Raw genomic sequence first — 130,362 nt, forward strand, 5'->3', positions numbered from 1 at the left:
ACGATATTGTGCGACATCAGAATGTAAATATCGTTTTGATAGTGATTTACAAGTGGAAACGATATTAACAAAGCGGTGGACACAACTTCGGAATGTAGAAAAAAACTTGTGTATTATGTGCTGCATACCCGAGCTATCACAGCTCCTGTTAGTGATCTAACAATTATTCTTTCAAGAACGTTGCTGACATTCAGGAGAAAAAGACCAGCCCAGCATCATCTTGTGTTTTGTTAAGAACAGCTTATCGATTTCTAGCAAGTTTGTTTTATGCTACAAGCCAAATCGGGGCTTGACTGAACAATTTCAGTCTAACATCAATGTTTTTTTGCATCCATTACTGCATTTGAACTAAATTTTCATCGGAGAAAAATTATAATTTATGATAATGAAAAATGTTGACATGCTTTACATTTAGTTTAAAGTAACTTTGACTTTTTGTGGTGCGATACGTTTCGATGTGAGAAACGATGCATTTCGATAGCGAATGCATCTTTTAAATACAAATGCTGTGAACCAACTTTTGAAATACCGAAGTTTTTGAGTCCCAGAAGCAAATGAAATCATTATTATAGTCATTAATGCATCAATATTTTTAAAATTTTAATTAAGTTAACTTTATCATGTTGAGTTTCCTTTCGGAACTATATCTATATTAAGAAAGATTTTATGAAAATTTCAAAGATATCTAATTTTGCTAATCTGTACAACGCTGTTATTCCTCTGAGTAAACTAACCCACATTTTAGCAAAGCTGGCAGTGAAATTTTATGTCGAGGAGGTATAAAGTTGAAAGCAGTTTCTTTAAAATAACTTTTATTGATTATAAAGTCAATGTGCTCATTACTGGAGCAATCAAAATAATACGATAAATGTTAAAATCAAAGTTCAAATTAACATTACCAGACCTTGGTCAACAGATTCGAATCATTCATCCTTTCTGTCTACCACTTAAACGAACTGAAAGAAACTATCTTAAAATGGGGAAGTAACAAACCAGTTGCATACAGCTAACTTCTCTTCCACCTCGAACAAAAAGCTTAAAACACTTCTCGTATTCCGTCTTGAAAAATACTTACTCGAAGCGATTTATATAGTAGTCAAATTTGCATTGCAGTTGCTGCCAACCACAAATCACGAAACTTGTAAAAAAAAGGTCGGATTCGAATTGGTTGTTTACTTGAGATCATGGCTCGGAATTGGAAAAACACAAGGACACTATAAAAATTCGGATTCGAAATAAATTTCTGTATGGATCTTTTCCAAATGTCCAACAATAAAGTAAATTAAGATATTTATGTAATTGTAATAATGTAAATAAAGATATTTCCCCAAAAGTATAAAAAAAGTTTTTCTACTATTAAAAGTGTAATTAATCAAAGAGTCGCATTTAATTCGCAAGAAAACGTCAAAAAAAAAAAAGCCATCTTTCCTTAAATTTATAAAGGGAACGTGACAATTGAGATGATTTTTCTTGTAAATGTTTTAATACGTGGAGGAAACTAATGTCCGTGAAGAGCGTGGCAGCACGAGCATTACAGCCGGTAGATGGAGGGGGGAGGGGTTGCAGTCACTCATCCCATATTGCGCAGTAATGTCTTTCGGTGCTAATTAAATTTACTTTTTGTAAGTTTAAATAACTTAATTATTAGTCAATAAATAATAACAATAATTTTCAATTTATTAAAGAATGTTTAATAAAGAATAAATAAATTAATTTCAATTAAAATATTTATTAATTAAATTTGTTCGATTATTTTTCTTGAATTCTTTATTCTGGTTCATATAAATTTATTCAATTGCGATAGAACAATTAAAAAAATCATTAAACTGCTCGGTTAAAATAAGTACAAATGCAAGGTGTGTTACTTCCGTATTCAATTGTGACAAGATTTAATACAGCAACGCATCCTAATTAACTTTAATTTATATATAATTATTCTAAATTCTTTATTTATATTCAAATTCGGATTAGCAAAAGAATTTTCTGAAATCGAATATTTTATTTTTAATATCAACTTCTATTTTTACTGTAAACTAAGAAGGTACTGTATTTGGGATAGTACCCCTTATCCTTTAAAATGATGAGGCAGAAAGAATATGCTTCGTTACATCTCAAGCGTAAAGCTGGGATTAAATTTCCAATTCATAAAGGCCTTTTCTAAATATAGTTGCATCGTATAAAATGATTTACATTTGCTTATGATGTTTTTGATATTGTTTTGTTTTGAGTATCAGATGTGTAATTAATAGCTTTACAAAATTATGATATATAAATTCTAAATAAATCTGACGTGTCTAAATTCCGCAATGTAATTTTCAAAAAATTGCAAACAATTTACACCAAATTTATATTTGATATACTGAGCAATTTTGGAATTTCCTGCTGATCACTATTTGGATTCAATTATGGAAAATGTTTGAGATTTTTATTTATTCATATTTAAAAACACTTGAATCATAGTGTAATCGACAAATTTATAAACTATATTCTGTTAAAAAGATTTTTTTAAAAAAATTTTCGAGATAATAAATTATACATTATTATCGTTTTGAATCATGATCAGAATCTTTTTTTTTCCGCTCTCACACATTGTTCGCTTTCCCGTGTATATTTAGAACTGGAAACATTTTATTTTTCATTTTATGATAATTTAGCTTTTTTTAAACTACAAGAATTCGAAGAATGAGTTAGCAGCAATAGCAAATGGGCACGATAAATAGTTATCTAAGATTATAAATCCATGTTTCGCAATCATTACCAAATATAGGATATTTGTTTACGATTCTTGCTATTTTGAAAGTTGTAAAATTAAGAAAAAAAAATAGATAGTAAATAACAAAAAGCAGAAGAAAAGTTTAATCATAAAATTTTTTATTGGGAAAACTTGCTCTTTGAAGGCCGATTCTTTTATTCGTAACACAGTCATCATTTTTTAAACATCATTCATAAAATAACAACTCAAGTCACCAATGACTAAAAGCAAAACTATAATATAAGTCGTTGACAATTCAACGTCAATTAAGCGAAATTAAAAGCAGCAAGATGCAAATTTTTAATCTTTTTTATAACATAATATTCATAATAGGAAATGCAACAAATGTACACGCTATGTTAACTCCTAGATGGAAGGAATAATAGCCAAATATTTTCCGAATCATATCAATTCATGTTCAGAGTCGTTTTGAGATATACTAAAGTTGAGGAAGAAGATTTAATTTATTTTTTCTTTACAGCACGATGAATGATTAAGAAAAATTTTCCAATTATAAATAGTCCAAAATATATTTATAATGAAATATGCAACTTGCATAGTTCTTTTTAAATTTAAATATTATTGTTATTTATTTAATTATGATGATATCATTCTATTAATTTGTTTTATGTCAGTTCACTCACTTACTTATCAATAGCTTCCTCATCATCTTAGATTTTGATATTGCCTGGAATCATTCGTTACTTTCTTTTTTTAAGAATTACTGAAAACAAATTGTTCTAATATTTTTCTCATAAAGAAAAAAAAATAATTATACCATATTTTAAATAATAATGCACATACTTTATTTTTCCTGTTTAATGACTACTATTTTCCTAATTATGTCTCAGATTACTTATGTCTCAGACATTACTTTCGTGTTTGAAGCATTTAATAAACAAATTATTTCGAAAAATAATATTATGACCGTAATAATGAGTTAATTGTAAAATAAATAGAAGTTTGAAGAAAAATGAGTTCATTAAACTACGCTTACTGCTTAAAAGTCAGAATTACGAAATGTTTCATGTAACGATTAAAATAGTGGAAAATTATTTTCTGATACAAATTAGTTATTCAATAGCAAATAAAAATACTGGAGAAACATTCATAATTAATATAGAGTAAATTATAAATAATTATTTTTTAACCAATAACATTAGAATATGCATCATTTGTAATTTATCATCTGTTTTAAATAATTTGACAAGTGTGACACGAAAAAAACCCCACCATCATAGAATTAATTTTTTTCCTCCGATTTATTAACAAAAATTCAAATAATTAAAATTTGTAAAATGAATAATCTTTTTTCAAAAATACAACCCAGGTTTTCCAATATTTCCATGTGAAAGACAGAAAAATTAAAACAAGTCATTGGGTTAATTTTTAATTTTATTGCAAAATATTTTTTTTCATCGTACAAATAAATAAAACATTTACAAATCCAATTATTATAACAAAATACATTACCATAATATGAAAATAAATGATGTCATGATAAATTCGAAAAAACCTAATATTTACATGAATTTTTTTCATTATTAAAAAAATAAGATATATAGTGTGAAATCGTGAAGGATAGAAAGAAAATATGTACATAACAAAATATGTACAAAATGACAAAATAACTACACATGTACAAATTCTTTATAAAAAATAGAAAACGTTTATCACTTGTGTAAGTAGATAATTGAAAAAAAAAATGAAATTGAAAAAGTTCTACCCTAATTAATTGAACTACGCTTGTTAGCATTTCACTATATCATTTAAAAACAATGATTCACAAACATTTCAATTCAACATATTTGATTCCGAGAAGATTTTTCATGTCAGTTACTTTCTTTCATCTTCTTTATCATTCAACTTGATCTTCATTTTACATCTCTTCCTTCTAAATTTCCGTTATTCTTAACGCTTTCAAAAAATCTTTTTTTTTTTTTTTTTTCACATCCTTCTCTCGATCTGTTGAAGAAAATACAATGGCCTTGGAGAAATGTTGGAAATTCTCAGATTTAAATGCGGATTTATTTGTGATCTTCAAAACTGTCTACCACTCTATTCTGTCTGATTGACAATAGTTGACCTCGCTTGACCTTGCCTATTTGACAACATTTAACCTCACATATATTGGTTGATAAGAAAATCAAGCATCATTTATTTCTAAACTCATCATTTCCAGTTCGTGAAACTGGATTTCATCCAGTTATTTCTTTAAAATCACTTTGATTTTATTTAACTGACTTTACTTGGTCTTAAAAATGATTTACCAGTTCATGGTAATTCAAGGGTCTTTTGAATATGCATATAAGTTCCAATGTGATGTTGAAATGGAACTGCAACATTTATATCTCATCTTATTAGGACAATTGATAATAAATGTTCTTCAAAATAGCTTTTCATTTATTTTTCTTCTTGTTGAAGAATTTCACATTGACGTCACTCTGATGTAAGCAGAAAAGTTCCTATTCGATGTTAAAATGGAACTATAGCATTTGTATTCCACGGTCATCAGAACAGTTCGTTGAAAAATTCTTTTTCAAAGTCGCCTTTGATTAAAAATTTCTTCTTTTTGAAGAATCAGAAAGTTGAAATAATTCTGAAGACCGAGGAGTTAACGATTTTAACGATTAGAGATGAGTTGAATTTTTTCTTGGACGACTTTAGAATTACACTTTGATTTCGTTTTCTCTTCTGGCCTCAATGCGTTGGTTCAGTCTGGCCAAGAGTGGCTCAAATAACCAGAAAACTCCAGAAACTATAGAAAGACTTCCCAGTAGATAATACATGCCATCATAGGAACCGAAATTGTCTCTAAAGTGACCTGTAAATAAAAATTAAAGAGAAAATTAATTTTAATACATGTAAATAATTGCGGCTTATATAGAATTTTTTTTTATATTCAAGGTACTAACAATCATTACAATCTGTAAACAAATTATTTGTTATTATTTGCTTATTTACAAATTATTTGTAGAAAAAGAATTTCCGTACATTTCATTTATTAAGTTTAAAGATGTTTTAACAAATGATTATAAGCGTTTTTATATTGTTTCTTGATATCAATTCTTTTAATGAATGTATATGATGATTTAGTGGGAAACTGTCGTTAATGGCACTCTTTCCTCTCTTTCATCCACATATCTTTAATTCTCACGAGATCAGAAGATATGAGAGATGGAATTCGACGTTTTTATCTTTATGTAGCAAGAGAAAAAAAATCTACCAATACTTCTTGGTGTGCAGATGAAAATTCTTTTAAAACAACAAAAATATTTTTTAAGATTATAACAATAATTGCAATATTTTAAAGCTAAACACTATTGTATTTCACCTCAACATCTCTTCTAAGGTCAATAAAAGCACCATTATTAATTCCCTTTTTATCATATACTTTCCATTACAAAAAAGACAAAAACAACATTTGTAACCATTAACATGAACTTACCAATAAGCGATGGTACTCCCAGAGGAACCAGCCCTGAGGCAAAACCGTAACATCCCATTGCCACCGAATGTTCTTCTTTTTTGACGTGTTTCAGAACGATTACGGGCATTCGGACCAGCATACTTCCAGCAGTCATGGAGTAGAAGGCCAGCAGAGCTAAGAAAGAGGCCAAGTTGAAGGCGAAGGGTAACAATATGATGAAAATTCCTTGAAGCAACAGAGTCAGAGTCATGTAACGGGGGATTGAAATGTATTCCTTGTCAGTCACCCATCCGAAGCAGAGACGGCCTATTAATTGAACAAAAATATACTGTTTTATATTTTCTCTAAACTTTTAAAAAATATTACAATAATTAGAAAATACTGTAAAGAAATTCTATGAAAGATTAATTAAAATTGCCTTCTAGATAATGTTTAATTTGATATTCTATTAACATTCACTCATATGTTTAATATAAATTGCACAAATATCATTTTCATGCATATTCAATTAAATTAAAATTTAACTTTGGTATCCTCCAGAGATAAAAGAACTATTTTATTGAAATAACAATAATTTTTTTTTTAAATTCTTGTTAAAAAGTATAGTAAATTAATATACCAATAATGTCTCCAACAGCCATGGCGTGGATCAAGTATTTTCCAACAGTTTCTGGGAGACCTTTGTCCTTGCTGTAATCTACCATGCTGGTCATGATTGGAATGAAAGTGAAGACATAGGTTGCCATGCACACGCAGACCAACAGAAAGATTGGGTTGGTGTAGAGCCGCAGCATAGTTTTGATACTTGTGGAGAAACTCTTCTCGTCCTTGGCATCAGAAGACTGCTCTACAGATGTAGATATAAGGGCAGGTTTCTTCAAGGACTCTTCATTGTTGTTGGGCATTTTTTCATACAGACTTTCTTTAGAAGTAGCAAAGATGTTCTGGAAGAAAAATTCATCAAAATGAATTAAAAGTCCAAAATTTCTGTCATTTAAATATTGCATTAAAGTTAATAATATTAATAAAATATTATTAGTTAATTAAGTTTGTAAAACATGTATAAAACATGGGTGTTAAAACCTGAAAAAAACTCTGTAATAGATAGGGTTAAGAAAACGCATTATGTATATATTTGAATATCTCACCTGAATGCTCAGTCTTTTTTCCAAAGGAGGTTTATCGGTATTGTTTTGTTTCTCATTGGCGAAAGCAAGGTTATCGTATCCACGCTCTCCTTCCAACTTCTTTTCCAAGGATTCTACCAGATTAGTGGTGGAATGGGCTTTCGTGGGAATGGCATTCATAATTTCGTTCTTTTCCAGTAATCGGGGATTGAGGGAGACAACACTCTTTCTCTTTTCGGCATTCGATTTCACATAATCATTCGTGATGACATACATAGGAGGCTGTTTCTTGAAGCTTCTGTTGAGTTCTGTCACTATATGAAGAAAGGAAGAGAAGTTTTAGAATGTTGGGGGAAAATAAAACGAGTTTGCGTAGAGTGAATTCGTCTTTTTGAAATTATTTCACAAAATAATAATAATAATAATCAGTAAACGTTATTTTACATAAAATAATATTTCAAGTGATTATCATTAAAAAATGTACAAAACGATTAAATACATATTATACGAATAGGAATGAAAAATTCTTGAGTAAATTATAGAAGCTTGAAACTACAATACGTAAAAGTTAAAGAAGGAACTCATTAACCAACAAAAAAATTTCATGTTCAAAAAATTCAAACAATCGTTGTATAAATATTTGGAAATGATTTTCATTAAATGTTTTGTTTTATTTTAGGGACTATTTTAAGGTATGTAGACATAGATATCCAATTTTGACTTTAAAACCAGCATTTGGAAATACAGAAACGTAGGTCAGTTAATGAGTTTCTGCTTTATGTTGCAAAATATCATTGAAAACGGACCTAATAAATTTCGACAGATTTAGCATGATGAAGGCACGCCAGATGGCACCCATTTCTCGATTCACATGAATCTGAAGATTTTCAACGCACATCAGCCCCATTTGCCGGACGGTCCTTGGTGGAACCAAAGTCTCGAAATCTGGGCTCTGAAGCAGGCATTCTGCCAATCACATTTCACCAACCAACAAAAGTACGCTGTGTAACAAAATATAGGATTTTGTTCATGTACTCATTTGAACAGAAAAATAACATAAGAAAATAACACTTAAGTTTACAGTTTTATAGTTTTTAATATCGTAGCCAAAGTTAATTTAATGTTTACAGGCATTTTAGAATAAATAGGACATTTTATTTTGAAAATTGAGCATTTTTCAAATAGTTATTGTTTCGAGACGTTTATTAATCTAATAGGGTTAATAAAGTCTGCATTTCAGCAAAATTAATTTTGAAAGTAAGCATATTGATGGTTTGAAATTTAAGTTTTAAATGTTATGCATTATATTACAAAAGGTAAAATTTAAGTTCATTAAAATGCAAATATTTTTGCACAAAAAATTAAAGAAAAGAAATAGAATTTTCAAAATAATTTGTCCAGTTTTAAAAGTTATAACAAAAATAGATGGCAGCATTTAAGAAATTTTTTTTGAAAACTTTATTAAGAAAACTTAATTTATTTTATTAAAATGAAAAAAAAAATCCTTACGTTCTGTTGTAGGCTTAGGAGTGCCATTTCTGACCCAGCTGGGAGACCTCAGCAAAATGGCTGCTGGTAGAACATGTAGGATGACTGCAGAAAGAACGAGGAATGTTCCCTGAAGTCCATAAGCTTCTCTCAAAGCTTCAATTAAGAAAGAAAAGATCACAGAACCCATGCATGCTCCGGATAGTGCAATACCAGATGCTGTGGAGCGATATTTCTCGAAATATTGATTGACAACAACTTGGAAGAGCGTGTTAGCAAATGCTTCACCCAGACCTGTGAAAAAAAGAAAAAAAAAAAAAAAAGAAAAGAGTTATTTGAATGCCAATAAATATGAAGATACGTAAGAGATAATTTAACAAAATATCCAAAGATCCTATATCTTGTGTAAAATAATATTAGTTTTCATTTGTTTAAATTACTTTTACATCATTTCATTCCTAGATAGAATCATTTTATTCCAATTTAGAATTATCTTAATTGGCTTGTATCATTCCCCAACTTTTTGTAATAGGGCTAATGCTACTATTGAATAAGATCTGAAGAACTGTATTAGATAAATAAATTGGATCCATATCAATAATAATGTTGGACACATTTTCATGAAAATGATTCCCTCAGAAGGGGCACCTGAAGCATGAGAATTAGAAATGCATGGATAAGTAATCAGATTCTCACTTCCTTGAAGAATACAATAATAGTACAACATCCAATGATGAGTTTTATCTCCTTCCGGAGGGACTGATGCATAGCCAGTAATGGTCATTTTGTTAGTGACCATAGTATCCGTGTTGTTACCCCACATCATTCCTTCAGTAACCCTGTAAATCTAGTCTTTTCGGAGGCTTCTATTTAAAAGTTTTTGAAATAATGCATATTCAAATTACGCTGACATTGTTAAAATCCATATTGCTTATTTACTTTACAGAATTTACACACTGATTTCATAAATGCAAATTCTGTCTTCTGTAACAGTATATTTTTATAATACTATTAGACTTTATTTTTATTTTTATAACTGTATATTTTTTAAATATGAGGTAAAGGATACTCACCGTGAATTCCACCCCAACAGACAGCCAGCCACGTAACATTGGGGGCAAAGAAAGCCAGGAATGCACCCAGGGAAGCTCCGAATGCTCCCCCCAGTGTGACAGCTCGAATGCCATATCTCTGGCCGACTATCCCAACTATCGGTCCTGAAACAGCAAAAAAACAATAATTTAAAAATCTGTGATAATAGACTTGAATGTAAAATATCATTTCTCAAATTTTTAATTTTTCAGTTAATTTTATCCTCACTATATGAATAAATATTATGAATATTATTTAAAGTTATTGAGAAAGAATATCAATGGTAAGAATATTAATTAAATGCAATAGCAATTATAAGAAAAACAGAAAAATTAATATATTATCTGCGAAAAATACATACATAAATAAAAAAGCAAACACGAATAAGCAAGATTTTGATATTCGTTTCTACAATTCTTATGTTGGAAATTTGTATTGAAAATGAATTATTTCAGATTTCATAAATATTTTTTTATTAAATGTTGTATGTAGAATTGGTAAAGCAACTTTTTAAAATAAACTGAATTAAGACTTTTCATTTAATTAAATCTTAAAATAACGAAGCAGTTTCACTGAATTTACTTCAAATTATAATAAATTCAATAATCATTTATATTTACCAAATGAAAGACTGAAGTTCTGATAGTAACTAATATGAAAGAAAATTTTTAATTGAATAAAACATTACATCATTTTCAATCCAAAACAATTAAAGCTTATTTAATTATCTAATGTAGATTACCATTCAATTATGAATGGAAATGAATAAGATAGCCACTCACATTTAAATTAATAAAATTCAGATAATAACGAATATTTTAAATTCGTAATTTTGGTTATTCCAAAAAGTACAAAACAACTTTCATTTTTCTGAAATGAGCAGAACATACAATAGATGCTTAAAATGCTTTGCTGTTATTTTAAAATCCATCATTTTTTAAAAATCTGTCAAAATATTTGTCCTCTAGATTTTATATTTATTATACATAATCTATCATTCTTAATATTCCTCAAAATAAATAATTATCTTCGAAAATGCTTGAATCCTTTACTTGTATTTGTATTTTCATGAGATACAATGACAATATAATATAATAATAAGTCAATAAAGAATAATAAAATTGTCATAGTTAGCACCTTCATTACCAGATGCAGTGAGCGATGTGGATGAACACCGGTGATGAAATGTAACAATAACTTACCGGCTAAGCATCGCAATGATTTCCTGAAGGTGAAAGGTAATGTAGCTTCTCTTCTAGTTACTCCATACGTTTCAATGACAGCAACATACAGTATTCCAACCATTTTTGAAATTCCAGAAAGTATCATAGTAATGACACAGGCTGCGCATGCAATAACCCAAGCATGACCACGATCGGGACCTTCGCTGTAAACCATGCTTCTAGATCTTCAAATACTTCAATACAATTCCAGAAAATCAATCACAAGTAACTCTAATCCTTCGGTACTTGATTGCCGGTTCAGAATAATTTCAGAAACCAACGAGATGGATACTTTTGATTTTCAACTTCCTGCACAATCCAGAACCAGAAATCACAACAGCAGTTTTCTTAGATGATGGAATCTTCTTAAAAAATCGTGCAAGGATACTTTTTAATCAGGAGACAGCTTTACTTGATAAGTTCTTTTTTCTTCGAAATTGCTTCAAATCTTAAACGACCTTAAAAATAAAAGATTATGATTCAACCTTTTGCTTAGAATCGAAGAGATTTGAATTGAAATCAAAATCCACCACCGTTTCCGTATATATAGCCAACAGGACATTAGTTTTTTACGATTTAATTGCTTCATTCTAGACGTCATTGAATGCAATAGTTTCTAAAAGCGGAGGAGTCATTTTGCGTAAAAACTAAGAAACAGAAGTAAGCAAGGGTGCCATAAATTTCCCCAAGATCCCAAAAGTTCGTGGTGACGTACTGTAGCAAGTTGATAAAGTAAGACGAAATCATGTGCAATCAATGATAACGCCGGAATCGTTCGAAGAAATTCTAGAAACTATTCTAATTGTTCGCATCCGAAAAATTTTAGGACATAGCTATTGTCCGTGATTTATGACTGTATAATACATTTATCAAACAAAGGTAATATTATCACGTGCTGTTCTCAATTGCAGAACGAAAACACCAAAGGAATGGGATTTCAGTTGTAGTTTTGGCGTTATCAATTATCATGGTCAGTTAAAGGCTTCATATTTTTTACATATATTTTTTATGAAAATAATTTGGTGAGAAGTATGTTAAATTTTTAATTTTATGTATAATTAATATCATAAGTTAAACAGTTATAATAGTTAATTGTCAGCTGTAATAAAAAAAGAAATGGTAGCGAAGTAATCAAAAAAATATAATTAGTAAAAAAATGCATATGAATTAAAAATTTAATGCTTTTGAAATCAAAGATTTGAAAACTGTTGTTAATTAAATTTTATGCCTCATATTTATAAATTAGGACGAATTTAAATGAAAGCACGATCTTAATATTACTTTAAACGATGGAGTTTTAAAATATATAACGAATTAATAATATTATTCTAATTTTAAATTATTCTTTTTAGTTCTATGAGTTCTTAATATAAATAATTGAGCTGCAAGAACGTAAAGTTCAAATAGTAACACGAATTAGATGTAAAATTAAACTGCAAGTTTTTATATGAAAAATTAAGTTATTTTGTATAATTTGCTGAATCAAGTCATTATTAAATCCAGCAATTATATTAAAGCACATTTATATGTAAATAAATAAAATGATAATAATATATTTATTTTCATAAATATATTTATATGTAATTAATATCTGTAATTTTTGACGATTTTCTCAATTTGATATTAACATTTTATAGACATAATTAGTTAAAACTAAAAAAGAGCAGAAGTGTTTTATTAAAATTATAAAGGAACATTTTGAAAACGCAAAATCATTAGATTATTTAGCAAATTAACACTTCTTTGAAAATGTGAAAATAATAGCTTTCTTTTTATAATTTGTTATAACACAGTCGAGTTTTATGACCAGAATAAAATAGTAATTTTGGCTTTAAAATCATACGTGTTGACTAATATTTCAACAATGCAATAAAAGCTTAAAAATTTAGTTAATTTATTTGCAAGTTCTAAATATATTGTTTATCTATACAGCTATGTAGATTCTTTAAAATTACGATTAAATTTTTCATAACTCAAATTTCCGATGAAAAAGCTTTTACAAAGAACTTTAAATTTCTCTATATAAAAAAGCTCGATCAAATAATAATCGACTTCAGCAAAATTTATTAAAAAAAATCATTCATTAAAATTTTATTGGAATTTTAATTTCCTTATAGCTAGTCGCTTTATTTAATCATCAAAAGTTAAATGTATTCTCCAGTTTTTTACTCTTATTTAAGTAATTGAAATAGCATTATCTATTTTCAAATGAGATTGATATTTCAGATGATATATTTTGCAGTTAAGTTTGGAACATTTTTTGATGTGTAAAGAATTTGGATAATAACAAATGATTTTTCAATCTTATCTTTCAAAATAAATATTGTTTTTAGCAATAATAATATTTATTTTACAACAGGTATTTACAAATCAGTCCTGGCCTAGATAGATAATTTTGAAACTAAAATAAATATTGCATTGCAACATTTGTTTTGTTTAATAAACTCTAATCTTACAAAAATAAATAGCTAACCTTAGCAAAGCAACTTATTTATATAAAACTGCAAAATAAAATATAAAAAATATATATAATGTATGAATATTTAAGAATTAAAAAGCTTTCTGTAACGCAATGATTTTAAAATATAATAAAATTACATATGCATAAAAAATTACATAATACATAATTATTTACTGAATGCAAAACTTTTTATTACTTCAGAAATAAAAATTATCGTTGTTCAGTTTAAAGTTTCTAAGACAGACGACTTTTTTTTCTATGGCCAATCTCTTAAGAGCCATAATAGTTTTAATTATATTTAACACAAGTAGCATTAAGTACCTTTAAATAAAATGTTATCACACGTAATTTATTTTTAATTGTTTTTGATCATTTCCTTTCCTTTTAAATGATTACACTTAGGTTCTTTAAGTATATGGCTTCATAACTTTTACTGAAAAGGAAAATCACATAAGAACGAAGTGTTAGATTTTAAACAGTCAGGAGTATAAAATTAAAAACTCAGACATATTGAGAAGTGCTAAAGAGTGTGAGAATTCTAAAAGAACAATTTTAATAAAAATCATAACGAAATATATATTTTAGTCAGCCATAATAAGCACATGACAAAGCGCTAATTTCATTTGTCATTCATCTGTTACAAAAAAAAAAAAATGATAAGCGAAGATTTGTTCGAAACTCGATATTCTTTTTCGTTGCTGTATTATCGTATTCATTTCAAATAAGTAAACACATTAAGAATCTTTAAACACCCTTAATTTTTTTGAATTATTATTCTTTGTAAATAAAAAAATACACATTTTATAGAAGTAAACAATATACTTTAGAATAAAATTAAAAAAAAAAAACGTCAGATGGAATGATTTGGTGACAAAAGATTTAATAAGTATTTGTTTAGATTACCACAAATTAATATTACGGTTATGAGCGATGGCTTTGAATGTTGGTTATCAGAGTGTACATATAAGAAGGAAATCGAATTTGTCAATTCTCAATCCATCTGGCACAACATCATTTTAAAATATTTGGGCTGAATAGGCTAGAAGATGAGTAAGTTTTAAAACTTCAATTATAAGATGCAATGCACAAACTTCTTGAATTTATTATAATCGCTATATTAATGTCTAATAACTAATATCAATTATCACTATATATTTTTTTATTAATAATAAAAGCAGATGTGTGTGCGTTAGTGTCCGTGTCTGTTGCTGCTGTATAGTAAAAACATTTGGACCTAGAGGTACTAATTTGGTACAAAAATATTTTGGAGGATGGAATTTTTAAAGAATTTTAATTAATATAAAATTAGAAAGATTTTTATAATTTTTCGGCACCAAGTTCCGGAAATATTTTCATACAAAAACGATTTTCGTTCCATCTTAAAATTAAAATATATATATATATATATATATATATATATATATATATATATATATATATCTTTTTAATAATACCAATTTTATTGTCATATAATTTTTCGAAATTTGGATAATTTCTCAAAAATTATTTTAAGTATAATTTACAACAATATTTTTCATTGTTGCAAAGAAATTTGAACAGTTCTCATTGTTTCATCCTAATATTTAATTGCGAATTTTTTTCTTCCTTAATTAAAAGCCAAGGAATAAAATTCTGCTTGTATTTTCATGTTATATAATTAGATATTTACTTTCTTATCTTATTTTTTTTATGAAGTTTAGAAAGAAAGTCCAATAAGCTTAAATATACAGGAAAGAATATACGAATCCACTATTATAATAGCTGTACTTTAATTTTTTATTAGCATGTTTCAATCCAGATAATATATTGTTGGTCATGTTCATAGATTGTATACCCCTAATTTAATATTGGAATCAAAAGCTTATTTTTCATCAGGAATAAGAAAGTATAGATACAACACAGGGTTCGATAATATGCAATTAGATAGTGGCTAATGCAGATAATTACTTATTCTATGTGATTATTTCTCGTGATTTGATTCCATTGAAATGGTTCATGTTCACAAAGGACAGAACAAATATAAGGAAATTAAAATGACTTTCTTTGGAATTTAAAAATATTTTGCAGATGCAACCAAAGATATTAAGCGTAACTTGAATTAATTGGAATCAATTTTCTCGACGAATAAGCTGACCACCAGGGTCATTAGTCACGCAAATAAATAAATAAAATAAAACCAATAATACAAGGTAAATTAAAATAAAATGTATTTAAATAACTTTGAATGCTTGTCCAAAATTAAATCTACATTGCACAATGATGCACATTCAAGCTATTTACCTTTTCCACTTTTAAAAACTAATTTTAAATAATTTAACAATTAATTAATAATATAACAGTGAAATAATACTCTTATTTTATTATTTAATTAAAAACTACACATTTTTTAAAATAATCATTCTTATCGTTAATTTAAGCTTAAACGTGATTAAAAAACTTTTTTCTTTCATTTGTTTCATTTATAGAGATTTACATAGCTGAAAATAAAAAACAAAAATTAATATATTGAATTATGAACACTTAATAATATATTGAGATAAATTAAAATCTTATTTCTCATATCAAGCATACCTTGATTTTTCCATATTAAAATGTTGAACCGGCAACGAAAAGATAAACTGTGTTATCGACTGGACTGTTAGCAATCGAACTGACTCCTTTCAAGATTGGATTGACCGTGAAATATCAGTATCGAATTTTTATCTCCGGCTGGACATTGAAAGATAAATGATCTACTAACGAATTACAGAATTATCGCTTTCCGTTTTGAGATTTATATTTCACTCTAAATGGAAATGCTAAAATGCAGGCTGTTACGTTATCTTTGTTTACATTTGCTTAATCCTATGCAACTGTCATTACGACAAGACTTTTTTCGTTATGTTTTGGGAAAATTTACTTTAAATGTATCTTTTAAAAGAGTTTTAATGTAAATTAATGACATTTTTCATTGTTCTTTTATGTACACATGCCAAACGATTTAATTTTTTGACAGCAGGTTATATTCGTTATCATTTATTATGAAATTGTTTGAAAGTAATCTGAACGTTAAATAAATATATACAAATAACATTACAAAATACAATAAAATCTACTATTAAACCGCTTTATGAAATCCTGAAACATGCCCGTCAGCTATATATTTCCTACTTTAGCTTTATGTGCTGATTGTTTGGATAAGCACAAAACAAAATGTAATTGGCATGTTATTTGATAACAATAATATTAAAAATCTTTTAAAAAGTGATGAGATTACTGAATTTCATTACTGGATACTTTTGACGGAAAAGAGAAGATGAGAGGGAAATGAGGGGGGGGGGGGAGAAAACAAGAGAAACAAAGATTCAAAAAGCCGATTTTTCTATCCATTTTGGGTCATCTTATCATTTTTTTTTATTGATATAACTGATATCATGAGGTTATATATCCAGTTTTACATCGGGAAGAAAAGGTGATAATTGTGATTCTTTATTAAAATATAAAGAGTTCATTTAATTATTCCTCAAAGATTAATTAATTCTGAAAAATTTGGCGTATTTTATGCTACAGAAAGCAATTAAGAAAACTTTTTATAAACAGTAAATTTCAGATTATAAACAGAATTGGATGGTAGGGCAGCAGTGGATAATCGCAAAATGGTCGAAGAACGTCAGAAACGAACACAAAAGAACAATTTTTATTTACAGTAGGATCTTAATTAATAATTAATAAAAAGTTTGTTTACTTATTTATTGTTAAATAATTTATTGTAAATAGTGTTAAATAAGTTATTACCTATTTACACATTGTTTACTTATTTATATAAAAAAATCGCCAAATTCGAGTTAAATCGTCTTTTTTTTTTATCTGTGTGATTGAAGGTGCTTTTTTTAAAATTTTGGTATTGGCAACCGCAAGAAATCAAAAGTTTACTGAATTAAAAAACGAATAAACGTTTTTATATATCCTAATTTCACAAACAATGCGAGTTATAGCAACAGCTAGTTTATAATTTGCAAAGTGCAAAATAAAGGGAGCATTCATAAATCGGTTCTTAAATGTAACATTCCCAAATGATTTATTTCTTATTGCAACCATAAGTTAACCACATGTTTATTTATATTAATATTTAATTATAAGCAGTATTTAAAACGCTTTTGCATGAATAATAGAAGATTCTTACCATTTTAATTATTTGCTATATTTAATTCTACGAACAAATTTTTTTCACTTTATCTCTACTAGATGGCATTAATGTTTTGAAATCAAAATTTAATTTAATTAATGTTTAATTGATCCTTCAGTTTTGAAAGTAGCAAAATAATGTCTATATGTTCTTTCTATAAACCGGCGTTTCTACGATCTGGTTCTTCAGCCGTCTAGTGTTTTCGGAAGGGGAAATGTTGAACGAGATAGAGAAACAGATCCCGACATGGTGGATAACAGTGACATTAGCACTACGTAAATCCTATACACAAGATACTTCGGTTTAGATTTTGTGTAGTAAACAAAAGATTTTGGTATTAAAAGGTTCTTTTTAAACGAAACTCCTTTAATCCGGCATTTCACTGATCTGATATCGGTCTGCTTAATGAGACCTTAACGTATTATATTTAGACATCAGGAAAGAACCATTCGACTTACAATCCATGAAAATTCAACAAAAAGAGGCGGGAAGGAGCGAAAGAAGATAATTTTATTCATATTAAGGACTTGGAAGATCATTGATGGAAAACAATTAGCAGATATGCTACAGATTATCAATATTCCTTAACCCAAATGCATTTAAGACATTGCTTGGTGAAAAATGATGTTGCATAAACCGTTATTTAATATGACTGGAAGTACTATATTAAGGAACATGCAGCTTGTCAGCCGAATGATACGCGAACTGTTCGCGAGATGTTCCAGAAAATCATTTTCATGCTGAATCAGACTAAGGGGATGGAGCAAACATAAAGCAACATTATCTGTTATCAGTAGCCAATAAGAAAGAGCAAAGCTGTAATTTTCGGAAGTTTGAAGGTTTTTCTTTGCAAATTCGTTGGAGGTTCATGTATAATTAGTTGGAGATTCACAAATGTTGCACGAGTCTTTAATTTTAAAGAAAACAAAAATAGATGAATCAGTAAATTTTGTTTCAGAATTTTGAACCATTTGGTTAGTCTTAATTACGATGTCTAAAAAGAGAACATGATTTCAATATCAAACAGCTGCATTAGCTAAAAGAGTTTATATAGTTATTAAAATGACGCAAAAAACATGTCGATAATAATTATGAATTTAATTATGATTCTTCGGATGGAATGCTAACTTAAGAGCTATATGGATGCTCAAAGACTGAGAATCACTGGCTGAGTTAGATACATTTTTCGGGAAGAAACATCCAAGTGAAACATTTTGACAATAAATAGATATCTTACAATATTAATTGCAAGATAAAATTGAAAGAATTTTTGAATTTATATACTAAAATTTCGTTTGGAAGCACTAAAGTATAGAGATTATAAAACTACTAATTTTGAGCAACTGCCACATAACGAATCAACAAATAAGTTATATATGTATTCTATATGCATATTACAAGCATTTATGTATATATACAATACATATAAGCTATTTTTGTATTGTATATTAATTGTACATGTTACATTACAAGCATAATAAAAACTTTGTTTATGCCCATGGATTATTTGATTTCATATTTCTTTAAAGTTAATAGTCACATTTATAAACACACAAATTATTCTCAGTTAAAGCAACATTGTTATATTTTTTCAGTCAAAAGTTTTCATTTTTTAACTCCTAGATATATACATAAAACCGAAATGAAGAAACATTTTATATATATACTAAATTAGACATGATACCATGCTTCTAAAGTCCATATATCATTGTCTTTTAAGTTCTGCAAGCAAATATTTTGAGATATACATGCCAAAAATTTAATATCACATCTGCAGTTTGAATCACTGCGCTAGTTACAAGTTTATTCCTACCAACAACCTTGGCACAAAAATTAGGCTTAGTGAGCCCGTCTCAACCTTCTTTATTTAAACAAAAAAAAAAAAAGTGTCAACCATTAAAGGAATGTTATGACAAACAAACAGATCTTAATCTGTTGGCCTAGAAAAGGTCATAACATATCCAAATATCTCAGTATAAACAGACGGCTCACGTTTATGGTGTGTTCCTCAGGTGTATGCGGGTCGGTGTATACCCGCACAAAAAAGCGATCAATATCCCAGAATATCCACTCAAGGACTTGTGACATTGGGGTATAAATTAGGGAATACGCTCGGGATGATAGAGATAATTCAACGACCTGGATATTTGCCTAAGTCACGTTGCTGTTTTTTACTATGCTAGGCTTGCTATTCTTCTGCCTATATGCGGCGTGGGCAAATGGAGATGGGCTGGATTTAGAGCATGGATCGAATCCTGCGAGAGTTTGGGCATTTTATGTCGAAGATGAGAGTGGAAGGATGGTGTCAGTGCTGACCAACCCTTTGAAAAATACCTTAATAGATTGCTATGTCTCGGGAGACAGGTAAAAATGTTTTTGATTTCAATGTATGATGTTAAAATCTCTTTTATTTTCCATTCAAAGCAAGAAATAAATAAAAATACAATTTTAAAAGTAATGACTTTTTAATTAATTTTTTTTTCTAAAATGTTTCTACATACCCTAAAAGGAGTGAATTGAAGGCGATATAATGGCTTAATTGTTTTATGACAAATTAATTTATAAACAAACATTTACAAGCGTTTAGAATTTATAATTGTAGGCGATATAATAGCTTTATTATTTTATGAAAGATTAATTTATAAGACATTTATAAGCATTTATTATTTATAAAAATTTATTATTTTAAACATTTATTATTTATAAACATTTATAAGATATTAGTTTCTGATTTTGTCTTTGTTATATATTTTTTTTAGTGATGAAATTTTTCAATTTTAAATGCTTTCAGTCAATAATAAATAGATTTATAAAGCATTTAATTTATTTAATAAATAACAAAAGTATATATATACACTTCACTGTTAAAATTTTAAATAATTCTGCTGGAAATCTTTTTCTAAAATTCAAAGTTTCTGTTATAATATTCCTTAAAATTTTAAAAATTTAAACGAAAATATATTCAAAGTCATTTATTTGAGTAAGCCCATCGATTTTTATGCGCATTTTTATTCTTTTCTTTATTACGATTTCATAATAAAAGTAATTTTTTTAAGTAATTGGGATTTTGATTTTTGCATAAAGAAAAAAAAATGCACTACTTTGACTAAAAACATTATATTAAATTTCGTATTTAGTACAAAAACATCACACAAATATAAAAATAACATTCGCATAATATTTATAAGAAACATAATATTTATAAGAAAGAGTATATTGCATAAATAAATATTTCATGTATTGAAAGAATATCTTTTCAATACATGAATTTAATACAAGAATGAATTTTAACTTCTCAAATTCTCAAAGAAATAAAATTTATATTGTAAGCATAATCTATTTTAAGCCATTTGTTAAAATTACGAAAATCGGTAAAAAATATTCGGCAACTAAAGCATTGAGAATTTTGAAATGTGCTAATCATATAAATTTGACGATTCTTGATATAAAAAATTTATTCTAGAAGAAAATGTTTATCTTTTATGCCAATGACATTGACATTGATATTTGTTCATAAGTATTCTAAAATATAAATTTTTTTTCTTTAATAATTCATTTAAAGATTTTTCCGAAGTAAATATTTTTATATTTGAGTTTGTCATCTGAACAAAACTTCTTAAAGTTGTTGGTGGCATTTAAAGACGCAACGGAATATACTGCATAAACATCGGTGTATGAAAGCTGTAAATCTTCTAAGTAGTAAAAAGCTGTCTTGGAATAATCAAGCATTTTTAACTTTTAGTCTAGAGGACAATTTTAACTTTGAATTTGTTACATAATACTCTTTGTTTAACATTTTTCAGCACAACAACATCCTGTTCAAGTCAGTTTTTCTCTATTTTGTTTTTGATTTCTGCAGATCCTTGATCACCGCTGTCATGCAGACCGTTCCGAAACCCAATGTGACACTTGTGGATAAGAAAACAATGGACCAGCTGGTGGGGATTTGCAGCTACGCCAAAAAGAACGGCCACCTTTACGAAGAGGATGGGGAAGATGTGTGGCAAAAATTCGGAATTTTCAGTGGTTTCTTCATTTACCCAGGTTTGACTGAACAATTTGCTCGAAGTTATGTATTCCTGTAGTTAAAACGGGCGCGTGAAAATTACTAAATCCATTAATCATAATTATATACCCAGTGCTTTCTTTTTAACTGTTTTCATAGGAGTAGAATATTTGGAGTTGAATTTTAAATGTGACCATTATTCTTTTGCATTTATTTATAGAACTATTTTACAATAACTAATAATTTTTAAAGGAAAATACATAATAAATGTTTCACCTACAAAAGTATTTATTAAAAGCCTTTTTACTCTTTTTTTATTTTTTACTTTCTCGTATGAAAATTTTTCGAATTTCAACAAATTCGAACTCGAGATTTTGACTAATCTCCATATCTCAAACTTTTTTGAGTTCGGAAAACACATTTTTACCATTATATCTGCCTGTGATTAAAAAAAATACTTTGAGTTGGTCGGATGAAATTTGGTATATGGACTTACGACCGAATTTGTAGATTTGTATAATTTTTTGAGCGATCTTCATTCTTAGGAAGTCTGTCTTCCTATCCGTTAGATCATAAGTGAATTCAATGACTTGTTGAGAAGTAAAGGTCAAAGAGATAAGCATATAAAATTTGGTACACAGGTTTAGCTTCTAAAATATGGATTCTTATAAAATTTTGAACCAAATAGTTCAAAACACTGACCGTCTGTCAATCTGGGGTACGGCATTCACGTAAACACAATAACTCATAAACACAACGACTTAAATCACTAAATTAGGTACGTTATCACAATAGATATGTGACAAATTTTGGTTTCATCAGTCAAAAGAGAAAGCGCTCAAATTATATATATATGTGTGTGTGAGTGTGTCTGAGTATATGTATTTTCAGCATAATTGCATTTAGTCATATCAGCCCATTGATAGCCATACATATTTGCATAGATTTTTATTGATGAATGAAAACTGCTGCATTCTTTTCGCTAATTTTACAAAAATTCTGCAGAATTTTACAAATACTAAAAAGTATAAAACCGTATGAAAAAAAAAGATTTATTTACTTTATACTAACAACAGATAGTTATTAAATGGAGCTAATTTTGTAAACAAGAATAAAAAAAATATTTAAAGAATTAAAAAAAAAAGTGTGCGGAAATTTTTTGCATTTGGATGAATGAAACAAGACAGTAAAAAAGCAACGACCGGAAAACTTCGTTATCTCCCTTTTTCTTATCATTTTGTTTGATTCCAAATTCCTCTTAAGAATTTCTAGAATCAAAAAATAAAATCCCTGACACTATAATTACATATGTATAATCCTTTTAAATAAACCTTTCACTACTTGATCGATTTTATGTCAAGAAACAGACGCTCTGCGTTGAGTGACCGGAAAAGTTAGATAAAGAAATTGAGGCTTCAAGAAATTTCTACTTATAAGATTAAAAAAAAAAAAAAAAAAAAACTAAGTAAACTATCCAGAGATATGACATTCAAGTTCAAGGAAAAGGTTTCTGAATTATTAAAAAAAAGCATTAAAAAGGGCTATATAATCAGCGCTTTAATCTTCCAGAACTCATAATTGGTATTTATGATATTAATTTGATTTTTTAAAATAATTCAATTGATTAAGTTAACGTTAGACATCCACATAATACAGATATAGAAAACTTGGAAAAACATTTATGTTATCTGTTAATCGTCAAGAAAATTTTAATCTTGTCGATTAGATAGAGTACAACCTAAAAGCACTAAATATCACATGACTAATATTATTTTCATTTACTTCACACACATCATTACAAAATCCTTCTACTCGATTCTTTTTTTCTAACCGTTTTCCAGGTATTTCTTGAGCCTTTTAAAATTATTATTTTATAAAATGAAGTAATACCGATCACATTAGTTATTAAATTATTGTTTTTCTAAAGCAAATACTTTTGAAAAATATTTTGTTTGATTCTATTGGAGTAACAAAAAAGATTCTTATTCTAGTAAATTTTCCTTTTTTTTTTTTTTTTTTTTTGCCCATTGATTCTATTGGAGTAACAAAAAAGATTCTTATTCTAGTAAATTTTCTTTTTTTTTGCCCATTGATTCTACTGGAGTAATAAAAAAATTCTTATTCTAGTAAATTTTCTTTTTTTTTTGTCCATTGATTCTATTGGAGTAACAAAAAAGATTCTTATTCTAGTAAATTTTCCTTTTTTTCCCCTCATAATTCGAAAAATCAGAATTAATTCGTTAGGGATAAATACTTTCAAAAAAGTATTAATCTATTTTAAATTTCATTTTTGTAATTAAGTTAATTTTGTCTCTAAAGCCGATAAATTTGGAAAATATTCTGTTTAATTCTGATGTAGTAATCCAAAACTTTCGTATTCCAGTAAATTTTATATTTTTTCCCATAATTCTTAAAATTCCAGAATTAGTTCGTTAAAGATAAATTCTTTTAAAAAATATTATTCTATTTTAAATTTCCCAATTACCGAAAGAATCATTGCACTAAAGATAACCATTTTTAAACTGGTTCTATAAAAATTTTGTTGCTGAAATAAGATATTGCGAATGTTAGAGATTTGTTAACGGTTGGTAAGAGTTCGTTAATAATAAGAAGGAAAGATATTTCTAAATCTCAATTTTCAAATTTTTTTTCTCAGGATAAAACGTTTTTATTTAATGTTGTAAATAAACCATATAGAAAAAAAAAATAAAGTTTAAGTATAGTTACATATTTTTTTTCTCCTGAAGCCCATTTATCAGGTAATATCAGGTAATTTATCAGGATTTAATAAATAGCAATATTAAAAAAAAAAAAAAGGTTTGAAAGTTTAGAAATTGATATTGAATAGTGTTATTGGTACTGTGTAATTGGTATAAACGAGGATTTATTGCTACTACATTGGTCGTTTCAAAAGAAATACAAATTTCAACGATCCAATTAATTTTAATTAGTTGAGCAATCACACATTATTGGAGAATTTACATCATAGAGATTTTTTTTTAAATTATCAGATTCATGTTCAGAATAGTTCCCATCTATAGTTATTAATTGCATAATTCCAGTAGGTATAAATAAATTTCCCTTATACCAGATAGTTTCAATTGCTTCTAATCTCTTTGCCTCTCAAATTTTTTTCTTTCACCTGTTATGTCCGGAGATTAAAAACCTTGAGTTCAAGCACTCTTGACTCTCTCTTCAAATCGACACTATTTTTCTTTTTCTGCAGGAACAAAATGGTGCGGTGCGGGCAACATCTCAGAAGGTTACGACGATTTAGGTGAGGAGGTCGAGGCGGACAAATGTTGCAGAGATCACGACTACTGTGATGATAACATTCCAGGGTATGAAAGTAAACACGGATTGGATAATAACTCCCCATTCACCAAGTGAGTAATCATTTCTACATTCTTTTTTATCTTTAACATAGTGAATTATAAATATATCAGTAAATTATCAAAGATTATTGACTGAAAATTGAAGATAGATTTTTAGAATGAATAATAAACCTCTATTCTGTTTGAAGCTTGACGAAAGGTATTTTGGAACGGAAAGGGGAAGGTATTTTCTTGAGTTTGAACAGTGGTCAGATGAAAAGGGCGATAGATGATTACTGACTTAAAGGACAGTGATCAAAATGGAAATACTTCTGTTTAAAACATAAATGATGCAGTTGAATAATATTTTTGATTTCAGGTCACACTGCGATTGTGATGACAAGTTTTACAACTGCCTGATGGAGGCTGATACGAAGACATCGCATCGTGTAGGAAAAATTTTCTTCAATTACATTCAGATGGAGTGCTTTAGACAAGATAATCCAGTCACTGGGTGCAAGAGATACAAAGGGTAACAGCATATTGTTTTATTGTTAAACGATTTTAACTAAGAATTTAAGTCCATCACAAATTGAAATAATTTTTCTCATATTTTGCATTTGTACCAATTTATATTATTATGACTGAAACAACAATAGTAAGAAAGCTACGTATTATACAATTAAACTAAAGAGTGTAAAAGAAATGATAAATGAACATAAAAACTAAAGAAGTAAAAGCATTCGGTACATTAGAAACGAATAAAACTATGCTAACATTCTTAGAATTCATACCTTTCAGATCAATAAATTTAGAACTCTACTGGATGGTTATAAATTTCTAGCAAGTTATTTTACTCCAAGTTTCAGTTATAACTTTAAACAAAACTTACACAATTAAAAAATAATCACGGATACCACAGACACAAAATTGCCAAAACAATAGGTATTACTTTATATTGATCTTCTTTGTCAGACTTTAAATAGAAAAATGGAAACAAATATTGGCAGATGAAAACTTAATTTTATTCTAGATTATTTCTCAAGATATTTCTATGATTTTTTGAATAAAATTTAGAAAAACGTTATAGAGAGAATAGAACTTGCCAACAATATTACATCAATTTTTGTGATTTATAATAGAAAAAGCAATATATAAAAACATATTAATAAATGTATACTATGTTTTAAATATATAGAAACGGAATTTTTTATGATTATACAAACTTTATATCTCATCAAAGAGGTTTATTAAATATTTTATTTATTTAGCAAAGAAACAATAACTTTATAAAATAAGAAAGACATAAAAAATGTTTTCTGTATGAAAATTTCATAACGTTAAGTTCTGAAAACATGTTTTTAATCCAAATAAAACAAATAACAGTTGTTATTCATTATTTCTTTTGAAAATGAAAAAGTTTTTCAATAATATAATAAAATTAAAAGAATAATGAAATTATTTTCTATAAAATAAACAAATTCTTCGAGAATGTATTTCCTTTTCATTCATGTGTAAGCACTATTTTAGAAAGAATAAGATTGAGATAAATTCCGTGATAAAAAAACGTGATATGATAATCTGTAATAAACTAGTCAAAATTATTATAATTTAAAGGTTAAACGTGAAAACTCAGTAGTCTGTAAGACTAACTTACCTCAAAATTCACTTTCACGCGCAAAGCTTATGAAAATTACAAGCACGATTCTTAGTTAACTAGCAGCATCCGAAAATAGAAGTGCTTCAAGTTATTCTGGTAATTTAAATATATTTCAAGGTTGGAAATATCATTATGTGTTCTGAAATTGAATGCTAACGAACGAAATAAACCAAAGTGACAGCAGACAAGATTAGAATCTTAAAAGTGTTTGTTATTTTGATTGATTATAAAAGAATTAATACTCTTCATTCTAGAAAAATCTAAACACCTGCAAAAGCAGAATTTGAAAAATTATCCATGGGAAATGTGACTTTCTTTTGTTTTTTTAAATGTTTTATGTTTTTGCTTTGTGTTTTAATTTATATTTACTTGCTAAACTCAGAATTGTTCCCGATTTTATAAAAAAATAATTAATGGTTTAATTAATAATTCATTTGTACTTGAAATCAGATTGAACAACTTCAGTTTGTTGCGAAAGAACAGTATCGTGAAAGAATATTAATGTCAAATAGTGCTGATTTTTTTTAGAACCTTACTCAAGGTCGAGGTTTTAAAATTGATATTTAATCCTTGCATTACATTTTTTGCCGATTATTTCCCATTTAACAATTAAATTTTCTAAAAATAGATCTTCCAGTTTCAAATGAGTTGCTTTTATAAAGTGGCACATATATTAAATAATTTTGATTACCACTGTACATTGCTAAAAGTCACTGTGCATTCTTAAAAGAATGTCAAATCATCTTTTAGGTAGAATTAAATAGGATGATTAAAAATAAATATTTAAATATTTTTTTTATATTAAGGCATCAAAAGTTATGAATTGCAATTCATTATTATTATTTCTTCATAATGTAAAAAAAGTTTAGAAATTTTTCAATGGTTATTTCTACTAATAATAAAGAACGTGCCTGTGTGTTTAAACTCTACAGTACTTGTACGTACAAAAATGTCACATCTCATGCAGGCTGTTTTACACTGCGATGGCTCGCCTTTTTTTTTCTCTTGAGAGATGTAAATCTTGTAGATGATCCTAAATCTATTTCAGAATTAAATCGGTTGATATATGTACTTTAGCTTGTAACTTTCAGATATTGCCTCCATTATGGTTTTCATTGATACTGCCATTTTTATTTTCCTAAAGTTGTAACCAAATCTCTCGAATGGAATGAAACATTTTATTTACGGAAATAAACAAAATAAAAAAATTAGAATTTAGCTTTGGAAAGAAGTTGCCATTTATTTGCTAAAAGATGATGCTGTTATCTTAACAATAACAGAATATATTCCATTTTTTCATTCGGTGAAATTCTTTTATGACTTTTTCACAGAAATTCTTATCTTTTTCGATGGTCTCTAGTGTTTTCTTTAAAGAAACAACCAGGCATATCACCTCATAATAAATGAGAACCTTTAAAATTATAAAAGGGATCATCTGAAGTGGAAAGACTAAAAGAAAGGAATATAATTTATTTAGAATAGTTCGGAGAATACAAAATATCAAATAATTGAGAATACTTAATTTTGTTTCAATTAAAGCAAACGCACGTGCTAAATAGCCTGGATAGTCCATTTTATTCAAATCTTTTTGAAAAATTGAGAGAAAAAAAAATGTGAACTAGAAACCGTGCAAAGGATCGAATATAAAAAAAATAGTTTTAGTTGAAATTCGTTACTTCTTCACTTAATGTTGACAACATATGTCAAGTCAACCTTCTAACTCTCCGACCCGCCCTAAGGCACACGGATTTAAACCAAAGAACTGAATGACCGGACCGCCGCAACAGCAATTGGCGGGAACTGTGGTTGAGTCCTAAGGGCCGTCACCGGCCACGGTACAACCCTCCCCGAAGGAAGTACGTCCCGTCATCGGTGGGGGGAGTCAGATCCCCCACCTATTTGTGTACCCTCCAGGATGGCGAGATCCAACCACCATGCCGGAAGCATCTCATCCTCATTTCGAGGTGCCCCCCCCCGAGGGTCAAATCAACGAAGTTAAAAGAATAATGACTGCAAAGTAGACAGTATCATTGAGTCGTGTTAATCAAAGATTAGCCCCTTAAAGTTTATACAAATTTTCATTTTTCAGCTTAGCAGCCATCTTGAATTTTGGCATTGGCTATTAGGCATATGTTGGTGATATAAAGAGCACTAACTAATGAATTTCCATCAAATAAATGTCAATATAAGAGTTTTTTTCTCTGAGAATTGCCATATGAGATAGCCACTCTATTGTAGTATTTATTGTCAGTTCAATATTATTATCTTTCTGAATAATGTCCTTTTACATATATTGCCACAATATTACTGGTATTGGCATTTTTAGATAGGCATTTTAACGTTAAAACAGCAACGCTGTATTTAATTATTATATTATCCGCAATCTATCGTGCAACGGATCGCTTTTACATTTCAAACTGCACACTTTGAGATATAATAACAGTATAAGCTCGAAATTCAAGCGATGATAATTTTTGGTTGCAAAATTGCCTTCATTTATATGGAATGATGTTTTGCTGTTCTTTATATTGGTTATTAAAATTAAAACATTATAGCTATTTTTCTTCCTCTATGTTTAAAAGTTTTCTGATAGTAGTATCTATTTTATTGTTGAAGTAAAACTAGAGAAGAAAAATCAACTGTTTTTAATTCAGTGAAAACTATATTTTCACAATTTACAATGCTATTTTATTGCAGGTGGATCCGACGCAGGTGCCAGGAATATGAATATGACAGATCCAGCGAACCTATCTGGCAGTTTTTCGATGCGAAACATTACAGTGTGGAAGATTCAGACGAAGACAATGAAATCGAAGACGACTATAAGGGCGATGTTTTCGAATACATGTTGCAAATGGTCCTCAAGGATGAAAAATCTACATCTTTCAGAAACAAAATGTCATAATAAAAATGTATTTTCCTCTATAGATTGTTGTAGTTATATTTTTTTAGACGGCCATTGAATATGCATTATTCTAATTAAAAACTACATCTCAAATGAAAATAAATAATAATTATAAAGTAGAATTATTTATTTTTATATTTATGAATAGGATATTATATCATAAAAACAGCGGGAGGGGTCTTCCCAAAACTTTCTCGTATACTCTCTAATAAACGTGTCACGCTAGAGAACGCCTTGGCATTGACGTACAATAGTTACGAAATATTAACTTGTGGCGTGAATTTAGCATTTTGACTGAATCAATCATGTCATCCTTGGCGAGTTATTTGGCGATCAATCCCTGGCATGCGTTAATAATATTTAAAAATCGAATTTGTGCTTTAGACACGCTTTTCTCAACAGATTGAAACAATGATTTGATTACAAAATTGCACTTGTAAGTCCAAATTTAATATATTTAATTCATTGATTTTTGAATTAACGCGTTTACTTATTTTTTAAAGTACAGACTGACAGACGGTCATTCCATTGTTGGATTTGGCTCAAAATTTGACAGGTGTCTGCACTATAAATGTTAAATTTCTATACTGAATGTAATCTATCTAGTTCTTTTGGTTCTGTAATAATCATATTAATTTATATTCAGACACCCGGATAGATGGACTTCTTCTGAACAGATTTTATTCAAAATTTGATAGAAATCTGCAAATTTGGTGTTAAAAATCGTATACCAAATTTTAGTCGTCTAACTCAAATTGTTTTTGAGTTGTCTTTGTCACACCCAAACAAACAGACGGATATTTTCCAAAAATGTGTGGTTTGAACTAAGTGGTCTTCTGAAATGTGGAAATTCGTAAAAATCTAGCTTTTGAATTCTTTGACGATTGATACATCTTCTCTATACTACGTATACAATATACGTTTTATCTGTGATAAAACTGATTCGAAGACTAATGAATATATCCACTCGCATACACATAAAAATGACCAATCTTTAATAATTTATTTTTAAAAAGTGATAAAGTCTGTTATAGCAAAGAATTCAGAGGAAGGGATAATTGTGAGGAGATAAGCATCTGCTATATTTCATTCATGTTTTTCTTCCGAATGAATTGAAAACTTTCTTTGAGAATTAACTTTCACATAGTATGAACTAATGCAAAAAATGGGAATTTTTTTGAGCCAAACTTGCTTTAGAGGATTATTTAACAAAGGATAGAATACAGCCTTACGTTTATCAGTAAGATACAAATTTTCCATTCTTCTAAACCATCACTGAATATAAAAATCCAAAATTTAGTTTAAAAATAGTTTAATAAAAATTGAAGGACACTTTAAGGCAACTTTTCTTATTTTGTTCTTGCTTAAAGTTCTTTTACTTTTAAGCAACATTTTCAGGATTATTTACTGGAATGGTAGAGGTACAAAGTTTTATTTATTATTATTATTTTATTACTATTAGCTGTTACCATTTTTCTATCATCTTCAAATTTAGAAAACATTTCATCTCCATTGACTTTTATTTTAACTTTGCAACATGTAAGAAGATGTTGAATCTTTTCAAAATATCGGGACTGTTATTTTTTCACTTTTTTGCGTAATTTCATATGAGATTAACGCAATGAAGGGTCGAAAATATTTTATCTACGGCAAAAAAAAGAAGAAAAGCAGCTTAATGCGGAAGAAATGTAGAGAAAGAGAAAATAAAATTGAGAATTACATATTTTTTTTCTCAAATAATTTACGATTTTTCCTTATTGGTCAGGTGAAAAAAATTTACGAGGTGACTAGAGAAAGTTACATACCATTTTTTCCCATACCATAAACAAATCAACTTTACATGTGTTCTTAACGAATTAGTTCAGTATTCGAATTTAAAAAAGACTTGAGCTGGAAACACGTTTTGTTTTGATTTTAATCCAGAACAACAAGAGTTTTTATATTCAAATTGTAGTTAAAGTATATTATGAAAATCTGATTAGATCTATATAAAAACATGAGTATGTTTATAGGCTGACATACTGCCTGGAAAATATATAATGCTTTATACATTATTAAAAATAGTGCAAAACATTCATCAAGCCATCGATTATATAGCTACCAAAATAACAATTAAATTATTTCTTCAATAGTAAACATTCACAAAAAAAAAATACATTTTCAAAATTTTAATTAGGCTTTTAATACAAAATTTTAACATTTTTTCTTAATAAAATTAAAATAAGCAAATTCATCAAAGCCGTTTTTTTTTGCTACTTTAAAGAATTCATCTTATTGTGTTAACATTTTATTTACATTTTTCCATCTAAATTTAATAAATTTTTAAGGATATTTCTAAGTTTCATTTAATACTTTTTATTGTTTTAAGAACAGCTCTTGTATTCATGCAATGGCATTAAATTATATTTTGTATGTCCCTTTTTCACAAGTATAATTAAGAGTAAATTTAAAAAAAAAAATAATGTGAAGACAAACTAAAAGCGTAAGAAATAGTCGTGCTATGATTATTTAGACTTAGAGGTGAAAATCTCTTTTGATTTTTTTTCATAGAGCATCGATATATCTAAATGACAAAGTGGGAAATTGGTAAAGAAAGATTTGAAATAACTGACTGGTTATGGCGTGAAAAATTTAAGAAAAGATTGCATGTAATAAAAATAATTCTTAAAAATGTTTATAAAATTTGATTAATTCAATTTCTTTTTACATTTGCTCGGTTTAAGGAGAAAGTAAAGTTATATAAAAAAATTCCCCCTCGATATTTTGATGAATTTCCTCATTTCAAATTTCCCTACGTAAGGGGGGGGGAAATTCGAGAATTACGTTTATGTACAGGCATGCCCTTGTATATGTGAACACTATCTCTCTATAAAGGAGAAAAATAATTTTGAAAATTTGATATGTAGCCATTCATTCAAGTTTTGGGACAAATCTGAAAAATTGAATGTCTGCCTGTATAAACAAATTCCGCCCCGTCCAATTAAAGACATTCGGATTCGACATGACTGACTGGAACGCCACGACTGCATTGGCGGGAACTAAGGTTGAGTCCTAAGAACAATCACTTACCACGGTACAATTTTTCTCGTGGGAAGCACATCCCGTCATCGGTAGTAGGTAGCCGACCCTCATGATTACTGAACCCACCAGGGTGACGAAAACCAACCACTATGCCGAAAGCTTCTCTTTCTTATTTCTGAGGTACCCCTTGGGGTGGGTGGGTGAAAACATGATAGTATAAAACTGCACCTCATAAAAAATAAGGAAACTTTACAGGGGGTCTTTATATTAAAATTATATATCTATATTAAATTTTTAGTTCAAATAGGTCAACAAGAAAAAAATTTAGCTTTCAAAGGTTCATTCCATTTTCATCATTACAAGACGCCACTAAATAAAAAACGTATCACACTGTTAAAGCATACGAGGAAATCAAGGGATAACTTGCTTTTATTTAATCCACATTTCGATTGTCTTTCATTAGATTTCTTTTTGTTTTAAAAATACGATTCAAAAATTGATTATTTTTTAAATCTGACAGCACGAGAAAAGAAAGCAAATTGTGTTCTTTAAGCTGTTGATGACAATTATTTCTCTGCTATCGAAAGAATTAATTACAAAGCAAAAGCACTACAGATGAATTTCATATCCAAGTGGATGAAAAAGCTCTGAGAAGGTAGCCAAAAATCCAACTTTCCTTTAATTTTTTACAAAAATTGTGATTCGCAACCAATTTTTCAATTAAATATCTAATAATAAAATTTCTGAGGTAAAAATATATATATAGTTTTTAGTTTTATTAATTTTAAATTAAAAATATTATAATAAATATATGTTTTATCAAGGGCTTGGGAACGTATGTGAAATAGGCGTTAAATCTAAGGTTTCTGTTTATATTTGATTTTTAACGTAAATAATATGAGATATATAACAATAAAGGCTGTTATCTCCATCTGATTGCATTTTCATTATTTTAATCGATTTATTTTTAAAAACTTCTACTCTCACTGCTATGATCGAACATTTTTATGTGATCTAATTTGACTAGATTAACTCTTTATGTGATTAATTTGAATCAATGAGCCTGGTACGATTAAACAATATAAACTGAACTAGAAACAGCGGACCTCCTGCAGTGCATAGCAGTCCATAGGTTCAAGGCCTCCTTCTTAGCAGAGCGAAGAAGAAAGATATTCTTTTTTTTTCTTGTAAAGGGATCTTAGATAGAATGTAAAAGAGAAGTCATTGTGAATTCACGTTTTTATTCCTATTTTGAAAATTCATGAAACTAAAATTAGAACATAATTCTATTTAAGGATCTGATTGATAGTGGGGACAATTAAAAAATGGTACATAGAAAATCTTTTACTATGCAATTTAACTGAGATAGCTTTAAAAGATAAAATTAAAAAATACATATGCGTATATTATCATTAGTAGTTAAAAAAGTTTTGTTAATAAAACTTGAGAAAAATTTTTAATGCTAAAAAAATTAACTTAAATAAAAAATGGAATATTTAAATTTTCTTTTCACATATTTATTTCTAAAATTATCCAATATGTAATAGACGTCAAAACAAAAATTACTTTATTAAGCAATATTATAAAGTCCTGTTAATAATTTTTTTTCTCCAAATTTCGCCATGCTTTGAATTGAAAGTGATATTAAAACATGATTTAATGAAGGCATTTTGAAATTTGCGATCTTTAACGTCCTTAAAAGGTTTGATACATGCATATTAAATTTCATAAAAATTTATTCAACTGTGTTTGAAATATAACATTTTTCATGAACAAAACCATTGTGAAATATTTATTCTTCAGAAAATGCGCTTAAAACATGATTCCATATTAATTCATCTAAATATATACTAGAAACAAATGTTGTTTCTAAAAAAGAATTGGTTGAATTTAGAGAACTGACCGAGACACGCAAACTTTGACTGTTGAAGTATTAATATAAACAATTTAAATATTATATTCAGAGAATTATATGGCAAAAATAAATTGTTCTCTTCGAGTTTAAAATATTATTATTTCATGTTTCACATTTATTTGTTTTGTATTATTAAAACTGCTGTATTTATTATTGTATAGTACAAAGATTTAAAAATATGTGTTTTGGAATTGAAAAAAAATTGAACTTTATTATTAGATCATAAAATAAAATTCGAATTTCCACTGGAAAAACATTTTTAAGCCTAGTCGGATATCTTAAACGAACAGATTTTCTTTGAAATAAAATTAGCTTTTTCTTTTGAAAATAAAATTGGAGAATGTCTTAAGCAAACAGCATAATTCAAAACGTTCAAACACATGCTCAGCAACATTATTCAGAATTTTAAAGCGTATACAGCGGTTTATAAATTTTTCACACATAGTTCTTTTTTTGTTGAAATATTACGTTCTTATTAAAAAGAGAATAGTGTAATAATACATATGTCAGTTTAAATTATATATTTTGAACAATCCATTCAACTGGCCTTCAGCTGTAAATTCAAGTTTATGGGGATGAATTACTTCCAGAAAAACATGTTTTCACTTTAAAGCGATGAATGAATGGAGTTTCGCTTTCACACACGTGTAACGGGTTAATTTACAATGGAGAATAATGGAAAGAATTCGCTCGTGTTGAAAAAAAATCTGTTCCGAATTCTTCCCAAAAGTTCTACGTTTTTCAAAACAACTGATAACAGAAACGAGAAGAAAAAGTTTTACCTTCTTTCTTAAATTGAAAGATGAACTGTTAGATAAGGTATTAAAAGATATCTTAAACCTTAAAAAAAGAACATTTGTTTAGATCTCGTTTCTTACGTCGTATGACGTAATTAACAAATAGCTTTATCTCTCGAGTCGTTACGTCATAACGACGACATTACATCATTTTGTAACTGATTCCAATTTTGGATGTTTCATGACCTTGAACAGGAGGGATGAATGTACCTTTGATGATATTCATCGATGATTTATTTTAAATAATTGATTCGATAATTAATAGTGTACTTGTAAATTTATTTAAAATCTTTGGAATAAACAGCAAAATAGTTAACACTTTTGTTTGAACGTATTCGAATAAATCATAAAATGATAGAGTTAGTATGTACATTTTTTCACATTTTTTAAATTCTAAATTTTTTGACGATCACTTTTGATCAGTAGTTCTTAAATTATGGACTGTGGACTGTGTGTCTTTCATATTAATTTCAGTTGCTATATTCTGAAAAATGAAGACAAGAACCGGATGATCAGAAATCTTTTTGAAGAAGACTGCATAAAAAAGCGAGAAATTGTGAAGACGTGCTTCCTTTTTAGCTTGTCAATGGAGCAAAAAAATTATTTCATAAATTTTGATTAAGATAAGTTAGTCTATTTCAAAAAAAAAATGTTTTTGCTTATTTACTTTGTCTACGTATTAAGTTTTAAAAAGTTGCTTAAAATTTTTTACTAATTGCTATACATTTTTATATATCAACAAAAATACTCAAAACTGCAACGGAGCAAGCTGTAACTCATTTTAACTTAAGAAATTTGTTTAGATTTATGTTTCATTCATGTAGTTAGACTTTCATCTTTAAATATTAACATGCTTTAAAAATCAGTTTTCTCACCGAGAATTCACTTCAGAAAGAGCCTACTGGAGACTTATTTTTTAAGAAAATTCCACCCTTACAGAATTACTTGAAAAAGAATAGGAACGACTCAAATAACAGGAAATGAAAACGAGAAGAGAAAAGGGATGACAGGAAAAGAAAGGTTTTTTGAAAAAAAAATTTTTTAAAGGAAATAAAAGAATATTTTGAACTTTATTTTTTGAATTTTTTTGCAACAGACAGATTCTAAAAAAGAAGAATGATTTTGCTAAATTGTGGAAATGCGAACAGCAACTCTAACGATTTATTTACTTTATTGTAAACTAGCCGCCTTTAGCGACCAGCCGGTTCGCCAATCTTAATGTTCGTTAAAATTTTAATAATTAAATATTTTATGCAATTCCTACTTTAATAACTCCTTCATCAAAATATTATAAAACTTCAAATTTTTATAGTCATATAATTCACTCGTAATATTATAAACGCCTTCAGTCAACAATAACTCTCTAATTTTCTGTTAGCTCCCATAGAATTTACACTTTAAATTAAAGTGGAAAGGATTAATCTGTAATTAATATAACAATATTTTTTACTGAGACAAAGTATTTTTTTTTGTTATATGATTATTATAAACAGTCACTGAGCGTTTAAACTTTATGTTTAACTTTAAACTTATGTTTAACGTTTAAACTTTAAACTTTTTAAATATCTTTCTTAATTTATGTAATATTTCAAGAATTTGTCAACAAAATTTTCTCAGATTCATCATGATCAGATCGATTCATTAACAATGTTTAATTTTAAATGCATCAAACACTAAGAAAATAAAACGAATCGTTTAAAATAATTGGTTGAAAACAGATTAAAAAAACTACTTAAAAAACGATGGACTTAAAACTATAAGCATATACAAAAAATATATAACTAACATAAATACACTTTAATTACAAAAGCATGTAACTAATCTAAAAATTATTTAAATCATCCGTTGATAATGGTTGTCATGTCAACAGTCAGAACACAATGCGCATGCGTGAATTTTCAACGCCAATTACGGTAACGCAAATGCGTGAGTTTTTCTACGCCATTTAGGGTAACGCTATGCAAATTAGACATTTTTAATTTCCTTTATTCTGTTTTATTTTAATTCAAAAGTACTTTAGAATGAATCTGAAAGATCGATTCATTAACAATGTTTAATTTTAAATGCCTCAAACATTAAGAAAATAAACAGAATCGTTTGAAATAATTAGCCGAAAAATCTTAAGCCTAGCCTCATTACTGTTGGGGAAAAAACTGAACCCTTACTCATTTGGCGGTGGGGAAAATGAAGTTTTTTTGGCGGGAAAGTTAGTTTTTAATTAATAATTAAAATTCAAAAAAGGGAGCCCATGTGCACATTCCCGACCTCCAAGGTATACATGTACCAAATTTGGTAGCTGTAGGTCAAATGGTCTTTTCGGTAGAGCGCCAACACACACACACACACACACACACACACACACATTGAGCTTTATATATAAGTATAGATATAGATTAGATAAACGCTCCACTTTGAAGCAACGTTAGGATTATTTTGGAATAGACCACGTGATTCTGAGCGGCGATTAAATGACGAGTGCAGCGTCTGAGCTGGCAAACTCTTTACAGGTCTCCGCCGCAACACACAGGCGCGAAGGCGTTTGGCACCGATGAATTTAACGTACACCAGATTAGCTTATACAACGCTTTTTCTGTGTAATCATATTTCAAAATAAGAACTGCCCGCTTTGGAAGTTCCTGGAGTTTTACCTGGAGAATGGTTTAAGGATTTACAAAATGTTGGTACCAAACATGTAGGATATAAAACAGTCTATTATTTGTTTTCGATAAGGGAAATTCTGATGCAGAGTAACTATTATGTTTGATTAAATAATTTTATCATCACTGTATTATTTGATGTCATTTATTATCACTATTCCAAGTAATAATAATTACCGAATAAACGAACTGATGTACTTTAATTAATAAAAAAATTGATAAAAAAGAAAATTTTAAATACTTTTTTTTGTTGTTTCAATTTGCTCCAGGTCTGTTGCAAATTATTCCTTAACTGGGGAAAATTGTAACACTCGATAAGTTGTGAAAAATATTTCTGGTACTAAAATCCAACAAAAGTGTTGTTCATATTTCGGTTGAAATTATACAAAAATTGTCTTGTATGCTTTATAATGGCTCAGTTGTAGAAAGCATCCATAATCAAGAAATCGCAATTGCATTTAAAGATATAACAGAATTTTTTCCAAAAATTATGACAACTAACCCGAGATACTCAAAGTAAGGAATCCAGCTGTACAAAGTTTATGCGTCGATTCGAACATTTGGCATAAGATAATTGCACATTTTTTAATAAACTAACAAATAATGCTCTTAAAAATTAATTTATATAATTTTAACAATTAATTAAAAAGTTTAGCTGGTTTTATGAGCGATGAATAAATGAATATACAAAACAGTTTCGAATAAATTTAATAAAAAAATTAAAATCATATTTTTATTAGGGCAATAAAAATTAATTCTTCATTTTTTAAAATTCTAGTCTTTATATAAATTTATTATTATCGAATTCATTTATAATTCATAATAAATTATGGAAACATAAAATGCATTTTCCTTTCAAATTCGATACTAGATTATGTCACTCTTAAGGAAATAAAATAAAAGTTATCGATTAACTGATATTTATATATTAAAATTATTAAAATATTTTATTTTAATCTGCAATGCACAAATATATAAATCTGAATACTTATTTCATGAACTAAATAATCAATTAATTAAAATTTGACAATTTACTAAACATTTTAAAAAACTGATGGCAAAAAAACTTGAAATCTTCCACTTAAAGCAATGAATAAAAAATCAAACTTAGAACAAAATCTTCATAAATATGAAACAAGTCAAGTTTAACAAAAATATATAAAAAACAATATGCCGACAGTTTTCACTTAAGTTCGAATGAATTACAACAATCCAAATAATTTTTTAAAAGTTATATAACAGTCTTCCCTTTATCTTCTAAACAGAGTTTTATTTCTATGGGAAAATTCAGCTTTATCTTGATAAAGCAGAATTGAGTGACATTCTTGGATTGATGCACGTAAAAATTATATAACAGTTCAAACCTTTGGCGACGAATTAAACTGCTTCTATACAAAGGAACTGATAACTTTATATTCCAGTTTTAAAAAAAAGCAAGTTGAATATTTTGTAATTACACCTGCATTTTAATAGTTTATCTGACAACCTGTATTTAAATACTTTATTGGCCTTGAACATGAGACCTTGGTCAAAGTCCTATTTATAAATGAAACTAAAAAACGTTTTAATTCGTGCTTCTTATATCTTAAAGGGTCAAAAATTGATTCATGTTACATGCCATTTATCATCAAAAATCGTCAAGAATTATGATTTTTTTTAAGAATGTGCTATTATATAATTAAAACAATGAAATATCTTTTATATATTTTTATACTTATTTTTTTGCATAAGTAGAGTATAGATGTCCCTGAATTACAAAAATATTTTAGTAATTATGCCTGCATGGACGAAAAATGCTTTCAGAAAGATGAAATTGAGTGAGCGGTCTTATATCTTATTTATAGAAAGCTATCAACTTTTGAAAGAAATACAAGAACTGTCTTATGCATATCAACAAGGTAATTCAAAGTTTCAACAAGCTAAATATATAAAATTTGGAATATATTTTAATAATTAAAATAGCAGCTATACATCAATTTTTTGAATTAATGACTTGTACGTAATTACAATAAATTGACGAATTGGATAGACGAATTTCAGTATGAGATTTTTAAATTAAAATTGCACACCAGCATAAAATTTTGGGCCCAAATGGACAGAAGAAATAGATACGAAACGCACCCTTAATTTTGTTCATCATACTAGGAAATTAAACAAAAAATAAATCTTAATGGAGTTTATGGGTAAAACCAAGAAAAAAAGAGTATTTCTGTTATTATTTTATTGATAAATTGTAAATTAGGAAAAATATTCAGATTTGTAACTCGAGATGTTTAAGTCGTTATAAACTCATTCTTCAAGTTAAGTAGGGTTTTTTTTATTTGCAATAGCGAACAGAATTTGTGAAAATATTAATAAATAAAATTTCAAATTCAATACATGCCAATTTTTGTAAAGTAAAGATCGGGATATATTTACAAAAGCTCAGGAAGGAAAACTTTGGCAGACAACACAAATTTATATTGCAATGGATATTTTATTTGGAACCTATATTCCTAAATAAAATACGTCTCAAACGCAATTATATATTTAAATAATGACATCTATTACTTAATACATCCATTAAATTGTATGTAGAATTTGAAACAATCCACTATTACCATTGCATTCCTATTCTTATTATTTGTGAAATAGAGCTATTAAAATGCATTGTTACTTATACAACAATTCGTGATTATTTGGCAAAATGTTACTTCATAAAGAGCAAATCCATCATTATTAGGATTACGATATTACACTTTAGAGAACAGCATTCACTTTGAGCTATTGCATTTCAGCATTGAGAATAGACGCTACAGATTCAGCAGTTTTACTCAGTTTGACAAAAAAATTTGATTTCCAATTGAATAATATTATTAATCTATCCGAGTTTTAGCGTTTAATCAATTGTTTCACAATTTATATTTGAATCAATTTTTTAAAAAAAGCCAAGGTTATTTAGGTAAGTTGTTATTTTTTTAACTTCTACGTTCTTTCATGCATATATCAAAATACAAGCCTATTATTATCAAAAACTTGAAATCTCTAGATTTTGATGAATGTTTAAGACATTCTAGGTTTGGTAAAAGTAAAATTAGAATCGTATTCGTCTATTTATAAAACACCTTCATGTGAATAGGTAAAGCAACATGCAATGATCCAAATAGTTGAAACTCCTTTACATCAAAATGGAGAATTTTGGTCAAGTTTGGGACAATTTTTTATAAAAAATGCATCAACGGAAAAATGTACTTTTCAAAAATATACTTAGGAAAGAGAAGAAAACCCAGAAGAAAGTGTTTTGTCCGCAACTTTCATAATTCATACTGAATGAAAGTGAAAGGTTTTTATATTTTCGTGTACGACTTATACAAAGAAAAAGTATTATAATCGCTGAAAAATTGAACTGTGATATTATTATGATAAATCTACACGTTAGAGATCTCCTTGCGACAGATTTTTTTAAATTTTGCCTATGTGAAAAGAGGACTTAAGAAATGCAGTGAGCTACAGCATGACATTTGTTATCTTCAATATTATTGGAGATATTACACATCTTTATCAAATTTTGGACTCAAGAAGTACGCGGAAGAGAAGACAACTTAAATCCATTTTCAGTTTTCTTCATTGTACTATGGAGTACAAAACGGGTATTTACTGTACTTATATATCTTTGCGTTCACTTCAAAAGAAAATATTATATATAAAATTTTAATTATTGTGGGAAAAGGCAACGACCAGCATTAATATTTGAAATATATTTATTAAGATTAAAGTACAAAGGACAAAACATTACTACATAGAACATAAAAGATACATGAGCGTGAGCTGCACGTCTTGCAGTCTCACTGCCTAACTCTCGTCTGCCAATAATGGTGGGAAAGCATCACGTGATTAATGACGTGACGCAACATGGCCAGCATGGCGCCATACAGGATACGGGATCTGTCAGCGCTTCCCACATTATTATGTTTATTTAGAGGTCTGCTCCTACTCCATCCATTGGAAAAGGTCAAATTAAGTAGATCATAAATCGAATTTTTCTCGGGAATTTTGGATTTTAGATAGAAAAACGGCTTCTGTATATCGTATGAAATTTCTGTATATCGAGCAAAAGTTGTAGCAGAAAAAAATTATACCCAAGTACTTCTATCAAAAAGCGATCATTGATTTTGATCATCAAAGGAAATTAATTAACAATTTTAAAAAAGATCGCTTCACCTATTCTTACTGCAATAAAAATTCTTGGAAGATCGGAAGTCGTTTACAGTAAAAACTATAAGCGTTTGTCATCTGTTATTCCTAGCTTCGGTTATACGAAACTTAAAGAAATATTCTTACTTTGGATTCAGTTCAACTCTTGATTTGTTACACGAGCTTGGGTTCTAAGTGGAACTCTTTAAGAATGAATAAAAGAAGAAGATAGCAGTCACAGAGACGTGTCAAAGAGCTTGAAATTTCAACATGAATAGAAAAACAAAAACAAAAACAATACTTGTTATTTTTCGTACAGTTTTTAAAAATCATTGTCTTTAGTATTTTATTTCTTTTAACCATTAACATTTAGTGTTATGATGGAAGGATAGAAAATTATAAAATACAAAATGGCAATGGAATAAAAAGAAGAGTCAATTAAGGAATAATGATTTTGATTTTTGATGCTAATGGTTTTTATATGGATCATTAATATAAAAAATATCAATAATTTTTCAACGAAAAAATTTAAATGTATTGATATTATTGTCTTTTAGTAAAAGAAATGGATTTTTTAAACGAGTGACGAATGCGTTTCTTTTTTTGACTAATCGATTTCTAAATTTCTGAATCAGAAAAAATTGAAGTTCAATGATCATTATTTTTGCTAAATATCTGAAATTAATGCAAAATATTCTTGGTATTTTAAATTAAATATGTATTAATAATATTGGTAATTATCATTATAGATTTTTTTCCATTTATTAATAGTAATCTTAATGTTATTCGAAAGTTAAGAGCGGATATTTATAATAAATTATATTAAATATCTCATTTTTTTAAAAAAATTATTCACTGCAGAACGTAGTTAATGAGTATTAAATCCTCTCTATTCATGTAATGAAATTTAATTCCGATAATAAAGAATTTTGAAGTTGATTGTGATCTTGTTAAAATTGTAATAAAAGAGCAAGTTTAATTTGTGCCAGCAGTTTTTTACAAAAATTAGAGCATTAAAACTTGAATGTAAAGTGAATGAATAGGAAGTGGAATGAATACTTGAATGCAATGAATCTAGGGTGGGATATATAATGAAAAAAAACTGTTATTCGGCAATTAAAGCATGTATACGAATAAAAAAATATCATACATTGTAATACGCAAAAAATTATTTCTAGAAAAAAAATTGGAGATATTTCACAGGCGCCATCTACATCTGAATTTCTAAAACAATGAATTCGTGTCATATTTATGATAGATGAATTCAAGCTTTTATTGTAAGTTTCGAAGTTCTGAACATGAATAAGTTTTTCAATTAATTGACTGCAATTTTTTTCAAAGATTCTCTACGAATATATAAATGAAATAAAGAAAACATCGTGGATACATGCTTTCCTCAGGAAAAAAAAATGTAATAGATTTTCTGATTTTCAAACTAATTCAAATAAACAAATAAAAGTTTAAGATAACAACAACAAAAAAGATAATTAATATATTAACTATTAGAAAATTAATATATCTTTAACCATAGCGTGTTGATATATCTTGTAGAATATTTTGACGATATTCCCCAATGTGGTATACTCTCTAACAATATCTTTAAATAGTGTTTAAGTTTTTTCCTCTGCTTTTGGTTTATTATTATTTTGGGATTTCAATTCGCTCTTATTTTAAAAAAACTTTTGTGGACAAAAAACCTATTGAAGTTTATATCACACCAATTTATGTATACGAAATAACTAGTTTGCAGCGTAGAGTTAATTTAGGAATTTAAGATTGTTTATAGTTAAGTGACATTAAAGTTTTATCGATTGTTTGTCGACATAGGGAAGTGACATTTCTACACATCAATAACACTCTTTTTAGAAATAGAAACCATCGAAAAGAATTGAATTTTTTTTTCTCATACATTTTATTTCTACTTTTGACAGAAAATTGATTATTAGCAGTTTCTCCATAGAGCATTTACTTTCAATAATAATTGATTCTTCTACATTATATTTCTGATCACTTGATACGATTACCTACAATTCAGTTATTTCCAGTCGTCTTTTTTTCATACAGATATATGCGATAATACATATGCAATAAAATTGGTGACATTTCACTGGCGTCATCTATAGCTGAATTTCTAAAACAATGTATTTTTCATACAGATATATGCGCTTCAGAAATTGCCCATTTTTTCGTATATGTTCCCGTGGTGAAATACATAGATAGATTAAGCCTCTTTATGTTTTATCTGTAATGCACCTAAAATTAGTTGAAATTTTCTCCTTACATAGCTTTTTTTCTTATACATTTTTGAAAGAGATGCTAATAAAGGTATAATTGTATATATATCTTCAAAGAGAGAGAGAGAGACAGAGAGAGATAGCTGGTGCTACAGCAACTTAGTTTTTATTTTTTGAAAAATATGAAAATTAAAAATTTGTTTTTTATAGGTCTTTATAATCAAAATCTTCATAGTTAACATTACCTTCTTTCTTTTCGCCTTGTAAACTATGTAAACTAGTATTTAATCCATTGATTAAAGTTACAAATGGAAATGATTTAATTGGGAGGCATAAAAAGTCAAAGAGCAATTATTTTATGGTTATAAAAAACACATAAACTCAAAATTTTGATGAAACTCCACATTTTATTCTGCATGTGTTCGAGAAATACATTTTTATATAATATTTGTCACTTTCTGAACATGATAACTCAAAAACGAATTGAGCAAGTTGGAGGAGGTTTGATACATAGTCTTCATAGCAAATTTGCAGACTTCTATGAAATTTTAAATGAAATCCGTCTATCTGGTTGTCTAAATATAAATTAATATGATAACTACAAAACGAAAAGAGCCAGATAGATAACATTTTGAACATAAACTTTAAAGCATAAATACCTATTAAATTTAGAACCAAATTTGTCAGGTGGTTGATTATCTGTTAATCTGTGCTTTCACAAACATGTAACCATAACAACTCAAAAAGGCAATGATTTAAATATATGAAATTCGGTACATAATTTTGTGATTACAGATATAATTCTATATGAAATTTAGATTTCAATTAGTTGGGAAAAATATATCTTAATCACAAATTCGATTCTAGGATACTAATAAATGCATGCCATAGATTAATCGCTAAAAATTCTTGCCAGGGATAACGATAGATTCAGTAAAAATGTCATTCAAGATAAATAACAATATTTTCTAATTATTGTTTGCCGGTGCCGTGAAAGGCACCCGTGGCCTAAGTCGAAGTTCACAGTTTTATTCGTGGGGATGAACCTTTATTAAAGAGAAGGCGAGAAAGTTCTATGGAAACCCACCCCCTGTTTTTATTTAATCTTCAAAAAATTCTCTCAACATTATCGCAAGAAATGATTTATCTTTCAATATAGAACATTTTTACTGATATCAGGATTTAGGAATGGGATGTTATGGTTGTGTGCTTCTGTTCTGCAGGGCACACTGCTAGATATCGAGTTACAAAATTTGGTGCAAAAACAAACTAAAAGATGGAAATGTTCTCCTCGAAATTATTTCTTAAAATTTAAATTAACTAAAAATTAATATAAACTTTAGCATCTTTCCTTGATAAATTCGGAAATTATAACAGTACAAAAATTCAATAAATTTAAAAAATTATCTTTACTATATTGCAACTTTAATTACCCTACATTCTTTTTCTAATTTTAATAAATTTTTAGATATAGCACAACAATACTTTTTTTTAAATGAAATTTGAATTGCTGTCATTGCTGATTTCAATATTTTATCCAAAGCTTTTATCCAATATTGACAAACAAAGCCTTAAGATTTAGCCTTATTTTTTGGGTAATAAGTAAGTTTCTTCTTAAAGTCTGGTTTTCAAAATTTTTTTTAAATTTAGCAGGATAGCATTTATAAAATAACATATTAACTATAAATTGCACCAGGTGAAATACATGATTCAAAAATAGTATGAAACTTTCTACAGAGGAGATTATTGGAATAGAGTTACCAAATTACCATTATTTTACCATTACCATTTATTTCTTGAGTAGTAGGTTTCATTAAGAAAAGGATTTTCAAAATTTCAATTAGGTCGTTATTTAAAATTAACCAAAATTTGAATCTTTCTTGTTCAATAACTAATTCAATTTTTTATTTCACAAAGATATTTTTATATCATTTAAAATTTTTAAAAAAAATTAGATTTTAAGTGTTACTGGTTTTTATTTCTGTACAAGCTCTTTCTAATTGTAATAAAATATTTTTACGTGCAGTTTACATTGTTACTTTTCATTGTCTTAATGATGGTTCATTCGCACGCGCATTGCGATGATATTAAATATTTTTTGTGTTCACTTAATCAATGCTATCTAACGTATAATAAAATATAAAAAAAACATAACTTTAAACTTTAATTAAACATAATTAACTTTAATTAAAAATGTAAAAAATACTCCCAAAACATTATTTTACTATATTACATCTATTATAAACTAATTTCGAATCCTCTTTAAATTTTTAACTATTATTAGCATGTTATTCAAGAGGAACAAATGTTGCCACAGAAACCTTAAGCAATCTTTTATAACTTGGAATTTTCTTGTCATAGTTTAAAATTAATTGCAATTAAAAAAAATTGAAAACTGAAAGCTGACCTTTAATATATGAAACAGACAGAAAAGAGGATGACAAAAAATTAAAAATACATGGTGAATATCGATTAGGTAAAGTAATTAACCACATGTAAAATAATCGAAAGGCAACTGACCTGCAGTGTATCCAAAACAAAGCTGAATCTATAAATTGGTTCTGAAGGCAGTCATTTAACGAAAAAATAAAATTGTACCGCATAACTCCTTGCACGAATGAATCAGTAATAAAATGAGCAGAAAGAACTTCAAGTAATAAATCAATGTCGATGCCATTTTGCGTAATAATTTCTCATCAGTTAATTTTTAGAAATTTAATGCTAGCGAAAGAGAGAAAAAAAAAAGTCGTCTGAAAAATGACATTTCAATAAATGATGCGGATTTATAAATTCATTTCAAAACTTTTTATGTTTATAAATAATTTTTGAAGGATAAATTTCCAGGAAAAAGAGAATGAAGTATCGTTTATATGTTTTAAAATTATATTTTTTAGTCTGTTTTACATCATGTTGCAATGTTCCTTTTAAACTGGATTTTTTTGAAAGCGAAAATTGTAGAAGAATAGTTTTGAGAATATTACAAAAACAGACGATCAGAAAAACCAAACGACTTTATTCTCTTTTAAAGGAGATAAATTTGTATTTTATTGAATTTATTCTTTAAATAAAACTTAACATCGCAGATTTTTTTTAAAAAAATTCTATTATGAATTCTTGATTTTTTAAAATTTTTCATGAATTATTGAAAAGTTTTGTTGAAGCTAAAATTATTGGCCTTTGAAATACATTTGTTGCGCGCATTTTTGTATTTAATTTTGTCGTAGAATGATGAGAATCGATTGTAATAGACTGGACTCAAAATTTGATGTAAAATACGATTTTTGTGACAAAATAGCTTCACAAATTTTATTTAGCCATTTCTTTGTTGCTTTGCTTTATCAAGTTCATATAAAAATTAAGATGATGGTTAGCACATACAGTGGCTCAAAAAATTGAGAGCACACATTATTTTTGCTTGATAAATCCGACTTTCAATATAAATAACACATTACCGGGAAGTGCAAACTTGTTTTTACTTTTACACATAACAAATGATTTATTTTAGAGTAAAAATAAAGAAAAAACAACGAAATTCTTCTAAATTGAAAAGTTTCTGAAGCATTTTAAATAAACATACGCAGAATTTTGCCTAAAAAAATTAAGAATACACCAATGAAATTTTTGCAACATCTCGATTAGAAAGAACGTCTCACTAATAAGTTGCATGTCTTTTAGCTCTTATAATTGCCTTTTAACGTCATGGTACCGATTCGACCAATTTTTGGTGGTATCTGAAGATATTTTACCCCATTCTTCTGGCAACACTTGTTTTAATTGGGTTTTGTTTCTAATTGTGTGTTTTTGAACCACTTTTTCGAGTATTTCCCACTAATATTCAATGGCATTGATGTCGGGGTACTGTGGCGGTGTGTGTAACTGCTGTTTGCAATGAAAAAGACACCATATTTTGATGTTACGTGCATTCTGTTTGGGGCCGTTGTCCTGCTGGAAAATGGAATTTCCATCTAAACCCAAATTTTTAGCACTTTCCTTTAGATTGTTGCGACCATATGGTTAATCCAACTTGTTTCAGAAACTTTTCAAATCATAGGCAGAAGTGTAAGTGCTGAAACTGTGCGAAATGCCATTAGACAAGCTGGATATAAAATTCGCATTTTTAGAGAGAAACCGTTCATCAGCTTGCAAATTCAGAAAAAGCACTTGAAGTTTGCAAAAACTCATCAATTGAAGACCAATAACCCTTGGAAGAAAGCTATATTTAGTAATGAAAGAAAACTCAACATTTTTGGCAGTGACAGACATCGTTCTGTATGGAGAAAGCCTAATACTGCTTTGGACCCAAAAATTTTTACATACTACAGTTAAACATGATGGTGACTCACTCATGATTTGAGATTGCATGGCTTCATCCGGGGTAGGAAATTTAATTTTTATAGATGGCATTATAAACGATAGGGTTTACTTGGATATACTTCGAAGCAATCTAAAGGAAAGTGCTAAACATTTGGGTTTCGATGGGAATTTCATTGTCCAGTAGGACAACGACCCGCACGTAACGTCAAAATATGGTGTCTTTTTCATTCAAAACAGCAGTTACACACACCACCACAGTACCCCGACATCAATGCCTTTGAATATCTGTGGTCCACATTCGAAGCAGTGGTCCAAAAACGCAAAATTAGAAACAAATGCCATTAAAAACAAGTAGTGCAAGAAGAATCGGGTAAAATATCTTCAGATACCACCCAAAATTGGTCTATTACAATTGGTCGAATCGAGGCCATTATAAAAGCCAAAAGACATGCAACTAAATACTGACACGTTCTTTTTTGCAAGATATTACAAGAATTTCATTGGTGTATTCTTAATTTTTTGAGGCAAAATTCTGCGTATGTTTATTTAAAATGCTTCTGAAATTTTTCAGTTTAGAAGTTTTTCGTCGATTTTTCTTTATTTTTACTCTAAATTAAACCCTTTATTAAGTGTAACAATAAAAACATGTTTGCACTTCCCCTTAATGTGTTATTTATATTGAAAGTCGGATTTATCAAGTAAAAATAAGGTGTACTCTCAATTTTTTGAGCCAGTGTATCTATAATATGATTTAAAAATTGTATACTAAATCATACACTAAAATCTATCTGTTTAAATTTCTGTTGGGTTTTTTTTTTTTTTTTTGAAATTTTGTGTATATATACACGGGGATAGACAAATTGACATACAGTCGACCATTTGACAGATTTGACACAAGATTTGGTGTGAATTTATAATTCTTACTATAAAACGATATATCACATTCAACCTATTACGTCTGCTATATTTCTGAGTCAACGTCTTTATATGCACACAAAAAGATGGAGAATGAGTCTTCTCTTTGATGAATTTCGCTTAAAATTTTATACAGATTCAAATTTGAATATAAAGACCGTATATCAAATGTTATTTGTCTAGCTTGTTTGGTTGAAGCGTTACCATGTTCTCAAGCAGAGAGATATTAAACTAAAATTGGTTTTCATAGAGTCAGGGAGGTTAAAAAGTTGAGAGTCATCGAAATATCGAGAATGACTTTTTTTTGTCAATTACAATGCTTTATTTTTGTGTCAATTGCAATGCCTTTTTTCTTTTATATATCTTTTATTTTCTTTTGTAAGCGATTTCCTTTACGAAGCGAAAGAAAAGAAAATAATTATATAAATCATATTTACTGAGAAAATTCTGAGATCGTTTGTTTATTCTTCTAACTGATTGCTATCTTAAAAAAATATAGCTGGCAGCTGTTTTTTTTTTTAATTTATGAGAAAAATAAAAATATGAATAATGAGTTTAAATAAATCATTATGCAATTCTAGTTGATTCTTCAAAATGTGATTTCTTTAAATTCAAGTAATTGTTTGTTTATTCAAATGATTGAAATGCTATCTGCCAAAAGATAACTTATCTCTTTGTATATTTATCTTATATAAATTAAATTGATATCTGCCGCGTATCTGTTCCTTTAGGAATGAAAGACTTATATGCAAAGCCTGATATTTTAAATTGTTGTAAGTGATGCCAGTAAGAAAAGAAATAAGTTAAGAAAAAAAAAGATTTCATATGATTACAGTTATCACGAATAACCTCTTCATTAATATATTTAAAATACATATTTCAATTGCACTGATCAAAAGTAGGGCAGATTTCCCACTGAACATAAATATCAGTGTAGAACTTTGAATAACAAATTTCTAAGAATTTTGCTTAACCAGTTAATTATTTTTGACGAGTATACTCGTCATGGAAAAAGTGAAACATTTTGCCTTTTGACGAGGTTTTTCGATGAAAATTATTATATTTATATAATAATTGTTTCATTATTATATTTATAATAATTATTTATTATATTTATGCAATATATATATATATTTATGACAATTTAGATACGCATTTTCCAAAGAAGTCGAAACATTTAACTGGTTGATTTATAATTAGTATAAAAATTTAATACAAATTATAAATATTTACATATCTTTGCTGATTATTAAACTGCTTTTTAATAATAAAAACAGGAGCTTTTATACCAGATTTTTTTTGTAAATGTCCGATAAAAATTTTTATTCAAGATTTTAAAGATTTTAATAATTCAAGCAATTTCAAATCTGTTTTACTAGATACTACTCTTCTACTCTTTTTTTTAAAACTTCCATAGCTTTTTATGAGTCTTTTTATTCTTTTATTTTTATATTTCAAGAATTTTGCTGAAGCGATTTTATAAAACTTTAATACAAATCTATACTTATAATAAAGCTCAATGTGTGTGTGTGTGTGTTGGCGCTCTACAGGCCAGGTCATTTGACATACAGCTATCAAATTTGGTACATGTATACCTTAGAGGTCGGGAATGTGCACCTGGGGTCCCTTTTTTTTGAAATTTTAATCAGAATTTTAATTATTAGTTAAAAACTAACTTTCCCGCCAAAAAAATTTTCCATTTTCCCCACCGCCAAATGAGTAAGGCTTCAGTTATTTTTTTCTCCCAACAGAATTGAGGCTAGGGTTAACATTTTTCGGCGGATTATTTCAAACGATTCTGTTTATTTTCTTAATGTTTTATGCATTTAAAATTAAACATTGTTAATGAATCGATCTTTCAGATTCATTCTAAAGTACTTTTGAATTAAAATAAAACAGAATAAAGGAAATTAAAAATGTCTAATTTGCATAGCGTTACCCCAAATGGCGTAGAAAAACTCACGCATTTGCGTTACCGCAATTGGCGTTGAAAATTCACGCATACGCATTGTGTTCTGATTGTTGCCATGTCAACCATTATCAACGGATGATTTAAATTATTTTTAGGTTAGTTGCATGCTTTTGTAAGTAAATTGTATTTATGTTAGTTATATATTTTTTTGTATATGCTTATAGTTTTAAGTACATCGTTTTTTAAGTAGTTTTTTTTAAACCTATTTTCAATGATTTAAATTATTTTTAGGTTAATTGCATGCTTTTGTAATTAAATTGTATTTATGTTAGTTATATACTTTTTTGTATATGCTTATAGTTTTAAGTACATCGTTTTTTAAGTAGTTTTTTTAAACCTGTTTTCGACCGATTATTTTAAACGATTCATTTTATTTTCTTAGTGTTTGATGCATTTAAAATTAAACATTGTTAATGAATCGATCTGTTCATGATGAATCTGAGAAATTTTTGTTGACAAATTCTTGAGATATTACATAAATTAAGAAAGATATTCTTTAGTGCCCATAAAGTTTAAACGCTCAGTGACTCTATTATCAGTAATCATAGTATTAAAAAAATGCTTTGTTTCAGTAAAAAATATTATTATATTAATTGCAGATTAATCATTTACACTTTAATTTAAAGCATAATTTCTACGAAGGGTAACAGAAAATTAGAGAGATACATATCACGCTATGACTGAAGGCCTTTGTAATATTATGAGTGAATTATATGACTATCAAAATTTGAAGTTTTAAAATATTTTGCTGAAGAATCTATTAAAGTTGGAATTGCGTAAAATATTTAATGGTACGACCGGAGTTTAACCCCCTGCTTGGAGCAATTTTTAAAAATCGCCAACAACGGCATTGCGAAATGTTCAAAAGCAAAGGAGCAGATGTTCAATTATAGTGCATAATAAAGATTGCCAACTTTGGCGCGTTATCGCAACTTGGCGAAGAAGTGGGTTAAACTCCGGTTCAACCTATTTAATTATTAAAATTTAACCGCACATTAAGATTGGCGAACCGGCTGGTCGCCAAAGGCGGCTAGTATTAAATATTTGTATATCCTATAGTCTGTGCATTTTCTGTAGGTGGTTCAAGGTCACATTTTCTAACTCATTATTGGTTGTCTGGTATAGTAATGAGGTAGAAAATGTGACCTTGAACCGCCTACAGAAAATACACAGACTATAAAATAGATAAATTGATTTTTAATAATAAAAACCAGAACCATTATACCAAATTATATTTTGTAAATGTCCGAGAAAAATGATTTCAGTAATTGAAACAATTTTCAATTTTTTTTACTAGATAATCGCCTCTACTCTTTTTTTTTAAACTTCCATATCTTTTGATGAATTATTATTATTTTTTTATTATTACATTCCAGATGAAAAGTTTTTTTTCCATACCATTCAGGACTTAGTATAAAAGTCAAACGTTTCAAAAGAATTAGACAATACTTTTTGGATTTATTTTATTTTATTATTCAATTTTGTTAACAGAATGCTCAAAACAAATGAAAGCATTATAAATAATTTCACATTATTGTATTATGGATGGCAACAATTACTCATCGTAATAATCAACTCTTCATGCCTGTTTTTAAATAAAGTTGAAACATAAATATCGAAACAAAAGACTTAGAAAGGATTCTGGTATTTTTATAACACCTTAAACGAAAAATTCAAAAGAAAATGGCATAAAGAACAATGACATCTAAGAGAAGCTTCCGCGAAGGTGTGAATGACTCATACATAGCCGTGCCACATGATTGATGAGGTCGCAGCTAGTGGTAACCAATCACCAATTATCAACTCGAATAATAGTTTGTATCGGTTTATTTATCTTACTGGTGGCACTTTCGTTGTTCCTTGTTTGCTTATTCTTCATGCAACAGATGGTTTCTCTTATATCTATGACTTTGAATGCTCTTTTTTTAGATTTCTGTATCGGATTATATATTGCAGTGGCAGATTTAGATATTTTGTGACCTTAGGAGGGCATAATATTTGACCCCGCTTTTAATAAGAAATAATCATATTAATAAGATAGTTAATTTCACAGTTCAGAAGATTTTTATATGTTAATGATTTTTTTAACATGTTAATATTTCTCAGTTCATTAATTTTGCAAATTTATATTTGTTTTTATTTAACCATTATGACTTCAGATTGTTCGGCAAATGTTTGTATAAAATTTTATTGCAGCAGATGTTCGATTATTTAAATATTCTAAAAACTAAAAGAGCGCAATGAAAAATATAGGAGCCTGACCAATTGATAACACGTTAATATTACGCTAATACTTTATCATTCGTAGAAATCGTATTTTTTACAAAGTTATTTGGCAACTAGGAAAATAAATTTTTTTAATTGATCTGCTTGCGTCCTTCTCTTAGCCTAATGGCTCTAGGCAGCTGAAAATCTAATTTATTGGAAATCTACTGATTATTTCTACATAAAAGTTTTATGTATTAATTTTTTAATTAATTTAACTGTACTTAGTACTCTCTTAAAATCTGGATAAGAAGATGCTCAACTACTACGTTCCCTAAGGCTGTGGGGAACCACGTGGGTTATGTACTGCGCTGTTACATATTTGTAATCAGCATCTTGATTTTATTAATACCAAACTTGGATGGCTTACTGGAATATTGCTAGTTTAAAACAAGAAACTATTTATTTCTTTTAGAATTTCTAAAGTCATATGTAATTCAAATAATCCTCTGTTCATTCGCTCACAATATTGTATTCGGAAATCGCACATATACTTTTTTGCGTTGTTTAAAAAGTAGTTTTGTTTTTGCCTATGTACTCCCCCCCCCCGAAAAGATAAAAAAGTGCTTTTACATTCGAAATGTTAGCACTGGCCTCAAACAAGCATACTTTCACCAAGGCTTATGGTGAATAGACACAAATATTGGTGAAAGCCCTCCCCCTCCGTTTCAGGAAATTTTCATCTTCAAAAGTTGGTAACTACTGCTGCTGTCCCTATAGAGACCAACGCAGCTATAGGAAAAAAGGCGGAAATTTTCCATAAAATCTTTTCGGAATTTTGAATGAATTTATCTTTAATATGAAGGACTTGTAGCGTGATTGGTATGAGTGAGGATAGAACCTGGGACTTTGTGGTTAGCAGCCCAGTAACATGACCACAATACAAAAGCAATTGCTCTGGTAGAGTAGCTGTTAACTGGCTTATAAGCTTTCACCACAGACTAATATCACTCAATATGAATGGATCAGAAACATAGAATGAATTATTGCGTTACATACATTTCATGCATTCTTCTAGGCAAACAGACAGACATCTTGCAAACGGATTGCGTACAATATTTCATAAATATTTGTAAATTTGGCGGAAGAGAAAGAGAATAAGAAATATCATGCTTTTAGCTTTTTACAATTTTTTCGAGTTACTGGGCGCCCAGAAATAAGCACCCAATAATGAATTGGGTACTTACGTATTAACGCCACCGCAGCTACAGATTTGGCGGTTTTTAAGTGCCGCCAATCACTTTCAAAATTCAACGCCACTGCAGCTACAGATTAAGCTTTTTATTGGTGCATTAGCGCAAAAAACTCTAAATCTGTAGCTACGGTGGCGTTAATACGTAAGTGCCAAGAATTGCAATATTTCAAAAACCACTGTACATAAATCATTCAAACTTTGAGAATAAACAATATTAACAACCAAATTTAGAATATCTTTTTTTTCTGTAATTGAAATAAAGCATATTTATTCATCTGTTTCTTTTTCTTTTTTTCGTTTCATTTTACATAAGAGGAGGGGGCGGGGGGCTTTTTTCTGATTACTCTCTGAATCATATTCCACGACAGAATGAATCCAGTAGCAAAAATGTGTTTTTGGATCGCAAAAATGCATTTTTTTTTTTATCTCAGAGGGGTCTCTGAAACGGAGAGAGTTAAACCCTCGAAGTCGATAAAAAAAATACTTTGTGTACTTCTTGCACAAGAAATAATAAAAATAAGTAATAATGCGATAAATATCATACTTGTCGCATTATTATGTTATTTCCTTCTCATATCCTTCCTTTAAGACCTTCCAAATTTGTTATATATTAAAAATTGGTCTTTCTAATATTTTTTGCTGACTGGCAAAAATTCTCGCAGTTAAATAAAGAGATCACACAAAATAAACACATAATAAGCCTCGTGGAAATACGACATTGTAAAAAAAGTTAAGTGACATCTATTCAAAATTTAACTGTTGTAGTCTTTCGGCGTAATATCTTTGTTTACGTTATTTAGTTAAAACTGTCACGCAAGGGTCAAAGACCATAAAGCATTGATTGATCGGAAAAAGCAACATCTCTCGGTTGTTTTCTAAGCTTGAAAGAAGATTTGGGATTATATGGTATGTACTATCATTTTTTTTTTTGTTCCTCTTTTCAAATCTGAAATGGATATGCGTGTAGAAAAATATTTTCATTGTTATGAATTTTGCCTTTCTATTATTAAACAAAACCATATATAGAATTTAAATGTTTAAACATTGTATTTAATTTAGAACAGATTTTGTTTTTGGAATTATTTCCCACAGATTGCTTCGCACTTTTCCCTATCTAAGCACTGCACAGTTGAATAACTGTTTTAAATGGAAATAAAATATCTATCGATTAGAATGAATTTTCAAATTTTCGATTAAAAATTAGCAAATAAGAAACGAAAATATTTTGAATAAAAATCTTTGGGAAATACTTCACGGTGTCCACTGCATTTTAAATAGAAGTAGGCAACATATTTTTATGAAATCTGGTTTAATGTTTTTGAAAGTATAGTTTGAATCTTAAATTTGAACAGTTAAAATATTTTCCCAAGATTATTTTGTAATATAATACTAGAATTCATAATCATGAATAGATGTTTGCATAATAAATTAAAAAAATACTTCAGCTAAATTTAAAAATATTTGCAACCTTTAGATATTTCGTATTCTAATTTTTTTACTTAATATATGATCTAAGAACGGAAATTATCGCTTTTATATATCTGCTAATGTTAAAATTTGTTATTAAAGGTTTGAGTCAAAATATTTTTAAAATAGAAATTTTGCTTTAATTTCTCAAAATTTTACAATTTTACATTGCATTTTTTTATAGTACTGTAAACTAGCCGCCTTTGTCGAGCAGCTGGTTCGAAGAAATTAATGCTCTCTAAAATTTTCTATTAAATATTTTATGTAACGTACTCTCTTAACAATTTCTACAACAAAATATTTTTGGGCTTCAAATTTTGATATTCATAACTAATATCAATAACCAACGAACTCACTAATATTATTAAGGAGGACTTATGCCATTGTACTATATACTTCTCTCTCTTATTCTCTCAGCTCACATAAAATTTCAACTTTAAATTAAAATGGAAACGATTAAACTTCAATTAATACAAAAATAATTTATTCTGCTGAAACTAAGTATATTTTTTCAAAAATATGAGTAAAGAAAACATAATCTTTCGGTATTGGAGTCTTATGGGCATTACAGAATGATTTCATGATTTATGCAATATTTCAAAGAATTATTCAATAAAAAATTCCCTGCTTCATCATAAAATTCAGTTTTCAGTTTAGCTTTCAAAAAGATTTAAATGACATAAATAATAATATTTTATTTTGTTTCAATCAATAAATATACCTTCAGAAACCTCTAATTTATACAATACTTTGGCCTTAATGAATTTTATAGACATTTCAGCTTTTAAATAATAATAATAAAAATAAAAAAAATAAAAAAAATGTTTCAATGTTCTAGGATTCTTTCAATCTGATCGAATTATAAAGTTTTGAAAATTGCAATTTCAGAACTATCTACAATTTTATAATTATTGAATAATCATTCTTGGGAAAATTCCGCGCACGTATTTTCTTAAGTCGATGGTCGATGGAGTGATTTAAAATTGCGCATTTTTGTAAGATAGTAAAATTCAAATTTTCATAGCTCTATCAATTTTAGTCGAAATAGAGTAGACCTTTTTTTTAATATCAAACTATACGTCCTTGACGATTGGCTAGTTCGCTGGAAATATTGGAAATATCATTTCATTATGTCATTTCATTTTCTTTAAATTGTTTTTTTTATTACAGATTTAAAACTTATCTTTTTATTTCACGCAATTGAATTCAGTTGCTATTATGTTTATATTTTTCACTTTGATATAGAATTTCTTACACCCTCAACTTCGAATCTAATCAAAACATTATATCAAAAAGTTAAATACAAATAAAAATTCACTCAAAAAGGTTTATTAAAATTAAATTTTAACCGACTGAGCTCTAATGATATCTTTAAGGTCACCTAAAGATATAAAGTTTGATTAAGAAAATTGTATAGTTTCTCATCAGAATTAAGTGAAATTTAAATAGAATTATTGAAAGTTACATGAATAAAAGTGGAACAAAAATTTATTTAATTACTGCTAAAATGAAAAAAGAAGAGAACAGTTTTTCGCATTATGAGCTTATATCACAATTTTAAAAAGATTAAAAAAATACAGAGAATTATAACAATAAAAAAAACTGAAAATATTTGAATGGGTGTAACAAAAATGGAAAACGCCGAGATACGAAATGAGAGGTAGATTAGGTTTTGGGTTCAAATAAAGCGGTATTTATGATGATAATTTATTAATAATGAGATTTCGAAACAGATAAAGTCACTTCTAACATTACACTTTCCTAATGTTTTTATTAATTTTTCAAGGAAAAATTAAAAATAATTGGAACAAGCATGGCAATTTAAATTTGTAACACATGTTGAAAATCATACGCTTTCTTTTAAATGCGGGTAATTTTCGAATATCTATTACATGATGGCTCTTGATCTTTTTGACTGTAACTGTAAACTGGTGGAGTGGTACATATTTTCTCTTGAAAAGATCTATTTTCTATTTTTATTCAGAATTTAGATTTAACACCTATATTTGTCAGAGCTTTTTCGTTGAAAATAGGTTTATATTCCCAGAATAACAGTTTTCAAACTCAGTCATTTTGTTTTTCAAATGATGTATTTTCAAAAGACTTTCCTTTTTAATTTCATAAAACAAAAACGATTTATTTGCAAAATAATTTTTTAGAAGAATTTTAAATAGTTTAAGCGGAATAATATTACATTTCAGCTATATTGAGAAAGAGAGAGTGAGAGAGATTACTTAATTCATCTGTAATATATGAAGTATGAATGATTCTAGTGAGAATTTTCAAATAATTTCATTTTGTAAGACTATAAGGTAATAAAGAGTTTTTACGAGACAATGAGGTAAGTAAGTTGTTACTAGTCATTTTATTTTAGTTATATTAAATATTTTAAGCAAAACTTTAGAATAATATAAAATGTTTGTATTTTTCGCTTCGGTAAAAATATTACAGTTTAATCAATATGGCTAATTTAAAAGAATTTTCTACATAATTTTGAATTTTGATATTTTATGCTTTATGCCTTTTGGTCTATTAAATTGAGAAAAAAATAAAAATGTAAAAATTTTAATAACTTTCTAGAATTTTAACAAATAGAACTCCTCAAAGGTCTCTTTTTATCTAGGTCATATTAACTTATAATGAGAAATGATATAATTTTTACAAAAATTACAAAATGACTAGCCTTTTCCTATTCATCTTTTTGAAGTCCCATGCAATGGATATTTGAATCCTTCAAAGCAGTTTTCTGGATTTTCTTTTTCCAATATAAAAATGTCATAGGCTCTATACTAACTGCAAATTGAATCACAGAAATCTCTCAAAACGTTTTATAGGGCAGATGGTATACATATTCTAACAATAGTTTGTATATTTCAGCAATCATTTAGAATTTTTAAGTGAAAATCTTTTCTGGTGTCGAAAATAATTTGTTCACCTGTGCCTTTATGTTTTAATATTTGTAGCAGTTAATATTCTTTCTTCTTTTTATTTTGCTATTTCTATATTTAGCGTACATTTACTCTGATGACGCTTGCAGGGACGAATCAAAATGAGATTAGGTGGTCACATCTCTTAAAAATGGTGACATACAATAGACTCTGATCGAATTGTTAGCTATTTCATATACATTGCGAGTACGATAGAAGGGTGTTCAGCAAAGTTAATTTTCTTTGGAAAACTACTCTGGAATAGTTCAAAGTAAGAACATATATATTATTTAAACAATTCTCTGAATAAAAGGGAAAAAAATAACACAAAAGTGTATTATAAGGATTTTTAATGCTATTATATAAATTGGTACATGATTTTTTTTGGAACAGTTGGAGGTGTTTTTTCGAACAAAGACAGACGCATAAGTTTTGGAGTGAGAAGTGTAGAGCTTTGCGATGCATCTCATGATTTCTTTTCTTTATTCGCCTCAATATCTCTTTAAAAAATCAGACGTATTTTGATTTTTAACTCATTGAACTTATAAAATAAAGACGCTTTTTCTTTTTCATTACTGGTTGGTGTTAGAAGATCATCAGATTCTACTTTCGTCGTTTTCTGATCCTCATTGTCAATTAATTCTTTAATTTTTCTGTCTTCCATATCCGAAATTTCTTTGCTGGTCAATCGATATTTCCCTTCTTTTTATTTTTTCGTACACGAAGTATAGAGGAAGTGTAGTGATCATGAGACAAATTTGAAATCGACATTTTAACAAATCTCTATGTTTCATACCTTTTAGAGTTAAAAACACATTTTTGGCATTATGTTTGTCTGTCTGTGAAGACGATGACTCAAACCTGTTTGAGCTAGATTGATATGTATATGGATTTACGACCGAATTTGTAGAATTTTATCATTTTTTTGAGCGAAATTCATTGTAAGTCTCTCTGTCTGGCTGTTTGATTAAAGTGAACTCAATAACTCTAAAACGCAAGAAGCTAGGTCTAAATTTTGTACACCCTTTTATTATTTAAAATATAAATTCTTTTCAAAAATCTATCAAAGGGCTGACGGTCTGTCGATATGTACTTTCACATTCATGGAAATGCAATAATTCATAAACGTGATGATTTAAATCAATGAAGGTGTGTTTTCTTTGATTACAATTGTAATTTAGTGTCAAATTTTGGTTTCAATCGGATTATTGTACGTATTACTAAGGGTCTTATAACTATGGAAAGAGTTTAGTGAAATAAAATGTTTTTATTGTCTGCGGAGTCTAATTAAACGGAATATTGATTATTGGAACTTAAAAATAACTGGAACCCCCCGAAAAAATAAAGCGAGATTCTTTGATTATGTGATTTGTAAGAGAGCCCTTTAGTAATAAATGACATTGATATTCTAAAATTCGCCATCGCTAGAAAGTGTCCCTCACATTCTATATTTCGCACTGTCTGTTAAAATCAAAGTAAACATCCACATAGGTGGCATTAATGAAGAGTTCCCATAGTTCCCATAGAATAAGTTCCATTTAGAAATAAAATTAATTTACCATTGCAATTTTAAATAAGACGATGGCAAAAACTCAATTAAAATCATTAGAACCGCGCGCCCATTAAAATCCTTAAGGGAATTTGGGATATAATTGATGAAAAGAAATTAAGAATTAATAATTTAAATTTTTTGTTATATATTTTTAAATAAATTTTATTTATTACGGGTAACAACAAGCATGGGATTAAAAATTTTCCCGACCATTTTTATCACAAATATTTTTCAAAGAGCAATTCAAATATTTTTCAAAGCAATGTGAAAAAAAACATATTGCATCACATTTTTGGGGGGGTTTTGAAAAATTTTCCACATTTGCTTGATGTACATTTTAATTCATGTTTCAACACAGACTGAAGTTCTATTATATATTTAAGTTCCTTCCCGCATGGTCTGAGGCTAGGAAGGGGTATCGCACAGTGTAAGTTAAAGTTACAGGTGTTCTTTACCTCACTCGTATTCCTCGCAATGATTCGAGCATTCGAAATAATCTTTTGATCCTGAAAAATGCTTGCGAGTGATCATAATTTTTACCATATCATTTATTTAACTTCTAAGCACCGCAATTCGGCTAAATTAGAGGTCATTAATTTACGTTGTGCTCGCACGTGCAAACGAGAAAAATGAAAAATGTCAAAAAAAAAAAGTACCCCACCTCCTGCACTCCAGTTATTGAAAATTGATCCTTGGCCTGAAGGCATTGCAGCCATTTTTCTATTTTTCTCTCTAAATCCATGTTTAATGAGTTTTACTTCAATTGAAGGGGAAAGAAAGAAATTCAAAATAAATTTAAAAAATAAAAATTTAAATCTGCTATAGCAAATTTCAAATTATCATGTTGAGAATATTATTTTTTTAAAGTCACTTGGCATTAATCATACAGAAAAACATCATCATGTTCTCACATCTCATATTTCGCATTCATCAACATTTAGAAAAGCGATGGTTTTTGACCTCCCTATTTCGCTTTCATTCCCATTTTCTTCTCTGTGCTTCTTCGGGCGAAAACTTCTTATGACCCTTCCCTTTATTGGCCAGACAGAGGAATCGGGTATATGGTGGACATTCGCGCCATGTTGTAACTTTTTGTTGGCCATAAATCGCCAAATGTGACAACCTCCTTTATCATTTTCTAATAATCCTAAAAGCGAAAAACTGATGTCTCAAAATCGATAAATCCACCAATTTTATGCTCGTGCAATTTAATTAAAACCCTCAAACTAAAACAACATCATATTCTCACAAGATAAAAAACAATACAATTTTATTATTTTTATGAAGATAATTTATTTATTTTTATTTGAAATTGTTCGAATATGGAAAAACAAGAATTACAAAAATGAAATATTTCTCTAATTTCGTACTAGAAATGTTTGAAATTAACGCCAAAAACAAACCGAGAGAAGACAATACTAGGATTTAAACAAAACAAAAAACATTGATTTTTTACGGATTAACGAGGTGCAAACTCTATAGCCACTAATGGCATTATTTACATAAAACTAGGCTTATGATTCTCTTTTTGAATCATGCAAGAACCAAAAATATTTTTGATAAATATTATCATTTATTATTGAAGAGCAATAAATATCTTATCAAATCCAATAATAGTACTACATTTCTTTAATTCAATAACCACATTAAAGAAGAAGTGCTACGAGATCAAAATAAGAATGATAGTTATGGAATGCACATAAAAGCAGATTTCTTCATCTCTAGGAAAGGTTATTGGACAATTTACCTTGGCGAGTTCCTGTAGCTATCTTTTCTCTCTAGAAAGAATTTTTTTTCTATAAGTTTAATATTGAAGCTATCAAGTGTCCATGTTTGCAACCCTGGCCGTATTACCTTCAGATACCTTGTAAAACTTTTCTCGAATAACATTTCACGGCCAACAACTTAATTTAGCACTGCTTGTTTTGATTTTTCGCGAGTGGAGTTAGGGATTTCATCTGGAGTAAAACAATTTGGAATTCAAAAGAATTTTTGGTTCCATTGTCGATTTCGTTGGAGAAAAAATTACTTTAATTAAAATTTTTTCTTCCAAATTAAGATACGGACCAGTTGCTAAAAATGATAGGCTTAACAAATCGCATGGATGAAATTTAGTATCAAATCGAAGATCTCAATTAAAATCTCAAACAAAATCGCTTAGGCCAATATTTATTTATACTTGATATTCTTTTTTATATTAATGAAATTAAACACAGAATAAATCATATTAGCAAAAACGTTTTAATTGCGCTTTGGTATTCACTTTAATGAATATATCACACACATTTTTCATTACTTTATATGTTCAACTGTGTATTGCGTCTTCATAACAATCAAAATGAAAAAAAAAACATTTATTCAATTTCATTTATAAGAATAAATTGTTTTTTTATTTGCGATCAATAAAGTTACAATAAAATTAATTAAGAATTAAATAAATATTAATATGAATTTAAAAATAATTAATACTAATGAAACAAATATTATGAAAATGAAAAGTAAGAAAATCTGCTTGACAATCATTATATATATTTTCATCTGACTTTTAATCTATGATACAAAACCAATTAGTTAGTTAGTTAGTTAATTTGGGATTTTTTGGCGTAAGGGCCAGATTTGGCCATGCTGCGCCAATAGTATGCTAGAAGTTACTGATCAAATGGTACGGTGAATTATATCAGTAAAAATCAAATGCAAATTTTAAAATACGAAGTGTTTACAATAGTAAACAAGGTTAAAAGTGTAAAAAGATTTGCTATTTAAATATGATGATAAAATCCAATTGTTTTCAGAAATGTAAAAATGTTACAATGGGGATTTTCTCCCACTAAATCACTGATACTCGGACATGATGCATTAAAATAGCGTATTCGTTGATGATTGAAAACAGGGCATTCTACCAATTAATTAGAGATAAACCGGCTGAAAAAAGTATAAAGTTGGATAGTTTTAGAGGATTTTTATAGAAGTTAGTCAACAACCTTTGACTACATAAAACTCAAAAAATTAGTTAAATTAAATTTATTAAATTAGTTTAATGACATACTAGCGCGAAAAAGACGAATAGTTCATTTTTTTCTCTTATTATTTGCACTATGTAATGATATTAATATCAACATTACATCAACTGTTACCTTTCAGTTATAGATTTTACAAATATGCTTTTATAACCTCGAAATACATATCTAGATCATCAAAAATCAGGAGTTCTACTGTTTAAGCATTAAATATTTCCCTTGAGTTGAACCCGATCGGCAGGTTGGTACTGGCCTTGAGAACCACTTAACGAGCTATCTGTTTTGGAAACAACGTTTTCGAGCGAAAAAAACCCAGCCCTTACTGGAGTCAATGCGGTCAACAAAGAGCGAAAATGTTCGCTGGTCAGTTTCCTGCGTACGCTTTTTGGAGAGATATTTAGTTATCTTGAATGCACAGAAGACAAAAGGTAATGAAAAGCTCCTTTGTTTATTTATATTGAATTGCACAGCGGCATCCGTTGCTGCGCGATTTGTAACGAGTTGTTAAACAATGTTTGAGTTAAAACGATGCAGGAAATCTAGAGGGCAACACCAGAAATTAGATAATCCTCAATTTGTTGATAGTTTTGGTTATTTTCAGTTGAGCGAATTTTTAAAATCTTCATTTTGGAAAGTGTAATTTTGACTATCAGCAAAAGAAACAAAGTAAGTCTGAAAAGTATTTTTTTTGTTTCATAATGTTTTTAAATTTTAAGACATAGTGAATTGTTATGTATTTCAATATAATATATGCAATAAGCAAAAAATAAGAATTTTATCAAATAATATTATAAATATACGTATATTATCTGAAATTATATAAAGGAAATAAAAATAAAATAAAATCATGAGATTCAAATAAAATACTCTAAATAAATTCGAAGTTTAATCACATTTATAATATATTTTGACTTCTATTGTTCTTTAACAGTTTTTTGTATGATATTTATTACATCCTCATTTCTTTATAAATTTGTTCAAAAAAGTTTTACAATTTTCATAACATAACTGCTTTTTATAATGCTTTTTTTTCATAAACTGCTTTTTATAACGCAGATAAAAAGATGCTAATTTTTTATATTTTTTAAATTATTTTTTCATTTTTTAAAAGTTTAAAATATTTTATAATTCATGATTGCAAACATTGTGGAAGTTGAAAATTAATAATTTCGAAATTAATTTTTATATGGTACTATTTTCTCTGCGAAACCAATTTTTAGTTCATTAATATATTAATTAACGATTAAAAGCTGTGAAATTATTGAAATACTGTCATCAGAAACTAATAACTACAAAAATTTTTAGAGCGACAATATGTGAAAAAGGGAGTGAAAAATCTATTACAATATTTCAGTCCTATGAATATGAAATTTTATAATCTATGTAAAAATAATTAAAAATAATTTTAATTTGGAATTTTTGTCAAAATAATCAATTAAAACTATAATTACACACCAAACACTGCTTTATTGAAAATCTTTCTGACTTCAAGTAAAAGAATCAATAATTAATATATTAAATTTCAGTTGCTGATTAAATTATTCAAAATTAATCGATGAAAAGGAAAAATCAAAAAAATGTAAATAAACATCTCTGCATTGCCAAGAATAAAAATTCATTAAAAAATGTAACGCATTTTTGTAATCGTTAAAGTGCAATAAAATGAATAAAATGCAAAACAATTACAAAATCTAAAATCTTATATACCATAGAGTTGTGAAGTTTTAAATGCTACTAGTTTAGATGATTTTTGATCACTTCAACAGATATTTCGAAGACGCTCCACCTATCAGCTCTCGGCAGTTCCTTGAAAATGTTAGGGGTCATCATACTACGCGAACAGCCGGTCGCCAAAAGCGGCTAGTTAACAAAGAAAAGATTAAATTAGGTTTTTATCAAAGAGGTAAAGGTGACGTTGCAGGTTGGATAATATAGTGCATAAAATATTAGGATAATATTAATATTTTGGTCAGAATAATTAGTTAAATTTCTATCCATTTCAGTACATTCATTTTATTATCACAATACTTATACTGTACTTAATTTTATTACCACAATACTTATGCTGTACTTAATTTTATTATCACAATACTTAGCGTATGCTTAAGTTATGGTGTATACAAATGGGAATGACGCGCTTTCATTAATCATAATTAATCAATGAAAAAATTTAAAAAAAATCATAATTGATATTAATACCATAATTAATAATCATAATTAATAAGTCGAATTAAATAATAAAATCGTAAATAATAAATATAAATTTTCACAAAATTACAAAAATAAAAAAATAGCCGAAAATAAATCATTACCTTGACTTTAATTTAAAGATATATTGAAATATTAAAAGAGGAGGGTCTTATATTCTGCACTACATGCCTTGTGCTACAAGATGTCGCCTGAGTAGTGGGGTAATTTAAAATTTTATTTTTTTACTTTAAATGTGGATTATTATTAAATGTGGTGTTAAATATTAAAATAATTAATTAAGGCATAAGTATTTACAATTTTATAATATAACAGAATATTAATTATTTATTAACTGGTTATGTAACATTCCACTCGGCAGGTATTGTAAAATAAATTATATTTTTATATTTGTTTGAAATTTATTATTTCTTTATAATTATACTTTATTTTATAATTTCTTTACTTTACATTTATAAGTAAGAAAATCATTAAATAATAATCAGCATTAATATTTCAAGATTTTTATCAAATTAATCACTTTTTCCATGATATATATATATAAAATTAACAAAAATATATATATTTTTACAAAGTAATTAAAATAAAATTAATATATAACTGTAACTTAAAAATATGGAACTAAATTGACCTAGTAATTAAAAAAGGGGGCTTATGATGCGCTCTGTCTATGGCCGCAAAAATACCCAAATTCATCAGTCTCGTTAAAATGTGAATCCTTAAAACGTTCTTCTTTCTATTCAGTTTTTTTTATTTTCCTGCCCAAATCTGGCTTTTATTGGAGAAAATGTGAATTTTTTAAAAAATTTATATATTTAAAAATGGCATTAATATATTCAAATAAAGCATATAAATGGCATTAACATATTCAAATAAATATTTAAGAACAAGTCAAATGCGAGAGAAATTATGTAAATATTAAAACATCTCATTAAAAAATGATGAAAGAATGAACAAGTTAACAAAACAGAGTAATTAATATAAAAAAAATATATATATAAAAAATAAAAGGCGACTGAGATGTAATTTACTTGTTCAAATATAAAATACAAGATTAAAATTTTTTCTGCGCATTTTAATTTTATTTAGTTTTAAAATAATATAATGCTTTTATCTCTCTTTTTGATTTGGAACTTAGATTTGTATTCAATTCTAACTAGCAAAGAGTTAAAGAAAAAATAAGAAACTTGCAAACTTAAATTCATTTAAAGTCAAATCAAGTTTTTTTAATTGTGGTTTGCCATTTTCTAAATCTATTTAGCTGTTCTGTATAATCATAAAATATATTCTAATTTTTTAGAGAAATTATTTATTAGATAAATATTTCATATATATATATTACACAATAAAATTTATTTAATTAAAATTGTAGCTCAAGTTTAATTTTTTAAAAATAAGGGGTCTTTCTAAGTGAACATGTTAAAATTCATGTTAATTGTGTGTACATTAAATAGAACTAAATAAGCCGATATTCCATTTAAAATATTTTTCATTGATGTTTTAAAATTTTATTAATTACAAACAGTACCTTCATTCCAAAAGGTAACGGTATTGACTTTTCTGAATATTTAACAAATCTAAACTTTAAACAGAAAATTTATAAACTGTTTAATACCTCAGAAAATCATTAATTATTATCAAGATAAACGAAATCAAAGAAAATCTTTTTATAGAGTGATATTTATTTTATAACAAACATTTTAATACTACTATGTAACTTACATTTTATTTATCTTCCCATTTGTTTTTGTAATTACTTTGAATTAAATGTTCAGATTTTAAGCATGAACATGTTAAATGTCAGCAAAATAAATTTAGGCATGCTTTAACATTAAAGATAAATTACGAAAAAATATATTAAATGCTGAAGGAATATATACCTTAATTTTAAAGTTAATATAAAGGTTTGATGTCGGATTCTTATTTCCGAATACTGAGGAATAAATAATTATTATATTACACTTGGAAAGAGAATACAATGTATCTAATAAAAAACTGTAACAAAAGCAAGCATTTTCAAAATAAATTAAGAAATAATTTTTAAATCATTCCTAAATTTCAATTGGAATGAATTATTTAGGAAAAATTGTTGTTATTAACAAAATTTAATTACAATGTATGATGAATTTTAAATTTTAATATATAATATTTTGGTATCATGCTCTTGAAGCATTTCAAATTTAGTAGTGTTTAATAACATTTATTTATTATTTTTAAGTGAAAATTTGAAATTCAGTTTAAATTTTTTGTTTGGAAAGCATTGATATTAAAGTCGTATTAATTATTCATTCGTAAAAGTATGCCATTAAGTCAATAGGGATAAAAACTGTTTTATCAGTGCAAGATTTTTTTAAAGGGAAAATTCATTTTAGAAAAGCTTTCCATAATGGAATAAACTTGGGTTTTAGCTAATAACTATGTACTACAATTAAAAATATCTGTTTCCGTCAATTACTAAAAGCAACGTTCTCATGTAACAATTTTCCAAAACCAATTATTGCATTATAAATAATCAATTATACGTTGGAGCTAAATGCAATATATATATAATAGTTTGATGCAAAAAAAAAAAAGCAATCAACTTCATTACATAATTCATTATTTAAACGCAACAACTGATTTTGGGAAAATGCTACATGAGAATGTTACTTTTAAAAATGGTGCAAAATAGTTATTTCTAATTTATAGTACATAGTTGTAATTAAAGCTATAAACAAAGTTTATTCCATAATGGAATGCTTTTCTTCAGTGAATATTCCTTATTTTATCTTAAACTGAATATTTTAGATATCGTTTTTATAGTAGAAATGCGTAAAATTTTTCTATTAAAATTAATCATTATTTTTTTATTTATATTTCGCTATGAATACTCTATAAATATTTTACTATAAATTTTATTATTTTTTGCATTAAAAATTTTGTTTTAATTGTTTTTTATCTCATTCTATGGTACGAAACTAACTTGTCATCTAGGTTATGCAAAGACTTTCTTGAACTAACTTTGTTTCGAAAAGAATATTTCAAGTAGAGTTTAACGGCATAAGCATGTCAGATTTAAAAAAAAAATATATATATCATCTAGCATTAAATTTTTATGTTTGAAAAAAACAACATATCAGAATGATAATAATTTTTTTGATATTGGTATTGTGGGAGGAGAAATTAAAGATCATTCAGAACAAAATGTAGTTTGATGTAAATGGTTTTCTTATATCGTTTCTTCCCAAATATTTATTATTCGTATAAAAATAAATATCTGGAAGGAAAATTTATATTTATTATTCGTAAAAAATAAATATTTTTAACGAATAATAAATATACGAATATATATTTATTGTTCGTATTCCTCTAAAAATTAATTTAAAATATCTTACCTCAAGAACACACATAAAGTATATAAGAATACAACGGACTTCTACAATTACACAACATCAACACACACACACGAGCGCAAAGTAATCAAAATGGAGGTCTGATAAAGTCTAAATTTCAGGGCGGCTATGTTTCATAACAACTCATGAAGGTGGTTTCAAATCACTTTCACGAGAGTTTTTTTTTTTCTGTACCACTCGGTATGTTTCTTGAACATTCGACAAGAGATTTACCCATATGAATAGAAGAGCTGGCTCATTTCAGTCGTTTTAGGCCCCAAGGCATAAACCTGTTTCCGTGATTGCAAGTAGAAGCACGTTTAGAACCCTTCTTTATATGGACGAAATGATGAACTGTTGCGGCCTTCGACCATTTCATTTCTTTTTTTAAGACTAAAATAACTTATGAAGGATAAAAATAACGTCTACTCCGTTATATAATGATTTTTTTACATTGTCTGTTAGTTGCTAGGCTTCTTCTTGAATGTGCCGCAAAATATTCATAAATGTTGTAAGAGCAAAATTGATTATATAAAGGCTTACATTTATTAGATAAATTAAAGAGTATGCCGGCATTCGTCAGGATTAAAGCAGTTTTATAATATTCATAATGTAAACACTTTTTTGTATAAATTATAATACAAATCATTTTATCGTTTGAAACATTTTAAAAAAAAAATTAGAATGAGAATATCTATTTAACTAACCGATTTTTAAAACCTATCGTTGCTAATTTTCCCCATATCAATTTACCAAGTCAATGTTTGTTTCTGATATAAATTGTTAATTATCTATTTGTAAACTTTCTTTTTTGTTTCTTTCAGAATTCTGTTAATAGGCTCAAATATCAGTTCTTCGTTCATATTTATGTGCTTCAACAACAATAACAACAAAAAACTGTTACAGATTCTGTAAAAAAAAAAAAAAAAAAAAAAAAAAAAAGAATACTTTGCTAAAATAATTTTTTTTTCTAGATAGAGTAACTGAACGAAATATTTAAAATTATTTTTTCAAAAAAATCAACTGCATTTATTTTATGTTTAATACATTTTGAAAAATTAATAAAAAATGAAGAAAGAATTGCTTGAAAATGAAAGTGTCATTATTCAAAAGATAAAATTTCGAATATTAAAATGTTACATGAATATTTCCTGTAAAATAACTTCTTCCGAAGTTTCTGTGGAAAAAAATGGAAAAAATTCGGTCAATTTCTATTTAATTGCATATTTAGTTAACTTTCAGCCTTTGAAAAAATTATAATATTCTTTCTCTTATCTTAAATAATGTGTACAAAGTTTCGTTATATTTGGTCAAATTATTTAAAAGGCTATGGGGAACATATATGCATAGGTAATATGATTTTTATAAATATTATAAGATTCTTGGTTTGAAAGATATTATCAGTGCAGAGTTTTACAGAAATTTGAAATATAAATTTACTTCCTATGCATATATATAATTATGTAACACAACACTATTGTAGTAACTGAGTCAATTAAGTTTATATTTTCAGTGGTATCAAATATCAAGAGGAATTAATAATAATATATTCAATATAATCGTTTAACAAGATAAAATCCAATAATCTAACGAATAAGCTGGTCGCCAAAGGGGTCTAATTTTGACAATATTAACACTTTATCAACTATAATTTGTCTGCTTATTCGCTATATTTAATTTAATTAATAATTATTGTGTATATAGCATTAAGAATCTGTTGAAGCAATATTCTGACAGAAGTATATCAGTCTTGAGCTATAATCAATAAGGAAATGACGTTACTGAAATAAAGAGAAATCAACACAACATTAATCATAATTATGGTGATAAAGTTAAAGATGAATTGAAATGGGGAACTAAATTGATCAGTTTTTTTAAAAAGTGGGACGTTATAGTGTGCATTTCCTACAGCTAATTGTCTAATTGCGTTATTGGTGTAATCGAGGATACTTGAAGCATTACCATTTTTGTTGATAATTCAGATGGGGTGGTTTGTTATTTTTAAACATTAACCATGTCAGAAATGCTTCAAGTATTCTGCGATTTCACGCTTCGCTAGAGACCAGTTGTTTACTGCTCTGATGATTACAACGAAAGTCTATAAATGTTCCAAGTTTCATCAGCTGTAATTATATGGACGCTACTGAGATTTTTCCAAACCTCATAAAATGTAAATACAGTTAAGTTTACAGAATTATCCATTGTTCTTTACAAAAATTATTGTCTTTGGACGATTTTACTTCTTAGAGGATTGATCCGCATTAATCTTAGACCTATTAGAATGCATTTTCTAACATTTATTCATTTTAATCCACTTGTCATTTTGAAACGTACTATTCATAATTAGTGAATAGTATGGTTTCAACCATTTTTCATATGGTTGGTTCCATTTTGCTGATTATCTCCGATTCCTTTAATTCCACAGAATTTACCATATTACTAAACATAGTGTAAGCACCTTCTCTGCCATCTTTTAAACATCTTTCCTAGAGGCATTGATTTCATATTTTCATGAAATCGATGCCTACTGGCGCATGTGTAAAAGCAAAGAGGGTTTCCTAATCTCAGAACAATCAGTATGCGTTGTTTGAAAACTAACGGGAGGGTTCTCTCCTAATATATTAATACAATATGGAATATGTTGTTCTTTACTTCTTACAAAAATATGCACTTCTATAACGTATCAAAGGAAGGAAATCGCAAATAAATCACGTGCTTGGATGTCGCAATGAGAAGTAGTAATCCATATCAACAATGGGGGAGTTTTTTTTCCTTAACTTTTGCGAATATTTATGTAATTTCGCGACTTTCGTGCTTCATTATATAAAAAAGGATTCCGAAAATGCATTTTGGAATTTTTCTTGTCCCCTGATTAAATTTTCAGTGCTGATGACAAGAATAAATTTCGTTTGTCTAAATCGTTTGCGCATTCACACATACGCAAATAAATAGACTGACAGACAGTTAATCGGCTCTCTTATTTTGTCCGCATCTACATTTCTGCGCATAAAGTCATATACTTAATTCAGTCCATCATGTTCTCAGCGTTTTTTCAATTATAGGGTTCACACGCAATCGAAAAGTCAGGTAGATAAACTGATTATCCTTATATAGATTCTATTAAAATTAATAATATTTGTTTTAAGACCACATACCAAAATTCATCTGTCTTTGCATTTATGGATTATCGCATTCAGAGTCTAGTCCTAGACAGATATATGATAGACAATTTTTTTTAGATATAAAGAGATTTGAAACTTGTAAAACATCTAAATCGAATAATTTAATTAATTTTGTGACTTCCTTTTTGTAAACTTCGCATATGAGAAAGGAAAAACAGGATTTAATTACTTGATTTCATAGACGGTGATACCATGCAGTACGATTTGTTGTTATGTCTTTACTTTTCAAGTTCTGATTTATGATTAGAACTTTGGCTTATCCTTACCACTCTTAACACTGCTATAGAAAATCACTAATATTTGTGGGACGGGATAGTCTGGTTGGTAGAGCAATGGATTCGCTTCCCTTAGGTTGCGAGTTCGAACCCCGCCGGCCGAAGATTCCCCGCTTTGCTTGGTGGCATACGCGCGTATAAATCTCTCGTGGTCACAAAATCCTCCATGTAGAGAGTAATACCACTGGGGGTACTGGATCAAGGGTTAACGTTCTCTGATTCAGGTCTAAATTACGATCTGTGGATGAGTGAATGAAGTCCGCCCCGTAAAAAGGGCTGTGACTTGTGTGCAGCTAAAGTCGTTCTCTTGGCCCTAGCTGGCACTACTATAGAAACAAGAGGCGCTCCCCCTCAGGCTTAAATCGGCTGTTTTCGATCAGCGGGGTTATCCATGGCAAGTACCATAAGATTCAACAACAACAACTAACATATGTAGTTTTATTGATTGGTGCAATTTCAGCAATCTTCGGACATGTTCGCTTCATGGAAGAATATTGGTGATGCAGATGTGGGACAGAGTATTCAGACCTGATTCAAAGAGGAAAAAACCCTGTGCAAACGGGATTGACTGATCTCCTTTATTTAGACGGTTAGTCAAATGTTTTCTAGAAATAAGTTATGGAAAAGGGAACACCAATTCAAGAATGTCTTCCTCATTAGCAAAATTATTTAAAAATGCGAAAACCGTCTAGAAATCATCAGGGTATATATGTGTGGAACGTGAAATTTATTTAAAACTAAACTGTAGTACTCTTAGAATACAAATAGGTTCTGAATTCATTTGAAGAAAAAAAGTTAATAAAACTCATTTAGGCAAAATTCAATATTTTTTATTGTTATATACACTATATTTAACAAATAAACAATAAAAATATTAAATGTGTACATACTGACTTTCATATTACAAAATTAATTTTGCGTTGATTTAAAAGTGTCAAAAAAGTGCTGACGCATCCATTTTAATAAGGAAACGTATGTATTTTACACGAACGAAAAAATTGTTAAATGCTGTCAATATTATTTGAAGGCTATTTACCAAAGATCTTTATCGTTAAAATGTTTTAACGATATACACAAACATATCGAATTTTATGAAATTTTGACATCTGAATGACATATATGATATACAACCATAAAATATCATTTATCTTTAAAGATGTTTTTAAACAAAAGTTTTGTTTGCCTTATCATTTTTTACAATCACTTTAATCACATGATGCATCAATAAAAATGTTTTATGGTATTTATGCTTTTAAATGAATATCTACTTTCTAGCGTGTAACGTTATACGAACTAAAAATTATAATTATTAAAGCATTTGATTAGAAATTTCAAGGCTATTGATATTACGACTATTTCAAATTATAATAATTAAAATGAAAGGGAGTTATATTTATATGCTTGCGTGCGCTAATATGATAACTGAAAATAGAATTGAACATAACAGAAATTCCCTTACCAAAATTATAGACTCATCAATTGAAACTGGCACTTTAACTTAAAAAATATTTTATTTAATTTACATAAATTATAATTTTGAAAAGAAAGCCCAATCTTTAATTTTGATAATTTAGTTGCCAAACATAAATAAATGACTTAAAATGATATGAACTTTATTCATTAAAATAAAAACAATAATAAATATCAACAATATAATAATAATTAATAAAAGATCATAATATCAGAACATAACTCCCACAAGCAGAAAATGAAATAGTGCGCAAGTGTGCGTGTGCGTGTTTAAATGAGACCAGAGAAAAAGTAGCATGAAAATCAACTCAATATTCAAAAGATAATTTATTTTTCTTGAAGAAATGGTGTGAATTTTCCGAATTACTGGAAGCACGAGAATAATAAAAGTTTAACAAAAATCTACAATCTGGCAATATCATTCATTTGGAATTTCACTCTGTGGATACTATTTTTGAGCAAACATTATAATGATTCTTCTTTTGTGAAATGCAAGAAAGTATGAGATATGAAATAAATCGAGAGAAAGAAAGCTTTAAATTTTTAAAAACCAATTTTAAGATTCCTTTATTTATCTTTTATCTTAAAATATATATATCAACCGTCAGTTAGTGACAACGGCGAGAAGTAAGCGATAAAATTATTTAAGAGATAAAGAAAATTCAGAAAAAAAAATTGAGTGTAAGCTTGCTGAGGTTTATTCAACTTTTTGGGCGATAGAATTTTAAAAATATCTGTTATAAAGTTCAATGAAATAGGGATTTTAATATACGTTACTCTGATGAATCACTTTCAATTTTTAATTTAAGCCTTTTTATGAATCGGTTTAAATCTATACTTTTAATGAAGCTCAATGTGTGTGTGTTGGTGCTCTACAGGCCAGACTGTTTGACCTACAGCTACTAAATTTGGTACATGTATACCTTGAAGGTCGGGAATGTGCACCTGGAGTCCCTTTTTTTGAATTATTAAATATAATTTTAATTATTAATTAAAAACTAACTTTCCCGCAAAAAAAAATCTTCATTTCCCCACCGCCAAATGAGTAAGGCTTCAGTTTTTTTTCTTCGTTAATGAGGCTAGGCTTAACATTTTTCGACTGATTATTTCAAACAATTCTGTTTATTTTCTTAATGTTTGATGCATTTAAAACTAAACATTGTTAATTAATCGATTTTTCAGATTCCTTCTGAAGTACTTTTGAATTAAAATGAAACGGAATAAAGGAAATAAAAAAAATTCTAATCTGCATAGCGTTACCCTAACTAGCGTAGAAAAATTCACGCATTTGTGTTACCATAACTGTTGTTGAAAATTCACGCATGCGCATTGTGTTCTGATTGTTAACAACTATTTTCAACGGATGCGGGCTTGATTTAAATTATTTTTAGGTTAGTTGTATGTTTTTGTAATTAAATTGTATTTATATTAGTTATACATTTTTGTGTATATGCTTATTGTTTAAAGTACATCGTTTTTAAGTAATTTTATATAACCTGTTTTCACCCGATTATTTTAAACGATTCTGTTTATTTTCTTAGTGTTTGATGCATTTAAAATTAAACATCGTTAATTAATCGATCTGCTCATGATGAATATGAGAAAAAATTTTGACAAATTCTTGAGATATTACATAAATTAAAAATGATATTCTTTTGTACCCTTAAGGTTTAAATGTTCAGGACTCTGTTGTAATTGCATTATAAAAAAATGCTTTGCTTCAGTAAAAAATATTATTATATTAATTGCAGATTAATCATTTCCACTTTAATTTAAAGCATAAATTCTACGGGAGCTAACAGAAAATTAGAGATACATATTACATTATGACTGAGGGCCTTTATAATATTATGAGTGAATTATATGCCTATCAAAATTTGAAGTTTTAAAATATTTTGATAAAGAAGATATTAAAGTAGGAGTTACATAAAATGTTTAACTATTAAAATTTTTACGAGCATTAAGAATGGCGAACCGGCTAGTCGCCAAAGGCGGCTAGTCTTTTAATAAATCAGTTCGAGCATTTCGACTCATATGCTAATAAAACATTTAAAGCCATTTGATGGACTATTTATCGCTTAAAACCTTTGATGGATTTGCTATCCTTTAAGTATTTTGTTGAATTTGTTATTCTTTAAAACTTTTTATGGGATGTAGTTTCTAATCTTATTCCAGTCTAAATTATGATACTTAATAGCATTAATGTGAAAGTTGAAACTTATGATCTAAGTTCAATCGCAGATTTAAAGTTTATATGAGGCTCTTTGGGGTTCAATATCACAGCATCAGGCACACATATAACACGTTTTATAGAAATAGAAGTCACAATATCTTTGTTTTATTAAATCATTTTCTATTGAAATTGTTTTATGGGTTGTCAAAATCTTTCTTCTTCGCACGATGTGTAAAAAAAGCAACTTAAGTAGTGAGAAATACAAGAATACATTTTCAATTAATGAAAAGGGAAGTTTCATGCTAACATTTATAAATTGTACAATTACTGCGATGATAATAATAAAGTGTAGGTATAGTAGGTATCTTTGATACAGACAGAACTTTTTTAAAACTAATATTTACAATGATCTATGATTAAAATATGGAATACAAAATAAAGAGGCATTCTTCTAAAATTCCTCAAAATAATTTTTTTTTCATTCCCCATAATATATGTACCCATAATCCTGTTTACTTCAACCTTTTATGTTTTTAATTTGCACAATTCCTTTTGATTAATTTGTATTACAATTAAATATTACATTATTCATAGCTGATTCTCAATTTGGACAACTAAGTTCTGGAACCGTTAAAGCAAGCAAAGCAGATGGAAAAAATTCATTTAGAAAAATCAAATATTTAAATAAAAATAAGAAATGCTTTATTCTGTTTATACAAAACAATACATTTAAAAGCAGTGTGATACAAAATTAAAGCCAAAGGTACTTTCAAATTATTACTTAGAAATTTGGTCTTCATTAATAAGAATAAAGTTACGAGAATAAAATGAATGCATATATTAAGAATCTCAGTATAACATTTTTTTTTTTTGTATATCTATATTAATTCTCATGGAATGTCAAGCCTCATTAACTGTTAAATGATCGCACTATTACAAGTTGACAATAATCCAGAAAACCCATTCAATTCATTCTTTTTTTGTTACGGTTACAAAACAAAACAAAACAAAAAAAACCTTGTTTTCAATTGACTTCACTTTACGGAATGCCGACATTTCAATGAAAACAACTGGCGGTCGATTATCTGTCGTTAACTGCGATCAACACGTTCAAGGCAAACCGAACAATACGAAAAGTTACAAGAGTTCACATCAACATTATGAAAAACACACAAACATATCCCTTTTTTTTTCCTCTCTATTGTTTTTGATCTTTGTGTTGTGGGAGTGAACTCGTAATATACTGTTCTCGATCAGATGTGTTGAATAATTTTTTTGCCGAAAAATGAAAAAGTTTTGACAGATAGCATGGGTGAGAACAGATGTTCGAGGGAAGGGTACAGCGCGCGATTTGGTGCAAAATAAGTTTTGATAGGAGATTTAACACCTGCCGGAAATTAAAAATCTTCCATAAATATGATTAGTGTTTGTGTCTTACTCGTTCAGTTTCTCTATTGATTTGTGTAACGAAAGAATTAGCTCGTTCTTTTTTTTTGAGCCTGGACAAAATTGGTAAGTGCTTTCAAAACTTTTGATGAATATTTCAACTGTTTTTCTTGATACAAAAATTAATTTAATTTTCAATTATTTGGAAGATTTATAAATTATCGATGCATTAATATATTATATATTTTTCAACATCCTTAGTTTCAATATAATAGTCTTGAATGCTTTTACTCTAGTAAAACCATGAATAATGCATGAAAACGTAGTTTAGATAAGGAAAGGAAATTGTAAATGTTTAAATAATTCTCAATCTAAAACGAAATTGATAAGCAGTTCTAAAATTATGTTTTGATTTGATATATTCTTTACATTTCTCCAGTTGCGTCAGTTTTCAGCATAATTTTCTATAACTTCCATATTTTTTTTCAAAGACAAAGAGAGAAATATTTAAGGGAAAAATTTACAAATAAATTTATATGACTTAATTAAACTTATTGTATGCTTGAATGAAATTAGAATGTTTGAATTAATTAAAAATAAAATAACGCAGACGATTAAATAAATAATAGCTTTTACTAATGATTCATTGCATTATATAATAATTAAATTATCCTATTAATCTTTATCTTTCAACATAATCTTTCTATTTCTATTTTTTCCTCAATTCTAATGAAATATCAAAAAGGGTGTTTAAAAAGCAATCTAGATCATCACATAAATTGGCAGCATTTCCAAGTAAAATTTAGCTGCAAAATTTGATATGATTTCCAAAGTGATGTGTCTTTTATAATACCATACAGAAAGCTTCACTTTGTGAGATAATTAATTTAAAAGTATGAAAAAATATTGTCATTATGTTCCATAAATTTTTCCATAACCAATTTTCCCCAATAAAAATATGTTTAACAAATATAATTTTTGCAAACATTGTATAAAATTTCATACAGTTGTAATGAATATAATGCGTTCTATGCGTACCGAAATTTGGAGAAAAAGACGAACAACTCTACCTTTCTATTTCTATCATAGGAGCTTTTGTTAGATTAATTTTTAAAGAATAATTTATAAATTTTTACATTTTAAAAATCTATAAAAATTATGCATTTCTGTAATCAGTAAAATTCCCCTATTTTAGAATTGACTAGAATTGAAAAATCAGTTTTTTGATAGCATAAATATTCCTAATTCCCTTAAGTTAGTATTTTTTTTCATTTTATTAACCACATATATACATCATATTATTGAAGCATATTTTGCTCTTTATAAACATTATAACAACAAAGTGAACGTAATGGAACCTGACTAATTTATACTTGATAGAGTGTTAATTTAAGCTAATGCTCTATGGTTCACAGAATTTGCATTTGTTACTAACTTATTTATTTGGCAACTATTAAAATAAAATTTTTCAATCGATCTGTTTGCGACCCTCTTTCAGCCTAGCAGAATTAGACAGCAGCTTAGTCTGCCTATTTGGAAATCCACCATTGACCGGAAAGTAAGCAGAATTTAAATTCTTGAATGAAATGCTGTTAAGTATTCATAAAAGATCATATTGAAATATGTTTAAAAAGAAAATATTGGGCCAAACTCAAAACTATTTCGCATGCAGCTATTTAAACTGGAGATGGGGACCCTTCGCTTTTGCAACCATTGGCGAAAATGGCGCGAAAATAGGCATAAAAACTAGATAAATTGGCGAAAATATAAATTGGCATAAAAACTAAATAAATTAACATATTCTTTAACGAAATAAAGTTTAAAAGGCATTTTAACTTAAAAATAAATTTTGATACATCTTATTTTATTTTTGATAATTTTTGTAATTCAGTTGTTTATTTTACAATTCAAATATGATTTTTTACAGATTTCTTTTAATTTAGTTTTCAACTAAATTTAAAGATATTTTCTGAATTACTTTTAATATAATTTTCAACATATGTTAAATATGTTTCTTTTGAATTATTTGCACCATGTTTATTTTGATAACTATAATATCGAGGGTAAAATGCGTCATGTATCTGTCGATTTTTCTGATGCACAATGGCATATGATCCTTGGAATCAATTAAATAATATACAATTCCAGAATACATAAGTTATTTTAAATGATCCCTATAACAACGGTAAAAACAAACAAAAAATCATATACATTATGATAAAAATTTTTAATAATTTTCATTTACATTACTTTTGCTGCAGAAAACAAACTGAACATGTCTATCTAAAAAATAAACATAACTGCTAAAAATGATTTTTTTGTTGAAATGTCCATTAATTACTAAACAAGTTAATTAATGTCTATTAATTCACATAATTCATTCCTTTTTCTAATTTTTAAGATTTATTTTATTTTCGAACGCATTTCGGGACGCAAATGTGGATTAATATCTCCTTTATAAATCAATTTCTTCCGCCAATCAATGTGAAATGGCGTTGTATTTGTCCTACTATTTTATGTGTAAAAAATTTTAAAATTTAAACTTTTTATTTTATTATTTCCTTATATAACCCATATAATAAGGAGATATCAATATTTACATAAAATGCCATCTTCAAATAAATCTTGATAGATATAAGACAATCCGTCAAAATTTAATTTTATGAATATTTATTTAATAATTAATTTATTATTTTATTAACATGCATTAATTTTTTATCTTGCCATTTATTATGTTTAAGAGAATTTTTCTTACTATTTTTGTTATGATAAGATGGAGTTTAACTTCACAAATTAAGAGACATAAATAAAAAAATGGTTTTATATAAATTACTATCAAATATTTTAATTACTTTTATTTTTAAATAATTCTCTGTTCTTCGAACACTATTTTTATGGTACAAGTTAAAAACGCATACATGCAACGTTACTAACCAAAGAAAAATATTCATATTACTTCTATGTCATTGCAAATTTTTGAAATTACTTTGTAAACAAATGTCGGGTTTTAAACCTAAAACAATTTCAATTTAATAACCGAGAATAGATAAATAATACTAATCTTCATTCCATTTAAATTTACACAATGTCATTGTTTGTTAATTCTTTCTTTGAATACTCAAAACTTAATTAAACTACGTTAAGACGAATTTGTGTGTTAAGACGAATTCATTATAAGCCAAAGAATATGGAACTACAAAATGTGATTAATTTTAAAATGTAATTTTATTGAATGATATGATATAATTAATTTATAAAATATAGTTTCATCCTTAAAAAGAATTTGATTTAATAGTTGCCACAGTTTATGTACTAAAATAATATGTTTAAAAATATTCAAAAATTAAATTCAGCATTAAATTCATTTATAAAGATTAATAAAAAAATAAAATAAAGATTATAATTTTATAAAAAAAATACCTGCCATCAATCAGCAACGTATTATTTTCAACAATCTATTTATAATAATTAAATTTGATAAAACAAACCATTTTCAAGAATGCTTCAGACTTTCAACAAAATGCAATGAAATATTAACGTATAATTTTCAACAATCTATTTATAAGAATTAACTTTTATAAAACATACCATTTTCAAGAATACTTCAGACTTCCAACAAAGCGAATGAAATATTTTTGAAAGGGCTTTCTTGAAATAAAATGAATGAATGAAAATCATGTTCTTCTATTTTGACGTAATTTTAAATAAGTCATTTATGAATCGTAAATTCGTCTGTCAAAAACAAGTGCGCGAGCTCGATAATGAAGCGATTCTTTATCATTAAATCTGAGATCTGAAATACAAGAAATTTTCTATCAATGCCAAAAACAAAAATATAAAAACTGAGAAATGAACGACAAAGAACGTAAATATCGTTTGCAACTCTTTGATGACGCAGAAAATTTTCATTCATTGTCTTCAAATGCATAATTACGAATATAAAAATTTTATTGCTTCATGATTTAAACATATTTTTTGGTTAAATAAATCTTTACTTCAGCACAAGCCACTTTGAAGTTTATGAGTTTTGTTAGAGTCTATTCCAAGAAATACAAACTATCAACGTTTTATTCATGCAATTCTTCTTAATTCAACAATGGCAAATTAAGAAATTTTATTGTAGAGCTAATAAATCTCATTTGTATTTGATGTTTATATATTGCTGTTGCATTTGTTTCTTTGAGATAGGATTATCACGTGACTAAATGTGACATTCTTAATGATTTCTTTTCATGATATTTTTACTTTCTTAAAAAAAATGCTTATAGAAAAAGAATTGTAATTCTCAAAGAATTCGATTTTCAAAATTTGATGAATTTCTGTGCTTTAGAGTGTTTTTGAGTCCGAAAAAAATATTTCTGAATTATGTCCATTTATGAATACGCTAGACTTGATACAAACGCTAGACTTGATAACAATGAAACCTGTTACATAATTTTTCATCCAAATTTTGAATCTATATCAAATTTTAGACGAAATCTATTTTTAGAAAGTCCGTTTGTCTGTCTTGTCTGTGTAAGTAAAGAATACAATGAACGGATGAATAAAATTTAGCATTATTTTATTCTAAGAATTATAAATCTATATAGAAGTTTGATATAAGCTTACTATCGTATTGACTCTGTTCGTTAATATACTATTGAAATATCGCTAGCCAGTTGTACGAATTTTAGTATTTTCTATCAAAATTGTCTTTTTATTACAAATTTTGGACCAAATCTATAAATGGGAATTGATACTGTCACAAATGGCTTACTTTATGCTATTCATCATACGATAAAGCTAAATAATAATAATAATAATAATAAACGCTATATTATTGGTGGCATAACGAAAGAAGAGCAGGGTTGCGGTGTAGTTATATATGCTTTTGGTGCAAGTCTTGGGGAGCGGGATCAGTCAAGATCAAATAATAATGTTCATTCGTCATATTTTTAAATGAAATTTGATGAGAGAGAAAAAAAATACAATACTACTAGCCGCCTTTGGCGACCAGTTCGTTGGCCCAATTTATCGACTCTTTAGGTTGTTAAATGATTAATTTGTTACTTGATATGACTAAAAACTTGAGTTCAATCAGTGTACTGCAAATTAAAAATCATATACGAAATAATAATGGAAGTGGAAATCTTACTATTGATTTAATGACTGCTAAAAACACGCGACTAGATGTTTTGAATTCCTTCATAGCATTTAAAAACATTTTTTCAGATAATGTATCAAATTGAATTAAAAATATTATTTCTTTTAGAGGGGATATTGCGCTGATATGAAACTGATATCATTAAATAGATAATTTTTTGAGACTTAAGATAGTACAAAGATCATTTTTTATAAGGCAATGGTTTTAGAAAATATGAATATCAATTTCTATTAGGAAGTCATAACGATAGGGCTAGACTTAAAATTAATGTATGGTCGCCAAAATTGAAATATTTTAAAACGATTTGTCGCCGCTTTTTTTTCAATCTTTAAAAACCATTTGTTGCCATTTCCGATATCCATCAAAAATAGCAGTTTTTAGGCAAATTTTTGCACGCTTGGCATGATTTTGGTATGTTTTTTGAGAAAACGTTAATTAATCTGACACCTTACCATGATTACTAATCTCGAAATGGGTAGGCTATTTTTGCCCTCGATTAAACTTTTTGTTTTAAGTCTATTTCTTTATTTCATTTATATTTTCTTTCCTCTGACTGAATACTCTTTTTGGTGAGATAGCGAAATATCGCTAGAATATTTCTAATAATATTTTGCAACTACAGTAGACTCCCGATTATCCGCGAGCGGGTTATCCGCGCCTGCCACACAAAGTTTTTTTTTTTTTTTGCTTCCAATCAAAGAGAAAATGTTTCCAAAGCAAGAAGCAAACACAAATGACTGATTTCTTCAAAAAGGTGAAGTTTTACAGTTATGCTTTTGTAATTACATAATACATTATAGTATTAAAACAGTACATATGTATTCATTTTTCTATATATCCTTGACGCCTCTCGTAAGTACAAAGCACTTTTCTGTTTTCATTAACAAAATGCATTTTAGGTTAGTTTTGAGTGATATATTAAAACATTAAGCGTTAGTTAAACATTTCCTGCTGTTTATTTACGTTTTATTGTACATAAAACGATTTTTCAAACTAGGAATGGCTCTTTTCTCCTTTGCTATACCCGTTTTTAGCTTTTTTTCGGATTATCCGCGATTTTTGTTATCCGCAGCGGCCGTGCCACCCAATTCCGCGGATAATCGGGAGTGTACTGTACATTAATTAGCTTAGCGAAGCGTTGGATTTAATGTACCTGTAAATATATTCAATGAATGAAGCACTATGAAATTCGTATGTTGGTTTGTTGATATTTTAATGTTGCCATTCTACGGTAAGTAATAAAAACGATTACTGAGCCACGGGCGTTAGCGTGTTTTATACATATTAAGAGCACCTATTATATTGAAAATGACTGTGAGAGAAAAAAATTATATCATGGCCCGGATACCACCGCATATTCTGGAATTCTGTGCGGAAATGAAATCGATTGAAAAACACTTCCGCTGGTTATTTTCTTATTATGCATAATTTACCTTTGGCTTGTTGTGACCTCTATTTTGCATTAACTTTATTATTCCTTATACTTTACTTCTTTTATTTTTATCATATTTTGGATTTCAATTTATGCTTATAAATCTCATCATATGTGTAGCATATTTAAGAAATTAATGCTTTCATTTTTAGTAATTGATGAAAAATTAATGTTAGCAGTTCTTAGAATTTGAAATAATTAAGATTTATTTTTAGTAATGAATTAATAATTTAGTAATGTATATATAATTTATTGTAATTAGTAAAAACATATATTCTTAAAGAAGACATGCTTCATTCTCAAACAAACAAACAAATAAATAAATAAAAATAAAAAAAGAATTTGGATCAAAAATGCGCTTAAAACATTTCCAAAAGCCAATTTTATTTTTAAAAAGTACATTAGGAAAACAAAGCCAGCACAAAAGTATTAGTCATTTAAAAAAGAAAACCAAATTCAAAAACTACAGGAAAAACTAACTATAAAAAGAATGGCAATGACCTATGAGAAAGATGAAGTTTTAAATAAAGAAACAAAAAAATAAATGAACTTCATTATTCGGGAAGAATAATCAACGACGTGAACTGCCGAGGTTCAGATTTTAAAGAGATTAAATATTAACGAGGAACTTATGAGGAGAGAGCTAATAAAACAATCTATGAAAGACGACGGTTCGATACATAAGAGGAAGAAAGTAGACAATTTGTGAGGTGTGAAGTTTCGTGGTTAGTCATGCTACAGAAACTTTAATTACGCTTGAAAGCACAATGAGTTAGCGGAACGCTTTCTTTTGAATGCAAGAACAGCAAAATTCATTTGTTCTCTTAGGAAGATGAAATTCTCAAGTTTTTTTCAAAGAAATAGATGAAAACGCTTTGTTTAAAAACAAAGTAAGTGCTTTATTTAAATTTATACTAAAAAAATTGTTAGTCTTTTTTTTAATTGTTGTTTTTGCAATATTCCTTTTTTATAATGTACAAAAATCGAATTTGATTTTCAAGAAATATGTAAGAGACATTTAAATATTTTAAGCTAGGAACTTCGACTAAATGAAACTAACAAAAATTATAATATAATAAAATGTCATTCAAATCTTAAAATATTTGTGATATATATTATGATATGTTTCTATATTATAATGAAATATATCTAAAATATTATATATTATTATAAAAATTGGCAATTTTTCTTAACGAATGCATGGTTAAGAATGGAAAAGGGGGAAAAATGCTCTGTAAACAGAAATGGAAATGAAAGTAGGATATGTTGCAAAATGCTGTTCTTCTTGGTATTGGAACTTTTTTAATCATTTCTTTCTTTTGACAAGTTTATGGTACTGCATATGTAATTATTTCAAAAAATATATAATTAAAGATTTGGAAATCTTGCTAAAAACTTTTCATCCGTAAATTAAAGAAAAACAACCTCTTTCTTTAATGGTCTGAATTTAGAAATATTCTTCAACAATGTTATATTGAATACTAAAATCTAATTTGTCTCCGCATTTATTAAAATGATTTAATATTTATAGTGTAAAGTCATAATTTTTTTTTTGTGGAAACAAGACTGCATTTTAAAAAAATGCTATAAAAATAAACAAATCAAGTCTAAAATATTATCGTACTACGATGCTTCTCTCTAAAGTTTAAGCCTCTTTTGAATATTTTAGTTTTTTTTTCTGCTATGAAATAAGCATTTATTTAGAAAAAAAATTCTAAATATCACGTGAAAATAAGACATACTTGATAATTAGAAAAAAGATCTTAAAATTTTAAAACCGCTTTCGAAAAAAATAAATTAGAACTCATAATGTTTTATGTTTTACATAACTTTAATCAGAAACTTGAAAGTGAGGTAATTTTTTAGCCTTGTATGATCTAAAATATTGCTACCTTTTTTTCAATTGATCCGATCTCAAAGAATATTTTAAATTTTAGGCTGAACAAAATGTCAAACAAAATAAAGTTGATCGTAGCCGTCTTATCTTATTTTCTATACTAATTAATTTAAGAAAGTTGAAAAAAAATATTGAAAAATGAAATAAAATATGAAATAAATGATAAAAGAAAACATTTGAAAAATTGTACTTTTCTTGTAACTTTTCTGTAATAACTGTAATTTTAATATTCTATACTTATTGAAACAATATCCAATTAAATTTGTAGTTCAATTCTTGCTATATTATTTGGTATAGAAATACTGAGCTTATCATAATCCTCATAAATCTTAAATAAACTCGAACTTGCATCGCAAGTTTTGAAAAAGACCAGACGATAAAATAAAATTTGAATTTTGATTGAACCGAATTTTGATTTCAATTGAATGAATGTCTTTGATGATAAAAGGAAAATTATTCGAAGTTTCATCCTAGGAAAGGATATATATAATCCACATACTGCTAAAAGTGACCAAGTCAAAATCAAATTAAAAACGAGTTAATGTATTTTTGTTTTTTTATTATTTTTTATTTCTTGTAACAAAAAAATTATTATTGTGCATATCAAGATATGTGCAGTATACTGGAGATACATTGACACACAGGATTTTTTTTCCTGTCGCAGAAATACATAAGAATATAATAAGTAACAAGAATTCAATAATTTGCTTTCTTTTTTTTTTCTGACCCTGTTACTTTTAACTGTACATTACCCAAACTTTTAGTAAAAAATTATTATCATTTGGCATATGGCAGTATCGATAGAGACAGGACATTTCTAAATTTCTTAAAATATCATACATCACGTCTGCCGAAATATTTTATTCATTAAAAGCAATTGTAATATATACATGTTCTCTAATTATTGTTTATGATTGACGATAACTGCATCTTGTCTCAAAATGCAGTATATCGTGAATGTTCCAACTATTACATCAAAATTTAGCAGATTTTACTGTATGAGGAATTTGATATGCAACATTATGATAAACAATATTTTAAATTAATGGATCTTGATCTGGAGTAATTCTGTGACATGGCCCATTCCGAAAAGGCAACAGTTTTCCTTCTATTTCTTTCTCATATATAAATAATATATCATTCCATTACAAATGCATAAAATATTTTTAAAAAAAGAATTATTTGGACTTTTCAAAAAATGACAGCAAATTTCACTGGAAACTTACCTGAAATATAAGTTTTGCTTCCTTAGACCACCAGTAACCATGCGATAATCCCAAGAATGAAATTTTGTTCCGAACACCTTTTGGTTGCAAGTGGCAGGTGAATATGCTTACGTTTCCCAAAGTGTCATGCGACTTTAATTGGAAGGTTACGGTGCAACCTTATCAAATAAGAACTCCAGATAAGGGCCTTCGGGACTTTTGAAGTCCCCAATGTTCAACAACGAAATCAATTTGAGTCAATATTGAAATAATCTCAATGGTACACGCGTCATTATTGTAACACGAGACTTGGATGCTTCGGAAATTTTCTACAGGCTACGCAATTAAGATTTCTCACAGCAGCCACTCTTCCGATGATTCAACGTCATATTCTTCGTTTGTTTAAAAAATGATAAGGGAAGTTCGGTGAAATTTTACTTAATCTTTCACCTACGAAATGAATCCTATTGTACCTTGGATACGATGTTCCATTTATTTTTAGTCCAACCGTAAATGGAAGATCTTAAGAGGAAAATAGTGCTTGAGAAGATTCTGCATTTTCTGGAAGGTTTTTCATTCATGTGACCTTGTATTTTTTTCAGCTTTTGCTTTTTTAAGGTGTATACTTATTACTGATGTAAGTAGGTTAAATTCATCATGTTTCTCTATCACGAAATTTCATTATGTGGAACTAGAATGATCTATTTTACTGCGTTGGAAGAGGATATTTGAGAATAAGTACTTAACAAGGCAGTTTCAGTTCAGTAAAATGTATTTTTGTTCATCTTTATTCCCAAATTTCGAAAATATCAATATGTACGAAATATGAAAGTGAAATCATTTTCACCATTGTGTGTATTTCAAGGGGAGGAAAAAAAGATGTCATAAAAATACGAAAAAAGTGTAGTTCGTAAACTGTATAATTGGACGCTAATAATACAGTTTATTTACTTCATGTAAAAAATGTGTTTCACGGCAGTACCTAGTTTTAAAATCTCGTCAAAATTTCTTATTGTTTCAGTTTTCAAATGGCCATTCATATCATATTAAAAACATCATATGACATAATAAAATTTTAAGATTGATTCATCTATCTCTGTATCACTTAAGATTTAGCTACGATAATGATAATGTGCGCAGAGAAATGTATTTAATATCGTTCTAACGGGGTTTGTATAAACACATTTTCTAAAACAATGGAAAATATTATTGCAAAATATATTTGAAATATTTATCTAAAAATGTAATGAAATGAGAGAGAAAACATTGTATGAAAATAAAATTAGTACTATTGAAAAAGTATTTTTTTATTTTAAAAAGGCGTAAAAATTGTTTGTGTGTATTAAGGTGCTATGAAGTTATTAAAGGAAAAAATGTTTACACTTCGATTAATTCTTTTAATCAAAAGTCTAATTAAATTTTGGAAATGTTTTTTTAGTTAGCACCTTTTACTCAAACAAGCTACCTTTTAAATTTAGTAGTTCTAGGTTTACTCATCGACCTTTTTGACTATTTTTCACTATTTTTAATCAATTATGCAATTTTTGAATATTGGGTCAGCATATTAACGTTATCACGTTAAAAAAAATTGAAAATTCATAACTTATTTAAAAGCAACGTCAGTTGAATGCTATAACATAGAAAACACTATTGTCTTTTCTTTAAAAAATACTGATTTGAATTATTTCTATAAGTAATATCCACTGCAGGTTTAATTTTCATGCACTTACTTATATTATTTTATGAACTTTTAATTCAAAATATGTTAGCAATATGGAGATTGATTTATTCGTTTATAAATTTGAATGCTAAGAAAGTCTACGATCTTCTTTATAACTTTGTTTGACATATATGTGTTCACTATTTGATGTACATTTATAAAACATAACAGTTTTTTTTTACATTGATAATTCGAAGCACATATTGATAATTCGAAGCATTTCCAAATTTCATTGTGTAAATCTATTTTAATGTGTTCCTTCACATCGCCAATGATGCCAACAATGCCAACTTTCCAAAGTAAAAAATGGTAAAAATACGAGTACTATATGCGGTTACTTGAAAAATTACTGCTCATGCTTGTTCAGGGTTAAGTATATTGAATAGAAACTCAAAAGGTAAATAAAATCAGATTTTAACCAATTTCATAAACAATTATTTTCTGTTAGGCTTAGAAACATGATACTATCATCATGTTTGAATTTGTACAATTCGATTTTAATGGCGACAAAAAAGCATCAAGAAAAAAATTTCTCCAAAATTTATAAAAAAATACTCATTTATATTTAATAAAATATACTATCATTCATTATGAAAAATTTTGATCGTACGAATCCCATGCTATATAATTTGATGATTGAAATGGCCAAATTGGCGAAATTGTTTCTTGGCTCTTTTTGGTCGCTGTTATAACCGATAAGTACCTTGAATTTTTTCAAGCTGTAATTTAATATTCTCCTTGAGCTTGTCGTCAAAATTCTAAACTAAAATGGTTAGCGGAGTAGCTCGTCTAGAAAAAAACATTTTTGATTTGTTTATTAATGTTTTGCTTAGTTGAATTTTACATGTACTACTTTGGCGATATGGCATTGTTGGCATCTTTGGCAATATGAAGGGGCACGTTAAAATAGATGTTAATAAATTTCACTTGTAGATGAAATGTTTTTAATACTTTTCGTGTTAGTGAAATGGTTGGGAAATTACAATCATAATGTAAGTCAGGAAAATTTCATGTTTTGTAATTTATCAAATATTTATGACTATGATATCCAAATAATTATTCATTTTTTTCAGTAAAAGTAGCGCAGATTACACCTTGTTGGGTGAACAACGATATTTATTTTATTACTAACACTTGCTTATCTACGTTCTACTTACTTAATCACCGCCTGCTTTTAATATTTTAACTTCTAGTAAACAGTTTATTCGGAAATTTTTTAACACTTTGTCACTATGTAAATCTCTATATCATAATTCATGATCATTTCTTGCCGTCGATTTGTGTTCCACTGAAATAATCTGTGTTTGTTTTATTAATGCAAATAATACAATTTGTATTATTTGCTATTGTAAATAATATATTATTGTAAATAATTATTGTAAATAATTGTAAATAATACAAAAATAAAAATTATTTGAACATTTTGTTACTATACTAATCTCTAACCCTAAATCCTGAACCATTTCTTTAATTTCTTTTTGTTGCTTTATGACCTATTCATGTAATCTGCACTTGTCCTGAATATTTCACATTTTATAAGCAATAATAATACTTTGAAGATTCTGTCACTATGCAAACTTACAACACTATAACTTATGGCCACCTCCTTCATTTCCAGCGATTACAGCGAAGCTAAATCCTGAAGCATGGGATTTCTAGTCATTCTTCTGGTCACCGCCGTGTTCTGCTGCGTTCCTACTTGGTGTCATGAGCATAGGGAGAAGATATTCGTCCTGCAGGACCCCAATTACGAAGACAACAGGACCATTGTAGTAGTCACATGGACGGATGAAGATGGCTCCAACTGTGAAATATTTTCTGATGAGTGAGTGTTGTCTTTTTTGATTCAGTGTACAAGCATGGGTGCATTGTAGTGAATAAAATACTTTTGAATTAAAATGAAAGAGGCAATTCTCAATATAAATAGTGTAACTATACAGTACACCACTTTTACATATTTAGAGTGGTTCCATTATAAAATTAAACCCATCACTAGTTTTAAAAGTATTTTATTTTCCAAATGCTCAATAATTCTATAACACCTTTAGTTGATTTTAATTTACTTATAATGGAAAAGAGTTGAGTTTAGTTATATTAACGTCCCGTTTGAAGCAACACTAGGTCTATTTTGGGATGGACCTCGTAATTTTGAATCGAGTCAGATGACGACGACGACACCTGAGCTGGCACCCCCTCTCCACAACACACCACACCAGTATAATGGAGAAGTGACCCTATTAGCACAAGATTCTGTACGATATTTAAACAAAGTTGTCCAATATTTTGAATGTTGGCTGATATCGTAAAGATATCGTAACAATGTTGTTGGGCATTTTATGCTAATAAGTGAGATAATAATATAATATTTATTCACTTTTATTTTTCAATCATAACGTTTAAGGAAGCAAATTATTTGAGAATGTGTTTCCCAAATTCAGTTATTACGAATTTATATAAATTATTAGAAATTTTATGAAATCTTTAATTAGTTTCTTAGCAAGTTTAATGTCTTATTTTGGAACTCCCTTTAGCTAGATATTTTAGTATTTTTTAAGATTATGTGTTTACAATTTTTAAATTCCTAATATGTTTTTTTATGTTTCTAAGATAGAATTTACACACATTTTAATTTCTTATTACGTTTTTTTCATGTTAATGAATTTCAGACTACGACATGGTTAATTTTACATAAGATGCCAAGATGATTGTATTATGATTTCATTTGTCGGAGATTTAATGCGAGGCTGTAAATATCAATAAGTACCTAATTCAGTCTTTTATTCTGATTATGCATGTACGGCATTTTGAGTACTCTTTACTCTTAAATAGATTCCCAGAGTAAATTGAAATATATTTATTTTCCTATGAAACACAAAATCGGGTACCTGTGTATTAATCGTATGCCATTAGTGGACATAATTAATTGACTAACATAACAGCTTTGATAGTTATTTTGGCAATTAATCGCTATCAAGAAGTTCATACACAAGTGTCCGATTAAATTTATAATGATAGTTGGTCTGAGATCCACTACTTCATTTCAATTTACGAATTTCCTTTTGAGCTCATGAATTAATTTATGTATGTAAACATTATTTGTCATTTATTGATAAATAATTCATTCCTATATATATAAGATTTTGAACATTTTTCACGTAAAAAAAATCCATTTACTTTTTTATGAATCATTTCTTTATGGATGACAGTAGTAAATTGTTTATTGGGTTTGACCTCATGTGCATAATATAACTCAAAATATTTATTAAGGAGATGGTTAGGACTTAGTGTAAACTAATATGACTTCATCAAATGTGAAATGCTAGTTTTATTACATATGAAGATAAAAAAGATCAAATCGTAGGCGGATATAAAAGGATAATATATCTTTTCTTTCAATGACTTAAAATCCATAACCATAACCTGATACTCCGACCTTCCAATAAGGCACGCGGAATTATATTGATTGGCCGGACCACCGAGATAGCAACACTGGCGGGAACTTTGTTTGAGTCATAAGGGCTATCACCAGTCACGGTGCCCATTATCCAGTCATCGGTAGAAGGTAGCCGATCCCCACCATTTTCCCATTTCAGGGCGAAAACCAACTACCATACCGAAATCGTCACAAACTCATCTCTGAAGTGCCCCTCCCCCAGTGGTAGCCAACGATTTAAAAAAAAATGGAGAAGGAAATATACTGCTTCTTTGAATATTCTCTGATTAAAAAAATGCTTTATAAGGGTTAAATGAGTGTTCATTTTTCAGAAAACTGACCGAAGCTATCCGAAGAATCTCCAAAGACAAGCTCCTTCGCCGTCCCACGCGGGCACAGATGCAAGAATTGGTGGAAGAATGCACTACATTCTCTCGTCGGAGGCGATCTGTGGAAAATAATGACGTCACTCCCTCTGAAGATATCGACAAAATGACCACTCCACTCCCTTCTCCTCTGAGTGGGCCTGCCGATGGATGGGTCATTTTTCCAGGTGAGTTTTGAAACGAGTGAAAAAAAACCCCGTTATATTTGGAACTATTTCTACTAAAAACATACATGCACGCTATTAGTGTTTTCGCTAGTGCAACAATCATGGAAAAATGATTTCAGTCCTAATAATTAGTAAGATAAAATTATAGCTTCAAATTTAATCTTGCCTTTTTTGAAAATTTTCTATTATGATATCACCTGAAGGCATATATAGAAAAGTACTTATATGGGCAGTTTTCGGCATTAATGTTGTTTAGACAAATTCGAATTATTCAAAAACAATTCAGATATCGGGCTTGAATTTTTAAAAGTTTTATTCTGTTCCATAAAACATATAATTAAACGGTGTTACAAAATTTTGCCTCAAATTAAAAAAAAAGGGAAAAATACTTTAAAAACTTGCTCTTTATCCAATCAAACAATTATAAAATTCTACTGCTTATATTATACTTAAAACATTTCAATTTAATTTTCCTCTTCCGGATCAATAGCTTTTTATTTAATCCCGAAAAACTAGTGTTTTATTTTACGTTTATCCGGGAACAGAAACGGATGCAAACGTTAGATGACAGTTTCGGATAACCAACTCAATGTCTTAAAGTAAACAGAATTGATTTATGAATTTCTACCATGTCAAAGTACAATTTGACTGGACTATATTTTTAAAATATACATATACTATTTGGAACACTTTGGAATATGTCTGTTGTCACTGCTTGGATTTATATAAGAATCCTTTCAGGCACGAAATGGTGTGGCGCGGGAGACAAAGCCAAGAACGACGATGATTTGGGATTCCACCAGGACACCGACAGATGCTGTCGGGCCCACGACAAGTGCGACGACCTCATCGAAGGCGGGGGAACAAAATACAACCTCACCAACAACTCGCCTTTCACAAAGTATTGCCGCATTTCTTCCATCTGCAATTTTTTCCTGTTTTCTTAAACCAAAAAGCCTATTGGTGTACCGAGACAAACACTTATTGCTTTGAGAATCAATAGAAAATACTTATTTATTTTCACGCGGACAAACTTTTTGCAACTCTTAGTACTTTAAACTAATGTTCTCTACACAATAGCTTTCGAATGTTAAAGCAAGTTATTCAAAGAAGAGGAAAGCATTTAAAATATTTATTTCCAATGAAAGAAAAAAGATACGAATACGATACATCGTTAGAAAAGAAAAGGTTCAAAATTTTATTTTGCGCTTTCAATACGAATTTTGTTCGTTTTGCGATTAACAACGAATCTTAAGTCTGTTTCTTGTCACACATGACATAACTGCTCTCCGATTATTGAATTAACTGCTATTACAATTTGTTTTTACAAATCTTGAGAAATAGCAGGCATAGGTTATAGTACTGTTGAGTGCAAAATTCCATATTCTCTGCTTCCCTACTTGTGGAATTTTTATAGTTACACTTTGAAACAGTTTATCTTACATGCGAGGACTGACAATGCCTTTTTCCCCTTTACATATGAATCTATGAATTTCTTATACCAAACTGTAAATCTGTTTATGAGTTGGCAGTGCTTTGTTGAATTTACGCTGAAATGCAACAATATATTCACTTTTTACTTGGTCTTGTGTGAAATTATAGAGAAAGTATTGTAATCGTCAAAAATACGAGTTCGAGATTTTGACGAATCTTTGCGTTACATATCCCCCCCCCCTAGAGTTCGAAAAACAGATTTTGTGCCATTATGTCTGTCTATTTGCGACACATAAAATTCAAAAACGCCTTTGAGCTAAACAAATGAAATTTGTTATACGGTCTTTGCATCAAATGTGTAGATTTTCATCAAATTTCGAGTGAAATCTATTCAAAGGAAATCTGTCGATCTGGCTATTCGAACATCAATTAACATGATAACGATCAAATGAAGAAAGCTATATGGATAAAATTTGACACAAAGATTTAATATCTGAGGTGTAGGTACCTGTTAAACTTGGAATCAAAGCCATCAAGGATTTCACTCTCTATCAGTCTATGCTTTACCAGCATGTAAACGTGACAACTAGAAAATGCAAATACAACAAATTTGGCATGTGATTTCATGATTACATTTGCGGTTCTGCATCAAATTTTGGTTCGAATCTGTTGGAAAAAACGCATATTCGATTTCATGTACTCTTTATTGCCAAGAATCACATGGAAGATTCAGTAGAAATGTTAATTCGCGCCAAAGATCTATTTCGCAAGTATCTTTCGCCAATGCCATGAAAGGTATTCGCGACCTTCCCCAAGGTTCGAAATTTTATACGGGGGTCAGAAATAATATCTTTAATCGGGAATATGTCAGAAAGTTTTAAGATGATCAATCCCGATGTTTGCACACTTCAATATACAAAATGAGCTTTCCTGAGGCGTCGCCAATTATTCGCAAACAAATAACAGCGCTTCTTTTACAATGATTTTGCAAATGCATAAAATTCCTTTATGTAGTTGTGTATGCATGAGCCTCTATCTGGAGTATTTAATTAGAAACAAATATTTTAAATTTTTTAAAATAATCTTATATTGTTCAGTTAGACTATTTTTTGCAAACTGCATAACGTAAAAATTATCCAAAACAAAGAAAACCGTTAGACCTGGAACTACTGAATTTGGCGTATAGTTATGCCACGATTTATAAGTGTTATCTAAAAAAGAGCGTTCAGAATTTTAGTTTAATTAAAAATTAATGTTGTTGTTTCTTATGGCACTTACCATGGACAAACCCGCTGTTCGAAGACAGCCGATTTAAGCCTGAGAAGAATGCCTCTTGCTTCTATAGTAGCGCCACCTAGGGCCAAGAGAACGACTTAGCTACACACACGTCACAACCCTTTTTACGGGGCGGACTTCACTCACGCATTTCATTTACTCAACCACAGATCGTAATTTAGACCTGAATCAGAGAACGACCACCCCTGATCCAATACCCCCAGTGGTATTACTCTCGACATGGAGGACTGCGTGACCACGACAGATTTAACGCGCGTCAGCCACCAAGCACGCGGGGAATCTTCGGCCGGCGGGATTCGAACTCGCAACCTAATGGACGCGAATCCGACACTCTACCAACCAAGCCATACCGGCCTTAAAAATTAATGAATGCCTTAATGTTTTTTTTTTCTTCTAAATAACTAAAGAATATTATTGTATAGGAACCATTTTTACGTCTCTTCAACGCTAAAAAAGTACCTTTTCGAATAATAATAATAATTTTGTAATAACAATTTTATTTCAAATGTATGATTAATTGTTATAATTTATGATATTACGATCTTAGTTATGATTGCTATAAAATTAAAAACGATTAAAATATAATCATATAAGACAGATGCATCAATCCTGAAACCATATCATACCACAATGTTTTGGATTAGAATTGCGAATCATCCTTCAATTTTATTTTTTACAGACTGAACTGTAAGTGCGACGATGACTTTTACGATTGCCTGAAACGTGTGAACAGCGTTACGTCCAATACTATTGGAAACACATACTTCAATGTTTTGAAGAGACCATGCTACTATTATGATTATCCAACGACTAAGAAGTGCAAGAAGTATAAAACGTAAGTTTTCTAAACTATGCAAATAATGCACATTTTTTGTTTTTGTTTATATGTTTAGAATAGAATCGTTATACTCTAATCAATGAGATCTAACACATTCATCAATCTGGGAACCATATTTAGTTACTTGTATCACACACGCTTGATCCGAAAACATATAGAGATCTAAAGAGGGCGCCACTACTCTTTTTCAACTTCTAATTGGTTTGTTGGAGGATTATGCAAGAAAAGAGATTTCGAATCTTTTAACATATTTTAGAAATCAATATGTTTGTTGGTTGGTTGGTTTGGTTATATTAACGCCCCGCTTGAAGCAACACTTGGACTATTTTGGGACGGAACTCGTACTTTTGAATCGCGGTCTGATGACGAGGACGACACCTGAGCAGGCACCCCCCTCTCCACACCACACCACACCACATCAGCGGGAGGACGTTTGGTCAGGACGAATTTAACGTGCAACTGACCCCCTTACACGACGGTTTTTCGATGGAATCGGGTCTCGAACCTGACACCCTCCGGTTCCGAAGCCGAGAACTTACCACCAGGCCACCGCGGCCCATCGATAGGTTTGTGTAGAAGTAGAATCTAATTTCAAAGAAAATATTTTGTTACTGCGTCAGTTGATTCGATATATTAATTTTATACTATAATAAATGAAAATAAAATATCAAATAAGAATTTGATAAAATATTTCCCCGACGAATAGCACGAAAGATGACATTGAACGATTCCATTTTGCAGTTTAACTAACCTGGTACAATGGACTGTATTTTAAGCGCCTGAAGCAATTTTTAGAGTATTTACTAACTACTCTTACCCTTATTAGATATAAATATATTAAAAAAAACTTGCATGACTAGGTTAATATCGAAAACGGGTCCGCCATGGATAATCTAAGGCATTTGAGTCCAAATGAAACGCTATTTGTTATTATGCAAATTTTCATATTGCGCCAATTATATGTGTTATCGATGAAAAATTTAATGAAAAAAATTCTGAATGCTTGTTTAAAAGCAATTTCTCTTATTCAATTTGATGTTTAAAATGGATCCGAATTTCTAATTCCTAGAGAGCGAGATATATATTTTGTAGCCTTAAGATAATTTTCATAATATGGCGGTATTGGTATGAGCGGGGATAGAATCTGGGACCATGTAGTTCGCAGTCCAGTAACATGACCACTATACAAAAGCAATTGCTCGTGCAGCGTAGCTGTTAACTGGCTTATAAGCCTTCACCACAGACTCTCCCTCCAGTCAGTCGGAGGTGAGACGAACGATATGGCTGTTGAGTGGTGGTGTATTAGCTGTTGATTCTAATGTGCCTGTATCCATTTGAATAACGCCTAGCGTTATGGCGAGCGTGTGTGGTTACTGCGTCAAGTGCGTCTGACGACTTTGGTTTGCTGTAGGTAGATGGCGCCACATCAGCTTTACGAAGGTTCATTGTTCGAGGTCACCAATGTGGAGGATTTTGGCATGAGCGGGGATAGAACTTGGGACCTTGTGGTTCGCAGTCCAGTAACATGACCACGATACAAAAACAATTGCTGTTGCAGCTTAGCTGTTAACTGGCTTATAAGCTTTCACCACAATAGAAAATTGAAAGAAGGCCATCGATACTTTTATTCATAACTTAAAATGCGAGGATTTTTTTTTTCTTAAATTTCTGTGTTCATTTCCATAAATTTATCTAAATGAAATCGTATTCTTTTCTTTTTATTTCTTCAGATTTTTGAAACTGAAGTGCGTTGAATATGAGAAGGACACGAAGGCACAGAAAACCTGGCAGTGGAGACAAGCCAAGAGATACAAGAAGCTGCCCTTCCCTGGACCTCTTGATATCACTTTGCCCTTTTAAACCAAAGCTTGTGTTCATGTACAAAATGCGTTTCAATCTGTATCGCACGCGTTTTATCTATAAGCAGCAAAAGATTTCACAATTACTTATGAAATAGTTACAGAAATGTTGCTTGATTTAGAATATGTTCATGTGTTACAAATTTGAATGCTTTGTCAAACAAAGTAGAGAGAATAGCTAATGCGGTTAAAGTGTAAAAATTGCGTCAAAAAGTTGTCATCATATCAAAACAGAATACGGGTTGAGTAATTCTTGACAAGCATTGCTTTTGCTATTTATTACGATATAAAGAATTTGTCACTTTTTATTGAAAAAAAAATCTGTTTTATTTACTTTCCACAAAATGTGGAATATAATATTAAAATTTATTTTTATTGCACTTTAGCAAGCTTGAAGCTAATGATGCAGACTGTAAAAAGATATTTTCGGTAACTGTATACTCTAAATTTTTAAATGAATGTAATTCTAAAAATATAAATACTTAATAATAACAATAATTATAAGTAATGGAAATAACTTTTATTAAGCAAAATATTTAACTTAACATATCCGGAAAAAAGAACGTTATTTCAAATGGGTTGTTATTTGTTTCTGTCAAGACTTGAGTGAATTTTAAACAATTTAAATGAAGTTGTAAAATGTCAGCTGCATTTATTTGTAAACATTGTTAGTTTTTCTTGTTATTGTTGCTTTTTAAATTTTCAGTTGTTATTATTGTATTTCTGAGAGATAAATAAAACTGTTTGTTAGCAATAATATTCTGATTCTTTGCGTATTTGTTTTTGTTACCGTAACATTTATTTTTTGCTGTTTACATAGAATATGAAATAATTAAAGTCGATTTTATTATTTAATCAGTTTTATCATTAGGATAATAACAATGGAAAATTTTTGAATAATTATTATATCATACGACTTGGAAATGAAAACATATTATTAACAATAAATCATTAAAACTTATAACTACGACAAATTTGCTAAAAAAAGGCATTCTTATAATTTTACATTTAAAAGGAATAGATGAGAAGATTACTTTATGCTACACAGAAACTTTCTTCACAGACATATTAAGCATATATAAAAATATCTATTAAATAAAAACCCACAAGAGTTGTCTTTAATTCCTGTGAGACAATCTGGTGGAGCAGGAGTCATGACATAGGGGTAGCGCATCTTCCCCGTGATCTGGGCGTCCCGGGTTCGAATCCCGGTTCTGGCATGTTTGTTCTTCATTTGTGTTCTTTCTGTGAGGTGTGTGAATGTGCCCCCCCCCTCCTGTAGCAAGGGATTGTGCAAGTGAATGTGTGTGTGCCATCTTCATATGAGCTAGAAGTCAGACTTCTGTCCTCGGGTGCTCAGGGGTCTTTATCCCCAGCAGCTACTGCACCACGCGGACACGCCATCATCATCCCTCTGGTGGAAATTCTTCCTTTCGATTCGCTAGACCCTCATTAACGAAGAAAAATATTTTCTACGAATTGAATGAGTCGCCAGGCCAGATTAAGTCTTCGGACGGCAATTTTGTCTTTTGTCAACAGAGCCATTTTTTGAAAGCTTTGTTAAGTAGAGATGATATAAATATCGCCACTAAAGAGAGTCAAAAATATCTTAGTGATTTCATATGATCCAGGAGCGCCACTAACTAAAATAAAGTGTTGTTAAGGGATAAGGTTATATCAGGTATATATTAACGTCCCATCTCAAAACTGAAATAAATCCTTCAGACGTGCCTACCAATTTTATTATCGTTACGCTTCCAAAACATGAAGTACAAGATCGTTGGTGGTGAACAGTTTTGAGCTGAATATTTATTTGGCTTGCTAATGCAGAGCACGTAACCTTTTAGATATGCAGTTGCCAACTGCATATCTAAACTGCACATAACCTTTAATGAAATTCAAACTCTGAGATTTATGAAAAACATTTGCCATTATATTTCGGTTTTTCACTATTAAGTAGAATGAGAATGGAAGGGCCAAATTGGAAACAATTTCAATCCATCCCCAATTTGCAGAGCTAATACCATTATGTCCTTAAAATTTGAAACACTTCCAACGACTAAACAGTGGAATGGTTTTAGCACCTTTTACAGCTAAACAGATGATTTGTTAGTTCCCAAATGTTGAAGTATTAGAAACAAAAAGATCTTGCAAGAGAATATAGGATCTATTTGAAATCTTGATCCATTTTAACAAATTGAGCACTAGTGGAGGATATCTGATTAGATAAGGGAGAACAAGGCTGAGGAAGATTCTCATAGTTTTAGAACAACTGAATAGAGCTTCATATATAAATCAATTACTTCATCGCAAACCTTCATGTTAATCCTAGTTAAGAGAACCATTTTTCTTTAATATGTGCTCTGGTGTCTTAGAGGCAACAAACAAAACAAAAGTTTCCACAATATCTTTTGCTTAATATCTAACATTATACTTCATTACATTTGAACTGCAATTCTTACATTAATCAGATCAAATCGGCTGTCAGTATTTCTGTCAATCAAAGCGGGTGATGTAAATAAAATTCAGCTGAATTAAATCGATGTTAGCGTTAGAGTTCGTAGAAGAAAAAACCACCCAATAGCTGAATACTTAGAGGTCATTTTTCAGTTCATTCAGATGTTATAAGATCAGTATAATGATTTAAGCTTGGAAAGTCAGGAAATGCTGAGAGAACTCAAACATTTTCTTTTACAATCCGTTAGTTTATCTATTTCTATTTCTTATACATCTGTAATCGGGAAAGTGAAATGATATAAAGTGGTTATCAAGTTAGTATAAATTCAGCAGCACAAAACAACATCATATCATTTTCAATTTTACAAATATCACTTAGTGATGCCTGGGGACTTCACCATTTTTCATGCAGGTGGCTACGATCGAAAAACTATACAGGAATACACAACTACAATGGATTTATCCCCTCCCCCATATAAGCGTCCAAAATTTGATTGGATGACTGCCATCGAGACAGCGGACGGGCAGAAATTGAAGGATCTATCATATCACTGATATTGGTTCAATCTTTTTGCAAAGCGGTACCTCCTGGCAATGGCGGGCCACACACAGCAATTTTAGAATCATCAGGAGAGCGAAAGACCATTTAATTAAATGATAGTTTCTGAGCCAATGACGATACCCCCAGAGAACCCAGATGCCCATTCGTGATGTCCCCTCAACTCATCTCAAATAATATGTCGGTGGTGGTTTCTTAAAAGTTGAACACCTTCTTTTAGATTTGAAAATCCCCCCACAAAGTTATTAATGACTACATTAGCATGAATGCGCATTTGTGCGTAATGTGTATTATCGTGTTTAAATGTTATCGAACTAGTACATGCGCAAGAATCACATGTCTCTCTGCCTCTCTTTTATTTTGTATGTCACTTTGTGCCAGTCTGCATAAAATCGGAAAATGGCTGCACACAACTATTACAGACTATATTAGTACGAGTATACAGTTACACGTAATATGTCGTTGTTTATCCCCATTGGATTGAACTCCAATTCAAACCAAGTCCAAGAGATACGAGGAAAGAGAGCGTAGTAGTTTCAGAGGGTAAGGACGTCTGATCACCCAAGGGCAGAAGTCTGACATAAGCTCACATGAAGATGACACTCACTTGCACAACCCCTTTTTACAGGGGGTGGGGCTCTTTTACACACCTCACAGACAGAACACAGGTTAAAGAACAACAATGCTCGAAACAGGACTCAAAACCGGAACGACCAGATTGCGGGAAAGAGACGCTACCCCTAGGCCAGAACACCAGCACACGTAACATGTATTATGTAATATGATTGCATGATATTGAACTGGTACAAGTGGAAGAATCACGTGTCCCTCTTTTATTTTGTACCTATGCTTTTAAATATTGTATTTCACTTTGAGCCAGTTTGTTTAAAATTTGAAAATGGTTCCTCACAGCTATTACTGACTATATTAGCAGGAAGGTGCAGTTGTACATAATGTGTAGTAGGAAATGTGATTGCATGATTTTGAACTAGTACGTATTCTGTACCTATGTCCTTCTGTTCTGTATTTCAGAATGATTTCCGACATTTTTTTTCCCTCCTCGATAAAGGAATTACTATGAAAAAGACAACTTTTATTTAGAAACAGATATTTCATAGATTTTAAAGTTGAACCAAAGATATTGTAAGGTAGAAGCCTATGCAGCGGCACACGGCACCGAGCAAAAGGGGAGTCATTTCCTATATAGAAATTCGAAAATTCACGCTCGTTATTTGGGTAAAACATAACAGAGAGGAAGTGAATAGAAAGTTAACCGAAATCAACGGCTATAGAGCTTTTCACTTTATTTTTATTTTGGGCCATGCAACAATTTTGTATTATTTAACCTTTTTAATTTCATTTGACATTTTTAAAATATTTTGCTATATTTTCCGTACATATATTAAATCGAAAAAATACTCGAATATCTGATATATATAATAGGAAAGGTGTCATAATAATTTTGCACGGTGTGCCAAATATTCAGATTCTGACCCGAATTTAAATCAATTAAAATGCAGACATTTTATAAAATCATACATACTCATGCTTAGGCAATATCATAAAATTGAAATCAATGAAAAATATTAGAAAAACGTGAAAATGTACAAGCTTTAAAACTATAAATTTTCAATGAAAGAAAAGATCTTAAAATAAAATAAAAGAAACCAAAAAATAGCCTTTTTTTTAAAAAAATGTTTCTAGTCTTTTTTTTTGGATATAATTGCAATGCATTTTATTTATCCAAGATTGATAGACCATTCTTGCAAGCTCGAATGTTTGTGATGAGGTTAAACTATTTCATACATAAGCCAAGAAAAAAGTTTTATAAATAATCAACAATTTATATGGTAAGTATAACTATTTATATAACTGAGAAACATTTCATTGAAATTTAAATAGTTTAATAAACGTAACACACTATATCAGCAATAGTTTTATGTCAAAACAAAAACTAAGTTTTTATATTCGCATAAAAATAAACAGACCTGGTTTCACTGACGTAATAAACCTTGCACAACAGGATCTTCTTAATTTTTGATATAAATGATGACCGAAGCTTATTCATTTATATATTCAACACTGTTACCTCTGTTGATTTCGTCACATAGTTTTAGAAAATTCGAGAAGAAAAGTGTTAGTAGCAAAATATTTTTCTATTAACATTTTTATCACGAAATACTAGCAGCCGTTTATTAAACTTTTGTTGACTACGCCACGTAGCTTTAGAAAACTCGAGAATAAAAGTGTTAAGAGCAAAATATTTTTATATATATCTTTGCAGTATTCAAAATAAATATGTTAATTAAAATAACACAAAACAAGTCTTTTTCTGGAAATTTCTGGAAACATAAATTATTTACTTCATTGTCACTGAAGTTCAGCATAATATTGAATATTAATTACAGTAAATGAAAACTTATTGAATTATTAAACAGAAAATGTTAATCCACGTAAAGAAGAAATTGTAATTGCAGTATTCATACCAAAAAATATATAAATATTTCTTAAGGCATTAATATTTTGATAAATGAATTATTTTGTTTGATAATTTGTTTGAAAATCAAATAGACCCTGCTATGCATATGGAATGATTTTCTTTTATTTAAACTATGCAGCAATTCCTAATTAGATTTCTTAATTTCAAAATGAATTGGGTTAAGCTGTTTAATAATTAACGAATGGAATGCTGGATAATTATGAACAAATGGAGTTTTATTATCAAGGAACGAATGTTTAATAATTTACTATGCATTTTTGTGCAAACCCTGGTGCAAAATTCAAACCAACAACATATTGTCACATCATAAGAATATGGTAATCTTTTTTCAACAAACTTAAATTAACTCTTTGAACAAATTTAATTCCTATTTTATGAAATTAATTGTAGAGCCTTACCTTTAGCATCATATTAACATTTTATTTGCTCTCCTTATTGCCGAAGATAATTTCTACTTAATGAAGATCTTTTATTGCAACGCTTCGCGACTTCTCGTATAATTTTCAGTAATTATTTCCGCAATTGATATCCCGAAAGCTCTGAAAGCAAAAATCTTAGTTCCTGAATCCGCGGCATTTGTCAAAGTTCAAAATTGATATGGGAGGGAGGAGAAAGGATTACGCCTCTCTTAAAGATAATGAGATAAAGGGATATTACACCAGTTTATTCGTTAACGGAAATTCAATTGTCGCTAGTCTGAAATGTTAATATTATTTGGTTTTGAACCAAAATTAATTCATAAGGTAGCAAGAATTTGGCCAAAATACCTAAAGTATGGCATGTTAGCATACCATTAATGTAGCTTGGAAGCTGATTTTCGACTATAGTCAAGTATATCTGGTGAGAGAATGGAGTGAAAAGTGGAGCGTGGATAACCACACACGGCTTCTACTAATAAAAGACATTTGGATTAAATTTGAATGACCAAATCACCATGGCAGCATTGGCGGGAACTAAGGTTGAGTGCTAAGGGTCGTCACCGGCCACGGTACAAACCTTTACATGGGAAGCAAGTGTCGTCATCGTAGCAGGTAGCCGGCCTCATTATTTCTGGTAGTTGGTTCTAGCCACACCCTGGTGGCTAGAACCAACTACCATGCCGGAAGCTTCTCATCCACATACCTGAGGTGCCCCCCCCCCCGATTTGAGTGAACCGTGGTTAAATGAAACTGTCAGAAAAACGACTGAGTTGAAAATAGAGTTACACCTGAATTCTAACTTAACAAAATATATACATTCAATGCCATTCAATTCCTACGTCACCAACTAATAACAAGCTAAAATATAATACGATAGAACTGAATAATTTTTGTTAGTAAAAATTAAAAGAATAAATAACAGTTTGAAATTAAATAAAATATCAGATGTTGCATTTTTATTGTCCAATGAAACGCTTTAACTCAAATGCATTTTAAACTCGTTGAAGAAATTCCCCCGAAACTTTCGCATAAGCGCTAAGATGTTATATCTCCTCTTCTACAAAAATTGTGGACATTGAGCAAGGTCATAATGCCATGATTGCTCATGTTTTTATTTTTAGAATTGCACACAAAGACGCTTCGGGTTTCTAAGTATAATGAAGAAAGCGAGGATAATTTTAATGACCTTTTTTCCATCGATGGAAACCAAAGTTGATATAGAAGTACGACTTAAGAATAAAAGTCGTATATAATATTTCATTTATTTAAATCCTTGTTTTTTTAAATGATGGCGTTTACATTCATATTCAGACAAATAGATGGTCAACCTATTGACTGAGTTTGTTCAAAATTAGTTACTAATCTATATCTTAGGTGCTAAGCATAGAGCATCAAATTTTATGTAGCCTTTGACGCTTAGTAAATATCTTTTTCATTTGCTCTCGGATGGTTAGACAAACGTCCTGTAAAGGAATTTTTCTCAAAATTTGAGAGAACCCTAAAAATTTGATGCCAAGAACAAATTTCTCCATTTTGCTCAAAGCATGTTTCAGTTATTATGTTCACATATAATTATAATTCCAAATATAGGTTTTTCGAATTAAGCAAGTTCGGAAATGTGGAGATACTTAAAAATTTCGAGTTGGAATTTTTTGATAATTACAATACTTGCAACTGCGATTCTTGTTCTTTGTATACACCGTATGCGGGAAAGTAAAAACTGAGAATGGCATCCTTTAAGTTTCGCTTATATCTTTGTATGTTCTCCCCGAGAGGCACCTCAAAATGATTATGAGAAGCTTCCGGCCTGGTGGTTGATTGTCGCCATCCTGGAGGGTACGCAAAAAAGGTGAAGGTCTGGCTCCTCCCATCGATAACGGGATGTATTTCCTTAGGGAAAAGTTGTTCCGTAGCCGGTGATGGCCCTTATGATCAATTACAGTTCCCGCCCGTGTTGCTGTTGCGGCGGTCCGGTCATTTAGTTATTTTATCCGTGTGCCTTCGGGGGGTCGGTGAGTCAGTTGATATGACTTATATTTTTGTATACGAAAGTCATTTTTACTGCGCAATTATAAATGATAGTGACAGAACAAAACGTGCGTCTGAAATAAATACGCTATTTGTTTTCCTAGAAGAAATGGTAACATATTGCGTAAACAAACGCAATGATTAAAAATGACTGTCAGATTTTTACCTTTTGCAATTTGAAACACAGTAGTAATTAAAGGACACAATTAAAAAGTTTTTTTTATTTCCGTTCCGCCTGAGCGATAAAAACGCAATATATAAGAATATGACGAAGAATATTCCCTCTGCATTTATTGCACATACATGCCATCTTTAAAATATTTTTGTAAACATGACGTTCTCTTATCTGATTTACCGGTATGACTAAGAAAATAAAATTCGAATTTTATTTTATTGAATACAATGAACAATTACGAGAATACGAAAATGAAATTATCACTTTGAATCAACCATACCTGGTTTTCTTATAACTTTGAATTCAAATACACATGGGTTTCATATCACTTTGAATTTTACCATGGCCCCTAGAATTTTAAGCGAAATCGGAAGTGTAAAGAGATTAATCAATGTCAAATCCTTATTAGATCACTCAATTACTAGATGATTTGTCCACAAATGGCAGAAAATTGCTAGGATTTACACATACACGCGAGCACCCCCCCCCCCACTCACACACACATCGTACAAGCACCGTGAGTTAGTAGTCATGCTAATATAAAACCAATCCGTTGTTTAGATTTGGTTATTATTTTCAGAATACAAACTATATGAAAGTTTTTGTTAAAAACACTTAACTGAAACATGCATCATGCTTAAATAATGCAAATTATTCTTCTACGATTTTTTTTTTTTTTTTTTTTTTTTTTTTTACATTCTCCTATACTAAATATACAAGGAGAAAATTAGGGTTTGACGGTTTTCAAATCCGGTTTTAAAAAACTGGTTTTTAAAGTAAATTTGTCACATTCGAAAACCAGTTTTTAAAATAAGAAAACCGGTTTTAAGAATTCATATTATTATGTAAAAATTAATTTTGAACTTATTTGATTTGTTATTCTTTCCATGCAACGGGCAGCAAACACATTTTTTCAACGTTGCAAGTTGCATTGGTCAGTGCTTGTGCACTACGCAGTTGCGCCTCGAATTCGTCAATTTATGTTTTTCATGAACATCCCTTTTCACTTTTTTTTCTAGGTGAAACAAAAGTTTGATAAAGTTCATCTCTTGCTTCTCGTCTGATGTTTTGTATATCGATATGAAGTCGGTGATAATAGAAACGTCAGCAATTTGACTGGCTCGTTTCGAAGAACGTGTGAAAGGAATAAATAATTCCCCGTTTTCTGTTTCTTGATCACAGTATTTAATGATATCATATAAAATTATCTTCGTACCACTCCTGAAAGCGTTTTTACACCACTTGAACTAGCCATATCTATACGAAATATTGAGTTAAAATAAAATGCTGTCAGAAATGACATAACACTCACATACACGTGAAAAAAATAGAACTAAAAAGTATCTAATGCGAGAAATCCAAGGTCAAATGTGCTCATCGTTCCGCGTCTCACCCCTTAATGAAATGGAATTGTCGAAATGTGGTCTCAGAATCCGATCCGTCTCGAGTCACGACAGGTTTGCTTAATATTGTGAAGGTGAAAACTGGAAACAAAAGTATAAAGTTGTTATGTTTGGTAAAAATAACGTAAGTATTAAGTATGTTTAATTTTTATGTTTATATTTTCCATTTTCCATTTTAAAATTTAAATTTTATTATATAAATTTCTTCTATCAAAAATTAGTGTAAAATAAGAAGTTCTGGCTTCTGTTTAATGGAATTTTAAATAAAACACAGGGTGTTAAAATATTCCATAATGTCTTCTTATATTCCATAACATCGGAATTAGATTAAGAAGTGTTTTTTTTTTTCAAAATTCCTTGAAAATGTGTAGATTAGATAATTTTAAATTGCATTAATATTAATAGTTAAAATAATAAAATTGTAAAATCAAAAATATTTATTCAATAACTTTAATTTCATTTTTAGATAAAAATGAGTAAGTCGAAAGTTTTGGATAGTTTCAAAAAGTTCGGGATAGACAAAGCAATCTGAAATCATTGTAATAAAATATTGCGCTGCAAAGGATCATCTACGAGCAATTTACATAATCATTTGAAAGCAGTTCATAAAATAATTGTCGGAAATAATATAATTGTTTAGTTTCTTGAAGACCCTGAAGAAAAACTTACAAATCCAAAGACACTGAAAGCTGAATTTTCATTATTTGAACAAACGAATAAAAGAACAAAAAACTTAGATTTGTAATTTGATGCCAAACTCAGTAATTAGTGAACGAGTATTTTCAATTTCAGACAATATTGTGTCCAAAATAGGAACGAGACTTAGCCACAGTTCAGTGAATATTTTATGTTTTTCAAAATCCTATTTTCTTAGGAGAAATTAAAATGAGTGAAAATAATGCAAATATTATTTGAAATTTTTGCTTGAGTTTTCGTTATTTTGTGTAAGTAATATGTATATGTAATATTTAATTTTGTTTTTTACATTTTGACTTTGATATTGATTTCGTTCTTTGTTATTTTATATAAATTAAAATAAAATAAAAAAATAGAATAGGGAAAAATATTTTATTTTTTCCTATTCAATTTTTTTTTTTGACAAAAATTCGAAAACCGGCTAAAACCGGTTTTTTGGAAATATTGAATTCGAAAACCGGCTTTTCAAAAAGTCGGTTTTTGTATAAACCTTAGAGAAAATATCATAATCGTCAAAAAAAAAAAAAAAAAATTCAAAATTGAGATGTTGCTAAGTCAACATTTTTCAGACGTTATGCATCACTTAAATATACCGAAAGCCGATTTCATATTGCCATGCAGAGATTTCTATATATTTCAACTAATGTGACGATTTAATTAATATCGCTTTGCTTTTGTTGTATTAACGGACAGATGTGAGTATGGGAATAGGCGTGAGTCCATAATTTTGAAAGTAGTTATGTCATTAGGAATTCAGCTGTCTAGGGCAGCTGCGAAATATGAAAATTATGATTCTAAAAAAGTTATTTTATATATCGAAATCTAATTTGGGCATTATTGTATTTTGAGAAATCTTTCATCCTGGAAAATATGGAACTTAATCTCATCTTGGTCGTAAAATACGTAACATTAATCGGACAAAAAGAGACATTATAGGCAATTACTTCGCTGAAGAGAAAAAAAGATAAAGGTATTTTTATATTTTTCTTTTAGACGCAAACGAAAATAATTTAAACAAGATTTGAATTGCCTAAACTAAAGTCTCATTTTACATATTTTTATTCAACGTGACTTATAGAAAATGTTTTGGTATTAATTATTAGTTAATCAATTAATTAAATTTTTTTCTTTTGCACGACTGGCACGTGTGGAATTGAGTTTGAGAAATTTTTTTTCAAGACTTTACTACAGTGATAATAAGGAATTATAAGTTACTGTTTAAAAATCTTAATTCTTTAAGTACAAAAATGTTTTTCATATAGTGCTTTATGAATGAGCTTTAAAACAATTTTTAATAAATGTATTTAAGGCATTATTTAATTATTTTCCCTCGTAAATGTTAATGGATTGCAAAACAGAATTAAGTAGTCGAAAACCATCAACAGACTGTATGTTTTGAAATAAAGATGATTTAGAAAAAAAATAGATTTAATGAAGTATTATAATAATCTAATATATAATAATCTTATCCGTTATAATAATCTTATAATCTATTATATTACTCTATAATCTAATACAATATTTGTCAAAATTTCTTATTATTTTATAAACGATCAGTCGTTAGACTGCAGATAATTTAATACCGTATAACAAATAATCGTACGTTTTTATATAAAATTGAAAATACTCTATATCTACTTTGCCTTTACTTTTTTTCATAAAAAAAAAACGAAATTAAACTCTGAGAAAATGCATTGTTTTAATTGTCAAAAGTTATATTAAATTTTCTGGGGTCAATTGAAATCTTGCTTGTGTTATTTTCTGTTTATATTTTAAGTATTAATTTGGCATCGTAAACATTAAAATTATTTCCATCATCATAATTTGATTTGCTTAGTATGATAATAACCATCTGATAATCTTCTTTGTTAACATAGCATGAAAAAAACAACTTTTAAATACGTTATATTATGAAATGCAGAATTTCTTGGAACATTGTATTTCTCAAATCTTCATCACGGTATATGCACGAAAAAAAAAAAAAAAAAAAAAAAAAACACCTAAATATAATTTTTTTTATAAAATACGTTATAATAGGCTTATGTGTTTTATATCGTTCTTTACAGAACTTACAAAAATTGGTTTTGATATCGTTCGAATTTCCAAATTACGTTTTAAATTGCAAATTAAAATTTGCAAGTTAGAAAAGAAAGTCTTTTGTGTTTCTCATTCACAGATGGCAGTTGGATGTATATGGATCTGTAGCTATTGGTTATAGGCGATAATCGAACTCGTAACCTTATGGTTCGTTGCCGCGTAACATGACCCCAAGACAAAAGTAATCACTCATGCCTCGTTGCTGTTATCTGGCTTATAAAGTGTCACCACAAAAAAAAATGATTTTAAAGAAATGACGAAATATGAGAAAATTTTTTCTCCACTATTAAATTGGTATCTTAGGAAAGAAAAATTTTATTACTTTGAAACCAAATAAGTAAGTAATGATAATTTACTTATCTTTCTGATGTGCGATTGCCAACATTAAAGTTAGCACATTGAATAGGAAAAAAATTGAAATGATTTAAATAGGAATATTGGAATGCTAGGACAATGCGTTCTTATTGACGAAAGTTATTTGTGTTGGAGGTAGAATGTTCAGTTACATACTACATGATACATGATGATGTATTAAAATTCCTCTTGAATAGTAAACATTTTTCTTTCGGTTGGAAAAATTCAGAATGAATGAAAAGATAAAATGCAAATATTTTTTCTGTCAACTAACTGTTAGAGGTACCATGCAACATTTTTTAGATGCATTAAGGATATTAAATAAATTATAGAAAATATTAGCTGATATACCGGATGCTACTTCAATATTAAGATAATTTCATGTCTAATATTTCTATTGTAAAAGCTATTTCTTTATCAAATAGTACAATTCACAAAAGCTTTATTTGTCCGAAAATTTTTTAAAAAATAAAAAGAGAATATCAATTGAATTAACTGATTTAAGAAAAATGATAATGGCTAATTTTCTAATCTATACTCTTTTCATTTACAATTCTACTTATTCATAAGTTCAAAGAAAATGCAAGTAAAGTTGATTGGGAGTTTTAACGGCAATAATTTTTAATCTAATTAAATATACTCTAGAATCTTTTATCAACCAAATGAAAAAGTTAAAATATTTAGAAATTAAAGCTGAAATATTCAAATAGAAAGGTAAAGTTGCTCAGAATCTGAATGTTTGCCTAACATTGGAATAGCTATAAATTTCTTTATTTCAAAATCGTCTATACATATTCACTTATTCAAAAAAATTTATTAAAGAATTAATTTTAAAAAATTAAAGAAAAAATTGCACTGAAACGAAAGTGGTATCAATAAAAAGTTAAAATTTAAAATTTTACGTTTTAAACTTTTGCTTTAAAATTTTTGCTCCAAAATTGCATTTAAAAATGACAAAAGTTTGCTTAATTTTTACTTAATTTTAGCATTTAAAATATTTATTAACATTCTTTCTCTTATTTTAAACAATAATTAAGCAAAATTTGATTGGTTTCAGCATTGTTGTTTAGGAGGAGAAGTATAATCTTACTTCCGAATTAATTCGCCAACTTCGATTCGAAAATCTTTATACATCGAACTTTTTCCGTAATCTTGGATTTTCAATAGCAGAATAATTTTTCTAGAAAAGTGAAATAGTGAACAAAATATAGCTTAAATTCACTCAATATGGAAAAATAATTCGATCATTCTTATCTTGATCTTTGAATATTTATGCTTAAAATAACTGTAAGAAATTAATTATCAATAGAAAAAAAGGAATTTGCAAAAAAGGGTATCATTGTTAAGGTTACTTTTTGTTCATGATGATTTAAACATCATTTTTAATGAATTAAAAATTAAGCTCCATTTTTGGATTTTTCTGTGGCAACTTCCAAACTATGATGGCCCAAAAATAATTTTTACATTATCTTAAACATGAAAAAAATTATCTTCCAAGTTTCTTAACGAGTATTTTTCTTCCTTTTTTAAAGAATTTTTAACTATATTTTTGGCAAATTTAGCAACAATATATTTCATTGTTGAAGTGCAAATCAAATCGTTTTTTCTTACTGCTGATAACCAGGATATAAAAATTCAGCTTAATTTTTCACACCTTAACTTCCGAGAATATTGGAGCAAAAAATTATATTTAAATCATAGTGAACAAAATGTAATCTTATCAATGATACCGTTTTTGGCAAATTAATTTTTTCTAATGTTAATTTATTTCTTACAGTTATTTTAAGATAATGTAAAAAATTATTTTTGTGCTGTCATAGTTTTAGAAGTTATCACAGAAAAACGTCAACATTGAGCTTTATTTTTAATTTATTAAAATTCTTACTAAAATTTCACAAAAAATCGTTCAAAAATGCGCATTTCCGCGCTGTAAAGTATATATGTGCCAAATTTGGTAACCTTATATCAAATGGTCAAGTATGTAGATCTTTTAATACACACACCTACACGCAGAGAAAAAGAACTGCGCACACACACACGCACATAAAGAGGGAGTTTTATAATTTTTGGAGATAAAGATTAGAAGAGATTAATTCAAACTTAAGTAACCCGTAAACGTAAGCAGTAAGTAAATAAAGTAAGAGAACGTAAGTAACGTAATGATTTAATATGCTGCGGAGGTTTAAAAGTGACATCACTAATATGACGTACGAGCTGCCGTCTATCAGAAGAAATGTGTATGATTGTTACTGTATTAAATCGAGCCACATGAACTATTGTAATTTATACTTTAGATGAAAACGCAACATCTGTGTAAATTCTCCAATTTGTCTCCCCTTCGTCGTGGAACGTTTCCTATCGAAAGGTGGAAAATGAACAAAAATGGGATATATTTTATGTATATGCAAGTTTACCTTTCGGCAATAAGTCTGAGAAAATTTTATGTTCAGGAGGCAGTCACGAAAAAGGATTATCTGAGGTTACGCGAAGATTAAGAAAGAAAAATGAAGACGTATTTTAACATTTCTGTCAGAAATTGTTACCATTCCTATTTCTCATGTTGCACAATATGGGAGTTAGAAGTTTTTTTTTTCTAATCGGTATATCATAAACATCTCTCTTTTGTATAGTTAGTTAAACGCATATAAAAACTCATTTTTAGAAATTTGATGCTGCAGAGTTTTAATATGAGGTGGTATTTGTTAATGTATTATTATATATTGGTAATCATTTCGTTGGATTGCTTTTCATCGATTAATTCATTGCCTGCAATATCGAATGAAAATATAAATGCAATAAAAGATGGAATCTATAGGTAAGTTTTGCAATTGAGAGCTTATTATTTTTTGAAGAAAATTATTATTGAGCTTTTTACTAAATATAAGACAAATTTGAATAATCTTGCTGCTTGGAATTATCGATAGTTTTCAAATCCTGCATGATTTTCCTTTATAGGAAAAGAAAGGTCTTTGTACTTCTGTGAAAGTTCCTCTAAGGCTAAAATTAATATTCTGAACATAATTCATAAAGCGCATCATTAATTACAAGTCAAATGCATACATGGAATTATTTCATAATTTGCTGTTTTAAGGCAACGGAATTAATCTTAACTCTTATAAAAAGAATATTTTTGAAGTATATTTTAAGTATTAGTAAACGATCTCTCTTATTGCAAATTACAACGAAGTAGATAAATAGTTCTTATGTTGTAATTAAAGATTTATCAAGTTATAGCATATATATTACTAATATACAAAATAGCATTTTATGAATACAAATGCAAAAAATAAAATATTTATATATTTATATATATCACTATTTATAGAATATAGTACATTTATATTTTATTATTGTTTAAAAATTTCAATGTATAATATAAATTAAAAATTCTTACTTCTTAAACACATCTTTGAGGATGGAATATTATTTTATACATTTTTTTTCTTATATAAATGGTTCAAAATTAAGAAATTTAAGAGCTCTTGATATTAAAGCTTTTGATTATTTTAGCTCTAAAAACGTAAATTTGAAATGAAATAAATAATTGTTTATAAAATATTGTTTATTTAACCGAATAAATATAATGATCACGAATACAAATACAAGAGACTGACTTCTTACATCTAAATTAAATATATTACATTCATTAAAACATATTAACAGTAGTTAAAAGAAATTATTAATTAACTAGAAAAAATATACTAAATAACGGATACAGGATTTTATAATTTTTACGCTTTTTCATAAAATGATCATTTATTTTAAAAGAACCGAACTTCATATTTTTTTTAATAAATAAAATGCATGATTTAATAATTAAAATACGTTGTGAACAATTAATAGTCATTATTTCAGATTTTTATGATTAGTGTTAGATCGAAATTTTTATCGAAATTAGATCGAAGATTTCATTGTAAAATGTGTCATAAAATTTTGAAATATTAATTTTTGTATCATATTGCCAAAAAATGATAGATTTCGCTTCAATTTTCTAAAAAAATAATTTAAATCAAAAATTATAAATTGTTTTAAAAATACAGCTTTACTTTAAACAGGCTCAAGTATTTTCCTGCAATATTTTAGCTCATTGGATAAAAAAAAAATATTTAAAAAATAAATTAACAAGCATTTGAGAAAAATTTAATGCAGATTTAAAGAATAGATGTACCAGTTTTTTAAAAAAGATCTGTAGAAAAATGTTTTAAAAGAAAGTATTGCTATTTTACTTAAGTATTTAAGTGTTCAAATATTTTCGAGAAAGGCATTATTTAAGAAATCATAAAATGTATTACGTGATTTGAAATATTTTAATTTAATGTGAAAAAAGAAAACAATAACAGTTCATTCAACAAGCATCACACAATTCTATAGTTTTTTAAAAGAGAAATTACTCTATGAAGACCGATTATAAGAATTCCTCAATATATTAAATAAACGGTTTGTTTTCCTCTGTCAAGAGGCCTAACTAAAATATAATCTTTGGCAGGGTCTGGCTTATTATAGAAGGGAATATACTTGTTCAAGGTCTTTGAAGGAGTGTTCCTCAATCATGAATCTGTGGGACATCGAAGATATTTAAAAAGTCGAAACGCAGATCTGTTTAATATATGAAACTTATGTGATAAGAGAGGTGATAGAAACAAACAAACAAAAAAAAGTTAATCAATTTTCTTTGGCTCCGTTCAACGCTTGTAAATCAATATGAGACTGATTGTCTCAAAGAATTAGAGTTGGTCTGTGTTTAGTAACTCAGTCTTTACAAAGAACTACAGAAATTCTGCAAATCCAGGCCAATCACTTACTCAGATTTATCTGCAGAATTTGCATTTCCTTGAAGTGCGTTAGAAAGTAATCAATGTCTAAAATTATTCCAAAATTATCCAATTTCCGCATTTTGTATATCGCTGGACAGGATAAACAAATTTGTAGTATCAAATGCAAGGGCCATAAATGTAGTGTTGGATATGAATATCCTATTCTCTTTTACGCATGCGCCGTTAGGTATTGATTTCCACAAAATAAATTGAAAAGAAAGAAGGTGGCGATGTTTACATTTAATTAGGCAATGAAGGAATTCCTTACTTTAGCAGAATTAGATGGCATAACAATTGTGATTAATACCTGAAATTGATCTAGGCACATGAACAAAGAAATACACAGATTTCTAATTAAAATAAAATTTGTATGCCTCAAATCGAAAAGCAGAAAAAAGAAAAGGAAAGAAAATTCATTACCAGACGAAGATCAAAGCATAACAATGCATACCAGAAATACGTTCTTCTTTATGCATATCACCACTTTGTGGACTAAGATAGTTCAAAGTTGATAGTTTCTGTTCCTGAAACGAACAATAACTGTGTTTGCTTGTTAATGAACAAAATAGCTCCAAAATGAATTAGGCGAATAATATTTGACATATTATGTCCACCAAAATTGTTATTTAAATTCAATTTCGAGCAAACTCCATTAACAAGAAATTTTTTTGCTCCTCAGTATACATGTGAATAAATAACTTAAAGAAACTTTTTTTTGAAAATATTGAAATAGAATATTGTCATGGAAAATACTAAAGTATACATAAGTTCAAAACTTTAGCAAGTTCGGATACAAGTTTAAAATTGAAGGTCTTTGAAAACATTCTTTACACATATGATACAAATCAAGTGAAATAGAAATATGTAAAAAGCAGTATATTTACATTGTGGATAATAAGAATTCCTGTTGATTTGTTGTGGAAATTTTTAAAAGAACAAGAACAACCAAAACCCTATTAATAATATATAACTCTGAGGCAATCTTAAGTGGAATAGCAATCAGTTTCATTAACATAACATTAATTTACATTTTTTTTTTAAATTTTCAACAGAGATATTAGAGCATCTTTAAAGAATGAGCGATACTCTGGTCCCAAAGTAGCCATTGAGACTTCTTCGTTAGATTGTCCATCTTCTACTCCAGCAGACTGTGGTATAAATTTACTAGACGAAACTCCAAATGTAGCTATAGAAAGTGAAGTGTATTTGATAGATGGAATGTTAAAAGGAGGATTTGAGGGACTAACAACAACTCCAGACCCCTTTGTGATAGAAGAACACCACGAGAGTCATTTTTTCATTTATCCAGGTAGTATTGCAATGCAGATGATATTGTTTGCTGTTATCCTTTTTAAAATTCAGATGAATCTCTCAGCATGTATCTCTAACTAATTTCTCTTCATTTTAATGAAATAATGAGGCAAGAAGTAATAAATCATTTAAAATGAAATTCAATTCACTAGTAAATTTCAAATATATCTCTTTGAAATAAAAGTATTTTAGATATTATAAAACAAAATTTTTCTTAAAAATTGTTTAATTTTTCTAAAAATTTTACTATCAAATTTTTTTAAAGTTATTGTTTATTTAAATTAACTATTTTAATAAGACTGCTATTAACTATAATAATCAGACTTTGTAATAAATTTTCCACTCTCTTCTTTATGTGTTAGTTTTGATATTTCGCACCCTTGTGTGTTCTCAATGTTAGAATATCATTTTAATACTCTAGAAATTTCTTTCTAACTAAACGATTGATTTAATTAAACATTGGTCTGTATGAACGGAGCTCTCTGATAGCGATTTTAAGAACAATATTTATTCGAATAGTGCATAATATTACATAGTGTATTCTATCTCTCGCTGTCTCTTTATATAGTCTGCCAGGAGGAGGACAGAAACGAATTTTAAATGAAAGTGTAGAGGAAGTCACTATTGCAATGGTCGAAAAAGTTTTCTGTTACCAATGTTCTTCGAAAAGAGCTCGATTGATGTTACATGATTTGTTTGTTTCTTGTTTTACGGTTAGTAAGGTTCTGCGAAAAAATTAGATTTGAATCTCTACGATTTCTGGTAATGAAGAATTTTTGATTGAATCCGTATGGTGAAAATGTACGGATTCAATCGTAAAGAATAACACACCATGCTGCTGTAATTCTTCAAGAAACACTTCGCTGTTGAACATGTTAGAACACTCTCTGAATGCGTGATTGATCCAAACTAAAGAGAAATAAATTTATTTATTTTCAGGAATAAATGCTGGATATATGAAAGATTTGAGTGGCTATGCTGTTGCTTTAGCATTATCTCTGTTCTTGACGACTTAAATCAGTGCAAATATACACGTCAAGCAATATTTCGAGATACATCCCTTTCACATTTTTTAAAATTCTAACACTGCATTCTGCTTGTTAGCCATTTGCTATTGGTTGAATTTCACTCTGTTGCAAACCGTTCTCAGTTGGTTGAATTTTGTACAACAGATTACGTTCTCAAAAATATAATTTTCTGTTATGAGCCCTATATATAGCAAATGATAATTGGTTCTTGATTGCATTATTTTCTCCATTTGTTTGTAGTTGACAGAAATATCTTTTAAACAGTGGCAATGATATATTGAAGCTGCAATTGTTTCATCTTATTTTTGGATCATTACAGTATGCCAAGTTATAGTAGTACAAATCAACTTTCAGGGACTCATTTTTCTTCCTGAAAATGATGCTGATAAGTATACAAGAAGCAAAAATAAAACTCAAGACCACTATCAGTCATATTTATTAGAAACTAAAAAAAAAACTTTTTTTTCTTATTAAATCATAAATAATTTATTACCTGGCATAAAAAAAAGCCTTTTAAGAATGGTATGACAAGGAACCATCGCCTGTAAAACAGTTTTAACATTTAAAAAAACTTTTAAATTCTTTTATGAGCACTTCATTTGTTTCATTGCATTTGGTAGATCTAGTAATAATAGTCTCTGCACTAACTGACATCAGTCATTCTCAAAGATATTACTTGATTAAATTTCTTATCATTATAAGATACTTTCAGGAACGAAATGGTGTGGCTCTGGCAACATTGCAGTCAGTTATGATGACTTGGGCGATGAAGAAGAGACGGACAAATGCTGCAGGATCCATGATTCCTGTGAAGACTACATGTTAGGTGGAGAAACAAAATTTAATCTGACTAACAAGTCATCATTTACAAGGTAATTATTCATAAAAACCGCTTGGAGCACAATTTTGAAATAATTTTAATTATTCTAAATGACCAAGACCGATAATTTCATTCATAATTGTCAGCCTCGGAAACGGTTAACGGGAATTTTTGAACTGTTATTCTCAAGTCCAAATGGAGACATAAAAAGGGGTAGCGGAAAGTTTCAGTTTATTCCAGTTTCAACTTCTTTCAGATCGTTAAAATTTGTAAACAAAATTCTTGGAAATAATCAGGCCGCTATATTATTGTACTTGCAAAGTAATTATTTTTGGGTAAATTTAAGCAAAATTGGGATCTAAATCTTTTTCAATTTATAGCCTGTTGCAAGGATTTAAAGTAGTGCCGCACTTTTAATTTAAGCAATACCGGAAAGAACGCTCTGATCTGGGTATTATTATTGCGTGTATGGGGGGGGGGGTGCGCTTTGATATGGAGGGCAAACAGATTACTATGGATTTTTTTTAAATCCATATTTATATTATCTTTTAGATACAGATATTAAGTAATAAAATCAAAAGCGAAACAACGGTAGTTTGCTGTTAATATTTCATATTTTAATTATTTAATCATGCATTAATATAGCATATATTATATTATTCAAAACCCGAATATAATGAAAATGGAATAGAATAATTATTTAAAAATTATTTTAATCTATAATTATACTAAAGCAATTTCAACAGAAACTTTCTACATGGATAAACATAGCGCGGTTTTGATGTGTTGGCAGTCGACCCTCTGCTTCAGATATATGAATGCATTTAAGTAGAAAATAGAGAGAAAATTGTCGATAAATAATGGGGTTGTATTAAATACGATTGTGTTAAATTTGGAACATTTGTTTCCCCTTATTCTCTACGAAATCCCACTAGATGGCACCTCAAACACATCGATGACAAATTGCTATAAAGTAAACAGATTCTCTCTTCCCTGATGAGTATAATAATGGTATACGATTAAGTTCCCTCCTCTCTGTTGATGTGCCGTTCCATTTAAATGAAAGGTGTAGGTTGCACCGTAATGAGGGCCATTTTGAATCTACTTTAATTCTTTGTCAATTGTTCTGGAGGCCTATCATTAAAAATTTCGCGAACTTTAAGGAAAAGGGGATGAGGGAGGTTCAAATGTATTTACCTTTTTCGTAGTGTTTTGGACGAATTTAAAATAATGAAGGGGTAAAAAGCAGTTAGGTCTATCGAAGTTTGATCTACTTCGTTCTTCTAATTTATTAAAACAAACTCATCTGATACCACACAATTTTTAAGTCACACCAATCAACTCGTCAGTGGAAGGTTATAATATAGAATTTTTTTATTTTTTATTTTGTAGAATCAAAGCATAATACCTCATTTTTTAACCCTTTCATAACACAGTTTCTCAAGAACTATTAATGTTTTTGATATGAAATAACAAACATACGTGCAAGGTTAGGGATAAGACGAAAATTGTGTTGTGCCCCCATTTCAGTTTTATTCCAAGTTTTTCAGAAAATTTGAAAAACCTTTGATTGGAGCATATTTTTGCGGTATATAAATTCAGCGCAGGCAATGCTGTCTTTATTTTTTTAATAAAACGTAGAAAAAAGCTTAGATATTCAAAGCCACCAAAAACAGTACTTTCCGATGGAGAGACATCTTTTTTTCAAAAAAATAAGGGAAGCGAAATTTTATCATATGTCTCTTTAAAATTTAAAAAGTTGGAGCTGTGAGATAAAAGATGGTTAAAACTCCAAACAAGTTCGTGTAGAAGCCATCCGCTAGAAGAGGTTGAAAATAATGGGATTTAAGGTGTACGTACACACTTTAAACTTCGAAAATCATTCAAAATATCGAATATATTTTATTGCTTCAAAATGTTCTTTGATCCTTTATCTTTCAAACGATACCAAGATGTTATCAATATTCGGAATATTTCTTGAGTTATAATTATTTTTCTTGAGGTACTTTCACTAAAAACTCTAGTTTCCGTTATTTTTAAACTCATTTTATGAAGAATGATATTTTTCCACTATGTTGCTTCATTCAAACAATCGTAACTCAACAAGAAATGAACCAAATACAGTTATTTATATATCAAAATAATCTGTATGAAATAGCGGATGTTTTGTGCCTCAATCAAAGTTATATTTAGAGAAGTAAATTTTTAATAGCTATTTAAAAGTTAAAATGACAGAAAAAATCTCGCTTTTTCTATTCATCGTTAATGAAAAAGTTAGTAAAAAAAAACTATATATTTTTATAATTTGATTGAGGCAGACAACATGAAGACTAATATAAGGCATAATTTCCAACTAGAATTGTGTGTCTGTACAAATTAGAATCTAAGATATCATGTTTCAAAAAATAGGCTAATTAGCTCATAAATATTATTTATTTAATTAATAATTAGTGTAATATGGTTTTTTTTCTCACTGAAATGAGTTTAAACATATATTAATAACCTACTGTGAAAAAACTGAATTTTTAAAGTTAAAGTTTTAAAAAAATCTTCTAGTGTGTACGTACACCTTAAATTACCAATTATATTCCATAAAGTGTTAATATTATTTTAATATTTTATAATTAATTCATAGATTTTGTAATTTTTTCAAACTTATTTATTTGTAAAAGCTGAAGAATCTATGAAAAGGCAAAGAAAAACGAATTTTTCAAATCTCAGCATTAAATACTAAATCCGTTTAGTTGGAAATCCGCAATTGCACCGTAGAAAACTGTCACCTTAATATTAAATAAAAATACTATCGTATGCGCAACGCATACGTCAACCACTGTACAAAAATTCGCAAGTTAAATATCTTTGTTTTTATGATAGTCTAATCAGCAAATGCAAACTTTTTCTCTGATTACCACTCAGTACATCTTAATAAAACATTGTTTCTCAAGTATATTGTGATATTTTCTTTCGAAAATGCAATCTTCTTATTATCCATTTTATACAAAAATTATATTTTTCTTCATATAACTTCCAATTTTCATGGAATATTTAAAAATTTAACTTTGTTTATCTAAATTTATTGGTTCTATCATCAACATATTTTTAGATCAGTCCCCCCCCCCGATACGATAAAGCTTTGAAATTTTGCTGAAAACAATATAGTATTTTAATATTTTTAGATTAACTATCAGTTATAATTATATAGACAAATTATAATTAAGTTTTAAATTAAAACAAATGAATGTCTAAAGCGAATTTTGAAAAAAAGAATTCAATTTCCACAATAGTTTTAGTAATAAATATAAATTGAATACTAAAAATTGAAAATTATAAAAATAAAAATTTTAATTTTTAATTCGCTGTTAAAAATGTGCTTCTGAAAAAAAAAAAGAAAAGAAAAAAAAAAAGAAAGAGAAAAACTCACCCCATTAAGTTTTTAAATACAGGGAAATCATCCATTTCGCTATCAAGCTCTTTACATTTTTTAAAAGTATATACAAAATGTTGCTTAGAATGTGTTATGTTTTCATTTCATTTAACAGTTTGAGCTGCGAGTGTGATGAGAAATTAAACGAATGCTTGAGACAAGCCAATACGCGTACTTCGAATTTAATCGGAACCCTATATTTCAACATTCTTTCAAGGAAATGCTTCACCTTTGATCATCCCCAAAAGTGCAAGACACAAGTAACGTAAGTATTTACATATTTATCAAACATTAAAGATAAATATTTAACAACTAAAAAAAAACTAATTTCAAAAAGTCCTAAATGACAACCTCTGAAAGTCAAACTTAATACTCTATTTCGATTGATGTATAAATAAATTGATTCAAAAGCTGGATGATCTGAAATTTAGACAGTATATCTTATTGATAGTAACTAGCTGCCTTCGATGACCATTTGTTCCTGCACCATATTAACAGTATTGATTAAGTCATCTCAACCAACTTTAATGACTTATGTCCCATAACCGCCAATAAAACTCTTATTTTAAATTATATATGCACAATAAACAAAGTCCATTTTGAATGGTCAGCTATGCTTTGAAAAAAATCAGTGAAGATGTTGAAGCAGAGGGATCTCTCGTCTTTTTATAATTTAACTTCTGTGTGAAAACAAGTGAAAAATCATCTCACTGCTGTACCAACACCTTTCTGAATCTCAACGATATTCAACTGGAATTTTATAAAAAATATAATTTTTGTATAAATGGAATTTTTGTATAAAATGTCATTATATCTGGTTTAGAATTAATGAAAAAGATAAGTGACGTATATATATAGGATATTCTTCAGTATATTCATATTTCATAACTCATCAATTAAAAAATTATTTGCTTCAATTACTCATATTCCCTAACGTATTCAAAGCATTTTCTTTTAATATTAGGTCATGATAAAACAGTGTCACTAATTTTTTAAAATTTAGTATGACTTAATTGAAAAAATATATATGCTATAAGAAAAAGCATATGGAAAGTTTTGGATTCCTTAATAAATCATTCATATCTTCCGAATATACACGCTATATTTTTATAAAAATAAAATTTGAAATAAAAAGAATTATGAAAGAAATTATGAAAATAAAAAGTTGTTAATCATTATCAGCTTTTTGTGTAACGAGCTGAGCCCCAAAATTTCCTTCATTAGCTTTTGGTTGGAACTCCTAAATGCTCTAGTGACCGAAACTTCGCAGTAAAATGTAAGTTGAAATCTATTATTGATATGATTGAAATTCAAGAACACTATACCTAGCTTTTTAAAAAAATTTGAAAAAAAAAAAAAAAGCTTAAATCCGAAAGTTTCACGCTTTTATCGGATAGTGCATTTAAAATAATTGGCAAAACGAAGGAAACGTTTCTACAACTCAGCCTAATCTCTTCCTTTCTCAAATTTTTATTGTATATGAAAGCTTATGATTCCTATGTACGTCACTAAATATTAATTGTTTGATCTACACCACCCTCTGAGTTTTCCAAAAATATAAAAAGAAACCCCACTTCACTATTCATTCTGAATGGCTAAAAAGCCTTGACAGAGTACTCTGTTATTTTCTATGAAAGGTAATGCCCCCCCCCCTTCCAGATATCTGCCACTACTTTTCCTTTTAGACAAAATTATTAAAATCTCCATTCTTGCTCATTTTCTGTGGATAAGAGCCTTAAATCTCCCAAATACAATCACTATAGCAACCATTTTGTTAATTTTTGTTTTAAATGGAAGCATTATCTCCAAAGATACGCTACAAATGATTACTTATCACAACCACCCTCGATTTTCGAAATAATTCTCTAAACAACACTTTGATGCAGTCCGCTGCCTCAACATTAACAACTGGGTCTGATTCATACATTTATATTTTCTGAATTATATTTTTGAAATTAATCATTGATTAAATAGAAGATTAAGAGTGATAATATAATTAAAAATCATTATGTATGCATATATATTCCACATTTTCTCCTAAACAACTAAATTGAATTGAATTAAAATTTGCACACTTTATTTAAGAAAGTAAAAAGAATACTGCGAATTTTTAAAATTGCAAACATAAATTAAATAATCAATCGGTTTACAATTAATCGAAATTCTGTTATTTTTTGCAGTAACTTCGGAGCTAACTATCCACAAAAAATAGAAATTATTTTAAAACACCAAAATTTTACTTTTTTAATGATATCGATTTCATTTAAGTGCAATTTTCACTTCTGTTTTGTCATTTTTTCAAACTTTAATAAATGATTGAAGAAAGTAAACCGTTTTGAAATAAATAATTTAATCCATATTCAATTGATAGGAGACGATAAGACTTTCATTTATATAATCTTTATTTTTTGGCATTTTGTGTTATTTTTTGAATATTTTTATGTTTTTAAATAAATCTAAAGTTTATTCATTAAAAATAAAATTGCAAACGATAGAAATATTTTGTGTATTATAATATTTTATCCAACATTAGCTTTTGTATCTGATTAAATTATTTAAAACATATTTGTTTATGGACGTGTTGGGTTTCTGTCGAATACTGATATTTAAATACAGTCTTACTTTTTCGCATAATTAATATTTTGATGCCACAAATATTGATGAATAAACAATGTTTTAATGAAGTTTTAGTGATAATTTTCTAAACCATAAGTTTAAAGCAAGTATAAAAAAAAATGGAAATTTCGTTTATTAAGTTCCTTTCGTTAGGCTAACTCTGGTATCTATTTAGGCTCCTGAAGTAAGTACAATAGTTAGATACTTACTTCCTCTTCTAAGAAGGATTTTGAACAAGGATTATGATATGATTCAGTTAGAAATACAAAATGATAAAATCTCCATATAAAAGTTCAAAACTGTTTTTGTACGAATAAGTAATAAATGATAAAACTTTAGGGCATATTTTTGAAACGGAATTAAAATATTCAAGAGGAATTGCCTGTCAAATGCAAACAGATGAGGTCACTGATTATTGCCAATCTCTATCAATATATTATTGCTGGTTTTACTACGTATTGTAATTATTTATTTCAAAAATATGATTTATGTTATCTGTTTTCTAGGCTTCTGAAACTTTGTTCAGAATATGAGCCAGATACATTTGCTGAAAAGATCTACCAGTGGACATCACCTAAGAAGTTCAAGACACTATGAATTTTTAAAGAATGTTTTTTTTTCTAGTTATAAAAGCGGTGGACAAAATAAATTTTATTTATCTTTTTTTTAATTATGATATAGTCACAGATGCGATTTAAAAATGTGCTGACTGAAAATTGGTGGCCAATATTTTCAGATATTTGATTTAAATTCATGTAAAAAATGGAGTGCATCTGTTTGATAAAACCTGTTGATAATACTGATGTTGATATACATCTTTTTGATAAAAGAAAAAAAATGTTTGGAAATTTTATTGATATTTGTTCTGTGAGGATCATAACTTAGAAAACTTGCAACGGAAAAATCACTTTAAATAGAAAAGTCTCGTAAGAATTTACCAAATACAGGAAAGGTTTCAGCTGAAGAGAGACAATGACTTACTATAGGGTAAGAAAAATGCGATTATTAGAAAATATCAGTGCTAGCTTTAGATGTTTCGGGACCTAACTAGAAACAACAATTTTAATTTTTAAGAATCTAAGAATTTAAAGTAAAGGGAAAAACCAGTAGAACCATTGTCTCCTTAGATTTCATCGTAGACTAATTAATATAATATAATTTCATCGTAGACTAATTAATTAATATATATTAATATTTCTTCTGCAAATATGAAGCACTTCATTGTGCTTCATATTTGCAGAAGAAAACCACACTATGCATTTTTTAACATTTGATCAAAAATTGGATACACATCTATGATTTGGGTGTCAATATTACATATCAAATTTTATTCGTTTAAATATTTGTAATTTTGGGTTACAGTGCACGTTTCCATGAATAGTAAACGGGCAGGCAATAAAATCTTCGATACATGAAGACAAAAATTTCAGGCTTGTCTTCAATTTTGATGTTCAAGCCATAAGATAATTTTCCAGTTTTCGAATTATTGTGTTCACACACTCATGGACAGATATATAGAGTATCTTTGCCTGATTTTATCTAAAATTTGGTTGAAATTACAATTTTCGTGTTATGATCGAAATACAATTCCTTAATCCACATGGTTATGAATAATTATCTCCATAGATAAGCAGACATAATTTTGATAATTGTTTCGAAATTGGGGAAGTATGAAATGTACAAATTTATCAAAATACCAATATGATACGCTCTTAAACTTAATTTAGAACTTTTTGGTAAAATGACCCATGACATGACATGAGTGCTTTTATTGCTTATCTTAGTAAATCTTCGAATTTAGCAATAAGTAGAAACTGCACAATGTGTGATCGCTTAGTTGCAAGGCCTTATTACAAGAAATTGATGCTATCCAATAGCCACAGTACTCTTGAAAATATGAAAAAAAAAAAATTCCGATAGAAACAATTGCAATTTTCCAAGAAGTAATTCAGTATGCTATCTATTACCTTTCAAGTAAATTCCCTCCCCTCCCACCTTCTTTATTATGCACAATTTTATAATTTCGCGTTCAAGTGAAATGCCAATTCATTCTGACCAGCGGCTTTAAATATACAGCGTTTCGAAAACGTAATTTCAGTTATAATCATCTTATACAATTGAAACAAAAAAGAGGTAATAAACACAATTTATGGAATTTACACAACAATTTTTTCGCATGTAAAATGCATAACAAAAATGGATTTCATATCAATCTATCTCTTGTTATAAAAATGTATCGACTTTATTTTTTCTTCTGAAACATCATCTATCTTGAATAAGAGCATAGAATTATGTCAAAACATTTTAATAAAAGAGCAGACGAAGAAAAATAAGCACAGGATTGCAATTTACTGTATTTGTATAGTGACAGGGAGTTTCGTTGTACATTCAATATTTGTTTTTTTATACATTTTTCATCATTCATATTCAACTAATAAACAAAATATTGCATAAAAGAGCTTTATATTTAATTGTTTATATAAATATTTACGACTGACAAATGAAATATGTATTTAAATTCTTCCCATAAGAACAGAAATTAATGCTTAATTATTATCGTATTTTAACTTGTTGAAGGATAATTTTCAGTTTTTGCAGTTTTCTAATTACTTTATCAACAGATATTTGAAAAACAGGCTGATTTCAGCAACATCCTGATTCATTTGGTTATTATTTCAACTATTTGAATATTATTTCGTTTTACGTTAATTACTTCCTTTGAACATAAAATATCAAATTTTGCATTCATTTTACTAATAATGCTATTCTCCCAATTTTTTTTAGCAATTACTTAGGAGAAACACTCCAATTCCAACACGAATTCAAAAAATATATATTTATATATATAATAATTTTGCAACTAAGGTAAAAAAGATAAAAGTATATACGATATTAGATATATATTAAAAGACTTGCCATTACCCGCGATTTCGTTCGCTTGGAAATTTTGATGTGCATGTATGAGAATTGACGGTCTGATCAAAATGTAAAATGTTATCAAACCGTATCATTATAGTGTTGTTGAAAGCAAAGTCTGATATGATATAATAAAGAAACTTGTAACTGATTGAGAAAGGTCTACGGGAAAATTTCAACATTTATTTTTATTCTAATACCATAATGTATACAACATTAAGCCCTGGGATTTGTTGATCGTCATTGTAAAAGCCAACTTTAAAAGAAATTGCAACCTCTTGAAACAAAATGGCAAGTTGTTTGGAATAACAGGTATGCAGTTAATTAAAACGCTGCCTCCTTTAGAAGCTCCTGTAATAATGGTAGCTTTTATAATATTACTGCCAAACTCTCTGATACGAAGTCTTCCTCCAGCCTAAACATGATATCTTCTTGTATGTATCCCACAACTGGAGCAGGTTTGACAGTCCGCAAGTGCTCACTAAAATTGCAAACAGGTCTTCTAGCTACTTTCATAGCTCGAGCTTTATTACTCCTCTTCGAAAGATTAGATTTGCGTTTTCTGGGCATTTCGAAAAAGTATCAAATAGTAACAAATTAAAAAAAAAATTATAATTAACCTAAAAAAACTATGCACTTAGAGCTATAAATAAATTTATTAAAAATATATAACAAAACAAAATAGAAAATCAAGTCCGTATTTCTCTAAAATCAAGTCAAGTCTATTTTATTTATCGATCGAGTTTGAGATAGACACAACAGTATATTACACATAATTTTTAAACTTTAAATTAAAATGAAAATACAATTGTCAACAATCAGAACACACTGCGCATGCGTGAATTTTCAACGCCAGTTTGCGTAACGCAAAAGCGTGAATTTTCTACGCTAGTTAGGGTAATGCAATGCAGATTAGAATTTTTTTTCCTTTATTCTGTTTTATTTTAATTTAAAAGTACTTCAGGATGAATCCGAAAGATCGATTAATTAACAGTTTTTAATTTTAAATGCATCAAACACTAAGAAAATGAACAGAATCATTTGAAATAATCGATCGAAAATATCTTAAGCCTCTTCAGCTTGGGAAAGAAAAACAACTGGAGCCCTATTCATTTGGCGGCAAGGAAATGAAGACTTTAGGTGGGAAAGTTAGTTTTTTAATTAATAAAAAATTAACCGCTCAATAAACCGGAACAAATAGTAGCCTATGTTCTATTCCAGACTATAATCTATCTCTGTGCTAAATTACATCCAATTCCGTTCAGCCGTTCTGGCGTGATTGTGTAACAAACATCCATCCATCCATCTATCCTTCCAAACTTTCACATTTATATAGTAGTATAGATACAGATATAATGTAGAAGATGTAGATAGATGTAGATGTAGATATAAATTGGATTTGGTAAATCAAGGCATATTCAGGTTGCAAAAATCGAAATAAGTCTTTCAAAATTCGTTAAAGTTGAAATGGAAACATCACTATTGTAACGCTTTAACGGAAATATGCAGACAGATTGACTTCTTTTCTAAGATTAGTCCATTATTGATGCCATCCAGAGACGATGCAGTTTATGAATGGTGAAATAAAAATTTATAAGGCTTATTAACTGAAATACTTTTTGTTAAAATTTACGCATACATTAAAAATATATATATATTTAAATAGTTTTTCAGTTGCCGAACATAGTGTGGTGAATAGCATATAATCCAGTTAACAACTGCGCCACACCAGCGTACGCTTTTGTATCCTGGTTTTGTTACTGGACTGCTAACCAAAAGGTCCCAGGTTTTATCCTAGCGCATCACATATCACTAAATTGGTGACC

General features: G+C 28.5%; 4 protein-coding genes across 13 annotated transcripts; 3 read left to right on the forward strand and 1 right to left on the reverse strand.

Moving 5' to 3' along the window:
- Positions 1 to 4,252: 4,252 nt before the first annotated feature.
- LOC129963231 (monocarboxylate transporter 9-like) lies at positions 4,253 to 88,094 on the reverse strand. 5 transcript variants are annotated; one of them, XM_056077437.1, is made up of 9 exons: positions 69,627 to 69,727; positions 65,752 to 65,904; positions 11,092 to 11,570; positions 9,871 to 10,014; positions 8,819 to 9,091; positions 7,331 to 7,623; positions 6,802 to 7,126; positions 6,201 to 6,488; positions 4,253 to 5,576 (listed from the first exon to the last, which is right to left on the reverse strand). In XM_056077437.1, the coding sequence occupies exons 3-9, from the start codon at positions 11,285 to 11,287 to the stop codon at positions 5,422 to 5,424; spliced, it is 1,674 nt and encodes a 557-aa protein (XP_055933412.1). In that variant the 5' UTR covers positions 11,288 to 11,570; positions 65,752 to 65,904; positions 69,627 to 69,727; the 3' UTR covers positions 4,253 to 5,421. The 5 variants fall into 5 exon arrangements, with proteins under 5 accessions (XP_055933412.1, XP_055933410.1, XP_055933413.1 ...); XM_056077435.1 differs by lacking the exons at positions 65,752 to 65,904; positions 69,627 to 69,727 and adding an exon at positions 87,808 to 88,094; XM_056077438.1 differs by lacking the exons at positions 65,752 to 65,904; positions 69,627 to 69,727 and adding an exon at positions 81,698 to 81,717.
- On the forward strand, positions 11,843 to 29,633 carry LOC129963233 (phospholipase A2-like). 2 transcript variants are annotated; one of them, XM_056077440.1, is made up of 6 exons: positions 11,843 to 12,082; positions 19,922 to 20,102; positions 21,598 to 21,782; positions 24,971 to 25,130; positions 25,438 to 25,590; positions 29,416 to 29,633. In XM_056077440.1, exons 2-6 carry the CDS (start codon positions 20,038 to 20,040, stop codon positions 29,621 to 29,623), a joined length of 771 nt encoding a protein of 256 aa, XP_055933415.1. In that variant the 5' UTR covers positions 11,843 to 12,082; positions 19,922 to 20,037; the 3' UTR covers positions 29,624 to 29,633. The 2 variants fall into 2 exon arrangements, with proteins under 2 accessions (XP_055933415.1, XP_055933414.1); XM_056077439.1 differs by lacking the exon at positions 11,843 to 12,082 and having other exon boundaries at positions 19,808 to 20,102.
- LOC129963234 (uncharacterized) lies at positions 55,772 to 99,676 on the forward strand. Of its 4 annotated transcripts, none has more exons than XM_056077444.1 (6): positions 55,772 to 55,987; positions 91,125 to 91,331; positions 93,272 to 93,492; positions 94,234 to 94,393; positions 96,902 to 97,057; positions 98,791 to 99,676. In XM_056077444.1, the coding sequence occupies exons 2-6, from the start codon at positions 91,153 to 91,155 to the stop codon at positions 98,918 to 98,920; spliced, it is 846 nt and encodes a 281-aa protein (XP_055933419.1). In that variant the 5' UTR covers positions 55,772 to 55,987; positions 91,125 to 91,152; the 3' UTR covers positions 98,921 to 99,676. The 4 variants fall into 4 exon arrangements, with proteins under 4 accessions (XP_055933419.1, XP_055933418.1, XP_055933420.1 ...); XM_056077443.1 differs by lacking the exon at positions 55,772 to 55,987 and adding an exon at positions 64,334 to 64,472; XM_056077445.1 differs by lacking the exon at positions 55,772 to 55,987 and adding an exon at positions 64,568 to 64,710.
- Positions 99,677 to 113,941: 14,265 nt separating this feature from the next.
- Positions 113,942 to 126,710, forward strand: LOC129963598 (uncharacterized). 2 transcript variants are annotated; one of them, XM_056078067.1, is made up of 5 exons: positions 113,952 to 114,422; positions 117,474 to 117,730; positions 119,473 to 119,632; positions 123,120 to 123,269; positions 126,127 to 126,698. In XM_056078067.1, exons 1-5 carry the CDS (start codon positions 114,277 to 114,279, stop codon positions 126,215 to 126,217), a joined length of 804 nt encoding a protein of 267 aa, XP_055934042.1. In that variant the 5' UTR covers positions 113,952 to 114,276; the 3' UTR covers positions 126,218 to 126,698. The 2 variants fall into 2 exon arrangements, with proteins under 2 accessions (XP_055934043.1, XP_055934042.1); XM_056078068.1 differs by lacking the exon at positions 123,120 to 123,269 and having other exon boundaries at positions 113,942 to 114,422; positions 126,127 to 126,710.
- The last annotated feature ends 3,652 nt before the right edge of the window (positions 126,711 to 130,362 follow it).

Source organism: Argiope bruennichi, chromosome 3, assembly GCF_947563725.1.
Source record: "Argiope bruennichi chromosome 3, qqArgBrue1.1, whole genome shotgun sequence".
NCBI lineage: Eukaryota > Metazoa > Arthropoda > Arachnida > Araneae > Araneidae > Argiope > Argiope bruennichi.

What these genes read in the sequence shown, in the direction of transcription:
- LOC129963231 (XM_056077435.1), bottom strand. Translation starts at nt 11,287, where the DNA reads ATGGTTTACAGCGAAGGTCCCGATCGTGGTCATGCTTGGGTTATTGCA. An exon ending in ATCATTGCGATGCTTAGCCG is followed by an intron (nt 10,015 to 11,091) that starts GTAAGTTATTGT and finishes TTGCTGTTTCAG; the next exon opens with GACCGATAGTTGGGATAGTC. An exon ending in AAAAAAGACTGAGCATTCAG is followed by an intron (nt 7,127 to 7,330) that starts GTGAGATATTCA and finishes TTTTTCTTCCAG; the next exon opens with AACATCTTTGCTACTTCTAA.
- LOC129963233 (XM_056077439.1), top strand. Translation starts at nt 19,915, where the DNA reads ATGCTAGGCTTGCTATTCTTCTGCCTATATGCGGCGTGGGCAAATGGA. An exon ending in TGGTTTCTTCATTTACCCAG is followed by an intron (nt 21,783 to 24,970) that starts GTTTGACTGAAC and finishes CTTTTTCTGCAG; the next exon opens with GAACAAAATGGTGCGGTGCG. An exon ending in GGGTGCAAGAGATACAAAGG is followed by an intron (nt 25,591 to 29,415) that starts GTAACAGCATAT and finishes ATTTTATTGCAG; the next exon opens with GTGGATCCGACGCAGGTGCC.
- LOC129963234 (XM_056077444.1), top strand. Translation starts at nt 91,153, where the DNA reads ATGGGATTTCTAGTCATTCTTCTGGTCACCGCCGTGTTCTGCTGCGTT. An exon ending in TGGATGGGTCATTTTTCCAG is followed by an intron (nt 93,493 to 94,233) that starts GTGAGTTTTGAA and finishes GAATCCTTTCAG; the next exon opens with GCACGAAATGGTGTGGCGCG. An exon ending in AACAACTCGCCTTTCACAAA is followed by an intron (nt 94,394 to 96,901) that starts GTATTGCCGCAT and finishes TATTTTTTACAG; the next exon opens with ACTGAACTGTAAGTGCGACG.
- LOC129963598 (XM_056078067.1), top strand. Translation starts at nt 114,277, where the DNA reads ATGCTGCAGAGTTTTAATATGAGGTGGTATTTGTTAATGTATTATTAT. An exon ending in ATAAAAGATGGAATCTATAG is followed by an intron (nt 114,423 to 117,473) that starts GTAAGTTTTGCA and finishes AATTTTCAACAG; the next exon opens with AGATATTAGAGCATCTTTAA. An exon ending in AACAAGTCATCATTTACAAG is followed by an intron (nt 119,633 to 123,119) that starts GTAATTATTCAT and finishes TTCATTTAACAG; the next exon opens with TTTGAGCTGCGAGTGTGATG.